This window comes from Camellia sinensis, chromosome 8 (assembly GCF_055761805.1).
Source record: "Camellia sinensis isolate YWXY chromosome 8, ASM5576180v1, whole genome shotgun sequence".
Taxonomy (NCBI): Eukaryota; Viridiplantae; Streptophyta; class Magnoliopsida; order Ericales; family Theaceae; genus Camellia; species Camellia sinensis.
In genome coordinates this window covers 67,433,018-67,574,208 of record NC_138968.1, presented here as the reverse complement: position 1 = coordinate 67,574,208, position 141,191 = coordinate 67,433,018, and the positions used below count along the sequence as shown (strand labels likewise).

At 36.2% G+C, this 141,191-nt stretch overlaps 2 protein-coding genes across 6 annotated transcripts; one reads left to right on the top strand and one right to left on the bottom strand.

Moving 5' to 3' along the window:
* Positions 1-74,072: 74,072 nt before the first annotated feature.
* LOC114266373 (ATPase GET3B) lies at positions 74,073-104,582 on the top strand. Of its 4 annotated transcripts, none has more exons than XM_082882814.1 (12): positions 74,073-74,393; positions 77,096-77,307; positions 77,746-77,808; positions 77,924-78,034; positions 78,566-78,640; positions 78,732-78,800; positions 78,875-78,940; positions 88,000-88,074; positions 88,156-88,254; positions 89,098-89,232; positions 89,506-89,681; positions 104,108-104,582. In XM_082882814.1, exons 1-11 carry the CDS (start codon positions 74,183-74,185, stop codon positions 89,641-89,643), a joined length of 1,254 nt encoding a protein of 417 aa, XP_082738940.1. In that variant the 5' UTR covers positions 74,073-74,182; the 3' UTR covers positions 89,644-89,681; positions 104,108-104,582. The 4 variants fall into 4 exon arrangements, with proteins under 4 accessions (XP_082738940.1, XP_082738943.1, XP_082738942.1 ...); XM_082882817.1 differs by having other exon boundaries at positions 74,077-74,393; positions 89,572-89,681; positions 104,141-104,582; XM_082882816.1 differs by having other exon boundaries at positions 74,077-74,393; positions 89,572-89,681.
* A 551-nt stretch (positions 104,583-105,133) lies between these two features.
* LOC114266370 (ABC transporter G family member 28-like) lies at positions 105,134-135,939 on the bottom strand. 2 transcript variants are annotated; one of them, XM_082882812.1, is made up of 15 exons: positions 135,698-135,939; positions 135,394-135,545; positions 135,196-135,272; positions 134,396-134,671; positions 130,983-131,046; positions 130,745-130,891; positions 130,478-130,512; positions 130,161-130,234; positions 128,750-129,675; positions 111,007-111,303; positions 109,719-110,213; positions 109,020-109,168; positions 107,817-108,106; positions 107,586-107,719; positions 105,134-105,565 (listed from the first exon to the last, which is right to left on the bottom strand). In XM_082882812.1, exons 1-15 carry the CDS (start codon positions 135,725-135,727, stop codon positions 105,409-105,411), a joined length of 3,303 nt encoding a protein of 1,100 aa, XP_082738938.1. In that variant the 5' UTR covers positions 135,728-135,939; the 3' UTR covers positions 105,134-105,408. The 2 variants fall into 2 exon arrangements, with proteins under 2 accessions (XP_082738938.1, XP_028063056.2); XM_028207255.2 differs by having other exon boundaries at positions 135,394-135,739.
* Positions 135,940-141,191: the final 5,252 nt, after the last annotated feature.

The window sequence follows — 141,191 nt, the reverse complement described above, 5'->3', positions numbered from 1 at the left end:
TGTTTTATGTTTTTTTGGCAATTCATGATGATTGATTGAACAGATACTAATTGCAACATAATGTTGAAGTAATTTCAATTTAATTGATTGCACAAAAATAGTGATTGTGTAAATTTAAAATTATACTATTTATAAAAAAATTAAACTTAAAAAAAATATATTTATAATATAACAAATTAAAACAACGCAAAATAATTTAAGATTTGATTGATATTTTCAACATTTAAATACATTTTATTTTAAATACTAAAATTAATATAAAAGTAAGGAGTGATTCAGGTCTCGTTTGACAAGTAATTTTTTTAGTTAAAAAGTTAAAAAGTTATTAAAAAAATTAAAAAATCAACAACTTATATAAAAAAGTCCATGATTTTTTTTTCTTTTTACTTTTTACACATTTTTTCGTAAAAAATTAAAAAATTATTTTAAATATATTAATTTTTCTTACAACACATTTTAACTAAAAAATTAAAAAATTATTAAAAAAATCTGTTCTCAAAAGCCTCAGTTGATCAAGGCGGCTCAACCCTTTCAGAGGCCATAGACCAAAAGTGAGGTCTTTTATTATTTAAATGTTAATTATAATTTTTAAAATTTTATTTTTATTTAAAATTAAATTTTCTTCTTCTTTGTAATGGAAAGTGATTAATTAAACTTTTATAATCGATTTTTTTTTAGGTAAATTCATAAATTTAAATTTAAATTTAAATTTTGTTTGGTTAAAAATTAAAACGCTGAAATGAATTGTCCATAACGACAAGCTTGAAGAAAATGATCAAAATACTCAGATATATTTATCTATCTATACTATTATAAAGTGAACAGGAACTTTGGTGTCTTGAAGCTTTACTAACTTTGGTATCCTGAAGCTTTACTCTCCTCATGCCATGTGACAGTATTTTTTATTTTTTAAAAAAAAGTTAAACAAAAAGATGGACAACTCATACCACTTAAGCTAAGTACACATTATAACATTAATTTCATTATTATTTTTTTTATTTCTACTTATTTAAATTGCACACACATCGTGTGCGCGCGCCACCCACTAGTGTATATATATATATATCTATACTATTATAAAGTGAACACATAATATGGTGTCCTGAAACTTGCTTTACTCTCCTCATGCCATGTGACAGTGCTTTTTATTACTTATTTAAATTGCACACACATCGTGTGCGCGCGCCACCCACTAGTGTATATATATATATATATATCTATACTATTATAAAGTGAACACATAATATGGTGTCCTGAAACTTGCTTTACTCTCCTCATGCCATGTGGCAGTGCTTTTTATTACTTATTTAAATTGCACACACATCGTGTGCGCGCGCCACCCACTAGTGTATATATATATATATATCTATACTATTATAAAGTGAACACATAATATGGTGTCCTGAAACTTGCTTTACTCTCCTCATGCCATGTGGCAGTGCTTTTTATTTTTTAAAAAAAAGTTAAACAAAGAGATGGGCAAGGCTTGAACCCATGACCATGGGTTTAAGTATGAAGACTCATACCACTTAAGCTAAGTACACATTATAATATTAATTTCATTATTATTTTCTTTTATTCCTATTTATTTAATTTACACACACATCGTGTGTGCCCAACCGCTAGTATATATATATGTATACTGTACACACAGTGGAAACCAAATCCTAAACTGTCTCCTCTCTCTCTTCTCTCTTCTCTTCTTCATTTTCCACCGTCGTTTCTCCCTCTCTAAATCTGCATCTTGGTCTGGAGATCTCCCAAACCTGTTTCTCTCTCTCTCTCTCTCTCTCTCCTATGACCTCACAACCACCAACACACCCACCGCCGGAGCCCCATCGTCGTAGCTCCTCCAGCCACGTCAACCGTCTCTGCTGCTTCTCGAAGATTCTTCACGATCTCTGCCGCGGAATCTCTCATCCATTCGTCGGAATCTCCGCGGGATCTCGGCCTCCTTCGTCGTCCGCCACTGTCGCCGCTGAAGGCCTGCTCGACCGATCTCCCTCCTGATTCAAATCCAAGTCCAACAACTCCACCATCAGATCTGACAGCTACACCGATCACTCTCCTGTACTCGAGTCCGGATCTTCTCCAGCCTCTCTCCGGCTCATCCTCCCGGCAACGGGTCAGATAGAGCCACATCACCTACAAAGAAATAAGCGGCTCAGATTCGTTTCCTTAAAATTAAAAAAATGCATACTGGTGCACACACTCTCAATCCGTCCTTTCTCACCGACACACAGACTCATCGCACATCTCTCTCTCTCTCTCTCTATATATATATATATATATATTAGGGGTATAAACCCACCCGATGGGTGTGTGATTAAATTTGTAAAATTTTAATTTTAATTTTGAATTGAAAATATATGTGGGGTTTGTTGATCAAGTGATAAGTGTGTTGTTTTTCAAACTCAAGATTTTAAATTCAAATCTTGTGCATTTCACTTTATAATTTTTTTTTTCTCTTTTTGGATATAAAAAAATCAACAATGTTATAGACCTCAGTACGGACGACCCCCACCGACCTCTCAGTGCCACGTGTCGGCCTGGGATTGGTCGGGAACTTAAAAAAAATATATATTTTTTTTGCCCAATCATGGGCAACCCTCAGCACCCCCAGCTGGGGGTCCAAGTCATTTTTAGTAGACTTCAAGACACTAAAGTGAGTTATTTACATATATAATAGTATATATATCGCATTTTTAACCCCAAAAAAAAATTAAAATCACTATCACATTTTTAATAAAAAATAAAATAAAAAACTATTTTAATCTTTTTAGTTTTATTTTCATAATATATATATATATATATATATATACATAGATAATTTTTAATATAAAATTTTAATTTTTACAAAATTAATATCATTAAAACTATACTTTTAAAATAAGACTAATATTAAATATATTTAATAAAAATTTAAAATAAATAAAAAGTAATTACTATGTCTAGTTATGCTTTCAAAGTATTATTTTTAAAATATAAAAATTATTTTGATGAAATAAACACACAAAAATCATATATTTTTGAAATTCTCAAAAATGATTTTCATTCCAAAAAAAAATCATATGAAAATAATGACTTTTAATTTAATTTTATTAACCAAACGAGTTTATAATGGAATGAAATTTTTTTTTGAAAATTTCAAAAATATATAATTTTTGTGTGTTTATTTTCATCAAAATAATTTTTATATTTTAAAAATAATGATTTGAAAGCATAACTAAACATAGTAATTACTTTTTATTTATTTTAAATTTTTATTAAATATATTTAATATTAGTCTTATTTTAAAAGTATATTTTCAATGATATTAATTTTATAAAAATTAAAATTTTATATTAAAAATTATATATATATATATATATATTATGAAAATAAAATCAAAAGATTAAAATAGTTTTTTTATTTTTTATTAAAATTGTGATATAGTGAGAGTGTGTGATTTTAAATTTTTTTTTTTTTGGGTTAGAAATGTGATAGAGAGAGAGAGAGTGTGTGTGTGTGCGCGCGTAGGGATGGCAATCTGAACTCGGCCCGACGGTGACCCGACCCCCCGACCCCGAATTAGCGGTTATTCCCCGAAAAATATCCCCTACGGGCCGGGGATGGTATTAAAAAAAAATTCCCCGATGATGTTCGGGCCGGGGACGGGGATACATATCCCAGTCCCGAACCCGGCCCGGCCCCGCCCCCGACCCCCGCCCCGAATAGCCCCGATGTAAAATTACCATTATGCCCAGTATATATATATATATGTGTATGCTTAGGTTTATTTCACTTCACTTCATTCACACACTCACAGATTGGGTGCTGCTCTCTCTCTCTCTCTCTCTCTCTCTCACCGCTTAGGGTTTCACCTCCCCCTCTCTCACAATGACGGCACGGCAGTGCCGTTTATCCCTCACCGCCGCTGCTTTCCCCTCCCTCTCTCTCACACACACGATGGCTGTCACTTTCGCTGCTCCTTCACTGCCGCTGCTTTCGCCTCCCTCTCTCACTCTCTCACGCACGACGCCGATGGCTGTCGCTCCTCTCTCACCGCCGCTCGTGAACAGTCGTGACCGTTGCCACCGATCACCGATCTGAACAGATCTCTCAGATGAACAGATCACCGATCGTGACCATGAACAGATCGTGACCGTGAACAGATCGTGACTATCGCTCCTCCTCTCTCAGATCTCTCTTTTTTTTCTTTTTCTTTTTTTCTTTTTTATGTTGTTGATGATGATGATATATACAATTTTAGATTTTTTTTTTTTTTAAGTTGTTGAAGATGATTGTTGATGAAATATACTGAAAAGAAGATTTTTTTTTTTGTGTTGAACAAAATTATTAAAAAAAAAAAAAAAAAAACAAACAAACAAGTCAGGGATTTTCGGGGTCGGGGAAACCCGATCCCCGTTGGGGGGCGGGGGCGGGGGCGGGAGAGCGGGGGGGTTGATGGCGTCCCCGTCGGGGATCGGGGATCGGGGACGGGGACGGGGATTTTTTTACCATCGGGGATCGGGGACGGGGAGGGTGATCCCCGGCCCCGTCCCGCCCCTGTTGCCATTCCTATGCGCGCGCGCGCGCGCTGTGATACGTGTGTGTTAGTGAGAAAGGACAGAGAGAGAGAGAGAGAGAATGTGCTTTGATGAGTGTGTGTGTGTCAACGAGAAAGGATAGAGAGAGAGACAGAGAAAAAGGGACGGATTGAGAGTGTATGTGTGCATAGTGAGTGTGTGTTAGTGAGTAATTTTTTTTTTTTTTTTAAAGAAACCAATCTGAGCTATTTATTTCTTTGTAGGTGACGTGATTCTATTTGAGCCGTTGCCCAGAAGATGAGATGGAGAGAGAGGCTGGAGAAGATTCGGACTCCCTGTACTCGATCGATCGATCTCACATCTCTCTTCCTTTTCTTAAATCTCTCTCACCTTAGATCTCCTTAGATCTCATCTTCTGTTATTTCTTTCGTTTTTTTTAAATTATTTTTATTAAGTTGTTGATTATTTGACGATGACGATGGGTTGTTTTGGGAAGATGCTAAAAGTTAACAGGTAATGTGACTCAAAATAAGTTAAAGATTGATTTTTTATTTTTAACCCAGGTTTCTAAATGGCCCTAATGACGATCATGTTGTTGCTGTTATTGTTATTGTTGTTGTTGATGATGATGATAAAATATATTGCAATTTGTCAAATTTTTAATCTAAAAGAACGGATAAATTGTAAGTTGTAGAGAAGCTCTAATTGTGGGTCAATTGTCTGGTGTGATGTTTTGACTTATTTTTGTTTTTTTATTTTTTTATTTTTTTGGTTGTCATATCTGTAGAGCTCTGATTAGAGCTTTACTATATTAGAGCTCTGAATAACTTCTTAAATTTTATTTTTTTTTTGAAAAATGAACAAATAGGACAAGAAAGGTTAGATCTGTTCAAAATTTGAATAGATAGAGGTTTAGTATATTTCAATCACAAAGATTTAAATTTTAATAGATAAAGAAATTCAAATGACTTTTCACATATGACAAAAAAAAAAAAAAAATAGATAGGAAAAAATGGGCTTGCGATGTATTTCAATCACAAAGATTTAAATTTTAACAGATAAAAACATAAAATGACTTTTCAGAGATAAAAAAAATAAATAGATAGAAAAAAAAATGGGCTTGAGAAATTTAACATGTAGGGGAAAATAAGTTTGAATTTCAACAGACAAAAAAAATTAGAACAAAAATTTTGACAGATAAGAAAAGATAGGACAAGAATTTCAATAAATAAAATTTTACACAAATAGAAATTTTAACATATAGGGGAAAATAGGACAAGAATTTCGACAAATAGACCAAAAAAAAAAAATAAACAGATAAACAAAACATTTAAACAGATAGACAAAAAATTGAACATAAAGAAAAAAAAATTGAACATATAGATTTAAATTTGAATAGATAGTCAACGAAAAGTCAACAGATAAATTAAAGGGTAAAACTAAAAACAAAATGCCTTTTAGGATTTCTCACCAAACTATTTCATAAATGACTCACCAGCAAAAAAATTCACTGGACTTATACCTTCCTTACGTTGGACTTTGTAACAATAAATCCCTTTTTTTAATGTGTCTAATTCAATTTATAAAATAGCTAATCCACTTAATTTTTTTAGTGACATAGTCAATATTAGATGTGATTTTATTAATTTTAATTTTAATTTTGATTTTTTTTATTTTTTTTTATTTTTTGCAAAAGTGACTAATACATATATTGTTAATAATATTTTGTAATCAATGCATGTATTAGAAAGAAAAATATAATCTTTTCATATAATTTAATTAGTCAGTTGATGTATTTTCTTTTCCTTCTATTTGTATAAATTCTTCTACAATATTAAATTCAAAAAATAAATCTAAACCATTAATATCTTTAAAATTCTTATTAATACAGATATTGTTAATAATATTTTGTAATCAGTGCTTGTATTAGAAAGAAGAATGTAATCAATACATGTATTAGAAGAGACAAATAATGTTGAGAAAATTGGATAAGCCTTTTAACTATTCTATGTTGCACAAAAGTTTTTGTGAACTGCATTGAACACATAACAAACATATAAATGCATGACATTATATAAATTTGGGACCTTCATCAGTTGGGGCCCCAAGGCAATGAATTCAATAGCCGTACACTTGGGCCGGCCTTGGGTTTGATCCACTACAGTTGTTTCAAGACTAATTAATTGGTGTTGATTATTAGAGTTGGAACGTTTATTTTATGGAAAATGCTATGGACCCCAAACAAATTACCAAATCCGTTGCATAACTCTTATTTTATTTTATTATTATTAGTTTGGATGGGTGAAGCCTGAAAACCAAACTACAAAATTTTAGCAATATCTTGCAGCATTGGCAGGCAAAGAGAAGGAGAAACATCCTCCATCCAAACCCGTGGCAATGAGAAATGAATAGTTAATCTAATCAAGCAGTGGTTTTCTTTTTTAAAAATCAAATCAAATCATACGATTTAAACCAGATCAAATCAATCTCTAACCAAAGTGTTTCCTCCATTTTTTTTTCTCACACCAACCTCCTCCATATATCACCATGCCACACCCTATCATTCTTGATGCAAGGAATTGTAAAGGATAAAAACCAAACACAAACAATAACTACAAATTTAAATAAAAGATATATCTCTCTTGAAATATATTAATTCTCAATAATAACCCCTTCGCCCTACGGCTTTTTTTTTTTTGGGGTCAAAATGATAGAATAGTATTATTGATAATCAAAGTAAACCATTAAAGACTAGATGTTGATATTTTCTTTGTCAAAACAAAAAACAACGAAGCTAGATGTTGATATTCCCAGATTGAAAAAGAAAATGCCCCCACAGCTCTTTCAATCAAAGAGTTCCCTACACCGTTTGCACCGCTACGAACAAAATGAATATCGCATGACTCAAACTTGCGTTGAAGACACTAAATGTTGTTGACAACACCCACAACTGCTGCTATTCCTGAAGTTTGTTTGAGCACCAATTTCACCACTTGCTGCAAATCTCCTTCCAAGGCAACATTCTCAAGATGCAATTCCTTAGTAAACAAGAGCCCCATTCGAGCTGCATACGCTTCCACAAGAATAGGGTCACATAGCTGTTGAATTGGACACACACGTCCTGCTACAAATCTCTCATAAAAGCCCCTAATCACATTCCCTAACCCACTCGATTTGAATTCGAACACACCCCTCCATCATAATTCACTTCACAAAACCCACCCCTTACACGTTGCCACCGATTAAGCACCTTAGCTCTACCCCCAACATCCAACCAAGCAGATTCATCAAACTTCTCATATGCTTTCAAAAACATGTGGGCATCACTGTGAGCTCACAAAGAGAATACAGACAGATTTGTTTCCTAGTAAACATAGCATTGTTCCGCCTTTTCCATATATGCACTATAGGAAATCGCACTTTTGCCGACTAAAAATTTGGTCGGCAAAAGTTCATTTTTAGTTGGTAAAAGTTATCCGCGACTAATTTTTTTGGTCGCCAATTGAGAGTCAAGAAAAGTAATTAGCCACTAAAATATTTTTTAGTCGGGAAAAAGTTCTATTTGCCGACTAAATTTTTGGTCGCTAAATATATAATTACTGAGACTAATCCATTTGGTAGCAAAAACAACTTAGTCGCGAAAAGTCATATTTTCCCGACCAAACATGTTTGGTCGCCAATTGTCACATTCCACGACGAAACATGTTAGTCGCCAAAAGGAATGTTTGCGCAACTAAAACTTTAGTCGGTAATAGACCTATTTGAGAACAAATCCTTTGATTGCCAAAATTAATAATTTTAACAACTAATTATTTAGTTGCCAAATGTGCGTAGTGATACACCAACTACCTTATTTAGTCGGTAAAAGTATAACTTGTCTTTCTCGACTAATCAATTGGTCTCCAAAACAAGAAAAACAACCAAAATTTGGTCACCAACATCCAACAAAATAAACCTGTAATTTATAATAATCCGTCCAATTCATTCAATATAATCTGTAATTTGCAAAAATCATTTAAACCAACAAATAAACTAAGTCATGAACATTCAACAAAATACATAAATCAGCCAATTTTGAACTTGTTTAATTAAAGTCAACAACTATTATAAGTTTTCATCCACAAGTAATTCCAAACTACATATTCCTCCAATTACAAATCCGCTTGTAATCTATATAATCATCCAATTCACAACCATCTAGCATAAAAATTTAAAACATAACTAGTACTTGTTATTATGTTTTAAATTTTTATCCATATGCATCAATCAAAACATAACTAGTAGTCTACCATATACTTTCCATACACACCCATCCAAAAATATAACTACTAGTGTATCCAAAAATATAACTACTAGTCTACCGAAATATTTTTCGTACACATCTATCCAAAAATATATAATCATTCCAAAAATGCGAAAAGTGCCAATTAGTCCTTTACAATTTAGCTTCATGCACGAGTTCATCCATCTGTACCAAAGAAAAAGAGAAATAATGTCAAGTAAAATTGGACAAAAAATGAAAAATGTCCATGAAAAGTAACGGTAACATGAACAAATTAAATGACTATCATTACCAAATTATAAATAAAACAACAACATTCATATGTATATATCATTACCATTTTGGTATTTCATTGTTTATTTTTTTTAACAGACTTAAATGTAATTCAAAGAAGAACACGTCAAAAATAAATAAATAAAACAACAGTTGACAATAATATGCAATGGACTTCTCAACTAGCAAATATAAACTATATATACTGGCATAGGAGTGTGTCTAACCGTACTGAAGGGACTTGACAATACTCACACTTGAAGACTGATAATTTCTCATCTCTTGATGGTGAAATTCATTACTCTGATGTCTTCACTATTGGAACTTGGAAGTTGCAAGTGGTATTTATTCTTTGAATATTTATGTTCTCTATTATTTTCAAGCTCCATAATTCAGTGAGTCATCAAATATCAGTTAAATGGTCAGTCTGGCACTTCTATGATTCTTTAATTCAAATACATATGTTTAGAAATTATGCTTGAAATAATTGCTTGGCTGTGTACAAGTATTTTTTACTAATATTGAATTGAAGGAGTGTTTTCTATGTTTTTATAATGTTACAAGAGCAAGCTTAAGATTAGCCTAAAGTCTCATGTGGGTTCAACTTAAACAGGCAAGTTTTAGGTGGCAGCATTGGTCTTAGGGCATGCAAGCATGTCAAAGCACAACCAGAAACAGTTAACTGTTTCTATTACAGTTAACTGATATTTCTAATGCCTTTTATGGTTTCTTGTAATGACTCCAAGAATTTACTACTCTTTACCAAAGGATATTCAGAAGAAAAGGACAAGTACTTGTCCCTCCTTTTAGAGTTAGATAATTGGGGATATTTCCTTCTAAACAAAAAAATATATGTGGAATTCAAACGGCCCGTGTTTGCCTTTTATCACATTTTTTGGTCTACATATCTAACCGTGCATCCGATCAACGTGTTGCTTGCCCTCACAAGTTTGTTTAATCTAGGCTGAGGTGACCATTATGATCTCGGGGTTGATTCGAGACTGTTTCCAATTTTCGGCCCTAAACGGCCCACTTTCGCCTTTTTTCATCACATTTTTTGTCTAAATATCTAACCGTGCGTCCTATCGACGCGCCGCTTGCTCTCAAAAGTTTGTTTAATCTAGGCTAAGGTGACCGTTATGATCTTGGGGTTGTTTTAAGGCTATTTCCAATTTTTGGCCCCAACCGGCCTGTTTTCGCCTTTTTTCATCACATTTTTTTTGTCTAAATATCTAACCGTGCATCCTATCGATGTGCTGCTTGCTCTCACAAGTTTCTTTAATCTAGGCCTAGGTGACTGTTATGATCTCGAGGTTGTTTCGAGGCTGTTTCTAATTTTGGACCCCAAACAGCTCATTTTTGTCTATTTTGTCACATGTTTTGGTCTAAATATCTAACCGTGCGTCCTATCGATGCGCCGCTTTCTCTCACAAGTTTGTTTAATCTAGGCTAAGGTGACCGTTATGATCTTGGGATTGTTTCAAGGATGTTTCCGTTTTTTGGCCCCAAATGGGCCATTTTCGCCTTTTTTCATCACACTTTTTTGTCTAAATATCTAACCATACGTCCTATCGACACACCACTTGCTCTCACAAGTTTTTTTAATCTAGGCCGAGGTGACCATTATGATCTTGGATTATTTCAAGACTGTTTCCAATTTTTGGCCCCAAATGGCTCATTTTTCCTTTTTTATCACATTTTTTGGTCCATGGAATAGTCAACAAATCTAGTTTAACTATTGGTCCATGGAACAATCAATAACTATTGGTCCATGGAACATTAAAATGTTTGAAGTTTAGGTGGTCAACAAATTGTAAACTGTAAATGCCATCTTTTAAATTTTGGTCACAATTAGTTTAGGTAGTCACCCATTTCTCTCTAATATTCTTATCTCACGTTTATTTGCCTTTACTTTGAACATAAATATAATGAAAACTGGTTTAACATACTTACCCATTACCATGAATAGCTATCGTGGGGAATTTGGCGGATTTTAATTTTCCAAAACTTGAGCCAACATGCTCTGAAGTCCAAAAATGTCACGACCCAAACCTGCCCCTAAAAGTTTGGTCCATGACCGGCCTACACTTAGGCCTCGAAACAAATTTTCACAAATATTTATTCAAATACGAGGCCTTAAGCGGAAGTAAATACCAAAATAATGATAATGTCCATTGAGCTTGTGCATACATGAAGACTTAAATTAATTTAAGCATTTATATACACTTTTCATATTTACATATATAATCACAGAACTTATACAGATCTTACACACTATAAGAAAGACTTCAAATAAAACTAGGCTTGACGAAGTAAAACTATGCCCCTTTCATGGAGGCACTTCCTGGGTGCCTTGACAGCTAGGCGAACTTCGGTACAACTCTAATAATGATCCTTCGATGGCTCACCTACATATATATAAAGTAAAAGGGTGAACTAACGCCCAGTGAGTGATAATAAAGTAAAGAGGTTAATGAATGATGTCCTTAACATTTGGAAAACATATGTCACAGTTCTAAAACATTTATCATAGCAAAATCCATGCTTTTCAAATGGAACGTATATTTGAAACTATTACAAAACATTTTACAGGGGTGCGTGGTACACCCACTTATGCCAAGGGTCAGAATCACATTTCAAAATAGGACATCTATTCATTTATGTAAATTAGGACTTTGTAAACATGAGTCATATAGAGATGTAAAAACATTCGTATTTATATCATATTTTCTGAACGACCTTAGGTCCAAATATGTCATGTCGTATCACTGTATCTTATCATAGAGTAAATGGAACATCGACATGTCTCCACCTCTCATGTTGTATCACTGTATCTTATCATGGAGTAGATGGACCATCGACATGTCACCACCTCTCCTTGGGTCCAATTCATGTATGTATGGACTCAAGAGGTGACTCGTACGGATTCTGGAGGTGACTCCCATTGTAGCACTTAGTTCCATACAGCACTTTGTTCCATACCAATAATCAATAGGTCTTAAAGACCGAACAATTCATATCATGTCATAACATAAACAGAACGGCCTTGGGCCCACCATATCATATTACCGACAATTCACATTTCATATCCATATTCCATATCACAGTCCTTGTAACTCATTCATTCGCATAAAACATAATTCCAAAACATCACAACATTTATGTATCGAAATAAATATAAATGAACATATCTTTACAATAGTATAACTCACATTGATGTGCTTCTGGTAGCAGTTGGGCGATGTCCTTGACTTGACCTACAAACACAATTACATAGCACAACATATCGAACATAGAATTACTCTCTTGATCAAAATTACTTCTCTTAATCTTTGATTAATCAGATAAATCGAACCCTTACTTTGCCTTAACCAATTATTTATGTTGATTCTAAACTCATTAGTCCTCAATGGGTCATAATTCATATCAAGGAAAATAGGAAGAAACGGAAGGAAGCCGGGTTAGGAGAAGAAATAGCATGAAATCAGTAGATAGAAAGTGGACAACTTTCACTACTTTGGGCATATCTATTTGTGTACTTAGCATTTGGATGTGAGATCACCACGATTGGAAACTAGAATTCTGAGATTGAATTTAGGCTCAAGAATCACTTAAAACAGAGTCTGAATGAAGAAAATATGCCTATCCGAAGTTGGCCTGAAACATGGGGGTTCCGCACTTGCGGGACCAAAACCGCACGTGCAGAAAAATCAGGGCACATGCGAGGGCAAGTGCTTTTATTTCAGAATCAATTTGGGTGCTGGAAATGGACTTCCGCACGTGTGGGAAACCCCACCGCACGTGCGGCGCTGGGTGAGGAAATCTATCCTAGAAGACCTTTTTAGTTTAAGCTGAATTTCTCCATTTTTCCACCTATTGTTCAATCCAAATCACTCCCAAAACATGTAGTATCAATGAAAAACATGAGATTATAATGATTTTCTAAATCAAAAAACCAAAACATGAAGGATTCTAAGCTTGAAAGATCAAAACTCTAGTTTCAATTCTTTCCCAAATTTCTTCTTTCAAATTCTCATACATCTACATTTCATATATAACTTTATGAGTTCAAACCACACAAAACCTCAAGATTACGGCTCAACTTCTCACAATCAACTTTAAGATAAGCAAATATAAGGGAATTAACTCTTAAATCAAACAAATCTAAAGAATCAAAGTTCAATTTCATGAAGAAAGCCCATTTAAACTTGTACTTCTCAACCCTAACTCAATTAGGTGTTTAATCTTCATCTTGAGTCATGAATTCAAACAAATAATAGGTTGATCTCAATAAGTTAAGTTGATTTCTACATACCTTGAGTCAATCTCTTGAATTCTACTTCAATTCCTTCAAATTCCCATGTTTCTTCTTCAATCTTGAGCTTTTCTTCTTTCCCTCTTGCTTCTCTCTCTCTCTAGATTTTTCATCCCAGGGGATAAGAATGAGCAAAGTATGAGCTCAATACACTAATATCTATCACTTGTCTCATAAATATTTAGATACAAAAACTTACTCCAATAATAAAAGCCAAACATGACTTAACAAATCAGCCAAAATCAAATTTCAATTAAACTTCCCAAATGACTCTAAAAATCTGCTAATCATAAATATTTAATCGATTTTGTTTTCTGACACCTCTAAGGTCCTTAATTTTCCGTTTAAAGCTATAATTCCAACATATTTTTCTACAATCAACAGATATAACTTTAAATCCTTATAATTCACATCCTTAAACATGCAATTCCACATCAACAACATAACATCATGACTAATTACAAGTCCCACATAATTTAATTAACCTAATTTGACTTTCATTAGAGTCCAATTAATTATATTTAAATTTATCAATATGAATCAAATTTTCAATCAAACTCCCAAAAGGCTCCAAATATCAAATTAAGCTTATTTCCATCATCAATTGTGATTTCTCACATCAGTAAGGCCCTCAATTTCAGGTCAAACTCAAGGTCTCCGTAAAAAATTATATACTCAAATTGAATATCTCATAAATTAATTAAATTCGCAATAATCTTAATTCCCACTCCTCATAACATAATAACTCCAATTCGGACCCAATTAATCAAATCTCAATTTTACAAATCTGAATCGAATATTTAATTAAACCCTCATATGATCCGATACTTGAAATTAAAATAAGGCAACTCATTAATTATTCTTTCTTGAGCCAATTAGGCTTTCAATTTCTAATTCCAAATAAATCTTTAATAGAATCATATACGAATCAGTCTCCATAATTTTCATAATTCCTAACTTACATCAGAATAGTAGGCAATTAAAATTCAAATCTCCGTCAATAATTAAATATAAGGTATTACGCGATGGGGTTGTTACAAAAATGTTGTTGCTGCATTTCCTCACGTTGTCTTGTATTCTCTGCCTCTTTTATTTGTTGCTCATCTTCTTTTTTTTGCTGTTCCTTACGGTTGCTCTACTACTCTACACGCAATATCTCCAACTCGGATCCCAGAATCACAAGAAGAAGGCTTTGGTCCAACCCTAAATCCTCTCAAGTATCCCTTCTTCTTACCAAGAACCACTCTTGATATATCCTCTTGCGTCATCGGCGTTCCAGACTCAATAGACTCATCCCGCACCATTGTCATTTGCTCTTGTAATTGTAAAATATAAATATTGTTACTATAAATCAAACATAATAGATGCATGTATAAGTGTCCAAATGATTGGAATACTTGCATGTAAATCACCATTCACTGTATATCGGATCAATCCATTGTTTTGTATTCTTGTTTTGGTGAGTGTCCTTGTAGAAATCATAGATATCTGGCAACAATCCACCATTTTCCTTTATCTATGATATGCCAAACACCAAAAAGAACACTCATTCATTAATATGATAACATATTAAATAAGTGTGGATAAAGTTAATAAAATCAATGAAATTCATCTCACCGCAATGCTCATTGCCACCGGGAAAGATCGCGACCCACTAGTGTGATTGTAGGGTAGCTTGCTCCTATTATTTTTGCTAGCATCGTAGTGACGCTATAAAAATCCACATTGTAAGGGTTTGTTGCATATATAGTTAAACAATGATAAGAGTACTAAGTAATATTGAAGGTGGTTAGATACTTTGCATGTGAATTAGAGTTGTTTGTAGGTAGATAATTTGATCCTTCATTCTATACGATTTCACAGAGTTTGTTAATGATACATTATTATTTTATAACTAAATCATAACATACCATGTTTTTAGGATCTAACCATACCTGGTCAATCAAATACTTCCAATCATCTAATCTGACTCCTTTATATGGATGAGCATAGGGATCAGTTCCCTCATCCACAAGCTTCTCACATTTCTTTTTCATTCTGCACTTCCAATCTTTATGTAACACATAACACTTCTTTTCCACAACTTGCTGGGATAGTGAATTGTCATCATAATTATTCAAATTTATCCTACAATCAATGCAAACCAAATAAGTAACATAACTGATGTAATGTGAAAAGCTGAAAATATGTAGTTACAGTCATATTTAATTACAGTGAGGTTTACAAGCGAGGACTATCATTACAGAAGTAAAGGCATTATAACAAAAAAAAGAACTTCACTTCAAAAACCTTATTTGGAAAATGTTACTCCTCGGAAATAAAATTGCTGCATTGTGGCCATACTTTAAAAAATTCATTATTCAGCTTCCCTAACACCCTTTCAAATCGCATCTAGTCCTCCAAACATGATGTCCATGCCTGAAGTCGTTTAAGTGACTTAATAAACTTTTAGTATTTAAAACCCACTAAACCATATTTCCAGTGTGAATAATTCATGAAAAGTGGCTTCCTATAGTGTTTTTAGGACATGCTCTTACCGTTATCTAGTTCATTTAGAAACATAGATCTTTCTTCCTTTGACTATCTAGACGGGAAAACATGGATTGGGATTAGCAAGAAGCATGGTTCTCTTCTTCATGAACCAGATAGAGCTTATATTGGTAAAGAACTGAAGAATGTGCAGATGGTTACTGATGTAATGGAAACTCTTGTCAAGAGGGTTACTAATGGCAGAATCTAAAATAGTTATGGAGAAACAGAAGGTAACACTGGGACAGGAAGAAATAAAAAAGAAGGCACTCCATGAAAAAAGCATGTCTACGAAGTTGGAGGGAAAGGAATGGTTTTCGATAGTTCACAGATCGTTCAACATTGTAAATACTTTGCATACTCAATATGTAATTACACTTTTGGAAGCTTTCATAACCAATAAAGAAAACAAATTCCCATCCTATATGTACATGAAAAGGGCACTTTTTCCATAATCTACACATACTATGAAAGAAATTAAATAATACCCGGACAACTTATACAACAACCCCTTTTGTCGCAAGATTAACAACAGTCCAATTGTTAATGCCTTAAATGGAGCGCATCCTCCTAAGCTAAATGCCGATCTCATTAGATCTTGGGGTCATTAGCACACCTTCGAATGCATTGAATGTCTCAGTGATTGGAATGTGGAGCTTGTTTCCATTATTGTTGGATGCTCTTTTTTCTGTTGCTTTTCTAATTGTTGGTCCCCGCACACGCCTTGATGAAGATGCACCTACATATTTGATAATATTATTAGTGTATTTACAAATTTAAAAATATAAACAATAGATAAATTGAAGGTAGATGAAACATATTTAATTACATGTACCACTCGTTTGACTTTGAGGAGATGGTGCATTCGTTTCAAACAGAGATGCTTCCCAAGTCTTAGATCCATATGGTGCATTAGTTTGAGACGGAGATGGTGTAATAGTGTCAGATCCTGACAACGCATTAATTTGAGACGGAGATGGTCTAGTAGTCTTAGATCCATCTGTTACAAGACCTTCAGCAGAAGGTGTACGTGTATTGGTCGGGGGTGAGTAGGGTTCAATTAATGCCCTCTTCGGTGGTGGTAAACGGCACATCTTTTTTGCAGGAGCCATTCTGTTACATTTTAACATAATCAAAGGCAAAGAGCACAATGAGCACATGGATAAGCACAAATTTTTAATGTGAAAACGTACATATGCATCAACAGTAATAATTAACAAATATATAAGTAAGAAATGAACATCCATGAAAATCTTAATTTCATACATATATATTAATCCATCTATGTAAATTTGCAAGTGATATTAACAACATATATAACAAAAATTGTTGTAGTATATGCTCAATCGGTATGTATTAAATAACACATCAAGGTCGTATGTCATGATTTATATAGTTAAACAATGTCAAATTCGTCTTCTTCTTGCTCATCATCGTCCCTAACGAAGTCATCTTCGTCGGTATCACAAATGAAAGCATCATCAACACCCTTGACTTGTGTTTGACTATGAGATTGTAAAACCATTGTATTTGGAATAATTTCACGTTCAATATCATCTCTACACAAAACCCCTTGATCACCATCGCCTTCAACTTGCATACCGTTTCCATCTACAATTGGTACAACCTCAGTGGTTTCGTTTTGTTGGAACACACTATTGAGAGCATCATCAGATAAACCATCCATCTCTGGCACATTCCATATTCCAACTTTCCAATTCCCACCTAATTTGGTATCATTAAAGTAGAATACTTGTTCTATTTGAGCTAGGAATACAAAAGGGCCACGTTCATACCATCGACTTTTGGAGTCAACACTTGTGACATGTGTATCCATGAGACAAGTCTTCTTGCTACCGGTATTATACCATTCACATTGGTACAAAACAACTCGATGTCTAAACAAATGTCATATCCCACACTTTGCTCAAGTAACCGTAGAAATGCATTGAATGACCCTCATGCTCCCCTTCTATAACCAATCCACTACTTTGAGTTTTACGACCGTTATCACAGTCATTGGTATGAAATCAAACACTATTAGAAATGCATCCCAAATATGTATTGCCTATTGCACTAGGACCGTTGGCCAACGACCACAATTCATCGGTTGCTTCAAGCGACCCTTAATTCCATAACTGATTTATCTACATAAGCAATACATGTTATGTTACTTTGTTGAAGGTGGTTATAGCATAATGTGCTCAAATGTTGGACAAATAGATATGTCTTACACGTTCTTTGAACCACGTAGGAAATTCATCCCATTGCCTCTCTGTGGTGCCACATGTACTTCCATTTTGCAAAATGTTCTTGTATTCCCTAGTTAATAAGAAGAGTAGATAAGTAAGACATATAATTACAAATAATCGGACAAACATAAATTTGCTCTTTACATTTTTTCCAGTGTGAAAACGTACTCTAGATATTGTTCCACTTCAAAGCTATTGTACAAGATAAACCACTGAGCCATCTCTCGTTCGTGGACAGACACATCTAATGCCCTTCTAATTAGACCTAATGGACAAACTATTTGAGAGAATATGCTAACCCCAAGCCGTGGTCACCACCGTCATCATTCCTTTCTTCTCGATTCAACACTATTTCAATTCCACGAAGATACATCGAGCAAAAAGTTGTACACTCTTTGGAAATGTACGCCTCCACAATTGAACCTTTAGGATGAGCTTTATTGGCAACAAATCCTTTTAGAATTCCAAGTAGCCTACAAGAGAAATTTTATATCCATCCTATACAACAATATAGACTACCATTTTAAAGGTTGATGGTACGAGCATAAATAATTATCGTTCAATTGGGTACATCCATCAATACTACACTGGCCCTCCAAGTATAACCTCGCACGACAAATGAACAACCAAGTGAACCATGACATCAAAGAAAGCTGGAGGAAAAATCTTCTCAAGCTTGCAAAGCACAAGTATGATTTGATCCTCTAGCTTCTCTAAATCTGTCACCTTCAACGACTTTAAACACAGTTGTTGGAAGAAATCTCCTAACTCAAACAGAGTCATACCAATTTCATTGTTAAGATACCCGTGCATCCCAACTGGAAGTAGTCGTTGTACAAGCACATGACAATCATGACTTTTGAGGCCTAAGATTCTGCCATTATCAGTATTCATGCAATTGGATATGTTTGCTACATAACCATCAAGATACTTGATTGATTTCAAAAAAGCACAAAAGCCTTGTCTTTCTTTCGTAGATAATGTGTACACAGTTGGAGGCCTCACAAATGACCCATCTTCATGCCTCTGTAGGTGTAACTCCTTCTGAATTTTTAAATTTGCTAAATCAATCTGTGTTTTTCTGTGTCCTCGTTCTTCCCATCCACATTCAATAATGTCCCCCCATCAAATTGTCACCAATGTTTTTCTCTATGTGCATGACATCAAGGTTGTGTCGAAACTTAAGCGTCTTCCAGTAAGGCAACTCAAACATAATGCTTCTCTTTACCCAATTCAACACTGGATTTTTGTCCCTTTGTCTTTTCTTGTTAATTGGATTTTTTCCAAACGGCTTGTACGTCTCAGTCTCAATTTGCTCTAATATTTGTTTCCCTGATAACTCCAACGGTCTGCACCTGACCTCACTTTATCCGTTATACAACTTGCTCCTTTGTTATCTATGGTTCTCGGGCAAGTAACGACGAACACCCATGTACCCTATCTTACTTGTTAACCTTTGTGATGGTGCATTTTCATTACAAGTGAGAAAAGCCAAATAACCTTTAGTAGTCCACCCGGACATGTTACCATATGTAGGGAAGTTGTTGATGGTCCACATCACTATAGCATGCATTCTAAATGATTGTTTGTTTTTGGCATCATAAGTTTGCACCCCATTGTAGACGCGCCCGAACGTCCCGGGAAAATCACGTTTTGTTCATTGAGCTCACTACAGTCGGACTCAATGTCACGGTTCTGAATCTAATCTCACAAAGTGCAATGCAAGATCGATAAATCACCAAAGAGTCCAAATCCGGCAAATCGTTTTGAAAAACTGATTCTTAGAAGGAAGTGCCAAACATGGACTGCTTTGCCAGATACAGAGTCGCCACCTAAATGTTTTTATTTTGGGAAATTTAGGAAACCCTGACTCGCGCCTAAGGCCACGTGTCCGTCATCACCAAAGTTGCCTCGGCTTGGGAACTTGGGTACGAGAGGGAAAGGTCATGCAATGAGCACCCCCGCTCGCCCGATCAAAGATCGGCCACTACTAAACATGTTATCTTGTTTTTGAAAACACATGCGTTCTTATTCCGATTTATTAGCCTAGAATTACTATGTGATGCGCACAGTATACAAGTATAGATTGGATCGCCTAATTTGGAACAAAGCAGCTCATGTTTGTTTTTGAAAGCGGTTTGCTACTTGCAAGTAGGCTAAAATGCGGATTTTGCCACCCTCAAGTGGGCTTAGAAAATATGGTGATTTGCCACCCTCAAGTGGGCTTAAAACTCGCAATCAATGAATTGTTCCAATTCAAGTAATCCAACCTTCACCCACAGGCATCCAAGCAGTTATATCATATAAGCACATAGCCTCATGGTAAGCATACTATCATGGCAGTCACTCACACACATGCAAGGATGCTAAAGCATAAACACTTACCGAGTACTCCGAGCCAAAATAAAAGCTATGTTAGAAATCAATGCATGATCCTAGCTATGTCGAGAATGCCTAATGCAACACATACAAAATGCAACTAAGATAGGCTCGGCTATTCTAAAATGTCATGTGAAATGCAATTTGATACATGTATTCGAACAGGAATTGAAATACAATGCGGTTAGTATGATGCGCCGAGCCCGGTGCATGCAAGACAGATGAATGGATGCAAACATGTGAACATTAGGATGCTAATTAAAACATGCCCTAAAACTAACCATCGTAAGCTGGTAAATAAAAGGGAGAAAGAAGTGGAGGTTGGAAGACATGCATCACACACACGCACACTTATTACAAAATTCGCCCTCTCGACGGAGGGTCCGAATAAATAATACAGAACCAGCTAGCTAATCTAAGCTAATCTAATTAAACTAGTTATTACACGACGAAATGAATAACAAGTTACAACTACTTATTACACAACATTAACTAAGTAAGCAATCTAAATAAGCATGCAAACTAAATGAATGTAGGCTGCCCCAGCTCTGCTTTGAATGACAAAGGATGCATGCATGCTTGAATTACCTTGTTTGGAAATCCCTCGCGACGCCCCGACTTGCCTCTGTTTGCAATTGACCTCAGAACACTGCACAAAGCTCCAGAAGGCTGCAAACTCCACCCTGGGAATTTGTGGGAAGGCTACCGACCAGCTATTGGCCTTGGAGACCACCTGCCGACCACTTTTGTGGTGAAAAACCAGAAAAAGTGGTCGGCCAGCCACTAAATCTAGTCGACTGACCAGTTTCTGCCCTTGGTTCCTGGTTTTCTGCAACAGAAGGCAAGAGAGAGAGATGGCAAAGTATTCGCAACACATGTGTGCACGACCACTCTCCCCGTCATTGCATAAGCTCAAGGGAGTGTAGTCCTTGACCCTCGGGCCACCAATCACGCATCTCGATGCATGATGGCCGAGGAGTCGAATTGCACGACTCAATGTGAAATGAATGCACATACAAGCACCTAAAGCCAACAACTCCGTCATGGGTAGCCAAGAGTGTCGGCAACTGGGAATCGAGGCACGTTTCATCATTTCAAGAATGAAACGTCCCTCGTTCCCCGTGTTTGGATTAACCCCTATTCCAAACACAATGCAACAAACAAGGCATGCACCAATGCGACTCTAGCATGCAATCTTAATGCAATGCAACTAAGTCATGCAAACATGCAGGGGACAACATGCAAACATGTAACTAGCATACACAATGCTATAAACTAACAATGGCATACTCAATGCACATGGCACTTAGCATACACAATGCACTAACATACACAATGAGATGAACAAGGCATGCACAATCCAATGATCAATCATGCGACATCATGGCATACTCAATGCAAAATGGACTTAAACCAAAATGGATGGGCCTCAGTCACACCCAAATCAGTGGCCAATAGATGATGGAAATAAGGCATCAAAACACATATGATCATGCACAATGCAACAGCCCCAAGTCTAAGGCACAAGACACAACTTTCGAAACGCATTGAAAGGATGAAATATGGAGTGCAATGACACATGTTTCAGCTCTAAAATGGCATACAAAATGACTTCAAATTATGCAAACAACTCTTGTAATGCATGTTGAATGGCTCAAGCATCGAAACTAGTGAAGTGTATTACACTATAGGCATGCAAGGCAATGCTCAAATGGCCAAACCAACTCCAAATAGACCCTGTGCAGGGCCAAAATAGTAGCAAAATGAGTTGGGATGATGGCTTGAAAGGCACAAAAATGAAGCTCATGCAATGGCTCACAAAATAGGGTATAAAAGCACAACTCTCAAGGGCACTTAAAGAGTGGAAAACATGGAAGTATGACAGCGTTATATGCTTTGAAATATCATGCTCAATGATGCCAAAACATGAAAATACCTCAAGTTAAGCATGCAAGGGACTTCAAAACTCGGAGCTAGTCAAGGCTATTACACTACAAGCATGCATGGCAAGCATCTTTCGACCAAGAGGCCTCAAAACAGAGCTAAGGCAGCCCAAAATATGAACAAAACCAGTTTGGAGCATGGCCAAAATATGCTAGAATAGAAGGCCAAAACATCATGCATTCTAAGCTAGTAAACATGATTTACACTACAAGCATATGAAGCATGTGAGAGGCTACCAAACCATCCAAAAACAGAGTCATGGCATGCCAAATGATGACCAAAAATCCACTGAAATATGACCAATACATGCAAGAATGACATACTACTTTGATAAGCCACAAAAGAGATTACTCTACACATACAAGAGGCAAACCCAAGGTGACCAAACCAGCCATAGATAGAGTTTAGACAAGCCCTAAAAGTCACCAAAAAGTGTCTGAACCGAGCCTTGAAAGTATGAAAACATATGCTCCTTTGATAGGCCAAAAATGCAAGCAAACAAAACCAAAAGAGAGAGGGTCACCCCTCTCTGATTTAGGGCCTCAAAACCACATGCCAACCACTGAAAATCCATTGGATTTCAGTGGCTAAAAGGCCATGCAAGGATTAACTCAAAGGCCTTATGGCATGGCACAAAACAAGGTCAAATAGGGCATACAAGAGGGAAGATGACCCTCAGCACCAAAAGGGCCCCAAACAAACATGAAAAACACTTAAATATGGAGCTTTTTTCAGTTGACAACAAAGCTCAAATAAGCATGCAAGTATAGCTAAGAGAGTGATCAAGACAAAGCTTAAAAAGAGAGAAAAGAGATTACCCTTGAAGCTCAGCAAAACCAGCAAGTTCCTCAGCCAAAAACCACCCTTTTAACCTCCAAAAATAATCTCTAGGAACCTCAGTTCAATGGTAAGAATGTATGGCTAAGAGTTGGGGTGTTAAAGGTCAAGAACAATACACACTTTTGGCTCAAAATGTAGAGATATAGAGAGAGATATGTGTTTGTGCCTTACGAAAAAATTTAGAACCTCTCCAATGGAGAGGGGCTCTCTCTCTTATACAGTCAGTGCCCTCTAACTGGCACAGCTGGCATCCACTCAGTCTGCCAAAACAGTAGGAAAGTTGCCGACCAGAAAAGTTGGTCGGCCTGCTACTTTTAGTCGTCAACCGACCACCCAAAGTGGTCTCCCAAAAAAACAAAGTGGTCGGCCAGGGGAATTGGTGGTCTCCACACTGAAAGCAAGCCAATGGTGGGGTGAGAAACCAGAAAATGTGGCCCAAAGACCAAGAAAACCAGTTTCCTGACCAGAAAATCGGCTGGCGGGGAGAGAAGTGGTCCCCAAGGATAAAAGCTAGTTTGTAGGGGGAATTGGTGGTCTCCACACTGAAAGAAACCCAATGGTGGGATGGAAAACCAGAAAATGTGGCCCACAGACCAAGAAAACCAGTTTCCCAATCGAAAAATCGGCTGGCCGGGAGAGAAGTGGTCCCCAAGGATAAAAGTTGGTTTGTAGGGAGAATTGGTGGTCTCTACACTAAAAGAAAGCCAATGGTGGGGTGGGAAACTAGAAAATGTGGCCTACAAACCAAGAAAACCAATTTTCCAACCAGAAAATCGGCTGGCGGGGAGAAAAGTGATTTCCAAGGATAAAAGCTGGTCTCTCACCCTTGTACTACTTTCAAAACAAGGAAAGTAAGGTTTGTACCCAAGACAAACCAAAACGAATGCAAGACGAGGGTTCGGGAGGCAAGACGCGCAGCCGGGAGCCCCGAAAACCAGCTGTCGAGCATCAAAAGTGGCGTACGACCACAAAAGTGGTCTCCCGGACCACAGTGTCCCTCTAGACAGAGGAAACAAGGTGTGTTCCAAAAACCGTGCCAAACGGAGAATGTTAAGTAGTCCCGAGCCGAGGCGCACGGCCGACGACTCCGAAAACTGGAAACTAGTCTCCAAATGGGAACAATGGCCTACGACCACTGAGAGATGGTCTACAAGACCTCTCCCTCCCTCCGGAAAGAGAAAACAAAACTTGGTTCGCGGTCCGAGTCAAAGCACAAAGAGTTCTGAAGTCCGGAGGCAAGGCTCCCAGCCAAAACTCCAGAAACTCGAAACGAGCACAACATGCACTGCCACCGAGCGCTTAATCGGTGACGTCTGAGTCTTAAGGTCGGTCAAAAATGGGGTGTCTACACCCATCCTTCCATAACTCCTTCAACTCATCAATTAATGGCCATAAGTAAACATCGATATCTCTTCCAAGTGCTGATCGTCCAGGAATAAGCAATGACATCATGGAAAATGACTTTTTCATACACTTCCACTATGGGAGGTTGTAAGGCATTCGGATAACGGGCCACATATTGTATGATGTGCTCATATTTTCAAATGGATTGAAACCATTGGTGGCAAGCTCTAGCCTTACATTTCGTGGATCCATGGCGAACATAGGGTGTTGCCGATCAAAGTCTTTCCATGCATCAGCATCAGTCAGATGCCTCAAGATTCCATTATCCACACGTTTCTCCTTATGCCATCTCATATCTGTAGCGGTTTTCTTGGACATATACAATCTCTTTAATCTCCGTGCCAACAGAAAGTACCTCAATATCTTGTGAGGGATCTTCTTACCCTTTCCATTGTCCAACTTGTATCTAGGCTCTTTACACTTGGGGCAATTATCAAAATTTGCATGCTCCTTCCAAAATAGTGCACAGTCATACCTACACACATGAATGGGAACATAGCCCAAACCCAAGTCACGTAAGAATTTTTTTCCAGCATATATGGTCCATGGAACAGTCTCATCACACTTGGGTAGAGTGTCCTTGAAAACTTTCATGACCATAACAAATGAGTTATTGCTCCACTTGTTGTACACCTTAATATGAAGCATCTTAATAACAAATGACAACACAGTGAACCTTGTGCAGTCCGGGTATAGTTTACATTGAGCATCTTCAAATAACTTATCAAAGTTTCGCCCATCCACACTCTCCAAAGTAGCAGGTAATTCGTCCCCTTCATCATCCATTGCAAAACCCCCCACAAAACTCTTCCAACATAGTAGGCAAATCACCCCCTTTCATCCTGATCTTCCCCTACAATTTCACTATATATGTCATGGTGACCTTTATTCGATATAAGAGGTTAAGCCACAGGAATAAGTTCCCCATGGTGCACCCAAGTCTTGTAAGAAAGAGATATCCCTCTTCGAATCAAATGAATCCTAACAACATGGATCGTATGTATTTTGTCGTTCAAGCAATCGATACATGGACATTGAAGCTTATCCTCCAAGCATACATTTCTCATCGTAAATTCAATAAATGAATTCACCCCTTCTTGATACTCCCTACTGCTTAATCTATTTTTTATCGCCATCCAACCCTTGTCTATTTGGGCAATCTAAAAGGTTAAAGGCAACCATTACAGTGATTAATTTACAAAATATTAGAGAAAGTGTTAGAAACTACAAAATATAAGGCTGTGATTATAGAGAAGACTACAATTTATGAATATCGGTGAGTTATATGGTAGGAGTAGAATGTTAGAAAATTCAGCCAAATCTTAGAAATTATTAAGAAGCAATAGGAGTTCTGTTTATAACCCCAAGTTTTCCAAAAACATAGACTTGTGGTTTGTAATAAACTACCCTAAACATTCTTAATGTTTATTTTGTAGGTGAAAGAAGCACGGGCTGTTTTGGTGGTTTTATAGCCTGGTATTATGGGCCTACAAAAGGGCAAGAAAATGGGCAACAACAAAGCAAAATAATAAAGTGTTGACTTTCATAATTCATTGTGTTTGTCAACGCTCGTAATATATATAATTCATAAAGTAGTTTAGCTAAAATCATTTTTTTATAGTGACCTACGAATGTCTATGATTCTAAATAAATGAAGAAACTTCATTGATGAACGCTAATGCACTTTATGACTCTAGCAATAACACCCACAATTATACATAAGTATGCAAATAAGTGACCAACATACACATGTGTGCAGTTGAAGAAAAAATAAATTTTTAGTCGGCCCATGTTGAAATATGTTCGGATTAACTTGTAATTAAAACAATAGGTGAAATTGATAATGAAGCACCATGGCACTAAGGCAAGCCAGAGACACAGCCAATACATTCTAAATAGTCTAATTCTAAACTAAAAAGAAGAAGTTGAAACATAGTTGTCATTATTATCATGAGCTGCATGATTGAAAAGTCCAATACAATCTCTAAATAGTACAATTCTATGTCCCATTCCATAAAAATCTTCTATGTTCATAGCACAGCTGCCATTATTATCATGAGCTGCATGATTGAATTCCTAAATGTTATTTATTGAATAATGGAAGATGTTCTTATACAAGTCTGCCAAATCTCATCAGGGTGAGCACTCTAGAACTGACAAGGAGAGAGAGACATTAGGCTGTGCACTTGCACTTTCTTTAGCTCCGATTTTTGACATAACCACATCTTACAAGTTAGAACAACGAAATCTCCAATCAAAGAAAGATAAAAAGAAACAAAGCAGTCAAAAAAAAAAAAAAAAAAGAACAGTCAACAAACATTTAAAAGCTGGTGTGCACTTAATTTGGTAATGAAACTAGGCATATTGTTTTCATCTCCTATAACAAATTATGATATTCTTAACCTCAATTCAACACAGTGAGCATGGGATTGAACATAGTTGACTTCAATATTGTTCCATTTGGTTCAAGTAGAACTAATGAAAACGATTGATACATCATTTTACAAAACTCACATAATGAAAGCTTCTTTCCAGTAACAGTAAGGGCAAGGAGAGATTCAAAAAAATAAATAAATAAACTAAAATAAGCAAATGACGCATGTGATGCTTGCTGCATTAAGAATTGTTCAAATAGGGTTCTATAATTCTACACCAAATGAAACAATTTATGTTACACTTATGAAACAAATCAATCAAAAGAACAATGCTAATATAGATACTGTACAATATATGTCACGTTTTAGATTTTAAATCTGGCAGGTTTACAGTGCTAATCCAGATCTTCAACTAAGTTTGAGTGATTTCTAATTCTATTCAGCCATGGCTGAACCAAATTCTAACTAAACACCAGTTAGGTTTCCTTGGTTCCTAGGTTACAATAGATCAAGTCATAACCTTACCCAAACTCATTTATTCTTTGAAGCCAACAACCATAGTATCAGTTTCATGATTTCATCAAACTCTAGGATTCATTCTCCTAATTGGCATAGTAAAAGGTGCTAGTCATATTTGTTGAAGTAAATAAAACTAGTTTTACCTAAACGTTATGCACAAAACTAGTTTCTTACAACATTTCAAAGAATTTTCCAATGGCGTGCACCGATGGTCTCATGCCCAAGCCAAAATTTGGCATTGGCACACAAAAAAGCCACCCACAAACAGTGTGCCAAAAAATTGGCAGCTTTTCTAATTTGAAAACTTACAATTATTAATATGTTGGGTGCTTTTAAATGAATTGACACCAAAAAGAGAGTGAATTGACACCAAAAGAGATTTCAAGGTAGTAGTTATCTCATCAGAGTAAATTGTAAATTAAGGTTTGGAAGGGGCCAATCATGAGAACTAATGACATACAACTTCAAAGCTTAAATGCAAAATTAAGAATCATACTAATTAGTAGTGTATGCTACACATTTAATTTTAAACAGTATAAAATTCAAAACTAAGAGATGTACTATGCCATGAATTTGGGAGGTTTTGTGTAGATATATATGTCTATATAAAATAGAAAGTTGTTTTTTTTTTTTTTTTTGTTTCTTTTTTTCTCATTGTCTAAAAAATCCAATCAACTTGTTACTTCTTTTTGTAATTAGCAAAGAAATGAAACATGTTAGAAAGAGAAGGAACAAAACAAAGCCATGGGAAAAGCATCATTGTCTATGCAATGCATCCCAACTATGTTGGCACCCAAAGTATGACCAATCATGTGCACTTCCAAGGGCCACCCAATACAATGTTGGAGAGATTCAAACTGAAATAATGCCAGCCCCTAACACTGAGAGTAGGAGGCTTAACTCACTCCTACAATGGCCAAATAACAATCAACCTCCACCAATACAAACTCTAATCTACCCAACATTCAAGACAAAAGTCAGAAACAGAAAAATGCAGCTCCTTAGTTGAGGACTTGAGCCAAAGCCTAATTCTAGTTTTAATAATCTCACAAAGCTCCCAAGGATCAAGATTCAAACCCTTGAACACGCACTCATTTCAAAGTTTCCATATAGACCAAAGAACTGTTAAAGGAATAGCTCTCAATATCTTCCTCTCCAATTTGTTGAACCTCCCTTCCTCCCACCAAATCAACTTGTTACTTGAGTAACATAATTTGGTTGAATCTAACACTTAGTATTTGACTAGGGCTGAGCAAGGAATTCGTGAAATCCGTAATCCGATCCAGTCCAGTCCAATCCGATAGGTTTGGATTGATTTTTTGAATCCGTGGTTCGGTTCCGAATTAAAGAATTAAAAATCCGTAATTCACGGATTGGTTCTGGATTGAACCCCACTGTTTCGGATTGGAACCAATCCGGACCGTATACAAATAGTCTATATTTTTATTATACATCCCCCCCTATAGTATCTTCTCTTATTCCATATAAAACCTAAACTCAAACCTAAATTCACATCATATATTCTTTTATTACTTTTATTACTTTTGTTTGTTAGTTTTTAGTTTTAATTTGTAATGGTCTAAATACTTATGGTGAAACCAATTTTCTTATGGTTGTTTAAATTCTAGAACAGTATGTCGCTATTATAGAAAGACATGTTGCTATTGTGGAACTAATATATCGCTATGTTTATGTTTTTATGAAATTAAAGTGTTATATATATATTTTTTTGTTATTTAATTATGTGAATCTGTGGTCCTAAACTGATCCAATCCGTATTTAAATGGATTGGTTCAGATTGGTTCCATGATTTAAACGGATTGGATTGGTTCCAATTTTTTAGGAACCGTAAATAACGGATTGGTCATGGTTTTACCCCAATCCGGTCCAATCCGGACCATGCTCGCCCCTATATTTGACAGTGTTCTCATTGGTATCATTGAGATATGTGGGATAAAAGGTGAAATATGAACTGAAAAGTGCTTTGGATGCCTAGTATGAAAGCACAGAGGGGGATATAATTCACAACTAACTAAAGAGGAGATATGAGAAAATTTGATTGATCTTCAAATGGGACCTTGTTTTGATTATACTCTAGCTACCAATCACTAATTACTAATCATGTCTTGTACTATATTCATAAAATAAAAAAATAAAATAAAATAAAAAAATGGGATTTTTTTTTATTGACTCTCCCATCCTCACCCACCGCCTCCAACGTCCCTTCATTCAATTTATGATAAGGAAAGAAACACTAGCTAGTTGCTAAGGTTAATGGAGAATAATTGTCCACATTGTATGATTATAAAACATACATTATGTATCTAAAAACTAGTTTGCATACAAGGAGTTAGAGGGTAATACACAAACAACTAAAATAAAGTAAATATACTATTTTCCCTAGGATATGCTTCTAAGTTTTCCTTTTGTATCATTGATTAGTTGGTTGAGTATAGATCCCTTCTTTTCCCTTCTACTAAATAGTGAATTGTCAACCAACGAAGAAATTTTTTTCAAAATTTTCCCTAAATCTACTTCTATTTCACAAATAACTTACAAAAGCTTAGCCAAGTTGTTGATTCTCATTATATATATTTCCCAATATAAAAGGGATACTTAAAGAAAGAGAAGAAATAAAACACTCCAAGGGAACATCACAGATTGGGGGACTTCACAAACAACATATTGAAATCCTATTATCGACATATCCCAACAGCAAACATCAACAGAAACATTGGCAGTGACAGGGAGACACAAACAAAGATTGAGTAAGTGAGAGTGATACAGAGGATTTATACCTCAGATTGATTTTAGGGAGAGTTGAAGATGCTCTAAAAAATCGTAATGGTGAGGGCCCTGGTGGGTGAGACATTGTAGAACAAGATGAGTATGAGAAAAAGAAGTAAGAGAAATCAAAGAAAAAAAGTGAGACAGAGAGATGTAAATAGAGAGAGACAGAAGGTTGAAAAAAATACCTAGTTGAATCAGAAATGGTGAAGATGAATAAAAACTGGCGAAGACGGACGGTGACGCTGATGGTGGAGAGGCGAGAACGGCGGATGGCAACGTTGATGATAAGGCGAGGTGATTGGCACGACAAAGGTGTGATCGAATTCAACTGAGGTGTGAAAGAGGCACGCATTTATTTTTAATTTAAGTGTTTGAATTAGTAAAGTTATCCCCTACAAACATGTTGGTCGGCTAATGTCTGAACTTGCATTTAGATACCAAAACGACGTCGTTTTGATATTTGCAACTGAATTATATTAGTTGCTAAAAGATCATACTGCTCCTGCCCAGTTTTCACTCTCCTGCTTATATTTTTGGCGACAAAAATTTTAAATTGGTCGCAAAAAATCACTTTTTTGAAAAAAAAACATTTTTAGCCAGTAATAGTATCAACTTTTAGCTACGAAATTTTATTTTTGTTGGCAAAAGTCATTTTTGTGCGACCAAAATTTTTTTAGTCAGCAAAAGTGGTCGGCAAATGTGTAATCTCTTGTAGTGATATAACCGAAGCCAACAAAGCCTGTGGTAGAAGACTAGACCCAAAATGCTTCCATCTCTCCAAAACATTGGACCACCAAACCAACATGTTATCCCCCAGAACATCATTCATATCGACCCAAAGAGGTAACACTTTCCAGAACATTCGAACAACATTACATCTTGCCAACAAATGCACTACCATTTATGCTTCCTCATGACAAAGAATGCACCGGGATCAGTACTAGTTTGGGCTAGAAAAGATTAACCTTGGTGGGCACAATAGGAAATAACTTAGGAAAAGGAAAAGCTTCCTAATTGAGACTAAATTAAAGACAATACGACATTTATCAAAAATAGAAATATTTGAGTTAAGCTCAAATCTAAAAACTAGAACAAAAATTAAATATTTTGGAAAAAAAACCTAACCTCAAATGGATTCTTCAAGACCAAGTAATTAACAAAATAAATATTTTCAAAACAGGCAAAAACGCATGTTTAGCGGCCTAAACAGTGGAATTTAGCTGAAATCTATCGTACACCATGGCAAAGCAATGGGTATTGATTGTGACACCATTTTCGATGTCTCGACCCAATCTCAAACTATTTCGAACACATGGTATTTTGCATCTACTAGTACTTTTGCCCTTTACATTGTTTGTCCATGAGTTCCAAGAACTCCATGGCTAAACACTCTGCATTAATTCTACTTAACTAAAAGAAGAAAATTTCATTACAACGGTGATACCATGTAAACACTGGCTATCAAAAACCCCACATGTGTTTGTTTTGGAGGTTTTGTTAATGCCTTAGTGGTCTCCAACAACAACCCATTATTAATCTACAAAATCCGGAGTGTGAGTTATATACACACAAGTAACTTGTATATGTTATATTAGTGATGATAGGTTTATCAATTAAATCACAATAATTCATTCAATTAAATTGTGTAAGTTATATTAGTGATGATGGGTTTATCAAATAAATTGTGTGTTGGAAAATTTAGAAGTGAATGAAATTGGACTCTATTTGAATGACAGGGTGCAACCCTTCATAGTGTCTATTCATATGAAAGTGTATGAACTCAAGAGACATGTCAGTCTAAAGGTCATGAGGACTTCTATAAATATCATCCCTTCTCATGGCATTCATGCATAAGTTAAGATTTGTTTTAGGATTTAAACATTATGTCTAGTTGAGTATATAAGAGAGAGTGCATGGCATAAATTAGTTCATTGTACACATAGAAAGTTGTGCAATTTCTGTATGGGGTGATCATTGTATTCTGGAGACAGGACGTCCATTAATCGCAAGCACTAGAAACAAGGGTAAAATTCTGTCTTAAAGACACAATGTTTAAACTCTGGTCTCGATCACGATCTATATTAAATTTACAAAATTTCTATAAGAAATTTCTTGTGTTTTATTTTATTATTTATTTGCATTAAATTGATTTTTTCAAAAATATTTTCTTATAATTTTAAGACAAAATTTAATCTATTTATAGTTTCTATGTACACATATTCTGTGATTCAAATTTAGTATTTTTCGGTTAAAAATTAATTTTTTGCATATCATTTTCATGCCTAATGTACTTACGTTTATGGTAAAACTCCCTACATTTTTTTATTGTTTCCATAAGGGTTGAAGACGTTTACCTGAAAGCATGTTTCAATAGAATTTTACTTCTTTATCTTTTGTAGTACACTATTTTTTACAATAATTGTTATAGATTATTTGATGTTATTTTTTAGTGTTCAAGTATTTAATATGTGCAATTATATTATATAGATTTCAGATTATTTGATATAATCAAAACTGTTATTTGAACATAATCGAATTTGCGTTGTGATATTATGTTTAAATATGTTTTTGTGTTTGAAACAATTTATTTATTTAGTATTCATAGACAAAGTTTTATACATGTTTTAATTTTGTTATTTCTGGTATTATATTCAATTATTTACTTACATAAGAGAGTGAAACCGGCGATTAAATGCTTTTTATGTATATTGCATCTGTCAATTGTTCAATAATTTATTTACAAAAAGTTTAACCGATTTCAGTTTGACTAACTTCCATTGTTTTAGATTACATTTTGAGGACAAATTGATTTTATCTGTTAAATTTTAATGTCCATTTGTGAAATACATTTATGTATGACAAAAAAATTTTCCTTGTACAAGTATGTTAGTGTTGTAAGGTTAATCTATAATTGTATAAGAAGAGTTAGTTTGTTGGCCAAAAGTTTTCTCTTTTGACGTAACTGTAGAAGAAAGTTGCATTAAAATTTATAAATAAAAAAAAAAAGAAAATTAAAAAAAAAAACCTGCAATAGGGAGTACAAGTGGTGAATTTGGCTTCTTTTTCTATATGCTTCTGTTGTACTAATAGATTTTTGAGTTTTATATTATTGTGAGATTTGTGAAATATAATTTTTTTTTTTTTTTTTTGTGCCTACTGTCAATAATCAAAATTAATTTGTTTTATGCATATCTGATGTATTCATAATAAAATTTTGAATATTTGTGATGTTTTATTTTCATATGGTATAATTATGACATAATATTGATGTCATTGATTGTTAATTTTATATGATTTTTTGAACGTAAAGCATAATAGTAATTTGTTTATCTCAGTTTAATACTTGGACCTATGTGTCTTGATATAAGAATATTTCTAATTAATTTAAAATGATTTTTTTGCCATGAAATTCTTATGAAATATTGTGTAATATGTGTTATTTTCTAACATATTTAATTCCAGTGTCATGAGATTTAAATAAAATTTTATTTAAGAGTTTGTGAACTTTCAATTAATTTGTCGTGGTGATTATGACATCAATGTTACTATCAATGGATCTCTTGTGGAGTATTATTTAGAAAATTATATTTCATGTGTAAATAACTTTTTTGTTTGATTGTGTGTTAGCAAAAATTTGGTTTGGGTCAAATCGACATAGGAGATTCGTCAGAAAAATAAATTTTCACAAACAACAATACAAGCAGGCCATGTAGCTAGTGTCTTATGCGTTGACAGATTCAATGACTTCTTTGGAGGTTGTAGTGTGAAGAAACAAATATAAAACAAATTGAAACTCGATTGATAACACTTAAACTTGTCACTTAATTACAAGAATCAAATTACAAGTTTATATAACATCATAATTGACAAGGCCAAACTTGGTTACAAGAATTGAATTACAGAAAAACTACTCCTGAGTACAAGAACTACTCCTAGATAGGTCACACTACTCCTAGATTTCACATGAGTTGTGAATTTTGTTGAAGGTCCTTTCTGCTTCGAATTCCTAGCTTTTATATGGCTTCACTGGCCATGATATACTACCACATGTCCATTTGTTGTCTTCCCACATTTGCCCATGATCTGCAACTGCTACAACTGCCTTGAGCTCTACTTCTCTCTGAAACTGCCATGTTTCACATCCTCAATCTTCTTTCTTGGGCCACTAGCTTCATGCTCTTGACTCTTAAACCTATTCTGCACATGTCCATGCCCCGTCGACAGAAGATTTCAAATTTATGGCACCAACAATGCCTCCCTTATTTAAGGTAAAACTTAGTTTTGCCTTGAATGAATATTCATTAATATGGACAACTTTGCAAGCCCAAACCTAACCTAGACTTAATTAAGCAGTTGGGCCTGTCTACAAGCCCAAAATTAGTATGGCCCAATAGACAGAGATGCCCCAAGCAATATAAACTTGGAAATTAAATTGAAGCTCCACTTTTACTTATTCGTTTCTATACTACCCCTCTTTCAACCCTTTAGCTCCTGTGAAACCCTAGCCATGGCTCCCAAGAAAATTTAGTCTCGGTTGAAGGCCAAACAGCTAGAATCTCCAAAACCTTCTCCATTGCTTCATTTTCCCCCTAAGATCATAGAAACTATTCGAACTCACAAATTTGATAGCTGCATTATCCATGGAAACACTACTGCCCCAGGGGAACTAGGTCCATTGAGCTATACAGACATACATGGGATAGGAATTTAAAACTTTATTCACACACATACGTGATGTCATATTAACAAAGTCTTGCGTCACCATCACATGTACACAAAGTCAAACTGGGACTTCCCTCGAGGAACAGTTATACAAAAACTTGTTCAAACCAAATAAAGAGAGTAGAAACTTTATACATAATTCATAAACTCAACCGTCAAACTTCTCAGGAACCTCATCGGAAGGCACAGTGGTTGGCCGACACAAAACTTATCTTCAGGCTGTTATTACTAAGCCTAGTCACATACCTGATCACCTACATACATAGATAATAGAATAAGTGGGAGCCCAGTAAATAATAACAGAGTAAATGGTTTTAAATGAATGATATCCCATATCAGATTCGGAAAGCAGATTCATGTTTATCTGAGAAACAGAAGCAGATCCATATTCACATTCTTATTCAAATCATATACAGAAATCAGAGTTCATGCTTGATCATACATGGTACATCCATTAGCGCTAACAGAACAGATACAGAACAGATGGTAGTTATAAGCAACTAGTTCTATGAAGGAACCTCCAGATCCGGGTAACAGATAACAGATATGTTAAGCTCCATGATGGAGCCTTCAGTACAGGTAATAGATAACAGATATACTAAGTTCCATGATGGAACCTCTGATAACGGGTAACAGCTAACATATATGCTAAGGATGCCACAAATACTTGTCAAAAATTGGACTATCATTCATTATACAAAACATAAATAGATCTTATTTCATCATACAAAAAATAAATAAAGTGGAACATAGCTTTACTAAGTTATTAATCACAGTTGGCTCCAAAAGCAGACAAACAGAGCAGACAGACCAAATAGCTTACGGCGTGTGACCTACACAAACAGATAACGGATACACACTGAAACACGCTTGAAAAATACGTAATTCATTACGTTTCATTCTTAGTTTCTAAGTCTTTTCCTCATTTTTATGTCTTAATTAGGGCTTAAGAATGCCAAGGATGCAATAAGGATGCTAAAATGTGCTTTGGAACACTTAGCTAAATTTTCAAAAACAAGGCAGTCCACTCAAGTGCAACATCTGTTGCTCGAGCGGTTTGCAAACTCTACAAAAGTACTAGTTGCATGATTTTCCTGCTCAACGGACACTCGACAATCACTCGAGCGAAGGGTCGAAAATAAGGGTGGTCACTTGAGTGCAAGTTCTACCACTTGAGCCAATCCCTAAACTCTGCAAAAATATTGGGAGCTCGTATTCTCTGCTCGAGCACAGACTCCACTGCTCGAGTGGAGGCTGCAAATTCTGGAATTTCCATATTACAGTTCTAGGTTCAAAACTCAACTTCAAGACTTCAAAACACATCCTTTTGGACCCAAAACTTGAGGAAACATATGTAAACTTGTAAAACACTATGAATTCGAAATCATTTCACAAAATCAAAGCCCAAAAGCATGCCAATTATGCAAAATCAAATTTGAAACTTGAAGAGCATAGCATGAAGACAACATGCATGAATTATCTTGGCTTCAAAGCTTTCAAAACATGATCAAATGAAGTGTTTAACTCAAATACATATTGAATTCTTAGAACAAAGCCAAAATGAGGACATACAAGAGGAAATTCTTTGAAAACATCTCCGAAACACAATAAAATGAGCATGCATGCATGTCCTATGCTTTGATCCTATAATATGAGCTCAATTAGTGCCTTAATCTTGAATTTCTTTTGAACTCATGTATTAGCTAAATTAATTGCATAATCAAAGGCTTGAATTCTAACCTAAACTTCCCAATTGAGCTTCAAGTAGTCAAATTCTTGAGTGTCCAAGCTAATTCTCCTTAGTTCCTCTCATGTTTCTTTCTTTTGATCTTAATTCTCTTTTCCTCTCTTTCTTCTCACATTTTGATGTCAACCGATGATGAAATGTATGTGTAGTGGTATGAGACAACATTAGGCTTATATAGGTGCCATTAATTAATCCTTACTTAAATTAAACAATTATATTCATTTTATTTTAATTATTTGGTTCCTAATCTAATTTCAATTAAACCTACTATAAAATTCTAAAAATTTCAAATGACACATAACCCTAGTCAATTTCACATTCTGTGGCCGATAAGGCCTTCAATTCGCATAATGAAACAGAAACACAGACAGATATTTCTATGACAGATAGATATAAACTCAAATAACACAATCCACATGCAATTAACTCAGAATTTCCTCTTAATTACTTATTAGGCATTCTTAATCACGCTTAATCAATTAATTACAGATCGGGGTTGTTACATCTACTGCAGAATCTGGGTTTAGTTGCTGAAATTTAGTGTCGACACCACTGGTCCAAGGGTCGACACCTTGTCTGCTGCAAGCATTGTCAATTTTTGTCAATTCTTCCTAAAGTGTGAGAACCCGAATATACAAAATCAAGTAAATAATTAAATAATAATAATATTACAATCTCAAATATTTTGATGGTGAATCCTATAGTGCAAATTAAATATTTGGAAGGTCTTTTAATTAATTTTAAACTTAAAATAAATTTATGGTGAAAGTATTTAATTTAGAGGCAAGATTTATTATTTTTAAAAAAAATAGAGGGTAAGTGAGTAAGTATATTTTGTTATATTAATAGTTATATTTTATTTAAATTAATGGGTTAGAAAATAAAATAATATAAAGAGATAATAATTTAGAGCCTTTTGTGTAGATACATAATGTAACCCTAGGTTGCCTAATACATTCTATAGCAGCAGTAGGAGGCAGCCACGGGAGAGAGAAAGGTTGAGAGAAAAGAAGAAGAAAAAGAAAAAAGGGGTTGCAAACAAGGAAGGATTTTTGGGTGTGTGGTAGGTCTTTATCTTTCTTCTTCCTTTTGGTTTTGTTCTTTATCCTTCCTCTATTATTATTTAGTTCATTGATGGAGAGGTTGTAGGTTTATGTATTTTGTATATAGATATCCTATCAAGAAACCTGAGGAATTAAATTTATGTATAAAGAATGGGAGAAATGCTTAGTTAAAAAATTCTGTACAGAACCATAAACTTTAAAAATCAAGAAACCATATCAAACGAATGAATTTTGAACTATTTTTATAGTAGATCAATTACATATTTAATTGCATATCTGAATTTTTTCATAATTTTTGGGAGTCAAAATCCATAAAAACTGATGCGTTCAAATCTGTCCAGAAAACTGGTTTTAAATAGTAAGTTCGGAAGTGTTGTTCTCTTTGGGTATATATCCAAAAATTATCAAATCAGTATCATTAGAACCAGCTACGAGTCTAGTTTCGTACATTTTTGGCCTTGCATTGATTGCTCATGTATACTAAGAGAACCATTAATTTCTTTAAAGTGCTGCAGAAAACAACCTGTTTAGATATAATTAATTGTAGATAATTATTTTGATAAGCAAATCAAGTGAAACCAATTGGGTTTGAAACTTAGGGTATATTAGTTGATATCTGGAGGGTTTTGGAATTTTTAGAATAGCATGGAATGGGTTTTTAATTTTCAAAGTTAGAGAATAGATTGGGAAAAACTTGTTTAAAACTCTATTTTATCTTAAAGTCACTTTTAGTTAAGTTTCGATCGGAACCCATGTTTTGGGTGATTTTAGACCTTGAAGAACATGAATTTAGGTAATATTTAAGAGTAACGGTGAGTTAGGTTGAGCCGTGTTAGTGCGCTTTAGTTGAGGTTACTTAGTTCCTATTCTTTAGTATTTTTAAATTAGTAGTGACGTGTAGTTTTTATACTTGATTCAGGGCACTAGTTGGACTTTTATACTCTATTCGAGGATTACATTATTTCGTTTCCAGGTGAGTAATGTCATGCTACATATTTTTATAAATGTTCCCCGACCCTGAACTGTTGGAAAATTAAATTATTGTTTCAGGACTAAACTGTTTTAATAAATTATTATATTATCAATGGAATCAAATTGTTTCTGAAACATGTGCGAACTTTGCATACTGTAAACTATTTGTTTTTGGTCTCATGTTTATAAGGATGAACTACCATGTTTTGCAAAACTGATGTGTATTGATTATTGGGACCATCTGTGTATTTAGTCCAGGGAAATTATTCCATTGTGTATGGTGACTCTGGCCACTAGGGAACAGATCTGGGTTGGGCCATGATGACTCTAGTGCTCAACGATTGTAAGGAAAAGACCTAGGTTAAGCTAGGTAACCTTCAATCGGATCGTCTTAGAGAAAAGGCCCAGGTTGCCACCCTGAGGATGACTCTTAGTTCGGTATTTGATCCAACGGGGCTTATAGCCTTGAGAATTGTGTGGCATATTACTTGTTATTTTCTTGGTACCCAGAAAATTATTGGTGTTCATGTTGTAATCTATTTTCAATGAAAAATGTCATTTATCATGTTCTTGAAAGACATGAGTATTTTAACTGTTGAACTGTGGAACCTTCATTTTGAAACAGATTGTCTTTACCAAACTATATGCCAATCTAGCTTCTGTGATATATATATCTTATTTTGGAATTGATCCTTGTTTTCAAAACTGTATATACTATCCATGTTGCTACTCATTGAGCTATCAGCTGACTTCGTTGTTTACCATTTCCAGGTGTTAGAAGGACTTAGAGTGGACTCATGGCATAGCGGGGACTCGTTTGTATAGACCTTTAAGACATTCATTTATTTTGTTTTAGACTATTATGTCAAGTTTGTGCATTTTAAATTTTTATTTTTTTTGAGGTTCATTTAGGATTATTTTGATATGTGGGCTATTTATATCCCATAAGTTTGGATAGTAATGATTATGGTTGATTTTGCCGTTTATAATTGTGCCATGTCACTGGATTGAGTTTTGGTTATTTATTATTGGACTAATGTTTAGTTGTTCAATGTGATTATGGATTTGTATTTAGGCTTACGTGTGCCTTGGGCTAAGGCCCTGTGGGCCACGGCCGGTCATACCCGGGTTTGGGGTGTGACATGAAGGGTCGACACCACCAACACAAGGGTCGACACCACCAACACAAGGGTCGACCCTTATGAGTTATTTTCCAGATAGTTCAATTTTGGGCTCTATTTCTAGGGAATTTTAACTTGTTCTTTTGGGTTGACTTTGTGACTTTATTTTACTTTAACCTAGCATTATAAATAGGGCCTTCACTTACCATTTTCTTCACTTTATCTTCTCTTTTCCCTCTCTAAACCGTGAGTCACTCTTCTCTCTCTCTAAACTCACTTTTTCACTCAAAGATCTTCAGATCTACTCACTTAGAAGCATCTTCTCACCTTGCTCCTTTGAGATTAAGTGTAGAGCTTGTCGAGGGCTTCATTTTGATGGAAGCAAATCCTTGTTTTGTCACCATCAACTTTTGGGCTTTTCTTCCTCCTCCTCCTTCTTCTTCTTTTTCTAAGTTTGAGGTAGGGATTCTTCACACTCTTGCATAAGTTTTACCTTAGTTATTTGCTATTTCAAAGGATTATAGTGGTTTGGGTTGTTTTGGTAAAACCTAGGGTTTGGAATCAAAATGAAAAGAGGGATTTTCAAAGGGTTTCTTAGAAAAGCTTGTGGGTATGAAATTGGGATTGATATATGTTGAAATGAGGTATTTCCTACATTGAAATTGATTTTCAAAGAGAAAAGGATTTTGCCCTAAAATGTAAATGTTGAGATTGCAAAGCAAAAATGAAATTGATATTGAGAATTATGAAATTGAAATGATGTTGATGATGATGACGGAGTTGGATATGAATTATCATTCCTATCTTAAGATTTTGGAAAAGTGTATCTTTAATGAAATTTATTTACTTGTTTAGAGATATCTATTTTGGGCTATCGGCGGAGGATAGGTATGAATGTTGTAGAAATTGAATGAGAATTAGGTGAACTAAAATAATTTCTCATCTATGTGCATTGAACATTTTTCTTATTTAATACATTGAAAATGTATATGATTTTGAGAAAAATGAGTGAACTTTGGAAAGAGGTGTGCATCACCAAATCAAGTTGGCCTGTGTGTCTAGGGTGAAAGTCCCGAAAAATGCATGTATACATGGGTGCCAATTCCAGCGGACAAAATATTCGTAAAATGGAAATAGTAGTTCTTGTAAAGACTACGTTTACATGGGTGTCATTAGACGGTTTCCTGCGGACAAAATATCCGTTAAAGGTTGTAGTGGTTTGAGATTTCCCCCTGTTTTTCTATTGTAAAGGGCATGATTTTGAGAATTGTGATACAAACTTGGTATAGCACTATTTTTTAAGAAGGATATAAATGTTTTGGCATTGGCATTGCATATATAAAACCTTATGGCTTTGTTAAGATTTATACATTGTATTGTAACATTTCTTCTAGGCTTTGGCTCACCCTATGTGGGAAAACCATTTTCAGATACTGGTGATATACCTCCACCAAAGACTTAACTTTGGAGGACTATGGAGTTGAAGGCTCAGTATTATATTTTGTATTTAATTTTGTACAAGCCTAGGGCTTTATCTATATTGAGCTTAAGACTCATTTTTGATGTACCCAAGCATTGACTTGGAAAGATATAAACCTTTAAGGCATATGGTTATCTGTTTAGCTTTCATTTCTTTTCACTCTCTTGTAATACATGTGGTGGATTCAGGATGTATTATTTACGAATGTACATCGCATGTGTCACCTTTTATATACCAAACTCTAATTAATGAAAGCTTATTAATTCATTTATGTTGCTATTTATTGGTTATTATGAGATGGGTATATTGTATTTATTTCAGGGCATCACAACTTGGTATCAGACCGTACCGGGTTTGAATATTTTGGGTACGTGGGAAATGGTTCTTACCACAATGGGTTTATCTCGTTTGATAGAGATGTTTCTATGTTTGTAATGCTTTGTGATAACACGCTTATATGATTATATGGGTATGGGATTTATTTCCTAAGATATTGATTGGGTCTGTGAGTTTCTAGAAGTCCTATTAGAAGAGCACTTGATCACTGTTGTTGCTAAGAAAAAGGTTGGTGCCTTACAGCTTTGTATTGATTACCGGAAGTTGAACCGAGTAACTGTTAAGAACAAGTACCCAATGCCTCGTATAGATGATTTGTTTGATCAGTTGAAGGGGTCTTGTTGTTTCTCTAAGATAAACTTGAGATCAAGTTACTACCAGTTGAGGGTAAGGGAGGAAGATATCCAGAATATGGCATTCTATATGCGGTATGGCCATTATGAGTTCCTAGTGATGCCTTTTGGACTAACTAATGCACCCACCATATTTCTGGATTTAATGAATCGAATCTTTTGCGAGTTCCTAAACCATTTTGTAATGGTCTTTGTTAATGACTTCTGATTTACTCACCCTCTGAGGAGGAACACAAGGAACACTTACGAGCTGTGCTCGAGTTGCTTTGTGCCCACAAACTATATGCTAAATTTGGAAAATGTGAATTCTGGTCGAGTGAAGTAAAGTTCTTAGGCCACGTGGTATCCGGGGAAGGAGTAACTGTAGATTCATCCAAGATAGAAGCTGTAGAAGATTGGAAACAACCCATGAATGCCTTTGAGATCCTTGTTTCTTGGGGTTGGCCGGGTATTACCGTCGGTTTGTGAAAGATTTGTCTAGATTAGCTTCACCATTGACTAGATTGATGAGGAAAGAAATTAAGTTCATGTGGAGTGAGACTTGTGAGAAGTCATTTCAAGAGCTTAAGGTTAGACTTACCACTGCTCCAGTATTGATTATTCCAGAGAGGGGTTTGGATTATTCGGTGTATTGTGATGCTTTACAAGAAGGTTTGAGTTGTGTATTGATGCAAGAGGGAAAAGTAGTAGCTTATGGCTCACGGTAGTTGAAAACACATTAGAGGAATTACCCTACTCATGACCTAGAGTTAGCAACAGTGATCTTTGCCTTGAAATTTGGAGACATTATTTGTATAGTGAGAAGTTTGAAGTATTTTCTGATCACAAGAATCTGAAATATCTATTTACACAGAAAGACTTGAATTTGAGAGAGAGGAGGTGGATGAAGTTTATAGAAGATTATGACTTTGAGTTGCATTATCATCCGAGGAAGGCCAATGTTGTGGCCGATGCCTTAAGTAGGAAATCCATTGGCAGTGTAGCTAGTATTGCTATTCAAAAATGGGAGATATTGGGTGCTATTGGTGAGTTTGACCTATATCTTGGTGAGTCAGTTAAGTCTGCAACCTTGTTTTCGATAGCTGCACAACCTACACTTGTGAGCCGAGTTATAGAAGCACAGAGAGATGACCTTGATGTAGAATCCCTCCGAGAGAGGATCTCTAGTAGGAAGGTAGAGAAGGGCTTAAACGTGTATTTTGACTCGAGTGTTAGATACATTGACCATCTCTTCGTGGCGGAGTTTTGCCGAGATGAAGTACTCTGAGAGTTTCACCATTTACGCCTTGCGGTGCATCTAGGAGGCACAAAGATGTATCACGATCTTAGTCGTCATTTTTTAGTGAAATGAGATGAAAAAGGATGTAGCCGTGTTTGTGTTGAAGTGTTTTACTTGTCAACAAGTGAAGGCCGAGCATCAGAGACTAGCCGGTTTGTTGCAACCCTTGCCTATAGCCAAGTGGAAGTGGGAGCATGTCACGATGGATTTTGTGGTGGGTCTTCGAAGGACTCAACGGGGTAATGATGCCATTTAGGTGGTAGTTGACCGATTGACCAAGTCAGCGCACTTTGTACCTATGCGCACGAATGACTCGATAGATTTTCTAGCTGACCTTTACATTAGGGACATTGTTCGACATCATGGGGTCCCTGTGACTATCATTTTTCATAGAGATCCGCATTTTACTACTCGGCTGTGGAAAAGCCTACAGAATGTTGTAGGCACTAGGTTGACTTTTAGTACCGCCTATCATCCTCAGACTGACAGGCAGTCTGAGCGTACTATTCAAATCCTTGAGGATATGCTCCAAGGTTATGTTCTTGACTTTAAGGAGACGTGAGAGAGGCACTTTCCCTTAGTGGTGTTTGCCTATAACAAAATTTTCCAGTCAAGTATTGGTATGACACCATTTGAGGCCTTGTATGGCTGACCGTGTAGATCTCTTGTGTGTTGGGATGAGGTGGACGATGCACCTATGTTGGGTCCAGAGTTGGTCTAGGAAACGATGGAGAAAGTTGCACTTATCTGTAAAAAGTTGGTCACGACTCAGAGTCGTCAAAAGAGTTATGCTGACCATAGGAGGAGACTGTTATCCTCTGAGGTAGGAGATCACGTCTTCTTGAAGATATCACCTAAATGTGCTTTGATGAGGTTTGAAAGAGTGGAAAGTTATCTCCTAGATCTATCAGGCCTTTTAAGATTCTAGAGCGGATTGGAGAGGTAGCTTATCACTTGGCCTTGTCGCCATAGCTTTCCGGGGTTCATGACGTGTTTCATGTCTGTATGCTCCAGAAGTATGAGCTGAATCCATCACACATGTTAGACTGGACCGAGTTAGAGGTACATGAGGATGCCTCGTATGAGGAGAGACCGGTGAGAGTCTTGGATACTCGAGATCAAGTCTTGCGAGGCAAGACAATTCCTTTGGTGAAAGTGCTATGGAAAAATTACAGGGTTGAGAAAGAAACTTAGGAACATATGATGAAAGTCCGTGAGAAGTATCCGGACCTATTTATTGGTACTTAAACATGTTTTGAGAACTTTGTTGTGATAATGTAATGTGAACATTGTATATATTTTGGAAATGTGAATTGTATATTCAATATTGAGGATATGTCTATTATTGTAATGAGAATGAAGGACCGGTGGATGGGTTAAGATGATAAATTTGATTTACTATCATTGTTATAATTATTTTAAACATAGTTTTGTTGTTGAAAATTTCGGGGACGAAATTCCTTAAGGGAGAGGTTATAGCGTTCTTTATTTAGACCCAACCCATTTATTACTTTTGAATCCGAGAAACCATATTCATGATGGTCATTCCTTTCTCTTTATGTTTGGTTTTGGCTTTAGGGGTCGACACCATCCTTGTTGGTGTTGACACTGCTCCTTTTCTTTGTCTTGTTCTGCTTCTAAGGTCGATACCAACTTTGGAGGTGTCAACACCATCTTACTGTTATGTTTTTGGAATAGCTACTAAAATTTAAGGTCGACACCAGCCTTGGTGGTGTTGACACTTGTCTTTTGTTGTTGGCCTCAAGAGTTGACACCAGTCTGGAAAGGGTCAACCCTTGTCAACTGCAGAATCTGGGTTTAGTTGCTGAAATTTAGTGTCGACACCTTGTCTGTTGCCAGCATTGTCAATTTTTGTCAATTCTTCCACAAGGGTCGACACCATGGACACAAGGGTCGACCCCTGTGAGTTTTTTTTCCAGATTTAAGTTCGGTTTTGGGCCTTACTTCTTGGGGATTTTGAGTTGTTCTTTTGGATTGTCTTTGTGACTTTATTTCACTTTAACCTAGCATTATAAATAAGGCCCTCAATTACCCTTTTCTTCCCTTTATCTTCTCTTTCCCCTTTCTAAACCGTGAGTCACTCTTCTCTCTCTCTAAACTCATTTTTTCGCTCAAAGATCTTCAGATCTACTCACTTAGAAGCATCTCCTTACCTTGTTCCTTTGAGATTAAGTGTAGAGCTTGTCAAGGGCTTCGTTTTGATCGGAGCAAATCGTTGTTTCCTCACCGTCAACTTTAGGGCTTTTCTTCCTTCTTCCTCTTCTAAGTTTGAGGTAGGGATTCTCCATACTCTTGTATAAATTTTACCTTAGTTATTTGTTATTTCAAAGGATTATAGGGGTTTGGGTTGTTTTGGTAAAACCTAGGGTTTGGAATCAAAATGAAAAAAGGGGTTTTCAAAGGTTTTCTTGGAAAAACTTGTGGGTATGAAATTGGGGTTGATATATGTTGAAGTGAGGTGTTTCCTACATTAAAATTGATTTTCAAAGAGAAAGGGATTTTGCCCTAAAATGTAAATGTTGAGATTGCAAAGAGAAAATGGAATTGATGTTAAGAATTATGAAATTGAAATGATGTTGATGATGATGGCAGAGTTGGATATGTATTATCATTCCTATCTTGAGATTTTGGAAAAGTGTATCTTTAATGAAATTTATTTACCTGTTTAGAGATATCTGTTTTGGGCTATCGGTGAAGGATAGTTATGAGTGTTGTAGAAATTACATAAGAATTAGGTGAACTAAAACTAATTTCTCATCCATGTGCATTGAACATTTTGCTTATTTAATACATTGAAAATATATATGATTTTGGGAAAAAGGGTGAATGTTGGAAAGAGGTGTGTATCACCAAATCAAGTTGGCCTGTGTGTCCAGAGTGAAAGTCTTGAAAAATGCGCGTATACATGGGTGCCAATTCCTGCGGACGAAATATCCGTAAAATGACAATGGTAGTGCTTGTAAAGACTACGTTTACATGGGTGTCATTCGACAGTTTCCCGTGGATGAAATATCCTTGAAAGGTTGTATTGGTTTGAGATTTCCCCCTATTTTTCTATTGTATTTTGAGAATTGCGATATAAACCTGGCATAGCACTGTTTTTTAAGTACATAAATGTTTTCGCATTGGCATTGGCATTGCATATGCATAAAACTTGTTAAGATTTATACATTGTATTGTAGCATTTCTACTAGGCTTTGGCTCACCCTATGTGGGAAAACCATTTTCAAGTGCCGGTGATATGCCTCCACCAAGGACTTAACTTGGGAATACTATGGAGCTGAAGGCTCGATGTTGTATTTTGTATTTAATTTTGTACAAGCCTAGGGTTTTATCTGTATTGAGCTTAAGACTCACTTTTGATGTACCCAAGCATTGACTTGGAAAGATGTAAGCCTTTAAGGCATATGATTATCTATTTAGCTTTGATTTCTTTTCACTCTCTTGCAATGCATGCTGTGGATTCAAGATGTACTGTTTATGAATGTATATCACATGTGTTACCTTTTATATATCAAACTCTGATTAATGAAATCTTATCAATTCATTTATGTTGCTATTTATTGGTTATTATAAGATGGGTATATTGTATTTATTTCTTGGCGTTACACGGAGTATAGTGAAATAGCAAATGGAAGCTCATTGAATAGTAAGTGAAACCAAAACTGAGTAATAAGTGAAATCTAGTGAAGTAGTAAGTGGAAACCTATTAAGTACTAAGCGAAAGCTCAATGAGTATTTTTTAACTTTTTTGAGACAATGATAAATCTGATGAAATAGTAAATAGAATCTAATTGAGGATTCCTTTGGGAAGAATTTATTTAGCCTGACTTTTTGGCTTTTTGACTAATTTAGCCTAACTAAATTAGCTTTGTTTGAGAATAACTTTTTGGCTTTTTTGTGAAAGAAAAAGTGTAATGATTATGGTTTGTATGTAACATTTTGTCTTATTAGCTTATTTAGTCTATTTTGTCTTTTTGTATTTTTTTAGTCTCAACCCAAACCCAACCCACTTGCCAAACGGCAGCTGAATAGTAAGTGAGATTTAATTAAGTAGTAAGTCATGTTTGATTGAGTAGTAATGGTGATATGATGGTGGCGGTGGTAATGATAGTGGTAGTGGTGGTAGTGGCATGGTGGTGGTGACGGTGGTAGTGGTGGTAGCGGCATGGTAGTGGCAGTAGTGGCATGGTAGCATTGATAGTGGTGGTGTTGGCGACAATGGTGGTAGAGGTAGCGATGGTAGTGATAGTAAAATTTTAGTGATGTTTATGGAAACAATGACAATGTTGATGACGGTGGTGGTAGTAGTAATAGCATGGCGGTCATGGTGGTGGTAGTGGTAGTAGTCGTAGTAGCAATGGTAGTGGTGGTGGTGGTGGTGCTGGTAGCAACGGTTGAGTAGTAAGTCATGTTAATTATTTTTATTTGTAAAATGATATCACATTACTTAATGTTTGAGTAAGTTATGAGTAATATTTTGTGATTATGTTATAAAATTACTTCTTTAATTTGATTTGGTTTTAAGTTTTTTATACTTACATTCTAAATTTTAAAAATCTGTAAGTGATCATTTAGTCATTAGTTTATTCTTATACAAACCAAATTAAACATGCTCACCCCTAATAAAGAAGTTTACTAATATGACTCTAATTACCATTTGTTGCGAGTTAATTTACTACTAAGTATAATTTATCTTATAAGTTTGATATTATTATACTCTTAATCAATAACACAACGAGTTATAATCAAAAATCACAAAATTCATAACTACACATTAAAATCTGAGTAAGGGTTATTTATGTCAGGAAAAACTATTTTCTATGTCATATTTTTATATTACTACTTACCGGTCATTGTGACTCTACTTGTCATTCATTCTAATTTTACATACCATTCAATAGTAAGTAGGGCCTTATTGAGTAGTAATAGTAAGTAGGATCTTATTGAGTGGTAAGTCATATATGATTAAGTAATAAGTCAAGTTTGATAGGGTAGTAGGTGAAGTATCGTTGAGCAGTAAACTAAATCTCATTGAGTAGTAAGTGAGATTTAATTGAGTAGTAAGTCAATTCTCATTAAATAGTAAGTAGAGTTTAATTTAATAATAAGTAAAGTCTAATGAAATAGTAAGTACAATCTTACTAAGTAGTAAGTGATATTTAGTTAACTAGTAAGTCAAGTCCAATTAAGTGGTGTCTTATTAGGGAGTAAGTCATATTTGACTGAGTAGTAGGTAGAGTTTGATTGAGTAGTAAATACAGATTCATTGAATAGTAGGTGAGGTTTAATTGAGTAATAAGCGAAATCTAATAAAATATGAGAAGGCTTGTCTCTAGTCCACAAAGTGAGTTGGACAATACTATTGGGCCTGTGGGGCCTACCACAAGTCTCATTTCGATAATCTGAATCATTCAATATGTTGTGCTCATCGAAATCAGATGTACAATATATTAAATCTCGTACTTTGCTATAAAATTTAAAAAAAAAAAATTGTTAATGGAGTGACATGTGGAATTATATTGGGAAAATTACATCACAGTGGTGGTTTTACAAAATAATTTCAAGTTAATGAAAAAATTTAACACTTTAATTATTAATGTAAATGTACATGAATTAGCACTGCTCTAAAATTATTTTTAAAAATTTACATTGAATAGTAATTATCTCAATTGTCTCAATTATATTCACTAGTAAAATAACTTATGACATTACTTATTGCCTTTCTATGAATTTACTTATCATTAACTATGAAATGACTCACTACTCATTTTGAATTAACTTGAAATGACTTACTAGTCATTTTGAACTAATATGCCACTTGTTCTAAACTAACTTAGTCAAGGCTAAAAAGTTTGTTTCGGTTAGTTTTTTTTTACTTTTTTTATTTTTGTGAAAGAAAAAATTAAATAATTATGATTTAGATGTAACATTTTATTCTATTAATTTTTTAATCTTTTTTTTTTTTTTTTGGTGACTAATTTAACCAAAAAGTCAACCTAACCCAATTGCCAAATAACACCTTACCACTATTTATGAACTTGTTGCCACTTAACTATATTTAAGTCACATAACTAGTCGAGGGCAATTTTAGAACTTCATATATTTATTATATATATTTGAATAATAGAAGGCTCCATATATTTATTATATATATATATATAATAAATAATAGTAACAATATATTAATTTTATTCTTTTTTTGTCATTGAAAAAATTCAAAGTAAAGATTTATTGAACGTGAATTATAAATATTGATAATTGTATGTTATTTTTTATTTTTTTGTATAATTTTAATTAAGTTTTTCAATAAATACATTGAATAATACTTTGAATCCACTAATTTATTTACTTGTTATACGAACGTAAAACGTCATCATATTTAAGATGAGACTGTATTACATACAATTGACCCATAAATGAGATGTTTTACTGCAATCATTCAAAATTTGCCACGTTAGTCATTAAATGGGTCCGCAACAAATTTTTCTCAAGAAAATTACACATTAGTGGACTTTTTATAAAATAGTCACAAATTAATGATTTTTTTTATCAACAAAATAATGAAAATTATTATGAATTTAATTATTAATATTTATAAATTTTATCATGAATATAATTTTTTTTAAATATACAAAATTTGAGATGTAATTCCTCAAAACCTTCACTGTAACGCCCTCAAAATAAACCTATCAATCATATATTCTTGACATGCTCAGGCATAAGAGAATAAAGCATAATTACATTTCATCAGAGTATTCATTACAAAATGTATTACATGTTGACAACAAAAGTAAATACCCTACGGGCTTACAACTTTCCAAGACAACACTTGGTTACAAAAAGAGTCAGTACTAACTCAAAACAGATAATAAGCCATTGGCTTGATACACATGTAATACAAAAATGTAATCACAAAAGATGTCCCAGCCACTAAGCCTCTCAAGCTACGTCCTTGGAGGTGACATGCTACCTGTACCTGAAAATGATGTCCCATATATGGTGAGCCAACGCCCAGTAGAGATATGCTAAACATAATATGAGCAATAACTAAAATATTAGCATTTGATAAATGTTTAACTTACATAAATCAATTCATAACCCATTTCAATTACATGACAAATGTGTCCATGTTTCATTCCACTTTCCATTTCTTATTCAATTCCTCAATTCATAATTATGGCTCAGAACCTGGCCAAATAATTTAAATGAGATTACATCTCATATCAACAATACTTCCATTTCAATTGAGATAACAACTCAAATTAAACACTTCCTACTTCACAATAGATACGTATAATTGCTGCATCAATCTCAAACAAAACACTTCGTACTTCATATATGATACACAGATTTACTGTATCAATACTTCACTAGATACACATATGTGCTGTATCGATGGAGTCCATCCCCTATCTCCTCCAAAACAATATCCAGTTTAGGAGTCCATCCCCTATCTTCCCCTAAACCGTAGAGTACATACATTAATTCGGTAGGGACTGTCGAGTATTTGATGTCGTCTATGACGTTGTAGACGACGTCTTGGTCGTATTCCTTGAAGCTTATTCTGCCGGAGAAGTAATTGTGTCGTCCGAGGCTTCTGGCCCAGGCGGTTTTGCCCTTCCACCCAATACAATGTATATAAGCACATATCATATACATAATCAATCAATCAATACATAAATTTGATGTATTATTCCAACCGTCATATTCGATGGCATATTCAATTGATTAGTTTTAGTTTGCCTAATCATCATGCATTGTCTACAACAATCAAGACTATCCTCCACCGATAGCCCAAAACAATTATTTCTAAACAGAAAATAATTACATCAACAGATAATTTATCAACAATTTTCAAAGGTGAGTGATTAATAAATCCAACTCCACTATTCCATCCCATATTATGCCAATTTCATTGACTCCAACTTAATTTCATGTTTCCATAATTTCCCAAATTGATTACATGGATTAATTTGTCATAACAATTTAGGGCTTTTTCCCCCTTTTCTCAATATTGACCCAAAGGCCCAAAATAACTCCAATAATATCAATACTATCATTTTAAGACCCAAAATACACATTTATGAGCCAAAATAACAAAACCCCTCTTTATACATTTAGAAATCCTAACACCCAAAGTCACCAAACTTCAACATTAAATCAAAATGACTAAATACTTATGTCAAAGATAATAAAAATGAGTAGTTATCCCTACCTCAAATTCGGAGCTCAAAGGAAGAAGATGAAGAAATTCGAAGTACTCCAAACCCCAATATTTTCGGATCAAAATGTAGCCCTCGACAAACTCCATACTTTTTACAAAGGCCAAAGGGTAGAAGTCACTCCTACTAGATCAAACCCTAGAGAGAAGGTAGAGTTTTAGAGTGAAGTGCTCTCTAATGGTGGTTTTTGAAAAGTAAGAGAGAGAAAGGAAATCAAAAAGTGATCCAAAAAGGTGAAACTCGGCCTGATATAAAAGTCGCCCCGCTGGAGCGTCAGACACAGACTCATGCTCGAGCGTCAAAAGCGCCGCTCGAGCGTCAATTGCACACTTCCAGAAGTTTTGCAGACTATGGTCCCCGCTCGAGCATCAAAACTTCCGCTCGAGCGTACAAAGACCTGTAGAGAAAAATACTGGGAGATGGAAATTCACGCTCGAGCGTCAAAACGCCCGCTCGAACAGAGAAGCAACAACAAAGGGCCTTCTCGAGCGTCAAAAGCCCTGCTCGAGCATGAAGGCCAAATTCTGGGCATCAACTTTTGGTTTCAAAGCACAACTAACCTGTTTCAAACCTGCCCAACACAACCCAAGACTCAAATACAAAGAGTAAAGGATGGAAATAAGAATGAGACAACAACACATCCACGGAACCGAGTCCGGAATACAATAAATAAAGAGAGGAAAAACCAAGATCGCTATATCTACCCTCACAGAGGAAGGGGAGGAACCTTTCGTTGTTTCCTCTTCTCTACTCACAATCCTATTCCAATTAGCAAGCAGTTACACACCCTAATGCTGTGTTTTGTTAGGAGATTTGAGGAGGGATTTGGAAAGGGAAATGGAAAAGGTATGTGAAATGTGAATAAAACATACCTTTATTTCACCTAGTTTCACACACCTTTGCCCTTTCCCTTTCCAAATCCCTCCCTAAATCCCCCAACCAAACACAGCGTAAAAATATTGCAAATTAGAAACTACCATTCTCACAAAGGTATAAATTTATTAGGTTAAACACTAGCAAAAATATATATATATATATTTAAACAACACCCAAAAGCACCACCAACAGGGGATGAGTGGAGCCACCTCTGTCGATGCCATTGAAACAAAGAGATTTGCGTCTCCTGTTGTTAGTAGCTGGTGCAAGATTTTTATCCTCCTAGGTCTTCGTTCAGTATCAACCAATGACTAGAAATCCAGTTCAAAAAAGCTCAAATGAGAATCTGTGTTAGGTATAAATAGAAATATTTTAAATATCAAGATGTTGCCATCAGTTATTATTCTAAACATCAAGCTGTGGCCATGAGTTATTCAACATGAAATTATACAAAGAGAGAGACAGAGAGGCAAGATGAGAGAACAGGAGAGAGAAGGAAAGAGAAAGACAATGGGTTTAGTTGTTTACTGGTTGTAACTGATTAACAAATCTTTTTGGTGGACAATCCAGATCAAAATGAAAGATCCAATGGCTGATATTAATTTATGTATGGTACAAGAATACCACCATTTGCGTACTATAGTTGAACCCGACAAAGAGAGAGAGGGTCTGAAAAAATGGGCCAACAAATAGGTGCATGTCAATTTCAACACATCTGTATAAACATAGGGAAAAAGCCTTCATAACTCAAAATTGTTGAGGCTCGAATGGTCTAAAAAGGTACAAATTTTCTCTCTCTCCTCTCCTCTCTATCTCTATCCTTCTCAAAAAAAATTCAAAGTGAAATATAAATCAAGAATCAGCAAAATCTCTGTTCCCTTTCATCCCTCTCATCCTCTTTCTCTCACTTCCTCCCTCTCATATCCTCTTCACTGCCACCGCACTCCCATCTTCCATCACCGCCTTGTACACTTTGCTCGACCCACTCGAACCCAAAACTTACGCCGAAGCTTTCAACAATGTCTCCAATTCCAATCCCTTCTCTCCCTCCATCATCACCAATTCCCTCTCTCTCTCCTCCACAACCACCATACCCCTACTACCACCACCATTGTTGTATTTTTCATGACCAGAATCAGACCCAGTTGTCTCCTCTTCCAAATTTGGAACGCTCACGCACGACCAAGTTGCATGAGTCTCTTCTTTTTCTTTGTTGTTGCTGTTGGGTTTACTTTTGTCGAAAAAGACTCTGTTTTCTGGTTCATCAACGCCATTGATTGAGGGATTTCACCACTGAGATTATTGAACGAGAGATAGATTGAAGAATTCGCCAGTCCATAAACATGGAGTGTCGTTGGTGTAGTCCCAGTTGTCAAGAACAGAGAGTGGGTCACTGAGCACAAAGTACTTGAAAGAGAGCAAGAGAGACCCACTTGAGTTTAAAGCTAAAGAGTGACTCAAGAGAAGAAGAAATAGAGTAGTTGACCACCAAACGTGGAGACTTTCACTTGTGGTGGTGTTTAAGGCCATGATCATCTCTGCAACTGATTACTCATCTCTACCACAAATATTCAAAAATGCATAGAGAGAGGGAAAGGGAGAGAAAGGGTAAGCACTGTGGTGGTGTTTAAGGCCACGGCTCTTTCGGGCCATTCAAGCCCTCACTTTCGAGCTACCTAGAAGGGTTGAAACATAGGAATGAGTATTTTGATTATTTTGTAAAAATTTATCTTTATGGAGATAATATTTTAGCATGTGAATGTTTGGATAAAGAAAATTTAAAATTGAATTTATCATTCTAGTGCTCATAGAATTATATAATTATAATTATCGAATTAATATAAATTTTTACGTGCATCATCTACACATATAATCTAATAAAATAAATTATTTAAATTATCAAAACTCACAACATGGTGGCCCCATGAATACTGATAACAATCTCCGGTACACCCAAACCTGACTCTATCTTCCGAAAAACAAAAACAAAAAATAGGCTCTAGCCCTATTTGGGATGTTATTTTTTTTATTTTTGTTTTGGTTAAAATAGTCAATAAAAATTTTTAAAAAATTAAAATACTTAATAAGATAAAATGATTCTACTCATCAATCAATCACTTTTTTTCTTACAACTATCTATTCAACTACAACTAAAGTAGCCAAATCATCTAAAATACAACTTTTTTCCATCTCATAAAATAGTCAAAAGGACAACTAAAATAGTCAAATTTCCAAACAGGTACAAAGGAATACTGTTGTGCCTTCAAGGCACAACAAGTTGTTGTGCCCCTTGTGGAGGCCGATATCGATGATCTAAACCGTTCAGATTGTAAGATTCATAAAATAAATCATTCATGAAAAAAATCAAGTCAATTAAACATTTGTAACCATATAACAATATCACATTTATTTTTTTAATAAAATAAACGATAAATATGATTTTGATAAGAAATTATATATATTTAAGGCCTTGATCATGTGGTTACGTATGTCCGATTAACTCAACTTTTTGTATAAATATTTTACTCAACAAATCTTACAATATTAATGATTCAAATTATCAAAATAATATTGATATCGACCCTGAAAAAAGGGCACAACAACCTGCTGTAGCAGTACTCTCGTTCCCTCCAAACGGACTCTCAATATGTATATATCTATATAGTGCTTCAAGTTTGCTACGGTAACTTTTGTTTTTTTATTTTCTTTTGTTTCCTAGGACTGGACTTAGCTGAATTGGTTTGGACATGGGTGTTTTGGAAATTATGCAGCCTTGATGAGTATTTTAATGTCTACATGCTATGGGTATTTCAATGTCTACGTGATATGGTGATTCGATGCTAAAGTTAAATTATTATTCATATAAAAAATTATTATGTACGGATAGGTACCAAATTATAATGTCATATAGTGTTTGATTATGATTCATTGTGATATTGATCATAACATGATTACGTTGATTATGATTTAGTTATAACCTATTGTGGTGGGTATTTTGATTGTGATTTAATTGAGGCCGAATTTTATATCATTGAGACTGATAACTAGGATCCCTTAACCTTATTCTTCAGTCAATTTGTATATTTTATATTTGTTTAATGTCAATTAGGTTAGATGCGGTAAAAACACAAAATGAGCAAAAATGCAGCATTTTAGTAAAAAAGTATTTCCCATATGTGTAAAAGACTATTCCCGTATGTGCAGCTCATCAAAGAGTGCAAAAATCGCACATGCAGAGGGTTTTTCCCGCATGTGCGGAACCCTCGCCGCACTTGCGGTAGCATTTCCTACACGTGCGGCCGTACCTCAAAAACTTTGCCTAATGTTTTAAACTTGTTTTGAAAAGCTGGAAGTATAAAAGGCAGAAAGAAAGGCTAGATTAGGGTTTTGAAAATTTCCAAAGGATAGGAGGGGTTAAGGTTTGAAGAAAAAGGTTCTTAGACTTCAAGAACATCTTCCATAGTGGCTTCCTCTTCCTCTACCTCTTTCCACTCCTCCACGAGTGGCTAGTTCTTCTCTTTCTAGGGTTATGATGAAACCCTAACCATGTAAATAGGCTTTTCTCTTTGGTTTTTGATTATGTAATAGTTTGAACAAGTTGTACGATGTTTAAGAAGTTTTCAAATATATTTTTCATTATTTTCTTCAAGTATTCTACTTTATGTGATTGTTGAATGTTTTTCATGCAATGGTTTTCTATTATTTCATATTCAAGGCATGAGACGAGCCATACTACGAAGGACGAGTCGTATTGCTATCCTAACTTAGAGCAAACAACTCGTGCTACTTAAGATGGTTCGTGTCTATTCATTGAACGTGATAATTCTTGATCAATGCTTCAAACTTGTAGTTGTGAAATATTATTTGATTCGAACCATAACACAATTAATTTTCAATTTGAAATCTTATTTATGTAACTAGTTGTGAATTCATTACCCAAGGATTTTCCTAAAATCAACAACTCCAATTTCAATTTTAATTGTCAATTTTATTTATTAGTTTATTTTAATTATTATTGGTATATGAACCATCATCTTTTTGATCAAAATTAATATAGTAATTTAACAATTAAATTAGTTTAATTTCACATTTATCTCTATAGATCGATACCTGAACTTACCGTTATTCTAAAGGATTTTGCTATAGTTTAGTGTTTATTTTTGGTGTGTAAAATAACCCATCATGATCCCTCAAGTGGTATTTGAGTATATTCCTATTGTAATTTTTTAGTTATGACTGAAAGTGATTTGATTAAGATACAAAATGGTATCAACACCATAAAATGTCATTTAGTACACCATCTTTTGAAAATGTGTATTATAAAAAGACACATACCTAAATTGTCCATTTGAATACTTAGCAAATAAAATAAATAAACACATGTTGTCTTTTATTTATTATTTATCCAAATAAGATGATGAGAAACTTTTTTTTTTCCTAATCTAGGCGAGAAACTACAATTTTTTTTTTTTTTTTGAGCAAAGTGTCAAGTGAAAAAGAAAAAATATTTATCACCATATTTATTTTTGGGTTAATTACCTAAAAGTCTTATTAGTAAGGTTTGTATTCCATTAAGTCCTCTTTTTTTTTTTTAACCTATAAAGTTCTATTTTTAAAATATTTATGTACTTGACTATTTTACCCTTACTAAAAGACAGAATGAATTAAGAAGTATCAATTCATTGAGTGCTAATAAAAATTTATTAGATGTTACAAGTGCACCCCATGACAATGCTATCCATCAATCACCAAGTATTATGCCTCATGCCCTAATACAAAATTGTGGGTGTCACCCTCTCTACCTATCACAAATCTTTTCGTAATCATCTAGTCATGCCTTAAAAGTAGTAAATATTTTCTTGGGTAAATTACATTGACACCTCCTGAGGTTTATGTTTATTACAATTCCACCCTCACCTTTTGGAAATTACATCCCCCTCCCTGAGATTTAAAGTTTCATTACAGATCACTCCCTCAGTTAGTCAACTAACAGATTTCGCTGATGTCAGCAATTTAATTTTTTTAAAAACTAATTTTGCTCTCACTGGGTAAATTAGATTGACACTCCTCACATTTTAGAAATTACAATCTCCTCCCCAAGGTTTAAAGTAGCATTACCAATTGCCCTCTCGGTTAGTTTTAGCTGGAAAAAAAAATTCATTGAAAAAAAATTATTTGAAAAAAAATTAGTTGAAAAAATTTTTTGTTAGTCAAATTTTTAAATTTCTGTTTAAAAACTAACGTAAACTCATTTTTTGAATTTGCGTTTTTTCCTCAAATTTACAAATTGAGACAACCATTTATAAGCCAAAAAAATTATCAAAAAAGTTTTTATGATAGTTTTTTAAATTTTTGTAAATATAAATTGAGAACTGAAAACGAAATAGTTACCAAACTGGCCTCAGATGATAAAAATGTTGTAAAATTAACAAATAATTAAATAAGTTACCAATGTAAGAAATGACTTATCAAAAGATTCTTAGGCTATATATGGTTTGATTTTTAGAAAAAAAATTAAAAATTAATTTGGTTAAGAAATAAAAAATAAAAAATAATTATCATTTTTATATAATTTTTATCTTTCGAGTGGTTAGAAATAATTTTTTACAAATTAAATATATTTCTTCATATTTATTTTTATTAAATTAATTTTTTTTAAATGTCGGGGGGGGATCCGTATTAAATTGAAACCTCAGGGGGTGTCAATGTAATTTACCCTTTAAAGTATATGTAAAGGTTAAGGGTAAATATATTATTTTAACTTAAAAGTTAACACCATCAAATAATTACACTAAGGGTTCAGTGTAATTTCTCAAATGTGAGGGAAAAAACTATAATAAATATAAATCTCATGGGGTGCCAGTGTAATTTACCCTATTTTCTTTCATTCAAGTCTTATTGCTGATGTTGCATTTTACTTTTGTTTTATTTTTTGAAAACTTAAAAATTTCGTAACTTTTGTTTTGAATATAAAGTTATATTTTTTTAGCTATACAAAATTAACAATTTCCTAGTTTGCGAAACTATTCAGTAAAATTGAGAAATTTCTTAATTTTTTTCAATATTAATTGAGAATATTCTTAATTTTTGAGAAATTTCTCAATTTTTTTTTTTAATTTTAAAACTGGGTCAATTTTTTTAGTTTTAAACTAAGAATATTTGCAGGTTTAAATTTGAAAAAAGAAAAAGAAAAAATTAGACCAAAAAAATATTGTTAGTTAAGTAAGTTAAAAAAAACCTACTATTAAAAATGATTTAAATTATAAATTTATAATAAAATATATATTTTTTATTTTTATATAATTTTGTATTTAATATTAATCTTATTTGATAGATTTCGTTGTGTTGATTTTAGAAACATAAATTTTATAAAAGAAAATAAATAAATATATATTGTAAAAATCATGATGATTTGAAATTTTAAAAATCAAAATTAATTTTACATCACCATACTTTTTTTATAAACAATTACAAATAATGAACAACCATTTTTTGAAGGGTAATTTTGTCTATTAAAAATTAATGAGACTTAAAGGAATAAAAAATCTTATCTAAGATTTAATGGAGTATAAGTTCACAAAATATGACTTGTGTGCAAATGTCCCTTATGTTTTTATTTTATTATTATTATTGTTATTTTGTGTTTTTATGCAATAAATATAATGTATAGTTGAGATAATTGTTGAAAAGTCTAAGGAGAGTATAAGGCATTACTTACCCGAAAAAAAAAGAGTATAAGGCATTAGGTTCAGTAGATATTTTTTGTTGGTGAGAGATCCACTATTTGTGAAATAGTTTGGTAAGAAGTCCTTTTGTTTGCTTTGAAGGACATTTTGTTTCCAATTTACCCCTTAATTTGATTGTTAACTTTTTTTTATCTATTAACTTTTGTTTGACTATTTGTTCAAATTTATATCTATTTGTTCAATTATTTTCTATCTTTTCAAATTTGTATCTATCTATTAAATTTTTTTGACTATCTATTCAATTTTTTCCCTATATGTTCAATTTTTTACCTTATCTGTTCAATTTATTCTCACAAATAGATAGATAGATAGATAGATAGAGGGTTTACAATTTTATCTATTCAAATTCTTAACAATGGTTATCTGTTTAATGTTTTAAATAGCGTTTAACTAAAGCCATGGCTATCTGTTCTAAAAAATGGCTAAAACAATCATGAACAACTACAACTATAACAAATATATATATATATAAACAAAAAAAACAAAAAACAAATCTGGAGAGAGAGAAAAAGAGAGAGAGAGAGAGAGAGAAAGAAAGGATTTAGGAGTTTAATCAGATTTGTTTAACAATAACAATAATCAACAACTAAAAAAAACAAAACTCTACAATAACAATCAATACATAGCTATTTATTCACACACAAATCATCACACCACATCTATTATGACCTGAACCCGCCCCTAGAGGTTTAGACTGTAACTGGCCAGTAATCTCATATGTCCAAAATTAATAACTCACACTCATACATACACAAAATGATTCCATATGTCCAAAATTATACAAATGTCACTAACATACAAACACCAAAATTATATACAGATGCGATCAAGTATGACCAACAAAAAAAAAAGATAAAAGACAAAAGCCTCGTACATGAGGCATCCTAGGCTGACTCCACAAAACTTGGTAATCCTTTCATAGGTTGGCTGGAGCTGGACATCTCGCTGCTCACCTACATACATACAAATACAGAGTAAGCGAAAGCACAATGAATAATATCAGAGTAAAGAGGTTAATGAATAAAACTCATATTAGACAAAATCATACTTATAATTTAATCATTTGCAATACTCTTCCCATTCATATAAGATTCAAGTAGTATTAAAAGCAAAATGACCTCAGGTCCAATATATCCATATACAAAATAACCTTAGGTCTATATATTTATATACAAAACGACCTCAGGTCCAATTCATATGCAAAATGACTTTGGATCCATTATATGCAAAATGACCTTGGGTCTATCATTTGTAAAACGACCTTGGGTCCATCATTACAAAACGACCTTGGGTCTATCATTTTCAAAACGACCTTGGGTCCATCATTACAAAACGACCTTGGGTCCATCATGCTTTAATCTTTATATAGTCAAATTCAAGGTCATATTGAAACATTCGAAGTCTCATTTATATTTCAAAAATAATAAGTTTCAAGACTTACCATAAAAGCATTTAAGAAAATAGCATATAACAAAATATATTTACTAAGATATTACTCATTTTAAGTAGGTTGATGTTCTTCCACAACGTTCAAACCTACACATTACACATAAGCACACACATTGGAACACATAGTTCAAATCAAATAATTCATCTTCTCTCTCTCTCTAGAACTATACTTCAGCAGAATTTGAGCTCACCTAATGTGTTTAGCCATTCACTTAACATATATATACATGTGAATTAGATTAGAAGCTAATTAAGGTTTAAGCACTAATCAAAACTTAAGATTATTTAATTAAAACTTAATTTTTATGCACATCTGAATCAAATTTTAATCAAACTTTTCAATAGGCTCTAAAAATTATGTTGATCTCAATAAACTAACCAATTTTGGTTTCTGACGCCATTAAGGCCTTCAATTTTCAAATTACAATAGAAATCACAACAGATATTCCTTTAGTTAATAGATATGAAAATCACATTAAACATATAATTAGCATTCAAATTCACACTAAGCACATAAGCACAAATAAAATTAAAGGATTAACAGCATAATACGTGACGGGATTGTCACAGTCTTCCCCCCTTTAAGAAGTTTGGTTCTTGAATTGGAAATAACTCGGGATATCCTTACTTCATTTTATCTTCTTTCTCCCTAGTCGCTTTCGTGCTATAATGTTGCTTCCACTCTACTTTAACCATAGGGATTGCACTATTCCACAACTATTTCACTTGTCAGTCAAGAATCGATTTTTCTTTATACTCCATATTATCATTAAGAGCTAGTTGGTGATAATCAATAACGTGGAATGGATCTCAGAGGTAACCTCTCAACATTGATATGTGAAATGCTTTATGCATTTGTTCCAATCCTGGCAGTAGAGCAATTCGGTATCCAACTAGATCAAGATATTTCAAAATCTGAAATGACCCAATATATCGAGGTGATAACTTGCTCCTCTTGCCGAACCTTGACAAGTTCTTCATCGGAATCACACGAATGAACACATGATCACCAACTTCATACTCAAGAGCCCTTCTTCTATTATCTGCATAACTCTTTTATCCGCTTTGTGCAATCTTAAGCCTTTGCTGAATAATTTTGATCTCTTCGATAGTCGTTTGTATAATCTCGAGACCAAGCAAAACTCTGTTCCCGACTTCTGTTCAACAGACCGAGGATTTACATTTTCTGCCATACGAGGCTTTGTATGGTGCCATACCAATACTAGAATGGAAACTATTGTTGTAAGAAAACTTTTTCATATTTAATTATGTGGGGCAAAAAGGTAATCTCATTATTACTAGCTGATTATGATCCTAACCTTTAGAGGTGAGTTCAGGTCATGACAACATTATATCATAGATTCATTATCAACAACAACAACAACAACAACTATAAAAAAAAAAAGCCTTTCAGATTTGATGAGTGATATATATATATATATATACATATAGAGAGAGAATAAGAAGAGAGATGGATAAATATATACATTTTACAAATCAGTGTGTATCGTCAAACTCCACATCTGTAAAATGATTCTTTAGGAAAAGGAAGTGGAACATTCACGGCGCTCAAATTTAAACGATGAGACTCAACAGCAGCTTGGCTGAGGAGCATAACCAATTCGAGAAAATAAAGGGGCAGTAGAACTGCCAAAGAAGACCACGAAGACAACTGATGGGGGCTACTCCACAATCGTGGAGGATCTCTGACTTCATCATCGCTAAAGTAGCAGACTTTCCTAGTGCATGTGAGCTTTCACCACTGCGAACAAAAGTTGAGGCGTCAAAAATAGAGGAGTAGGAAGAGATGTCACTAGAAGTAGAGGGGACGACAAGGGTGGGAGAGATAAAGATGACATCATAGATCCATCCTCTTCGAGCTCATTACCCACCGCCGCCCACTTTCCATCTCTGATCAGAAGAGAGAGAGAGAGAGATTTGAGGAGATAAGGAGACAAATGTGAGTGTGTATGAGAGAGAATTATAAATAAAACGGATGAGAGACAGAAGTAGTAGAGGAGTATTTTGGTCATTTTGCGGGAGCTTGTTCTTATGGACATAATGTTTCAGAGTGTGGACTTTTGGGCAAAAAAAATTCAAATTTAGATTTATGACCAGTTTCAATCATAATGACTGACCACTTCACCATTGTAATCAAAGTCACAAACTGATAACAACTTTGAGACATATAATCAAACATAACAATAAAATGTTGGGTAAAGCACTAGTAAATCCCAAATCTAGGTCTTATTAGTCCTGCATTTTTTCTTGTAGACTAATAAATCTCATTTCAATGTTAAATACCCTTTTGTACATCCTTGCACCATTTGTTTCTCAAAAATTGAGGGGTAAAAATGGGGTTTCTATAATGTTGATTTTATCAATTTGTCCAAAAAGGTACTGTATAGTTTTTTGGTTTTCCCTCTCATTCGATCATTTCGGAAGAAATGAAGCTGGCAATGTTAGTGCAATGAATAATCTTCCATTTACACTATTTGTGGTTTTTAAACCATAATTCGTAGTTGCCCCAAATAGCATTTGGTTTCTCTCCTAAAACCTAGAAATACAAAACTCCTCTTGATGTATTGTAACATTGAATCGTCAAAAGCGAGTGAAACTGTGTAATTTTACTGTCTTAGTTGTCGTTAGCAACGTCACTTTGGTGGCTTCAAGTTTACCTTTACCCATCATCGGCGTCTTTAATTGTGTTGGTGAACAAAGGTATCAGGAATGTGGCCTCCGATTTTTGATTTCCCTGGTTTTTATGGGTCATTCTCGTTAGGGTGTTTGAGTGTATTTGGTTGATGTTAGAGCATTTCTCTATTTATGATAGGTATGCAGCGATGTTTGTTCTTTGTCTGTGATGTTGTTTGATGCTAATGGTTGGGTGAGTTTGGAATTGCATTAGGGATATAGTCATGTAATGTGTCATCTGTATTTTTGGTAATGTAACATTTAGGTGTGACATTCATTTGGTATTGCAGCGATTTGTGTGTGTTGATATAAATTTAACGGTGGTGCCATTGTAGTGTTGGTTGTGCTGATTTGTTGTAATGATGCAATCATTCCCCTATTTTTCCAATTGTATATGTGCCAGTAATGGTGAGGAATGTTTGGGATGTCCATGTTAGGGTAGTGGAATCTTTTCATGATGTATATCTTAATGATGACCAATGTCAATCATATAAGATTTATCCATTTTGAGTAGGTTTTGTCGTAGTGTTGGTAAATGGTTGGGTTACCTTTTGTTGTGACTTTAGTTATGATTGTCTATGTAAATGCTTTCATTATGTCAAAATGTCCAATTGTAGGTGTGTTGCAGTTGGTTTGGAAATGTTAATGACATCAGTGATATTGTGAATGTGTTATGGGTGTACATGTTAATGTAGTACAATATTAGTCACATTTACTAAGTGGGTTTGGTATTATGGATAGTGTTAAATTGTTGGGGTCATTTTTTTAGTGAAATTGGCCATATTAGTGTTGTTTTGTAGTGTGCAATGTGTAATGGCATTCATATCCGTGTTCATAAGTAATCAACGTGCGGTATGTTGTTTGTTAGACAGAAATGTACATACATGCTGAAATTTCTGTTGTCAATACGTCAGAGTACGCATTGTTTGCAAGGTGTGGGTATCGTTGATTGTTTTTGTGTTGTTGTTTTTTATTTTTGAATAATTCGGTATGCATGAAAAGGGTTTTTTTATTATTATTATTATTTTATTTTTTTTGTGGGATGACTTGTTTAAAACTGCCAAACCATTGTCCATGTTAAGTGGTGGATGATTGGCGTGCTCATCATGTTTGTAAAGTCATGTCATTTTTGTAGATATATATGGTAAAATGTGGCAATATGTTTTAAAAATTCTATGGATTGGTCCTGAACTCGATGGTGTTCCAAGTTGTTATGCCTCCGTGGTTAAGCTTTCACGTGTGAATGTAGTTGTTTCACATTTATAATGTGTATTGCATGATGCGACTTTATCGGTAAGAACTTAAGCACATACGTGATTTGATGTGATGTTCATGCTAATTTTTGTGTTGGGCTGTTCGTTTTTTTTTTTTTTTTTTTGCTGCCGTCAGTTGGGCTAATAATATGAAGTTAATGATATGGCAGGTAGTGCAGAGAGGCAAGGATATAAACATAGGATGGATGGGAGAATACCCTGCTCAAATTTGATTGTCCAAATGTCCACCCAGTTAGCTACTAAGAAACAAACTCAACTACCCTTCAAGAAACAGAAAGCTTGAACCGGCAGTGGTAGAAAACCTATCGTCGACCCATCGAGGCTAATGTATCAATCCAATGTCGTTGTTGTCAACCCAAAAAGAGGACTACAAGTGAGGACCACGTGATATGTTTTATCAGCCCCCCAATAGCCCCATCCCCTTGCAAGTTCGAATTGGTTGTTAAGTTTATTTTATTTTCAATGCATTTTTTGTTTTTGACATGGTTGAAAGAAAAGCAAGACAGTTTTTTGGGACGATTTTTGTGACTGTTTAATTAGGTGAATTGTTAACTTTTGTTTTTGTCATATATCATTATGTCGTATTGGTCGATAATGTTACGTTGCGAATAATAGAAATAATATTTCCGGTATGAAATTCTGACTTTAGGGACCACAATGATTTGTGATTTTGTTCTGTTTGTATGGCAAGTGAGTATTGTACGCCAAGTTGGTATGATTGAATGTGTTTTAATTCCAGTTGACCTTTATCATTTTGGTGCATTACGATTTATGTAATGTGAATATGATCATTATGTAATGTCACGCCCCAAAATTTGGACAATTACATATTAAATTAAGACTAATCCCAATCAATATTCCATCATTCAAATCTTAGGTACAATCTAAATGTTCTTGTCACCATCAGGTTTAAGAAAATTTCAATGCTCAAAAAAAATACAAGAGATAAAAAAAAATTAACAAACGCCAATTAAATCATCCACCGTAATTTCATAATTATCCAATATCTCCAACATTAAAGTAACAACAAATAGTCAAAACAACTTAAATAATGTAAAGTTACAAAATAACCCACCATGTCAAATTATCAAAATACTAAGGTCAAAAAAAAATAATAAATACATAAACTAATATCAATCCTAAGCTCAAGAAAACAAAAGAAGTCCAAGAGCCATGTCCAACAACTATAGTTATTTCTTATCACCACCGTAGTCCCAACTAATCCTACAAAGGAAGCTCGGCTGCGCTCAAACAGAGCGCACCCGAGATACCAAAAGACAAAAATGAGTCAGTATACAAATATATTGATATGAGTACAAGATTTGACACCTACGTGTCTACTAGACACAAACAAAAGTACATTTAATTTTGTTATTACGAGATAAGACAAGTAGTTCCACCCACACCGAGACAAAATGATAGTTTCCTCAGATATTGTGGCATTTAGTTTCTTGCCTATACACAACTAAATATAAATTGAGTATAAAGTAAAAAAAATAAAAAATAAATGATGGATCAGCCCTGCATAAAAAGTTTGTAAAACCCACCATTCTGTAAAAAATAAAGTTAGTATAATTTAATCACAAGTAACTTGCTGAAGAAGTAGGAAAATGCACCGTTTCATACTTAAATAATTCGAATTTACCAAAACTCAAAGAACAAAAGTTATACATAATCAAATTTTATAAAAGATAAAGCAAACGAATTTAGTAAAAACTTAACAGGTTGAGAGAAAAATTTGATAGAAGAACCTAGACGGAATTCAACCGAAAAATCTGAAGCTGAAAACGAAAAGAAATTACCCTAAGATGATTTTTTTGGGAAAAGTTCAAAACACAAAAGGTGTTCAGAATAATGTTTTACTTCATTTTATGTGAAACCAATAAAAATGAGCTTGTTTCGTGGGTTAAAATAGCATTTAAAATCTGCATTGCTAAAATGAATAAAAACTGTTATAACCAAGATCATCCAATTATAAGTTTTAATCGATCTTTGTAGCAAAAAGTTAAAACACAAAAGTTATCTAGAATTATGTATACATGCCTCTGCCCAAATTTTGTGATTTATTGAGGTCGCTTACTATTTTTCAAGATGTACAAATCAATACAATTCACACTATACCAATAAGTTCATATTTTATTATTTGTACCTTAACTCCACCACTTCGGCCCTTCACTTCCGGCCTACACATATATCTCATGTGCCTCCTGTATACCTAATATCGCTCCGAAGCCAAACTTGCACGAGGATATTGTCCCGAGTTTGACCCACACTCCTTGGATGGTTAGCATATATACATACGTGCGTAAATTAAAGCACTCGTCTACTCTTGAGAACGAGGCAACAATACATATGTACACAATCTCTCATCTACTCATGAGAACAAATATAACAATGTCAAGCCTAAGGTATTCAAATAAATCTCATAATTCTCACCTTTTTTTTTATACACTCTTTCTCACTAATACTCAAATAAAATAACAATCCATGGAGTCGTAGTGGAGTGTAAGGAATTTATCTATGGGTTCCTAATTTATTTTAATTTCATATAACTATGAGTGTGATTACATGTACAAAATAAATATATATAAAAACCCTAAACATTACATACACAACTAATAAAAATAATTGAAATCAATCTATCATCTACATGCAAATACAAAATCAAACCAACATCAAATAAATAAAAATAATGAATTAAACATAAATCAAGGGAAGTGGACTTTGTACTCACAATTATTTTTGTAGATCAAAGAAATATTTAAAGAACTAATAGAGCTACCAAAACAACCCTAACCCTTTTTTCTTCTCCACTCCTCTCTCTCTCTCTCCCTCTCTTCCTCTCCCCCGCCACACAACACACAACCCTCTCTTTTTGTTTTGTTTTGTGTACTAGATAACCTAATTGACATTATATTCTATTATATTATATAAATACAACATATATAAATATACAATATAAGATATATATACATATATAACACCTTTTATATATATAAAAAAAATAGAAATATATATAAATATTCGAATTAATTATATATAATTAAATATCATATTAAATTAATTAAATACTATATTAAATTTTCATGTATCTACATAATTAATGAAGTCAAAAAAATAAAGTAATAATAACAATAATAAATAATGCTTTAAGAAAATTAAGATCGTAATCATTTAGAAATCTTTTTGTTATCAGATTATGTTATTGTAATGTGAATTTTTTATTTATTTTTTTCCGGGTGGTTGACCAATGTTGTGGTGAGATAAATCTAGTTCCACATGGTAGGTGGTACCATGCATTCAAGCTGGACAATTAGTTTACCGAAAATAATGTACGTTTCACTCCCCCCTCCCAACACTCTTTTCATGTGTGGTTTTTAAAATTAAGAGGTTGTTTGGCGTGTCCTAAATAAGTATATTTTTTGTCTTTTTAGATTAAAAAATGAGAAAAAAAAATATGGATGTTTGAGTTAACTTTTTGACTTTTTATGAAAAAATGTATATTAAAAAATTGTATAAATTAGTGTGTAGAGAAAAATTAAGATTGAGAGTTGTGCAACCGTAATTTTTTACTTTTGGTGAATAGTAATAACTTTTTAACTTTTTAAGTAACTTTTTGACTTTTTAACTTTTTGACAACTTGCCAAACTTCATAACCCGTTATGTTGAAATTGGAATCTTCAGTTATTGGTGTCAACCCGCCCCTATCCCACCTGGGTTCTAACAAATTGATGTTATAAACAAATGAGTACCTAAAGAATAAGAGGTAAATAGATTTGAACAAAATAAAGTAATACACATTGCAGATCTTGGTGACGGATGGTATGTTTTAATGTTCAGAACCCACCTCACATAAGATGAAGCTGAATAAAAATGGTGAGGTAAACATTGCAATAGCTTCTGAATGTGAGATCCATTAGCCGAAATGTTTGGTAACATTACTCAACAACACAGCAGAAGAAAATGAATATTACACCTATTCATTCCCCAAATTCCATCAAGCCCACTTATCCATATTGTAACATAACCCAACTTATCAAAACCAAGTACCTAGTAATTTGTTGTTTGGTAACATCATTCAACCCCACAAATCGGGGTTTTTCTCAAAATAAGCCAAAATACCAAGTTATTTCTCAAATTAGGCTTAGTTCGGACGGAATTTTCAAAATAGGCTAAGACGTGGTTACAAATCACGTTTTTACCATTTTGTGGTCCTCCTGTGAAAAATTTGTAAAATCGTAAAAGCGTGGTTACAAACCACGTTTTTAATTAAGAAAGTATGGTTACAAACCACATTTTTAAGTAAATTTTTTTTTTCAAAAAACGTGGTTAGGAACCGAACTTTTAATTAAAATGTAAAAACGTGTTTTGAAAACACGTTTTCAATAAAACACAAAACGCTACACTCACTCTTCATTCTCACACACACTCTCTCTCTCTCTCTCTCATACACACACACCCACCCACCACACTCACACACTCACATCTTTTTAATATATATAAATTTTATTTTATAAATTTGGGACCAATATTAAATATATATAATAATAATTTATAATAGCAAATAATAAAAATGATTTATATTTACAAAAATTATAAAAATTATATAGTTGATTATTATTTGCTATTATAAATTATTATTATATATATTTAATATTGGTCCCAAATTTATAAAATAAAATTTATATATATTAAAAAGATGTGAGTGTGTGAGTGTGGTGGGTGTGGGTGTGTGTTAGAGAGAGAGAAAGAGAATGAAGAGTAAGTGCAGCGTTTTGTGTTTTATTGAAAACGTGTTTTCAAAACACGTTTTTACATTTTAATTAAAAGCGCGGTTCCTAACCATGTTTTCTGGGAAAAAAAAATTTACTTAAAAGCGTGGTTTGTAGCCACGTTTTCTTAATTAAAAGCGTGATTTGTAACCACACTTTTACGATTTTACAAATTTTTCACGGGAGGACCACAAAAAGGGTAAAAGCGTGGTTTGTAACCACGTTTTAACCTATTTTGAAAATTCCGTCCGAACTAAGCTTAGGTTGGGAAATAGTTTGGTATTTTGACTTATTTTGAGAAAAGCTCCCACAAATCACTCCGCACAATCTCAAAAAAAATAATAATATTAATAAATGGAAACTAACACCATGCCTCAACAAATCCACCCAAACATCATGAAAAAATTAAAAACAAAATCACATCTAAGGACAAACAAGTAAACTCCACAATGCCCAAATCATACAAATACAAGATACCAAAAATAAACATAACCAAATGGTTTGAAAGAAAACTTCCAGAACTAAATGGAATAATATTTTTTCAAATGAGATTTTTGAGTAATTTTTCCTAAAATGTTGCCAATTTTGATATATTAATTTGATAGTAAAAAGATTATTTACATACCATTTTTCTTATTAATTACAATAAGATTATATTATAGAAATATTTTAAATTTACAAATTCACTTATAATGATGTGATTAAAAAAAATTGAGTCCTATATGATTGAATATGTGATAAATAAATAAAAATTGACATGTATCTTGTTAGGTCAAATAAAAAAAGGGATAAATTATAAATAACTCATTGTGTTTAATTTAAAATACAAATTACCTTCTTTGATTTAAAAAATTATAAATATCCCCTTATCAAAAAAATTTATTCAACATAATTAATTAAAAAAATAAAATTCATAACTGCTATTATATATAATAATAAATTATCTAAATTATTAGTTAAAATAACTTTCTAACATCATTAAAATTGTTAATTGACTTAATAATTTATTAATAAAAGAGATTATTTATTATGAAATTAAAAATTTTAAAATAAAATGTAATTTTCAAATTATAAGAGATATTTTATATTTTAAATAAATTTTAAAATATGTATTTAGGCCACGTTTGGGAATAGAATTTTTTAATAATTTTTTGGTTTTTTAGCTAAAATGTGATGTAAAAAAAACTAGTATGTTTAGGATGACTTTTTAAATTTTTACGAACAGATGTGTAAAAAATAAAAATAAATAAAATCTTTAACTTTTTAATATAGATTGTTGGCATTTTAATTTTTTTAATAATTTTTAAGCTTTTTGATTAAAAAAAGACAATTGCCAAACGGGGCTTATAATTTATACTAAAAAAAAGGGATTTTTATTGATAAGTCCAATTTAAAAGTGTTTTAACTCAAGAAGTCCATGAAGGAATTTTTTAACCCATTTAGTCCCATGTATGTATAGTTTTATTCCATAAAGTCCATTTTCTTGATTTACACTATTTTCTTAGACACTTATGCCCTTATATGTAATTTTGATACCTTTATAAATATTCTTTCAACGATTAGCAATTTAATGATGTGAACATTCATATTTTAAAATTCATATTTGTAGGAATGTAAATTGGCCCGTGGGCGGCCCGAAACCCGTCCACGAGCCAGGGCGGGCCCGGCCCGTTGACAATGTCAATATTCACATTGACATGTTAAAATTCACATTAATAGGAGTGTAAAATTGGCCCCCGTCCCGTAGCGGCGCGAAACTCGCCCACAGCCCATGGGCGGCCCGGGGCGGGCCCGGTCTGGCCCGTTGACAATGTGAATATTCATATTGACATGTTAACATTCACATTGATAAGAGTATAAAATTGGGTCGTGGCCCATGGGCGGCCAAAAGCTCGCCCGCAGCCCGGGGCGGGCCCGGCCCGGCCCGTTGACAATGTGAATATTCACATTGACATGTTAACATTCACATTGATAGGAGTGTAAAATTAGCCTGCGCCTCGTAGCTGCCCGAAACCCGCCCACGGCTCGTGGGCGGGCCCGGCCCGGCGTGTTGACAATGTGAATGTTTACATTGACATGTTAACATTCACATTGATAAGAGTATAAAACTAAACAGCAGCCCAGGGCGGGCCCGACTCGGCCCAGCCTGGCCCGTTGACAATGTGAATATTCACATTGACATGTTAACATTCACATTAATAAGAGTGTAAAATTGGCCCACGTCCCATGGCGGCGCGAAACCCGCCCATGGTCTATGGGCGGCCCGCGGCGGGCCCGGTCCGGCCCGTTGACAATGTGAATATTTACATTGACATGTTAACATTCACATTGATAAGAGTATAAAATTGGGTCGCGGCCCATGGATGGCCAAAAGCCCGCCCGTGGCCCGGGACAGGCCCGGCCCGGCCCGTTGACAATGTGAATATTCACATTGACATGTTAACATTCACATTGATAAGAGTGTAAAATTGGCCCGCAGCCCGTGGGCGACCCGAAGCCCGACCGCAGCCCGAGGCGGGCTTGGCCCAACCCGTGACAATGTGAATATTCACATTGACATGTTAACATGCACATTGATAGGAGCGTAAAATTAACCCGCGCCCCATGGCTGCCCGAAACCCGTCCACGGCCCATGGGCGGCCCGGGGCAGGCCTGGCCCGGCCTATTGACAATGTGAATATTCACATTGACATGTTAACATTCACATTGATAAGAGTGCACAATTGGCCCGTGACCCGTGGGCAGCACAAAGCCCGACCTCGGGCCAGGGCGAGCCCGGCCCATTAGCAATGTGAATATTCACATTGACATATTAACATTCACATTGATAGGAGTGTAAAATTGGTCCGCAGCCCGAGGCGGGCTTGGCCCGACCCGTGACAATGTGAATATTCACATTGACAGGTTAACATTAACATTGATAGGAGTGTAAAACTTGTCTGCTGCCCGAAGCTCGCCGCGGCCCGAGGTAGGCCCGGACCCAAACCCGGGCCACCTCGGGCCGTCCATGGGCTTCGGGCCGCCCATGGGACGCGAGTCAATTTTACACTCTTATCAATGTGAATGTTAGCATGTCAATGTGAATATTCACATTGTCAACAGGCCGGGCCGGGCCGGGCCCGCCTCGGGCCGCCCACGAGCCATGGTCGTGTTTCGGGCAGCCACGGGGCACGGGCTAATGTTACACTTTTATCAATGTGAATGTTAACATGTCAATGTGAATATTCACGTTGCCAACGAGCCGGGCCCGGGCCCGGGCGTCGGGCTGCCCACGGGTCACGGGCTAATTTTACACTCTTATCAATGTTAATGTTAATATGTCAATGTGAATATTCACATTGTCAACGAGCCGAGCCGGGCCCGCCCTAGGCAGCGGGTAGGCTTCGGGCCGCCCACGAGCCACGGGCCAATTTTACACTCCTATCAATGTGAATGTTAATATATCAATGTGAATATTCACATTGTCAACGGGCCGGACCGGGCTCGCCCCGGGCCGCCCATGGGACGCGAGTCAATTTTACACTCTCATCAATGTGAATGTTAATATGTCAATGTGAATATTCACATTGTCAACAGGCCGGGCCGGACCTGCCTCGGGCCACCCACGGGCCGTGGGCTAGTTTCAGGCAGCCACGGGGTGCGGGCTAATTTTATACTCTTATCAATGTGAATGTTAACATGTCAATGTGAATATTTGCATTATCAACGGGTCGGGCTGGGCCCGCCCAGGGCAGCCCCCGAGCCGCAGGTGGGTTTCGGGCCGGCCACAGGCCGCGGGCTAATTTTACACTTCTATTAATGTGAATGTTAACATGTCAATGTGAATATTCACATTGTCAACGGGCCGGGCCGGGCCCGCCCCGACCCGGGCCCGGGCTTCGGGCTGCCCACGGATCATGGGCCAATTTTACACTCTTGTCAATGTTAATGTTAATGTTAATATGTCAATGTGAATATTCATATTGTGAACGGGCCGGCCCGAGCCCGCCCCGGGCGGCGGGCTAGTTTCGGGCCGCCCACGGGCCGCAGACCAATTTTACACTCCTATCAATGTGAATGTTAACTTGTCAATGTGAATATTCATATTATCAACTAGCCGGGTCGAGCCTATTTTTTTGCTTCTGGGCCGGCCCGGCCCGGCCCGACTCGAATTTTTTCGAGCACCCACGAGGATCGACATGAGCCAGGCCCCTACACATTGACGATATAAACATTTATATTGACGGTGTGAACATTCACATTAAGGGTATTTTGGTAATTATGTCACCCATAGGACTTATTGAAACATAAGAAAATAATGTGAACTAAATGGAACATAAGTAGATGAAAAAGGTATTTTGGTCTTCTTATCTCAAATTGGACCTAATGAAATAGTCAAAAAGAATATGGGTTGAATGAAATAAAATTCTTACAAAATAAATTTATCAAAAAAGCTCTTAAAAAAAATAATAATTATTGATTTCGACGTATACCTTAAAGAGCCGTCTTTTGCACGGACATTTCTTACTACTATAATATATATATATGGCACATATGTCAATATATTCATGTTAATTTGATATATTGAAACATACTGTTTGTGTGTTTCTCTGAGGAGGTGATCTCAAACGGAAGAAGAAAATGGCAAAGCCTTTTGTTACCATTTCCATGTCTTCCTCTTCTCCTTCACTTTTCAGGTACCCATCAACAAATTCCAAGTCAATGGTGGGTTTTCTTTCTCACTCTCTCAAAACCAACCTGGGTATCTCTCTTTGGGAATTCCAAACAAGCTTCAGTTCTAGCTTTCACTCTCTTTCCCACACAAGAAAACACTGTAGAAAGTTATTTCAAGGTGAAATCTTTAATACCCATCTGCGTTCTCTCTTAATTTCTTTTGCTTGTTTTCTTGGGTTTTGTTTGACTTTCATTGTCCCGATGATTATTTTGGTAATTCAGTTAATTACTTCCACTTTTGATTTGAAAAAAATCGTTTGCTTCTTTGTTTTGGTTAATTTACTGATAATTGCTTATATGGTTTTATAATAAATTTAGACAGTATCAATGGATATTTTTATGACATGGTTCTATGGGAAATTTTAATATATTTTAATTGGTGAATCAAAGGAACAGGAGCTAAGAAGGAAAACCCAAAAAGATATATATGAGTGAGGAGAGAATCTTGATATTTTCTTATGTTGGTTGTGAATTTTTCTTCTATGGAGGCTTATAATAGGCATGATTGTCATCTTAGAACCTTCTCAATTAAGAAATTGTAGAAACAATCCTAGTTTCTTAAGTAGAGGAGAGATAATGAGAGGTAGTGGTTAATGCATTGTTCAGATTGATCAGAGAACCTTTGATCTCGAAGTTGGGGGTTCTGATTGACAGCCAGTGTTCGTTCTTATAGAGTGAGGGAGAGGTGTTCGAAGGGTCATTGAGCTCCAAGATAGAAAGCTCAGTTGGGTGTATGATCAGCTTGTGTATGTCAAGGTCAGTGCTGGTCTCCGATCTCCTTCTTTTGCAGGTGATACAGTTGTATTTTGTGGGGCAACAGAAGTGAAGCTGCTGAGGCATTTGCACAGTGTCTTAATTTGTTTTGGGACAGTGCTGAAGGTGAATATTGGGAAAATTGAGATTATTCTAAGTATGAGTTCAGGAATTGGCAAATTTCATGGGTTTAGAGAGCGGAACCTTCCCTTGGTGTACTTAGGCCTTTCTTTCTAGGGGCATCATTCAAATCTGTATCAGTTTGGGATCGTGTCATTGAACAGTTTGAGAAGAGACTTGTTACGGGGAAAAAGAAATATCTTTCGAACGAGGTAAATTGATGTAGCACAGAGAGGGAGAAGAAGAGACAAAAGGGAGAGAGGAGAACACAAGGCTATAGCCCTAACCAACGTCACAACCTTAAAACAATTAATATTTTTCCAAAGCTGAATAATATAATGCTAAAAACCTAACTTAATATTTATAGATCACTAACCCTAATTAAGGGGTGGTTTGGGATGTTTTAAATAAGTACACTTTTTGACTTTTTATGAAATACGAATTGGGTATGGGTTGGGTTTGAAGTGATGTGGTAGAGAGGTGATGTGACTTAAATAAGATGATATGACTTAAATAGGATAATGACTTTTTAACTTTTTGACTTTTTAAATATATGCCAAACAAGGCCTAAATTAGAAATTTGAATCCTAATATTATTTGGAAAGGAAAGACTCTTAATAAGACTCGATTAAATTTATTATTATTTTAAAAGCAAAGACTCCTAATTAGACTCAATTAAAGTGGGAAACTAAATCCCTAATATAGGACTGCTATAAGGAGCAACTCCCCTCAAGACTACATTCTCTCCATATCTCCTCAAGACTCTATTTTGTGGGCTTCATGGGGCCATGACAGTGATCCGAACCGTTGATCTCGCAGGCCTAGAAGAGAAGAACATATAAGTAAAAAAAAAATAACTTGATCGGATATCGATAGACACACGAACTAATCATACTCTGTTTTATGAAATGGAAGGTAAATGGGATTTTAACCATCTATTTTAAATAAATAAATAAACCGATAAGTTAGTGTGCTTATCACTGTCCAATCAAGTTAATTTTTTGCATATATGTTCTTCTCTGCAGAGCCTACAAGATAAACGGATCGGATCACCTTCGTTGGCTATGTAGTGCTCACAAAGTGAAGTCTTGAGGGGTATTGAGAGGATGAAGTCTTGAGGGAAGCAGCTCTAGACTGCTATATATCACCTGTTTTTTTCACTGTTTTATATCACCAAAGTATGTGGCAAGATATCATTTGCATTCATGAACTCCTTAGTAATTACTTTCAAATAAGGAAACCAATCATGAGTATCCATGTAAATGGTGATACAAAATGGTGACAAAAAACCGGTGATATATAGCATTTCACATTCTAATATTATTTGGAAAGCAAAGGGTCCTAACTAAACTGTAATTAAACTATATTATTTGGAGCTTATTTCCATCGAGGATTGTTTGGGATTTGGGAGTGCTTATTAAGGTTGCATTTTTTGGATGGACAATTTCTTTAGACGCCGTTCTTACCATTGATAATTTGCAGAAGAGAGGATTTAGGCTCTCTAATTGGTTTTGCCTATGCTAGAAAGCAGAATAACAGTAGACCATTTGTTGAACATATTCGCTAAATCATCCAATTGTAAAATTTAGTGCAAAAGCAGCTGGGTGAAGGGCTGGGAAGCTCAATTTATAAATTTCTGATTCTTACTTAGAAATTGGCACTATGTGCAGTATTGGGGAATGTTTTCACCATTAGAATGACCCAAGTGTAGAGGTAGTAACAAGTTGGTCCTTGCATGCCCAATGAAAATAGTTTATAGAGCAATTATTATCATTAATTGGATTATAATTGGGTTCTTCCTGAACTTCAAATTTGCTTATCTCATGAGCCTCAGTGATTCATAAAATGTTTTTTGCAATGAAAAGCATGATGCTATTTTGTGCATTTTTCATGCAATGCTACTTGTGATTGTTGAAATAAGATTGTCTCTATACTGCTTTCTGGTAGTGCGATCAGTCACAGCTCCTTCAGAAGCCACTACTGGGTTTGATGACATGGTTTCCGAGACCAAGAGGAAATATTATATGTTAGGTGGAAAGGGGGGTGTTGGAAAGACAAGCTGTGCTGCATCACTAGCTGTAAAATTTGCAAACAATGGTCACCCCACTCTTGTCGTTTCAACTGACCCTGCTCATTCTTTAAGTGACTCTTTTGCCCAGGTTTGAGATAATTATTTCTTGTTCCTTCACCAGCTCAAGTCATAGTCTATCTATATTAGCGTAAACTACACTTTTAATCCCTGTAGTTTGACTCAAATTTCACTGTGGTCCCTAATTTGAACAGTTTGGCCCTACACTTCAAGTCAAATTTCAATTTGGTCCTTCCGTTCAAATTGGATCTTAAAATTAACATTTTTATTACATTTGTCAATCTTTTGAGGTGTACACGTAGAAAAAATTGACGATAATTTGGACGGAAGGACCAAATTGAAACTGAAGGTAAAGTTTAGGGACCAAATTGTTCAAATTGAAACAATAGGGATCAAAGTGAAATTTAGGTCAAACTATAGGGGTGAAAAGTGCAATTTATCCTAGATATTAATTCCTACTATTGGATTGCATATAACAACTTACATTCTATGCAATTGTATTTCAAAGGATTTGACTGGAGGGACACTGGTACCAGTTGAAGGACCTGATTCTCCATTGTTTGCCCTTGAGGTAAGTGGGAAAGTGATTTTTGATCACTTTGATTTTAGTGATATCTTTGTTGTCTAGCTTATGATGGACTTTGTATCTCATGTATTTAGTAAGTTTAAATGGTAGTTCTCAACAGATAAATCCTGAGAAAGCCAGGGAAGAATTTCGCAGCACAAGCCAGAAAACCGGGGGAAATGGAATCAAAGATTTTATGGATGGCATGGGCCTTGGGATGATTGTTGAACAGGTAAAACTTTTTCTGTAGTCATGCACAGTGCAACATAGAGCCCTTGTCTTTCCATGATTAAATCAAATTAGGAGTTTTCAATAGTCAATCAGTTGAATGAGATGACGGTTCTTTCTATAGATAATTTGCATTAGAAATTATATCCATCTGCATGAAAACTTAATGTTTTGTTTTTTATCACTGCTAAAATCCAAGATAGCAATATGGAGCATGCCCAAAAGATCATTTTCATTCTTCAACGTATGGCTATACAGCCTATACTAAATTCTCCTTTGTTGCACAAATTCAGTTACAACTTGTGATAGAAACATTAGCTGGCTTCTTCACTTTTTGATGCTTTATAAGAAACAATTTGGAGCCCTGGTAGATTGTAAAGAATGGGTTCCAGCATATATATGTTCAATATTTTTTTGATTGTAGCTTCATTTTATTTTATTTTTTTTCCTAAATAAAATTAGCATTTTCCCATAGCATTATTCTGATACCTGCTTCTCATTGACCATTTGTCTATTTTTGAATTTTTACTGGAAGTTAGAAGAATTAAAACTGGGAGAGCTTCTGGACACACCTCCTCCTGGTTTAGATGAAGCAATTGCAATTTCCAAGGTGTTTGTAGACTCCTCTGTTTTCATAAGTTTCCTTGTAAAACGCTCAGGCTTTTTCTTGTATCTTTGCTGACTTGATAACTTCTTGCCAGGTTATACAATTCCTTGAATCACGAGAATATAATATGTTTACTCGAATAGTTTTTGATACTGCCCCAACGGTGAGCTAAAGGTGGCATTTTTGTTCATTTCATTTTGGAGACTGTTTCTTGAACTTGATGGGTGTCCTTAACAGGGTCATACGTTACGGCTTTTGTCCTTGCCAGACTTCCTGGATGCATCTATAGGGAAGATATTGAAGGTAGAGAGCTTTACTGAGGTTTAAACCAACCTGTGGTTGAGGTCATATTATGTTTCAACGCGGAAATTGGTTTGCTTTGTTAACCCTATTTATTATGTAGATAATGTAAATATTTATGTATTATTGATTGATGTAATGTTCTTTTTTTTACAATGATTCATGATTCCTATATATAGAAGAGGGTGAGTGTGTAGTGGGTGAGGAGTAGGTGAAGTGGAGGTGGTAGTGGTGTAGTGGGTTAGGTTTAGTGGAGTAGGTGAGATGGTAGTGGTGTAGTGGGTTAGGTTTAGTGGAGTAGGTTTAAGTGGGTGAAGGTTTAGTGGAGTAGGTGAGGTGGTAGTGGTGTAGTGGGTTAGGTTTAGTGGAGTAGGTTTAAGTGGGTGAAGTAGGTGGAGAGTAGGTGGATTTTAACAGCCCCCCGCAAACTCAAGGGGGATAGGAACTAACCAACTTGAGTTTGGAGAGAGTAACAAAACAAGAAAATACATAAAAATAAAAGAGGATAAGAGACACTGTTAGAATTTACCATTCACACTCACCTACTACACTCCACTACTCACACTCACCTACTACACTCCACTACTCTTCACCTACTACCCAAACCCTCTCCTATATAATGCCACTCTGATTTGTAATACAATAGATCAATCAAGATCAATCTTGTAATACATCATTAATATATCAATCAATAAATACATCAATTTTAACTTGGTATCAAAGCAGGTTTAGAACCTAATATTCTCGCTTCACCGGCGGGCGGCAACCTCACCTTAGCCGCCCGCCGGACCTCAACCTAGTCCCCTAAAATTTTCTACCATACCTTCTTTGGCATCACCCAAACCAGACCCTCCAAATGCCCCGCCTTCGTCAGAACCAACAGACCTCACACCACTTGGAGTAGAATTTGGAAGTCCAGTGTTGGTTGATGCAGTTGGCGCAAAGCCCCGAACCAAGTGGACAGTGTGATCTGCCTCCAATCCGTAGCTTTGTAGGGTTTGATCGTCCTTCAAGATCCGGCCCTTGTAAATGAGGCGCTGGTGTTCCGCCGGGATGTCGCAGTTGTGAGCAAGGACGGACTTGAATGATCCAACGGTGGAAACGAGGGTGATCTGAACAGAGAACTTGGAGCCATTGGAGCATCGGATGTGGATGGTGACACCGGCGTCCGATTCGCTTGCATCATTGGGCAGCATTCAATCCTCATGGAAGGTTCTTTGGTGGAGACCCATTCTATCCTTGAAGCTGGGTCAGTGCTTCCCCCAGGTCGGAGAATCCCAACCAGATGTTAGGCATTTTGTTGCAGCCTCTATTTTTTCTAAAAGGGTTTGGTGGCTTTCTTTTTTTATATTTGGCAGTTCCCTTGGTGCTTACCTACTGCTGTACCACTTGGCATATACCACTCTCCTTCCTTTTCCTCTCCTCTTCTCCGATGCTCATGTTTCCCACTCACCTTTCTTTTTTCTTTTTTTTATTTCTTTTACTCCATCTTTTGAAAAGAAAAGGACAGACAAACTGGTTTGCATCCCACTAATTTTTCTTTTCCATTAGTGGTAATTAGTGGTAGGACCCGCCTAAATCAATTTGAATCTCTCCGGCATCAGACAACTAATTTTTCTCTGCGCAGTACACACACATTACACTACAGGCTGTCTCTCGGTCTCTCACACTCTCTCTCTCTAATAATCACCCCACATGCCTCAAGATATTTCACGTGGGTACTCCACCTCCATAGACACATCAAATATTTTATTCACACCCAAAATCATCATTTTCTGAAAAAAAAAAAAAAAAAAAAAAAAAAAAAAAAAAAAAAAAAAACAATTGTAACCAATTTACAAATTTACACAATACACTCATTTTATTCATATCGGGATCAACCCCGATCCACATTTTACACAAAAAAAAAAAAAAAAAAAAAAAAAAAAAAAAAAAAACAACAACAACAACAACAAAAATCCACAACAACAGCTTTGTTTTCTTTTCTGCAGACGGCCACCCACCGACCTACTCTGCAGCCGGTCTTTTCTTCTTGCCTCCGTCCTGGGTGGTCCTTGCCAGTGTTGCCTCCGTGCTTCCTAGACCACCAAGCAAGTTGCCTCCTCCCTGCTCCTCCACTACAGCATACGGTGGACCTCCAAATCGGAACATCACGGTGGCCTTCCGCTTCAGCTCCTTGTTTTCTGCCCTTAGCACGCTTATCTCTGCTCGCGCATCCTTATACATGCGTTGGAGTAGAGCCAGCTGGGAATTTAAATGCTGCACCTCATTTGTCCTACTCTGCAGCCGGTTCGACAAATTTGTGACCGCTGTCATGGTTTCCACGCATGACTTCAGAGTATACTGATTAGCCTCAATATCAGTTTGCACCGCCATTTTTTGCTCCACCGACCGCATCGGAAAGTTCAATGGAGCAAAACCAGAGGTGTTTGGTTGCGGTTCACTGGCCACCGCACCAGTTATTTCTCTTGTGGGCTCATTCAGTTCTGGAAAGAGCGTGAGCAGGTTCTGGGTAGCTGGACGGGAAGAAGAGGCCATGTTTTTGGGTTGCTAAGTGTTTCGGAGAAGGGTTGGTTTCAGGGTGTTTCAAGATTTGCAGAGACAAGCTCTCCGAGCGTTTCAGAGGTTTCAGAATGGTATGCCTCAGCCTCAGCCTTCGTCTTGGTTAAATAGCCGAGGCAGCCACGCGTATCGCGTGCCTCTTGCCACCAGCCGACAAAACGGGCACGCAAGCCAAGGCGCCCACGTGCCTCGCCATCATGTCCGGCACACCTTTTGATGAATTGGGCACGCCTTTTGATGGCACGCCTTTTGACAAAATTGGGCACACCTTTTGAGGGTGCGATTTTTTAAAGGGTCCGACAAGACTCTATAAACTGTCCCGACATTGATTCCGGTTAGCTCCTTTATGGGTCCGACAAGACTCTGTAAACTGTCCCGACATAGATTCCGGTTAGTTTCTCCAAGGGTCCGACAAGACTCTGTAAACTGTCCCGACATTGATTCCGGTTAGTTTCTACAAGGGTCCAGCAAGACTCCGTAAACTGTCACAACATTGTCTTCTACAACGGTCCGACATGACCCCATAAACTGTCTTCTACAACGGTCCGACATGACCCCGTAAACTGTCTGCTACAACGGTCCGACATGACCCCGTAAACTGTCTTCTACACCGGTCCGACATGACCCCATAAACTGTCTTCTACAACGGTCCGACATGACCCCATAAACTGTCCTCTACATGGTTATGACACCCCCATACAGTGTCCTCTACAACGTTATGACACCACCATCCAGTGTCTTGACCAACGGTCTGACACGACCATACAGTGTCTCCTATCCTTTTTTATTTTTATGTATTTTCTTGTTTTGTTACTCTCTCCAAACTCAAGTTGGTTAGTTTCTCTCCTCCTTGAGTTTGCGGGGGGCTGTTAGAATTTACCATTCACACTCACCTACTACACTCCACTACTCACACTCACCTACTACACTCCACTACTCTTCACCTACTACCCAAACCCTCTCCTATATAATGCCACTCTGATTTGTAATACAATAGATCAATCAAGATCAATCTTGTAATACATCATTAATATATCAATCAATAAATACATCAATTTTAACTGACACTGTATGGTCGTGTCAGACCATTGGTGAAGACACTGGATGGTGGTGTCATAACGTTGTAGAGGACACTGTATGGGGGTGTCATAACGGTGTAGAGGACACTGGATGGCGGTGTCAGACCGATGTAGAAGACAGTTTATGGGGTCATGTCGGACCGTTGTAGCAGACAATGTTGTGACAGTTGTTGTGACAGTTTACGGAGTCTTGCTGGACCCTTGTAGAAACTAACCGGAATCAATGTTGGGACAGTTTACAGAGTCTTGTCGGACCCATAAAGGAGCTAACCGGAATCAATGTCGGGACAGTTTACAGAGTCTTGTCGGACCCATAAAGGAGCTAACCGGAATCAATGTCGGGACAGTTTACAGAGTCTTGTCGGACCCATAAAAAGTCGCACCCTCAAAAGGTGTGCCCAATCCATAAAAAGGCGTGCCATCAAAAGGCGTGCCCAATTCATAAAAAGATGTGCCATCAAAAGGCGCGCCCACTTCATCAAAAGACGTGCCCGACAGAAAGCGTCGAGCCATCAAAAGGGGCGCCTGACACGCGGCGATGCACGTGATTGACAGAGCGCGTGTCGGCCTCGTCGTCTCTGTCTTTATAAACCAAAGCGAAGTCTGAGGCTTGGAAACATAACAAACCAGTTGAAACCTCTTCGTTCTCTGTAACATTCTGTAACCAACCCTTCTCTGAAACACTCAGCAACCCAAAAACATGGCTTCTTCTTCCCGTTCAGCTACCCAGAACATAGCCTCTTCTTCCCGTGGTCTGCTCACTCTCTTTCCCGACCTCAACGAGTCAACAAGAGAGATAACTGGTGCGGTGGCCTGTGAACCTCAACCAAACACCTCTGGTTTTGCTCCGTTGAACTTTCCGATGCGGTCGGTGGAGCAAAAAATGGCAGTGCAAACGGATATTGAAGCTAATCAGTATACATTGAAGTCCTGTGTTGAAACTATGACTGCGGTCACAAACTTGTCGCACCGGCTGCAGAGTAGGACAAATGAGGTGCAGCAGTTAAACGCCCAACTGGCTCTGCTCCAACGCATGTATAAGGATGCGCGAGCAGAGATAAGTATGCTAAAGGCGGAAAATAAGGAGCTGAAGCGGAAGGCCACCGTTATGTTCCGATTTGGAGGTCTGCCATATGCTGTAGTGGAGGAGCAGGGTGGAGTGAACTTGCTTGGTGGTCTAGGAAGCACGGAGGCAACACCAGCAAGGACCACCCAGGACGGAGGCAAGAAGAAAAGACCGGCGGCTGAGTAGAGAAGAAAAATCCCACTGTGGGTGTGGTAGTTTTGTTTTTGTTTGTGTGGGTTTTTTTTTTTTTTTTTTTGTTTTTTTTTGTTTTTTTTTGGATGTAAAAGTGTGATCGGGGTGGATCCCCTGATATGAATAAAATGACAAGGTTGTGGAATGTTGTTGGTGTTATTTTGTGGTGTTGTTTTGTTTAATAAGAAAAATAAAATAAAAGAAAATAATGGATAAAGAAAATAGAGAAATATTTGTGGATGGAATAAATTAAGAGAAATGAGAGATATGATGAAAGTGGGTTTGAAGATGCATCAAAAAGAGAGAGAGAGGGATGTCCAAGAAGCTTGTGCTTTTGATAGTTACACATTACCCAAGCTGTATGTGAAGATGCATGTTACTGTCTTACACTTCTGCAGGCTTGGTATTCTTTGTGGGGCACTTGCAACACGTGACATTGAAAATTGTATTCGAAAATGATGACATCTCCAACATGAAACGTCTTGGAAGCAGCTCAGGCCTTGTAATCAATATTCCCAATGATGGTTCAACCAGCAGAGTCCCCAACCTTGTACACTGCTGCCATTGAAACCTTCAAGCCAGCAAACATGGCTACCAACAACAGAGCCACAGCTCTACACCCCACACCCAAATCCATGGCTAAGAGAGAGAGAGCAAATCGGGAAAAAAAAACAGCAGTGACGAGCAGAAAAGCAGCGCCAGAAACGCCAACGACGACGACGAGTAAGAGTACAACCACGGATATGTGAGAGGCAAGGTGAACGGCGATAGAGGCTAGACGATGATGCGGGTGGTGCCGCCGCCGACATAGCGGAGGAGGGGTGTAAGAAAATGTTGAAGAAGTCAAGGTATGTGTAGAAAATAAGCGGAATAGGTTGAGGTCCGGCGGGCGGCCAAGGCGAGGTTGCCGCCCGCCGGTGAAGCGAGAAATACTAAGGTCTTAACCTTGCTCTGATACCATATAAATATTTATGTATTATTGATTGATGTAATGTTCTTTTTTTTTACAATGATTCATGATTCCTATATATAGAAGAGGGTGAGTGTGTAGTGGGTGAGGAGTAGGTGAAGTGGAGGTGGTAGTGGTGTAGTGGGTTAGGTTTAGTGGAGTAGGTGAGATGGTAGTGGTGCAGTGGGTTAGGTTTAGTGGAGTAGGTTTAAGTGGGTGAAGGTTTAGTGGAGTAGGTGAGGTGGTAGTGGTGTAGTGGGTTAGGTTTAGTGGAGTAGGTTTAAGTGGGTGAAGTAGGTGGAGAGTAGGTGGATTTTAACAGATAATGGTTGCTATTTTGCTCAAATGAAGATTTAGATAGATGTCATTGCTTATTAAAATTGTTGGATAGCTTGATGTATGTTATTGGACCAATTTCCTAATACTTAAGTTTCTGATAAAATTGGTGATCTAACATGGTTTCACAGCTTTGGTTCTAGGAGGTCTAGGGTTCAACTCTTGCAATATTTATTTCTGCTCTCCTTATTGTTTGTTATTGTGTTCCATGTTCTATTTATTATTGCAAGATGAGTTGCACATGTGGAGCAGTGTTGAATAGCTAGCTTGATATACATTGTTGGGCCAATTTCCTAGTAGCTTAATCTTTTGAGGCAATTGGTAATCTAATAAGAACAATGTTGGAATCTACTCAATTTTACGATCACCATGCTATTTATGTAGTGACTTCACCATTAAGGCTGAAGCTTTTGTTTATGGGAAGGTCTGTAGATAATGCAGGCTTTGCGAATTCATTGGGTTCTTGCGAAGCAAATCATTTATTTCTCCCATCATGAATCCTTCCCATTAGCCTTTCACTTGGAGGTGTTCACTCTTGCTATGACATTCTCTGTTTTCTTCATTCTTCTTTTGGATAAAGATTCTAGTAGCTTCCATGTAGTTTGTTGATCATGCAGCCTATTGGGCTGCTTCTTGTGCTGGGAGCAACTCTCTTCCTATTAACTGGCGGCATGTCCTAGGGGTGGACAGTGGCTCGTCATGTGAAGCCCACCTTGGCCTGCCCATAATTTATATGGCCTGCGATCACGTTTTAGGGGTGGACATAGGCTGAATGTGGCCTCGTTCCAAACCTAAAAGGTTACATGTCCACACCTATAGAATGAGAGCGAGAGCATGCAATAGAGATTACGTAATTTAAACAACCTGCCTGCCCATAATTTGCAAGGCACGGGATCACATTCGAGCTTTTCTTATTCAAATGGATATGTCCTTTACTTGCTGCATAAGATTTGGTATTTTTTGTTTCGATTTGAAGTTTCCTTAGCAAATTTTTTCCCCCCTCCCTATCTGGAAAGCAGAGGTAATCTAATAAATTTTGAGTTTTCAACTTCATTAAACTACAAAAACAGCCAAAAACTCTCCTTAGGCTTTCTAGTGTCAGTTGACAGTTAGTGTATGTTTTATCTTATCTTGTTTATTTTATTTTTTGTGAATTGCAACATATATTTCTGACCATAAAATAGTAGATGTCTAATTTTCTGTTGGTTCCACATTGTCTGTGCCATACTGCATGTGGAAGGAAGCTACAAGGGATGAGGTATCTGCCTTTGCCAGGGGTATGATCAACTGATTACGAGGCAGTTATTTCTGTGAGAAATTAGGAACAGCCCCAAAAATTCGGAGCCCTGATTCCCCAAAAAAGTAAATACAGCCATCACAGTATCTGGTCATGCGAACCCCTACTTTTCTGTGGGTTAGATGTATGAAGCGAAGTCCCACATCACTTGAATACTAAAGTAATATTAAACATATAAGCATGAAGGCACCCTCACCTTAATAGCTAGTTTTTAGGGTGAGTTCTACCCAAGACCGTATAACATGATATTAGAGTCGGAGTACTCAAGGATGAGTAGGGTGTGCATTCCTGGCCTGCATGCCGCAGGTGCTGCCGAGTGAGCATGCCAGGCATGGGGGAGGGTGTGAAGCGAAGTCCCACATCGCCTGAGTACCAAAGTAATATTAAGCATATAAGCGTGAGAGCACCCTCACCTTAATGGCTAGATTTTGGGGTGAGTTATACCCAAGACACCGTGTAACAAGATGAACAATCTAAACTATGCAGTTTGAATGAGTTAAGTTGATGTTCCACACTTGAGACATTTTAATGTTTTTAGTCTCATAATTTTGTTAGTAGATGTTTTGGTTGAAATATCTACTAAATGTGGGCATGCATAATATGTATTGTGCTCATTCAGAATTCAAAATCGTCAATGTCTGTACCCTAGATAAGCTTCATATTGAAAGCGCTGACCTCAGGCCTCAAAGCTGTTGTTGACAGATATGATTCTGATAGTTTCACAGGATGAGCTCCTAATTAGATGTCTTAAATAGATATAAAGGTAGTGCCTAAAAGAAAAATGGCAACATCATGTCTCATTGCAAAGGACTTTATGTGACTCAAAGGATGCAGGAAAATGGCGTCTGTCAACTAAATGAAGCTATCAATTTTAAAGATTGTGCTGTTCTGCTAGAAAAGTTACAATTTTAGCACTAAACAGACTACTACTGGGAAACAATGTTGATCTTCAATCTGATGATAAAATTGATGATTATCATGGATCTTTGGAAAACTATATATAAAGAACCTAGAGAGAGAGAGAGAGAGAGAGAGAGAAGCTCAAGTGATGTCTGTGTACAGTAATGGAACTCGAACTTGCTTATTAGTCTGCTTATCAAAAAAATAAAATAAAATCATATTTGTTGTTTGTTTAATTTTGATGCCTTGTGCATCTCATTTATTTCACATCCGTATCTAGCTCATCCATATTTTCGCATCTTGTCATGTCTTTAAAAATGCTGTCATTCTTAAGATGGTTGTATTTCTCTCTCCCTCTCTTCTTTCTTTCCCACTCCCCCTCTGAAACATATTTCAATGGTCAAGTATGTGCTTCAGCATAAAAAAAAACCCATTTATCTATCAATGTGACATGTTGACACGGCTTGAACTGTTTGGCATACAACCAAACAGACGTTATATATTCTATATTTTGGTATTTTGCATCATTTTGTTTTCTAATATCTTCTTTCTTCACTGATTGTCATCATGTAATACCAGACGCATTCCTGGTAATATAGATCTGACATTCTTACAAGCGTTATGAATGTTGAAATTGTCTTACATTGTCATTGAATTCGTTTTCTGTGTTGACCATTACAGCTTAAGCAGAAGATAGCCTCAGCTACTTCGGCCATCAAATCTGTCTTTGGACAAGAAGATACTCGGCCGGATCCTGTAAGCCTGTTGCACCTGGAGCTGGTGTTTGTAATGTTTGTAATACAAAGTTCGTAATTTTCTGTCTGCTTTATTTTATAGGCTGAGAAATTAGAGCGTTTACGGGATAGGATGATCAAAGTACGGGAGCTTTTTCATGACAAAGATTCAACAGAATTTGTCATTGTAACGATCCCCACGGTAATTGCTCACTGTGTCTATAAACGTGGTGTATGTTTGGTTGCAGTTGCAACTCTATAGGTTACAGTTTGAGCAAAAATACAACTTATTGTCTTGTCACGTGAAGAATATGCAGCTACAGATCATGTCTCCAAGAGATGACGCCATTCAGTTATTGTGCCTTTTGTGCAGAGTAATTTATATGGATCCTGTGCTTGAATGTTGGCCAAATCGGTTAATTACACTTTGAATCCTTCCACCTTCACAAAAACTCACTTTGGCCCCTTCACTTTCAATTGTGACGACAACCCTTTGTACTTTTAAGTCAAGTTGCAATGTCATTCTTCCATTCATCTGGCGTTAGTGAGGCTGACAGAAATTGGTGCGTGAACTACATGACATTTTTCTGAGGGCACAATTAAAATTGGGCGGATCAAAGTGGGATTTTGGTAGAAGTGTGGGGGACTAAAAGGAATTTTTAGTGAAAGTGTAGGGGCGCTAATTGGGCGCAAAAAATGTCACATGAGCTTTACATGCCAATTTCCATTAGCCTCATTAATGCCAAATAGAAGGAAGGGGTTGACTCTCATGATTAAAAGTGGAAGGGTGAAAGCGGGATTTTGGTAAAAGTGCAGGGGTGCTAAGTGTAATTAACCTTGGCCAAATTGTTCAATGCATACTGACTTGGAAAGATACAACCTTTGAACCTTAAAAAAACTAGTCTGAAATACTTGGAATAATAATAATTTTAGCTGTTATTGAGTATTGCTGACTAGCAAAAAGTTAGTTTGGTTTATCAGTATTCTACTAGGAATCTTTCATCGGAACTGTAGAATGACCTCTCTTCAAAACTATTCTTCTAAGGTGATGGCGATTAGTGAGTCATCAAGGTTGCGTGCTTCCTTGAAGAAGGAAAATGTTCCTGTCAAGAGGCTTATTGTTAATCAGGTCCTTCCCCCATCTGCCTCGGACTGCAAATTTTGCGCAATGAAAAGGAAGGTATAATCTATTTACTATCTTTTTTGCCAGATTATATGTTTTTACTCTGACTGTCATATATGATGAACTATATTTAATGTTTTGAATTCTGCCCATTATTCATAGAAACTTAATTCATAATTGATGTGTGTAATCTAAAATTTTTGTCATAGTCCTTGCGGTTCAGAATCTGATCTGATTTTACTTTGAAAGGTTGACGTAGTTGACGTTTTTGCTTTTGTATAAGTGGAATTAGATTCAACAATTCCATTTTTTTCTATTTAACTGTTACAGGATCAAATGCGTGCTCTTGATATGATCCAGAATGATCCAGAACTCTCTGGTTTGTCATTGATCCAGGCACCCCTTGTTGATGTGGAGATCAGAGGTGTTCCAGCTCTTCAGTTCTTAGGGGACATTGTTTGGAAGTGAAAATCTTTTTGATGATATCAATGATTCAACATTATTGGGTAACAACTTTAACACTTCTGTAACCTTTTCTTTCACCCATTTAAACCAAGTTATTTTTTAAAGTAGCATTTTCTAGCAAAATATTTATGAATAAAATGGGGATGGAACGTTATGGTATTCCTATGAAACATGGGTACTTCGAAAAGTATGTTGTACCCATACGGGGTACTTACTGACATATGGTACCTCGTATGATTACTTCTACATATGTACCAGGCGCACAAAAGACGCACTCAAATTTTTTCTTTTAATTTTTGACATATCCAGACGTATCTAGTATATACTCAAGTCGTACCGTACCTCAGTTAAAATAATATTTCCTTCTACTACAAAGATAAAACTCTTTTCACTAGATTTCTTTTTTATTTTTTTGTTTTATGCTTAGCATAATTTTAAAATTAAACTATGGTTTGTTAGTTATTTAATATATTGATATTTAATTTTGATTTATACGTTTACTTTTGACATTAAATATTAATTGTAGGTTGAACTTTAACAAATTAAACTATTTAATTAATTTTTGCATTAGTTTAAATTAAAAATAAATATTTTTTTATAAGTGTACTAAGGCGTATCTGTATTTTTTTTTTTTTTTTTTGAATTTTACCATATTGATGTACCCGTATCGTACCAATATCAGTGCTCGTACCCGTACCCGTGCTTCATAGTGGTATTCTTTTATCTGTCAAACTTTGATGTTGGTAGTACTAACTACCTGGTGGTTTGATGGACATATTATGACATGGGATTAGAAAATTTTGAATTGGTGGTGGATTTTAAAGTTCTGATCCAAGGTATTCATGTAAAGAGATTATTCTAAGATTTCTGAATGAAACTGTATATTCAATTGTGTTTAATACAAAGAGTACAATTGATTTATATAGACCTAATTGAAAAAACCCAGTCTACACTTCTTTTAAAACCCATGTATTAAGGACAAGGAAACTGAAACGTTATAACTAGCACAGATGGAGCAACTTCAGGCTATGTGGGACACATTCCAACACATCCTCCTAGACCACAATATACACTAGCCAGACAAATGACACACCAGTCATAGGCCCAACCAAGCTTTGATACCAAATTGAAAAGCCCTCTTTCTCTCTCTCTCTCTCTCTTAAATATTGTAATATGGTATCAGAGCTATAAGTTGTAATATGGTAGCAGAGTTATAGGTTAAGCTTTTGGTGTTCTTCTCCTTACCGGGGGACGGCAACCTTGGCTTGGCCACCCGCCAGACCTTAACCTATTCCGCTGTCATATTTTCTTGTCAGTATCGCTTTGTAGTGATCTCTTTCTTTGTCTGCTGGTTTATTCCTACCTCAAATATCTCTATCATATTTTTTTTTTACAATTGAAAAGTCCAACCCACACTTCTTAAAACCAAGGTATTAAGGAGAGAGAAACTGGAGCAATCACAGGTCCAACCAAGCTCTGATACCAAATTGAAAAGCCCAACTCACACTTTTCCTTAAAACCTAGGTATTAAGGAGAGGGAAACTGAAACTTTATAACTAGCACAGATGGGGCAACTCCAGGCGATGTAGAACACATTCCAACAGACCTAATCTAAAAAAAGAAATAAGAATAAATTCATATATTCTTACAATCAATCTAATATATTTACATAATTAACATAATATTCTCACACTTCCGCTCAAACTCAAGGTGTTTTAGGAGAAAACACTAAGGGTATGTTTGGTTTGGTTTTGGGAGAGTAGTTTTTAAAAATCGTTTTGGGGAGAGAGTTTAGAAATTTTTTTGGTTTGTTTAGTTGTGTATTTTGAAAGTAGTTTTGAAGTTTGGGAGTTTGGAATGATTTGATATTTTGTTATAATTGAGTAGACGTGTGTGAAAGAAAAAGTGATTGAGAATGAGAGAGGAGAGAGAAAAGGTGATTGATTGATAGGTAAGAGAGAGTGATTGTGGAAATTGTTTTGGAAAATTTACAAACCAAACAATTTTTTAGAAATTGTTTTCCAAAATCACTCTACAAATCCAAATCAAACATACCCTAAGAGTTCGCTAAGAAGAAATTGAAAACGAGCAATGATGTGAGTTTTGGTAAAGAAGTTAACAAGTTGTAGTGCCGAAGAGATGAAAGGAAGCGAGATAAAGACAGACTGCAGATGCTGACGAACAAAATGACAATCAATCTCAATGTGCTTTGTTCGCTCATGGAAGACAGTGTTATGGGTAATCTGATTAGCACTGTGATTGCCACAGTAAAGAGAGGTTGGGAAACACTGAAAGACACCCAAATCAGACAAGAGACAATGATACCAAATAATCTTAGCAGTGGCGTAGGCCATAGCACAGTACTCAACCTTGGCAGTGAAATGTGCAACAATAATCTGTTTCTTGCTCTTCCAAGAAATCAAGGAATCACCAAGAAACATATAAAAGCCAAAAGTAGACTTGCAATCAGTAACATTACCAGCCTAATCAGAATCAGCATAGGCCATCAAGTCCAAAGAGGAAGTGGAGGACAACAAGGGCAAATGTCTTCTTATAATGTTAAAATTTACCATCACCTACCACACACTTACCATCACCTACCACACACTCACCTACTACACTCACCTACCACCACCATCCACTACACCTACATCTATATAAGGAACCATTTGTAATAGACAGTATATTTTATCAATATAAATCAATCAATAATACATACAATTTATTCTCTCTTTATTTCTCTTTATACATTAAATTTTACATGGTATCAGAGCAAGGTTAAGACCTTAGTATTTCTCGCTTCACCGGCGGGCGGCAACCTCGCCTTGGCCGCCCGCCGGACCTCAACCTATTCCGCTTATTTTCTACACATACCTTGACTTCTTCAACATTTTCTTACACCCCTCCTCCGCTATGTCGGCGGCGGCACCCGCATCATCGTCTAGCCTCTATCGCCGTTCACCTCGCCTCTCACATATCCGTGGTTGTACTCTTACTCGTCATCGTCGTTGGCGTTTCTAGCGCTGCTTTTCTGCTCGTCACTGCTGTTTTTTTTCCCGATTTGCTCTCTCTCTCTTAGCCATGGATTTGGGTGTGGGGTGTAGAGCTGTGGCTCTGTTGTTGGTAGCCATGTTTGCTGGCTTGAAGGTTTCAATGGCAGCAGTGTACAAGGTTGGGGACTCCGCTGGTTGAACCATCATTGGGAATATTGATTACAAGGCCTGGGCTGCTTCCAAGACGTTTCATGTTGGAGATGTCATCATTTTCGAATACAATTTTCAATGTCACGTGTTGCAAGTGCCCCACAAAGAATACCAAGCCTGCAGAAGTGTAAGACAGTAACATGCATCTTCACATACAGCTTGGGTAATGTGTAACTATCAAAAGCACAAGCTTCTTGGACATCCCTCTCTCTCTCTCTCCATGGACCCAACATCATCATCATGCACCCACTCTATCTCCCTCTCTCTCATCTTTTCCCACTTTCAAACCCACTTTAATCATATCTCTCCTTTCTCTTAATTTATTTCATCCACGTTCTTTCACCCTTTTCTTTTATTTTAATATATATATATATATATTTTATTATAATATATTTTCTCTATCCCTTGTTAGTAAGCATCACCCTTTTTCCATTCTCTTATTATTATTTATTTTATATTCCACCAAAAAAAAAAAAAAAAAAAAATCACACTGCTGTTTTTCTTATCACCCATCCACAAATATTTTTCTCTATTTTCTTTATCCATTATTTTCTTTTATTTTATTTTTCTTATTAAACAAAACAACACCACAAAATAACACCAACAACATTCCACAACCTTGTCATTTTATTCATATCAGGGGATCAACCCCGATCACACTTTTACATCCAAAAAAAAAAAAAAAAAAAAAAAAAAAAAAAAAAAAACCCACACAAACAAAAACAAAACTACCACACCCACAGTGGGATTTTTCTTCTCTACTCAGCCGCCGGTCTTTTCTTCTTGCCTCCGTCCTGGGTGGTCCTTGCCGGTGTTGCCTCCGTGCTTCCCATGCCACCGAGCACATTCAATCCCCCCTGCTCCTCCACTGCAGCATATGGAGGACCTCCAAATCGAAACATCACGGTGGCCTTCCGCTTCAGCTCCTTGTTTTCCGCCTTCAGCACACTTATCTCTACTCGCGCATCCTTATACATGCGTTGGAGCAGAGCCAGTTGGGAGTTTAACTGTTGCACCTCATTTGTCCTGCTCTGCAGCCGGTGCGACAAGTTTGTGACCGCAGTCATGGTTTCCACACATGACTTCAGAGTATACTGATTGGCCTCAATATCAGTTTGCACCGCCATTTTTTGCTCCACCGACCGCATCGGAAAGTTCAACGGAGCAAAACCAGAGGTGTTTAGTTGAGGTTCACTGGCCACCGCACCAGTTATTTCTCTTGTGGGCTCGTTCAGTTCTGGAAAGAGCGTGAGCAGACCACGGGAAGAGGAGGCCATGTTTTGGGTAGCTGGACGGGAAGAAGAGGCCATGTTGCTGAGTGTTTCAGAGACGGGTTGGTTACAGCGTATTACAGAGTTTCTCTCTCAGGCAAGGAAGAGTTTTTCAGAAGATTTTAGCAGGTTTTCTGCCTCAGCCTCCGCATTGATTTATATAGAACATGACGAAGCGGCAGACACGCGCATCATGCGCCGCTCGACGCTCGCCGACAATATGGGCGCGCCTTTTGATGGCACGCCTTTTGATGGCACGCCTTTTGATGAATTGGGCACGCCTTTTGATGGCACGCCTTTTGAAATATTGGGCACACCTTTTGAGGGTGCAACTTTTACAACGGTCCGACATGACCCTATAAACTGTCCCGACATTGATTCCGATTAGCTCCTTTATGGGTCCGACAAGACTCTGTAAACTGTCCCGACATTGATTCCGGTTAGCTCCTTCAAGGGTCCGACAAGACTCTGTAAACTGTTCCGACATTGATTCCGGTTAGCTCCTTTATGGGTCCGACAAGACTCTGTAAACTGTCCCGACATTGATTCCGGTTAGTTTCTACAAGGGTCCAGCAAGACTCCGTAAACTGTCACAACAACTATCACAACATTGTCTGCTACAACGGTCCGACATGACCCCATAAACTGTCTTCTACATCGGTCTGACACTGCCATCCAGTGTCCTCTACACCGTTATGACACCACCATACAGTGTCCTCTACAACGTTATGACACCTCCATACAGTGTCCTCTACAACGTTATGACACCGCCATTCAGTGTCTTCACCAATGGTCTGACACGACCATACAGTGTCTCCTATCCTTTTATATTTTTATGTATTTTCTTGTTTTGTAACTCTCTCCAAACTCAAGTTGGTTAGTTCCTATCCTCCTTGAGTTTGCGGGGGGCTGTTAAAATTTACCATCACCTACCACACACTTACCATCACCTACCACACACTCACCTACTACACTCACCTACCACCACCATTCACTACACCTACATCTATATAAGTGCTGGAAATTGTGTTCATGCATATAATATGATAGTGGTGTTGGTGGTAGATAGTGGCATGTATAGAATATGATAGTGGTGTTGGTGGTAGATAGTGGTATGTATAGAATATGATAGTGGTGTTGGTTGTAGATAGTGGCATGTATAGAATATGATAGTGGTGTTGGTGGTAGACAGTGGCATGTATATAATATGATAGTGGTAGATAGTGGTAATATATAATATGTAAGTGGCATATAATGGGTTATGATGATGTTTGTAATATCTCCTATATAAGGAGTGTCATTTGGTCTTGTAAGATAAGAAGTTTTGAATATAACAGAAATATATTCCTTCTTCCTCATTTTTTCGGAGTTCTTCTTCTTCATATTTTCTAAGTTGGTATCAGAGCAACAAAAAACACAGCAGCCCTAAAACCGTCATAGCCATGTCGGAAGTCACGTCCGGAACCACTTCAACCCCCGCCGCTGCCATTCCGGTGAAAACGTCTAACTCTCACTCTGTCCAAATCACCACCATCCGCCTAAATGGTGATAATTTTCTCCGCTGGTCACAATCTGTCCGGATGTATATCCGTGGGCAAGGAAAGATCGGTTACATCACTGGTGACAAGAAGGCTCCTGCTGTTAATGATCCGCTGTTCGACAATTGGGACGCTGAAAACTCCATGGTTATGACATGGTTGGTCAATTCCATGGAGGAGGATATAAGCTCTAATTACATGTGCTATACTACTGCACAAGAATTGTGGGATAATGTTAGTCAGATGTATTCTGACCTAGGAAATCAATCTCAAGTTTTCGAATTAACTTTGAAGTTGGGAGAGATTCGTCAAGGAGATGATTCCGTCACCAAATATTTCAATTCGTTGAAAAGGTTGTGGCAGGATCTTGACATCTTCAACACATACGAATGGAAATCGGTTGACGACTGCAACCACCACAAGAAAACTGTGGAAGACAGCCGTATTTACAAGTTTCTTGCCGGCCTCAACACTGAGTTCGATGAAGTGCGAGGAAGAATTATTGGCAGACCTCCTCTCCCATCCATTGGCGAAGTATTTGCCGAAGTCAGAAGGGAAGAGAGCCGAAGGAGCGTCATGCTTAAGAAAAAAGGTAATGGTGAATCAATTGAAATTTCTGCTTTAATTAGCGATGCTGCGGCCAACAAGGCTGCAAATTACCAGCGCAGGTTTGATGATAAGCCACGGGTCTGGTGTGATTTTTGCAACAAGCCTCGCCATACACGCGAAACGTGTTGGAAGATTCATGGCAAACCTGTCAACTGGAAAAGCAGCAAACAAGGAGAGAAGAATCGTGGCTTTCCTACCGCTAATGAAGCCGATTCAGGTCCCTTCAACAAAGAGCAGATTGATCAACTCTTAAAGCTGATAAAATCCAACTCCTCAACCGGTACTCCTAGTGTTTTGTTGGCACAAACAGGTAGAAATCCTAAAGCCTTCTCTTGCCTAAACTTCTCTCCGTGGATCATAGATTCCGGTGCCTCCGATCACATGACTAGTTTTTCCCATTTATTTAGTACCTATTTCCCTTGTTCTGGTCATGACAAAATCAGAATAGCCGATGGTAGTTTTTCACCTATTGCAGGAAAAGGATTTATTAAACTAACTGAGAAAATTAATCTCAATGCTGTTCTTCACGTCCCCAACTTAGCCTGTAACCTTTTGTCTGTCAGTAAACTATCTAAGGATTCTAATTGTCGTGTTACATTTTTTGAATCCCATTGTGAATTTCAGGACCAGAACTCGGGGATGATGATTGGGCGTGCTAGGATGCTTGAAGGTCTTTACTACTTTGATGAAGTACCTGTTAGTAATAAAAAAGCTCAGAGCTTTAATAGTACCAGTTCAATCTCTGTTCGAGAAAAAATAATGCTATGGCACTATAGGCTAGGACATCCTAGTTTTCTTTATCTGAAACATTTATTTCCAGAATTATTTAAAGGGATTGATTGTTCTTCTTTTCATTGTGAAAGTTGCATTTTTGCAAAATTTCATCGCTCTACTTATTTGCCAAAACCTTACCAGGCTTCAAAACCTTTTTATTTGATTCATAGTGATGTTTGGGGCCCTTCTAAAATCACTACTCTTTCTGGTAAAAGATGGTTTGTTACATTTATTGATGACCATACCCGCTTATGTTGGATTTATTTGATGAATAAAAAATCTGACGTGAAAAATTTATTCACAAATTTTTACAATATGATTGAAAACCAATTTCAAACCAAAATTGGTATTTTACATTCTGATAATGGAACAGCATATTTCAATGAGCAGTTAGGTGAGTTTTTGGAAAAAAGGGAGATTTTTCATCAATCTACATGTCGGGATACCCCTCAACAAAATGGCATTGCAGAACGAAAAAATAAACATCTACTTGAAGTAGCACGTGCTATAATGTTTTACATGCATGTTCCTAAATATTTATGGGGTGAAGCAATTTTAACAGCCTCTTATTTGATAAACAGGATGCCTACAAAGGTGTTAACATACAAAACACCTTTTGATTGTCTCAAAACTTTTTTTCCTGACACGAGGTTGTTTTCTGATTTACCCGCCAAAGTTTTTGGATGTACTGCCTATGTTCATGTTCCCAGTCAATTTCGTTCAAAACTTGACCCCCGTGCTATAAAATGTGTTTTTTTGGGTTATTCCTCAAACAAAAAGGGGTATAAGTGCTTCGATCCTCAAAACAAGAAATTTCATGTGAGTATGGATGTGTCATTTGTGGAAACAAAATCCTATTTCCCCAACACTTCTCTTCAGGGGGAGACAAGTGGAGTAGAAGACCGTTTTTGGGATATTTCTATCCCGCTCCCCAATGTCATTTATCCTACACAAAAACCACATCTGTCTGATAATGATCACTTAGGAGAACCAAGTTCTATGGTGCCTAGTCAAGAAGATTCTTGTTTAGGGGGAGAAGTACTACAAAATGATCTAAATCCTGAGCTTCAGGTTTATACTAGGAAGCGATTTCATCTGAGGAATAATGACCCGAATGTCCATCCTAATGACCCGAATGTCCACCCGAGTTCTGGCATCGAAATTTTAGGTAATCCTATTCCTTCTATTTCCGACCTTGATGTTCCTATAGCAATTAGGAAAGGTGTCCGAAATTGCATTAAACATCCTATTGCAAATTACCTCTCCTATCAAAGACTGTCTAAAAACCATAGAGCTTTCACATCTAGGATTTCACACTTGTTTGTTCCAAGGAATATACAGGAAGCATTGGATGATCCGAATTGGAAATTAGCAGTCATGGAGGAGATGAATGCTTTAAGGAGAAGTGGTACTTGGGAGATAGTTGATCTACCCAAAGACAAGAAAACAGTTGGGTGTAAATGGGTGTTTACGATAAAATGTAACGCAGATGGAAGCGTTGAGAGATACAAGGCGAGACTGGTAGCTAAAGGCTTCACTCAAACTTATGGGATCGACTATCAGGAGACGTTTGCTCCTGTTGCTAAAATAAATTCCATCAGAGTACTGTTATCTCTTGCAGTAAATTCAGATTGGCCTCTACATCAACTTGACATTAAAAATGCATTTCTCAATGGTGATCTTGAAGAGGAGGTGTTCATGAGCCTACCGCCGGGATTTGAACAGAGACTTGGAAGTGACAGAGTATGCAGATTGAACAAGTCATTATACGGACTCAAACAATCACCAAGAGCGTGGTTTGAACGCTTTGGGAAGGCAGTTATCAGTTGTGGCTTCTCGCAGAGTCAAGCAGATCACACAATATTTTATAAACATTCAAAAAACAGTAAAATTGCAATTTTGATTGTTTATGTTGATGACATCATTTTAACTGGTAATGATGAAGCAGAGTTAGCAGCCCTCAAAGAGAAACTCGCAAAAGAATTTCACATTAAGGATCTGGGAGCCCTCAAGTATTTCCTCGGAATGGAATTTGCAAGATCCAAGGAAGGTATATTCGTTAATCAGAGAAAATATGTTCTTGATCTCCTTGGAGAAACAGGTATGCTTGGTTGTAAGATGGCGGAGACTCCGATCGAGCCTAACTTGAAGTTACAAGCTGCTAAGGCTGAAGAAGTCAAAGAGAGAGAACAATATCAGCGACTTGTAGGGAAATTGATTTACTTGTCTCATACGCGGCCTGATATTGCCTTTGCAGTCAGCATGGTAAGTCAGTTCATGCACTCACCAGGGGCAGAGCACTTTGAGGCCGTTTATAAGATCTTAAGATATTTGAAAGGAACTCCAGGGAGAGGCTTACTATTCAAGAAACATGGACATCTTCAAGTTGAAGTATACACAGATGCAGACTGGGCAGGAAGTGTTACAGACAGGAGATCAACATCCGGATACTGCTCCTTTGTAGGTGGGAACCTAGTTACATGGCGGAGTAAAAAACAGAATGTGGTAGCTAGAAGTAGTGCAGAAGCAGAGTTCAGAGCTGTTGCCCATGTAATCTGTGAAGTAATGTGGATTAAAAGAATTCTTGAAGAATTAAAGCTTTCTCACCCGACACCTATGAAGGTCTATTGTGACAACAAAGCAGCTATATCTATAGCTCATAATCCAGTTCTACATGATCGCACAAAACATATAGAAGTGGATAAACATTTCATCAAGGAGAAAATCAATGCTGGCATAATCTGTATGACCTACCTTCCAACAGGTGAACAATTAGCTGATGTGCTAACGAAGGGACTACACAAGAAGCAATTTGATAAGCTGACTAGCAAGCTGGCTATGGAAGATATCTTCAAACCAGCTTGAGGGGGAGTGCTGGAAATTGTGTTCATGCATATAATATGATAGTGGTGTTGGTGGTAGATAGTGGCATGTATAGAATATGATAGTGGTGTTGGTGGTAGATAGTGGTATGTATAGAATATGATAGTGGTGTTGGTTGTAGATAGTGACATGTATAGAATATGATAGTGGTGTTGGTGGTAGATAGTGGCATGTATATAATATGATAGTGGTAGATAGTGGTAATATATAATATATAAGTGGCATATAATGGGTTATGATGATGTTTGTAATATCTCCTATATAAGGAGTGTCATTTGGTCTTGTAAGATAAGAAATTTTGAATATAACAGAAATATATTCCTTCTTCCTCATATTTTCGGAGTTCTTCTTCTTCATATTTTCTAAGTATAAGGAACCATTTGTAATAGACAGTATATTTTATCAATATAAATCAATCAATAATACATACAATTTATTCTCTCTCTATTTCTCTTTATACATTAAATTTTACATATAATAAATACCATACTCGTGAGAAACTTTTAGCAATCAGCCGAGCTTTGTATCGTTCAAGAGAACCATCAGAATGAGTCTTTAACTTTATAAACCCATTTGCAACCAACTAGATTCTTGTCAGCAGGCAAAGGAATTAGCTCCCAAGTAGTAAACTCATCCTTCATAACTTGAATCCAATTAGGATCTTGATAGGCCTCTTTGTAAACTGGGGTTCTGAAAAGGAATGAATGGCAGACAAGAAGGTAAGATAAGAAGCAGAAAAACATGTATTAGAAAAATCCAACCTAGCCAAAGAATGATGTTCACAATCAAGATATTGGCATGCAGAAGGATCAGTGTCTTTAGAAGCAGCAGGAGTAGCAGCAGGCGTAGAGACAATCGGTAGAAGGAGAGCCTTGCGACGAGAATATACTAATAATGGAGGAGAAGAAGGAAGAGGATGAGAGGAGAGGAGAAGAGAGGAAAAGAGGGAATAGACTCGTGGGGGATAGTGGAGAGGGACTCATCAAGATGGGTGGTAGCTGGAGAAGAGGGAGCAGTGGAGATGTACTCATCAGGAGGGATCTTAGAAGGAAATGAATTAATGTGAATCAAATCCTCTTTGGAAACCAGAGCAGTAAGAGGAGGAAACTGAAAGTAAGACAGATGTTTGAGAAAGGCAACATGTCAGGAGACATAAAGGCGACAAGAAACAGGGTCGTAACAGCGATAACCTTTCCGATAAGAGTAGACCAAAAAGACACAGAATAGACCGAGCACTAAATTTGGTCCTATCTTTACGAGGAAGAAGAACAAAATAAGTAGACCCAAAAACAAGCAAGAAGGAGTAATTGGGAAGTTGGGAAAATAGAGCCTCATAAAGAGAATGACCAGAGAGTAGGGGAGTAGGCATACAGTTGAGAAGAAAAACAACAGTAAGAACTACTTCACCCCAAAAGGGAACCAGAATAGAAACAGCGAAAAAAAGAGACCTAGCTCTCTCAAGAAGATCACAATGTTTATGCTCAGCTCAACCATTTTGGACAAGTGTATCAGTACAGGATGTTTGGTGAATGGTACCCAAATTGGCCAAATACTCACAGAACTAAGTTTTAAAATATTCTCCACCCAAGTCAAACCATAACAATTTAATAGTAGACCCTTATAGTGGTCATAGACTGAAAAGTACAATATATCTGATAGAAGTCGGACTTATGAGTCATAAGATAAACCCAAGTGTAATGGGTGAAGTCATCAACAAATGACACAGTATGCAGAACTCTCTTTGGTGAGAACACAAGAAGGGCTCTAGATATCAGTATGAACTAAAGAAAACGATGTATCAGAGATAGAAGTACTTTTATGAAAAGGTAAAGACTATCATTTTGGCAGGTTTACATCCCCGACACTTCGTAAGTTGACTAGAAAAAATTTTACCCAATATACTTGACTGAGCTAAAGACTGTAAGCAGTCAACAGACAAATGCCCTAATCTAGAATGTTACAAATAAAAGGACTCAACATAGAATCTAACTGAAAAGAGGAAAAAGCAGCCGAAGAGGTAGTCATAGGCAGATGCAAGTTCTCTACTACATAGAGGTCTCCAACTCTACGGCCGGTCCTAATTTGCTGCTTGGGCATCCAATCTTGCACATAACAGATAGAAGAAGAAAAGATAATATCAAAACCAGAGGCACCAAGCTGATTAATAGATAACAAACTAACAGATAATTAAGGAACGTAAATGACAGATGGAATAGAGATATCAAACATATCTGACAGTAGGATAGACCCAACAGATATAATAGACATATCAAACCTATTAACAACATTAACAATAATAGGAAAGGGAGGGAGAGTACAATTTTGAGAGTAAAGAGCAATGAGGAGTCATACGATGAGAGGCACCATTGTCAAAAAGCTAGACAAACGAAGAGATACCTGAAGAAGATCCAAACAAACCTGAAGAAAGGAAACAGTAGAGACAGAAAGGGATATATGCTGAAACTGAGCAATTTGAATATTCAAGAAAGCCAAGTTAGGATCAGGAGCCAGAGTAGATGCAGTATAAGCAGCGGGAGGCCAAAACATACTCGGAGGAGGAGCGTGGAACTGAGTATGAGATTGTTGATTGTTGAGAAGATGAGGTAGGAAGACATCTCTTCTTGGAACAATGATACTTCAAATGACCCTTTTGATGACAGAAAGTACCCTCATCTGAAGCCAATAGCCTATTTTTGGGCCTAGCAATCTTATCATCCATCATTGTAATGAACTAGTAAGAACAATATACAAAATCCAAACAAAAGAGAGCCAATATGCAAATAGGGTTATCCACTGAGGTCAAAGAATAATAAACACTAAATTACCAAGTGAATAACACCTTAGATAAGGAATCAGATGATAATAACCCCAGATGGGTCAAAGATCCGAACCTAGTTCAGAGAGAGATCGCAACTAAGAGAGCCAAAAAACCGAAGACGAATTGATCGCGATGCTCCTAGATAACCAGAGGGAGATCACGACTGAGAAATCAAAGCCCAGAAGTTAATCTAGAAGGAGAAGAGGCCACATCGACCCAGAAAGAGAAGAGACCACGAGACTAAAGAACCACAGAGAGAGCGCACGAGTCGATGACTCCACCAAAGGTCGCGAACAACGATGAATTGTGATTCCGACGACCTACCACGAATCGCGAACCAAATAGCTTGGGTTTTGCTAAGGAATCTCGAGATGGAAGACCAAGAAGAGAGAACTTCGGGTGAGATCGCGAGCCTTCGATGACTTGAACTAGAAACTCGTGATGAACCAGGGATAGTGACCGCGAACTGGAGAGTCGACTTCGACTTCAACTTTGAGATTCATAGTCGAAACAGAGGGTGTAGACAAGGCACGACTCTGGTGATAAATCAAAGGCAAAGATGGAAGCCATAAATTGGAGTTTTGATTCTAGGGTTCAGACGAAGGTGGCTCTGATGCTATGTAAGATTTCTAAATGAAACTGTATATTCAATTGTATATAATACAAATAGTACAACCGATTTATATTGACCTAATCTAAAAAAGGAAATAAAAATAAACCCCTATATTCTTACAATCAATCTAATATATTTACATAATTAACATAATATTCTCACAATTATTACCATAGCAAGCTGTTAGGGTAATCAGATGGTCGTCAAGTCGATAATCCACCTTGTTAAGTGTTCTCGAACTGCTAACATTCAACATGAGATAATGCATAAAAATAAAATAAAATAAAATAAGAAAAAGAAGAAGAAGAAGAAAAAGAAGAAAAGAAAAAAAGGATAATTACATGGACCTCACAAACCTCTCGTATGGTTTCTGAAATTAGAGTGATGGGTAAATGATGGGTGGGTTATTTGGTTACACGTAGATGACGAGGTGACGTGCATGTCCTGATTGGATGATAAAAAATAATTTTGATTTTATACTTGACTGTTTAATGAGCCCAAAATTAAGATTAAATTGAATTGTTTAGCATAGAGGCAAGATCAGAATTTAGATTATCAAAACATGCTGACGTCATCCTTTACAGTTGAGTTCAGTAACCACTCATTAACAAAAAAAAATTGTTGCATACTATCCGAAAAAGTAAGGAGTGCAGTGTAATTTTATAAACCACAAGGGAGGTCTGTGTAATATTGCATCTGCTTTTTTTCTGATATAACAAGTTTGTATATGTAAATTGACATTAAATTGGATCCAACAGGTATTGCGGTAACATCGACTGACTGTTGTGTAGATGTGGTTGAAGTTGGTCTTCTACGTGGGATTGATCACTCCATTGATACTACTAAACCCTCTCTTAGACTGACTAGCTGTAGCGGAGGTTCTAGTAAGCACACCAAACTCACTGGTTTTTTTCACGCGAGGATATGTGCATATTTTGAAACGACAGATATTATTGTATACAAGAAAGTCATATCTAAAGGGGAAGTAACGGAATTTTGTGTTAAAAAGCAAGATGAAAGGAAAAGGAAGCGAAATGTAGCTGCTTAAATCATACTTGTAATTCGAGTTGATCATGACTTGTACTGTTTATTCTGTTATGATTATGATTGTATGGCCAACGAATGAATAGAATATATGTGAGCTAAGGTTCGGTTCATTTGCCTAAAAATATATGGTGGATGGGAAGAGTGATTATTGACACATAATTCGATCATAATATTGCCTTGTGAAAATTTGTGATATTGATTAAGTTACTTTTTGTTATTTGAAGTAATGGGTGACTAACACAAATGCAGCTTATATGGGAGTACTACTTTTGGAAGAAATTGAAGTGAAATAAAAATCTATTTCTCAAGTTACCTTTGATTGCCAATGAATGAAAATTTGTGTCCATTTGATTTTGGGAACACATTTGAATTTTTCATTTATGATTCTTTTAGAGATGCCGACATGTGTCGTTGAGAGACCAGCATACTTGAGATGACTCAATTAATTGACCCGGGATACCGATCTCTTTTAAATTTTGATTATTTTGAATTTGACCGATCCAGACCATTTATTTTGTTGATTGATCAGATGATGATTAAACACCATCAAATTTTTAGTGTCTACACGAACATAGCATAAAAGTCTGTCATACTCAAACCATTCTTTTGCATGACTCTTCTTTTATTTTCTTTCTTATAAAAAAATTAAAGTTTTTTTTTTTTTTTCCCCTTCTTTAGGTGGTATATATGTACTTAAACTACAAAAGATAGTCAATATATTTGCAAACAAGGAAGAGTTCCAAAAATGAGGAAGAGTCCCATTTGATAAAATTACATTAACATGACTGCCTATCAAAAATGTTACCCGTATTAAAAATATACAACTTAAGCACTGCTGAAAGAATGAAATCAAATTTAAAGAATACAACCACAAATTCAGTGACTATTGTACCCAGCTGTCGATTCCACCCCTGAGAATCTGTTTCGTTTAGTCAGTTATACCGTGTGATAGAAATTCTCCAAATGCTTTTGTGCATCAGAATAGAACAACAAAAAGTGGCAGTTTTTGAGCTCACTTCTTTCGGAAAGTCAACATGCCGATGAAAGCTATAACTCGACTACCCACACCAATGAGCATAAGGATGGATATACAGAGACCCCAGTGATGAAGATTATAACCCATTGTCAATAGTGAACCACAACGAGTTATCAACCACACGCCATAGTACCTGTGGTGAAAACACAATGATTAGAATGCTTCATCAGATTCGTTAAACTTGCAATTAAATACAATTCCATGTTAACTTCTCAAAGATCCTAAAGAATAATAAGTTAATTTTGCGTAACTGGCTCTAAATATTCCTACATAAACAACACACCACCCCTTTTTTGGGTCAAGTTGGAAGGTGAACAGTTAAGAGCATTGTTACATTTAGTTCATGCCTGAAACCATAAAGAAGACGGTTGGGCAAAAGGTCTACGGCAAAGCTCCATCGTAAGTCTGAGATGCATCCCACGTAAAAGAGTGTGTTAAAATTGATGTATGTATTATTGATTGATATCTGATTGATTTGATACATTGATGTGTTCTGTTACAAATCAGAGTAGCTCATTATATAGGAGAGGGTTTGGGTAGTAGGTGAGGAGTAGGTGAGGGTAAATTGGTTGAGGAGTAGGTGAGGGTAAATTGGTGGTAGGTGTAGTAGGTGTGGTAGTAGGTGGTGGTAGGTGTAGGTAAATTCTAACAGAGTGCATTGTTACTTGTTAATGCACTTAAATGAGTGTACATTCCCCTCTAAAAGTGGGTAATTGAAGCAACATAGAACTATTTAATGTTTTGTTAACCAATGCCCTCATGGCAGTCGTTAATAAAAGCCTTGTTGGGAAATGCTCCAGTGTGCGCACTGTATGCAATCCTACAACAAAATTACGTAAGTTTTTATGAACTTACACAAGTAATGTCACAAAAATGTGTACGTTGAATACAAATTCGTGTAAGTTCGTGAAAACCTACGGGATTTTGTAAATATCAAAACTTTTATGAATAGACTTGCACAAATTTGTGTTCAACTTACATATTTTTGCGAATTTGTGTTCAACTTATCCATAAATATCCATGTCTATTGCTGACAACCAGGAGACACTGGCAGCAACAAAATTAACAGAATTCTCATGCTGCAAGTAACTAGTAAAGCAGCCATATCAGAAGGGACATCAACCACTAAAGGTTGCTAAAAATGTCGAAATGAAGAAAACCCAACAGCATCAAGAGTATCTGTTGTAAGGTGGCCAGCTAGTCCTTTGGCGTTTATCAAGGCTGACACCTGAATGACCTTGTTTACCCTTCGTGAGGCTGACCTAAAAAAGAAATTTAAAAACCACATAATAATTTAAATTTAGTTTTAGAAGTCCTGGTTGGAGTAATATATCTTGTGAAGGTATTAGATGGAAAATTCTAAGTGCTATTTTTGTTTTTCTTAAAGCCTGTGAATGCACGGATGTTTTTAAATCCAAACCAAGATTGGATGGTAAACAAGGTAATTTTTCGAAAAGCAACTAAATAGTTTGCTTAATTCCTGAATTCTAGGATTCATTGTGTCCATCAATAATCCCAACTAAATGTTCGATTTTTACAAACACACTTGTCCATTTTTTGGAGACAAATGCAATGAAATGAAAAGGCTACGATCGATAATCGACCTAATTTTTTCTATGAATGATATACATGGAGGGTCCCTACAAACTAACTGGTTCGGATCATCGAAAAGGTGACTCATGGTGGGCTCCATGGGCCTTGAACTTGAGAAAAATCCAACTCTATCTCTTATAACAAGGCCCCCAACAATTTCCGATATGCTGATATCTATCAAAATTTCTGCCATACTTTGGACCAGTTTGAGGTATTTCTGTTACTATTCTGTATAAACAAACAACTTGACTAGTCCATGCAATGCTCAGAGCACATTTAATCAAAATATTGTATACCTTCCTAGCTGTCATGTCCAGTAAAAACAGCAAAAAAAATCCGATGCTTTGCTAGTCAAATTTCTTATCTATGTCTTCTTTCTCTGAACTTTTGTTTCTACAAGAAGATTTGCCTGGTTTATCCCTTACGTGAGAGTGGCACATACTATGGTTGTTAAGTCACCAATTGTTCCAAAAGCTTAAGCCTTTAGGAAATTGACCTAACAATGAATATCAAGCTATTCAACAGTGGCATCTGACTATGAGAAACGATGGTTGTCTTACCTTTCTGCATTTGCGAGTACAAATCCTTCCAAGGCCCATTTTGTGTAGCACAAGTTAGCTAGGTTCTTCAAAAATTTACTTCCTTTCGTTTGAGTTGCAACGAGAGTCAAAACCACAGGAAGCAGCACTGCACACTGCACAAAATATAATTAGCTGGTTAGCAGAAACAATTAATTTATGGAAATTTAAATTTGAATAGCTGATGAATTTCCAATGTGAACAATTAATTACCAGCTGGGATGGACCAGGTTCAAGGAAGATGGCCAATGCATATCCTATTCCAGTCACACAGTACACAAGACACACCAATACAGTGTAATTATCCACAAAAGAAGATCTGGGGTTGCTGAAGAAATAGAACATTGAGAGATACACCACAGGCTTAATTGCTGTATTGAAATGGTCTATTGTATCCTTGGCAAGAAAATGAGCCAGGCTGCTAATGCCGGAAGCACTCTCTCTCCAATATTGTAACTTGTCGAGAGAAAATGATCTCAAAGCCGCAATTTTGCATAGAAGAGCTGAAATCGGCAACAAAGATTTAAAATAAAAATAAAAAATAAAAAAGATAAGTAAATGATACATAACAAGGAACAAAACTTGTGCAAATGCGTAGTCTATCATTTATTAACAATCAGACTAACAAATATTTTGGGGTTAATTACAAACAAAAAAAAAACCAAGGTTTCACGCATTTTTTACTTTAAACTCCAGTATTTCAATTTCGACAAATAAAACCCTGGAATTTCACTTGTGTTTCAATATACCCTCTCTGTTCATCTTCGTTTGTGTAAGGTCACGAAAGGGATTTAAAGTGAAAAATGCGTGAAATCTTAAAGTTTTTTGTGTAATTAACAATTTTTTAAAAATTAAAATCACTAAAAACAAAAAAGAGTTAATTACAAAATAAACCCAAGGTTTCACGTATTTTTCACTTTAAACCCCCTCTGTTACCTTACATAGACGGAGATGGACGGTGAGGGCACATTGAAACACATATGGAACTCCATGATTTAATTTGTCGAAATTGAAGCACTGGGATTTAAAGTGAAAAAGTGTAAAACCTTTGGGGGGGGGGGGGGGGGGGTTGGGTTTGTAATTAACCCAATATTTTTTCAACTTCGAAATCAACGTTATTAGATATTTTATGTTACAAAAGATATTGTTGATTCATCATTGATCATTCAAACAAGGAGCATAGGGTTACTAATGTTTGGAGGAGGCGAGAGTCAAGCAAAGTTTCTGACATAATTCTGAACCTTTTGCATCCATGAATTTAATTAGAGAAAACCTTTTAAAAAGATCCCGATGCAGTTGGTAAAAAGCATAACTAGGAGCCCACGAATTTAATTAGAGCAAACTTTTTTAAAAGTATCCTGATTGAGTAGGTAATTTGGTATAAGTATAACCCAGAGCCCTAAATTTTCAACTTACATACGCCAATGATGGTGTAAGTGTAACCAGCTGCCCCAAATTGTGCATCACTCACTTTAGTAAGTGATCCTAAGCAGGCCCCAGCAAGTAACAAGATAAGATAATCTATGACTTGTATTTTAGCTTCTCGAAACCGCTGCTTGCCAAGCCTGAAAAATTCATGGGCAGACAGAAGATCAAGACAGAGAAATTAATGCAACATAACTGAGTCGCTCTTTTTTTATTATAGACTCCAACACTTAATAGCCAACTCCCCATTCCCCACCTACATCTACATCTAACTATAATTGAAGCCAAATGATTACTGTACTTAACAAGTAAATTTCCATATAAATTCTGTTCAGTAGTATTTGTATTTAAAAGGAAATTGGCATGTCATTCTGTTCAGATATACAGTTAAACATCATCAATATTTACTATATAAAATCTCACACTCGAAGTCCATCATTTTCTCTAAAAAGATCTCTAAGGAATGACCAGCAAGCATGGACAGTTTTGCAAGTATACACTTCAGGTAATGTCTTGTGAGAGGAAAGTTGCATTGTTTGACTGAACCAAATAAATCAAGCTATCACAAATATTTCTCCTAATATATATCATATATATGTAGATATTTTTTATAAAAGATGTATCAATTGAGGGAGCCTATAAAAGTTAAAAAGAAATACAAAAAGAAAAAAGAGATTCTTAAATATCTACCTCCCAAGGAAGTGTTTGTATTGCACAAAAATATTCGGAGTTCTCCGATTGGACACATCTTTAGACCTCAAGAAATTGTGTCGTATAATATCCCTCCGATGTTCCACATTACTCATCATATCCTGCCATATTTCTCCAGCAAAAGATATTTCCCCGTTTCCAGCAGCAGCAGAATTTATTTGATTACCTAGATTTACACCCGCTGAGGACATAGCAAGTCCAGCAGAATTTTTCTGCAAATCTGGTGGTACTGGATACCCTTTATGAAGCATCCATCTAATTGGAAGCTCTCTATAATTCACACCTTTACTTGTGCTTGGCTTAACCATCCCCTCCAAAACATCAATATAGTGGTCTGGCGGATTAACACGCTCTGGCACATTGATCCCAAGGCCTGAAAAATACTCTTCAACTTTCTTTACAGGTCCGTGATAAACAGTAAGACCACCTTCTGCTAGAAGTATTAAATCATCAAACATCTTGAACAAGGTGTAGCTGAAACAGAATTTAACAGACCATGTGAGAGAAGGAAGTTACCAGAATGCCCTAGAATTTGTAAGAGATCAAGTTAAATGTTTTAAGGTTCTAGCTCCTATACATTATTTATGCCATCTTGGTAGTGCAAGAGAGTCCTCAATTTCAGCAGTTTTAGTAGATCCCTGGAGATGTAATAATAAAAAGGATATTTTGTACATGACACACCAATCCAGTTGTTGTCAACTGTGGTATATGGACTTCTATAGATTTGTGAATTACTTGTCCCAGACACTCCACACTGAAAGGATTTCAGATATATGTCTAGGTAGTTGAGTTTACTTTTTATGCATAGCATGCTCTATATTAGCTTATAAACACACCATTTTGCACTAAAGGTAAAAATAAAAATAAGTGTTTAAGAAATATAAAATCTAGCCATGTCCGATGTCCATGGAAATGAGAATTAGATGAATTCTACACACAGACACATACCGCATCTAACACTTGTACCATAGTCCATGTAAACATTAGGCTATCTATAAAAAGGCTTTCTTGTTTCTAGTAAACATTCATACAAAGACACGTATCAACAATACAAGCTTAAGTTGTGCTCAGAAGTCTCGTGAGCTTAATTCCTGAAATAGTTTCTTGAAGCTATCAGAATAGCATCTGATATGTTGACTACAAATGAAAACCTTCTAATGGTAAAGCTGTCATATTGAACAATTCAAACGGTCATGTGATTAAAAAGAGAAAGAGAATGACAGTGAACAGAGTTCCAAAATATGGAGTTTGTGAATGATATTATTACCTTGGTTGGTGGACAACCATACAGATGTTGACCCCTTCAAGAGCTTCACGTCGAAGTGCTCTGAGAAGTAGCACTGAGGACGAACTGTCCAAACCAGATGTGGGCTCATCCAAGATCAAAAGTGATGGTTCCATTACCAACTCCAGGCCAACATTTACTCGCTTCCTTTGGCCTCCTGAGATTCCTCGCTTCTCTACTGTTCCAACCAAGGAGTCCCGCACTGCTTGTAACCCCAAGGACTCAATAACTCTTTCAACGATGAGAACCTTATCTGCCTTCGGCAAGTCTGCAGATAGTCTTCAATAATTTGAAAAAGAAAGGTAGACAAGCAGTGAATAGAAAAGATAGATGGAAGTGACTGCATTATGAATAAAAAAAATATAACGAAATATAGAGCATTGCGTGAAAAAAGGAAGACAAATAAGAATGTTTATATTGGATGAATACCTTCATCTAATAGCACCTGCAAGAAAAATTAGTCCTGAATGGAAGAAAATTGCTGCAATAGATAAAATGCAACCACATACAATGGCAGAAAATTGCCACAATAAATAAAATGCAACTGTCTACAACTGTGAAGTAGGTGGAAATGGAAACATTACAATTCTAAGCAAGAGATAACAACCATATTTGGTACATTTGATAAATTGTCCATCCATCCTTAAGAACTGAGGAGATATCATGGTATTGGTGTGTGAACTTAGGTCAAAAGAAAGTAAACATGTCTACAGAACAGCAATACCCTCAAGTTTCTAGAAGCTGCGCATTCAGCATCCACAAAATGTAATGCTTACTAAAGTTCCTTTGTAAAAATGCCAGATAGAATTCCTTTATCCTAATAAACAGAAGGACTTTCATTGCCAAACACTTAAGCAGGTATATATAGTTCTTGTTGCTTCCCAATTGCTTCCAAACACAACAACCATGTTGAATCAACTTTGTTAATTATGACTCAGAGAAAACATGTTTGGAGTGTCCGGTGGTTCCCTCCTAGTTGGGGGTGGGTCCCACACCAAGACCCTTAATGAGTCAACAAAGTTTATTTTTATTTTATTATTGGTTTGGAAGCTTCTCATGGAAGCTTGGTTTTGTACCTGCAAGTCAACAAACGAGAGAGAGAGAGAGAGAGAGAGAGAGAGAGAGAGAGAGAGAGACATTTTGTCTCTAATTGAATCAACACAGCGGCAGAGAAACAGAGAGAGAACTGAGAGAGTGAGAGACCAAAAAGAGAGAGAAGAAAAGCTAGGTTTTCTTCAACCTTTGAAGCCAAGATCGGGTGGTTGATTTAAGTCCGCTTTTGATGAAATTTCAGCGGGTTGTTCATGAAGACGAGCTCTACGTTTTGATGATATAAGTATTGTTAATGATCCAAGAATATATCCTGATGATTGTATACCTTTAGTTGTGACTAGAGATGAACCATTGTGACCCTATTATTTTATAGTGGAAGTTTATTTAGAGTTGGACCCGTGGATGTAGGCACTTTTGTCGAACCACGTAAATTTGGTGTTTTGTGATTTTCAGCCATATTATTGCTTGTTGTTTGTGGTTTGTTGTCCATTTTCTAATTACACAAGGAGGGAAAAATATAGAGGTTTTCCCAACAAATGGTACCAGAGCACACAGTTTATGCCTTGAAAGTGTTTGACAAAATTCTTGTGTGAATTTTAGAATGGAGGATAATTCGGGGGCTATCATAAAATTGACCTCTTCTAATTACGCAATTTGGAAACCACGGATGGAGGATGTCCTTTACACTAAGGATTTATATAGACCAATTATGATAAAAGCAAAAGGCCGGATGATGTAGATGTTGAAGATTGGATGATAATGAATAGAAAAACCGTTGCTCAAATTCGGCATTAGGTTGATCAAAGTGTGTCTCATCATGTGGCACAAGAAACTAATACTCACACCTTGTGGAAGAAATTGGAAGCCATGTATGAGAGAAAAACTACGCAAAATAAAGCTTCTTTATTTAGAAGGCTTGTCCACGTGGACTACAAAGACAGGCACAATGTTGCAGAGCACATGAGTGACTTTCAAGGCTTGATCAATCAGTTGACGATGATGAAGATGGTGCTAGATGATGAGTTGCAAGCACTATTGATGTTGAGCTCTTTGCCTAACAGTTGGGAACCTTGGTTGTGACTATAAGCAATTCATCACCAAATGGTGTAGTCACCATGGATATGGTGAAAAATAGCATGTTCAATGAAAAAGCTAGAAGAAAGGAGCAGGGTACTTCCAGTAAGTCATAGGCCCTTGTTACTGAAAATAGGGGAAAAAGTAGAAACAGAAAAATCTACAACCGAGACAAGTCAAGGGAAAAGTCTAGAGGAAAATCCCAATACAGGAAAAACATTAAATGGTATCACTGTGGCATGAAGGGGCATATGAAAAAGGAATGTTGAAAGCTTAAAAGAGAGTAGAAGAAAGAAAGAGGTGGTGAGAACAAAGATGAGAAACAAACAGCTGTAGCTGCATCTAAGGATGGTGATGTTATCATTGTCATGATGACTTTTTTGGGCTCACAGGGCATGATCAGTCCAGTTGGGTGATTGATTCAGGTGCTTCCTTCCATGTTACTTCACAAGAGGACTTCTTTACATCTTACACACTTGGTGACTTTTGCAATGTGAGGATGGAAAATGATGGTGTGTCCAAGATTGTGGGAATGAGAGATGTTTTCTTGGATACCAACACTAGTTGCAGGCTGGTTCTTAAAAATGTGAGACATGTTCCAGACATTCGTCTCAATTTGATTTCCACTTGATGATGAAGGCTACAAAAATCAATTTGGTGATGGAAAATGGAAGTTTACCAAAGGTTCCTTGATAGTGGCAAGAGGAAAGAAGTGTTTCACTCTCTATATGATGCAAGCAAAGCTAAGCAAAGGCGATGTCAATGCAGTTGAGAAAGAGATATCTACAGAGCGATGGCACAAGAGGCATGGTCATATGTGTGAGAAAGGCTATGTGTGAGAAAGGCATGCAAGTGCTAGCCACGAAAGATCTCTTTCCTGAGGTGAAAAGTACACAACTCAAAAAGTGTGTTCATTGTTTAGCTAGAAAAAAACATAAATTTCCTTTCAATAGATTTCCTACATCTAGAAAATCACATGTTCTAGTTTTAGTATACTCTGACGTTTGCAGTCCAATGAAAGTTAGTACACTTGGTGGTGCACGTTATTTTGTTACTTTCATTGATGATCATTCTAGAAAAGTTTGGGCTTATGCTTTGAAAACTAAAGATTGTGTGTTGAAAGCATTTAAGCTTTTTCAGGTTAATGTTGAAAGGGAAACTATGAGATCATTGAAATGTATCTAATCAGATAATGATGGTGAATACAAGGGTCCATTTGAAGAGTACTGCAAGAAGATTGGCATCAAGCATGAAAGAACTATTCCTAAGACACCTTAAGAAAATGGTGTAGTAGAGAAAATGAACAGAACAATTGTGGAAAGAATCAGGTGTATGCTCTCTCATGCGAAACTGCCTAAATCCTTTTAGGGTGAGGCAATGAGAACTGCAGTTGATCTAATCAACCTTTTTCCTTCAGCTCCGCTTAATGGTGATATACCAGACAGAGTTTGGACAGGGAAGGATGTTGCTTATGGGCATTTGAAGGTGTTTGGGAGCATTTGTGCACATTCCTAAAGATGATAGATCAAAGCTTGATGGAAAGACAAAGCAGTGCATCTTTCTTGGATATGGCCATGCAGAATTTGGGTACAGATTGTGGGATCCATCCAGTTGGCAAAAAGGTAGTCTGAAGTAAAGATGTAATCTTCTTTGTGGATCGAACCATTTAAGACTTTGATAAAGATGAGAAGCCAATTTCCAGAAGTGAGTATCCAATAAACTTGGATCTAGTCCCTCCACCCATGGTGCATAATGATAACGGGGAAGATGTACAAGAAGATGTTGGTGATATAGTTGGTGATGATGCTATGGATTTGGAAGAGCAAGAGGAAGCAAGCACCTCCTGAACCACCAATAGAACCACAGTTGAGAAGAACTACTAGAGAGCAATAGTCTTCAACAAGATACTTTCCTAATGAGTATGTGATGCTTACAGATGGTGGAGAACCAAAGTGCTACCAAGAAGCTGCAACTCACAAGCATAAGGGGGAGTGGTTGAAAGCCATGCAAAAGAGATGAAATCCTTACATGAGAACCATACTTATGACTTGGTGAAATTGCCTGCGGAGAAGAGAGCACTCAAGAACAAATGGGCCTACAAACTGAAGAAAGAAGGAAACTCAGTCTAGGTACAAGGAAAGATTGGTTGTTAAGGGTTTTCCCCAGGAAAAAAAAAAAAAAAAAAAAAAATTGATTTTGAAGAAATCTTCTCACCCATAGTGAAGATGTCATCTATACTGGTTGTCCTTGGTTTGGCCGCAAGCTTGAACTTAGAGGTTGAACAACTTGAAGTCAAGACAACTTTCCTTCATGGTGACTTGGAGGAAGAGATCTACATGGAGCAACACGAGGGAAGCTGGAAATTTGTGTTAATGCATATAATAAGATAGTGGCATATGATAGTGGTGTTGGTGGTAGATAGTGGCATGTATAGAATATGATAGTGGTGTTGGTGGTAGATAGTGGCATGTATAGAATATGATAGTGGTGTTGGTGGTAGATAGTGGCATGTATATAATATGATAGTGGTAGATAGTGGTAATATATAATATGTAAGTGGCATATAATGGGTTATAATGATGTTTGTAATATCTCCTATATAAGGAGTGTCATTTGGTCTTGTAAAATAAGAAGTTTTGAATATAACAGAAATATATTCCTTCTTCCTCATATTTTCGGAGTTCTTCTTCCTCATATTTTCTAAGTTGGTATCAGAGCTACAAAAAACACAGCAGCCCTAAAACCGTCATAGCCATGTCGGAAGTCACGTCCGAAACCACTTCAACCCCTGCCGCTGCCATTCCGATGAAAACGTCAAACTCTCACTCTGTCCAAATCACCACCATCCGCCTAAATGGTGATAATTTTCTCCGCTGGTCACAATCTGTCCGGATGTATATCCGTGGGCAAGGAAAGATCGGTTACATCACTGGTGACAAGAAGGCTCCTGCTGTTAATGATCCGCTGTTCGACAGTTGGGACGCTGAAAACTCCATGGTTATGACATGGTTGGTCAATTCCATGGAGGAGGATATAAGCTCTAATTACATGTGCTATCCTACTGCACAAGAATTGTGGGATAATGTTAGTCAGATGTATTCTGACCTAGGAAATCAATCTCAAGTTTTCGAATTAACTTTGAAGTTGGGAGAGATTCGTCAAGGAGATGATTCCGTCACCAAATATTTCAATTCGTTGAAAAGGTTGTGGCAGGATCTTGACATCTTCAACACATACGAATGGAAATCGGTTGACGACTGCAACCACCACAAGAAAACTGTGGAAGACAGCCGTATTTACAAGTTTCTTGCCGGCCTCAATATTGAGTTCGATGAAGTGCGAGGAAGAATTATTGGCAGACCTCCTCTCCCATCCATTGGCGAAGTATTTGCCGAAGTCAGAAGGGAAGAGAGCCGAAGGAGCGTCATGCTTAAGAAAAAAGGTACTGGTGAATCAATTGAAATTTCTGCTTTAATTAGCGATGCTGCAGCCAACAAGGCTGCAAATTACCAGCGCAGGTTTGATGATAAGCCACGGGTCTGGTGTGATTTTTGCAACAAGCCTCGCCATACACGCGAAACGTGTTGGAAGATCCATGGCAAACCTGTCAACTGGAAAAGCAGCAAACAAGGAGAGAAGAATCGTGGCTTTCCTACCGCTAATGAAGCCGATTCAGGTCCCTTCAACAAAGAGCAGATTGATCAACTCTTAAAGCTGATAAAATCCAACCCCTCATCCGGTACTCCTAGTGTTTTGTTGGCACAAACAGGTAGAAATCCTAAAGCCTTCTCTTGCCTAAACTTCTCTCCGTGGATCATAGATTCCGGTGCCTCCGATCACATGACTAGTTTTTCCCATTTATTTAGTACCTATTTCCCTTGTTCTGGTCATGACAAAATCAGAATAGCCGATGGTAGTTTTTCACCTATTGCAGGAAAATGATTTATTAAACTAACTGAGAAAATTAATCTCAATGCTGTTCTTCATGTCCCCAACTTAGCCTGTAACCTTTTGTCTGTCAGTAAACTATCTAAGGATTCTAATTGTCGTGTTACATTTTTTGAATCCCATTGTGAATTTCAGGACCAGAACTCGGGAATGATGATTGGGCGTGCTAGGATGCTAGAAGGTCTTTACTACTTTGATGAAGTACCTGTTAGTAATAAAAAAGCTCAGAGCTTTAATAGTACTAGTTCAATCTCTGTTCGAGAAAAAATAATGCTATGGCATTATAGGCTAGGACATCCTAGTTTTCTTTATCTGAAACATTTATTTCCAGAATTATTTAAAGGGATTGATTGTTCTTCTTTTCATTGTGAAAGTTGCATTTTTGCAAAATTTCATCGCTCTACTTATTTGCCAAAACCTTACCAGGCTTCCAAACCTTTTTATTTGATTCATAGTGATGTTTGGGGCCCTTCTAAAATTACTACTCTTTCTGGTAAAAGATGGTTTGTTACATTTATTGATGACCATACTCGCTTATGTTGGATTTATTTGATGAATAAAAAATCTGACGTGAAAAATTTATTCACAAATTTTTACAATATGATTGAAAACCAATTTCAAACCAAAATTGGTATTTTACATTCTGATAATGGAACAGAATATTTCAATGAGCAGTTGGGTGAGTTTTTGGAAAAAAAGGGGATTTTTTATCAATCTACATGTCGGGATACCCCTCAACAAAATGGCATTGCAGAACGAAAAAATAAACATCTACTTGAAGTAGCACGTGCTATAATGTTTTACATGCATGTTCCTAAATATTTATGGGGTGAAGCAATTTTAACAGCCTCTTATTTGATAAACAGGATGCCTACAAAGGTGTTAACATACAAAACACCTTTCGATTGTCTCAAAACGTTTTTTCCTGACACGAGGTTGTTTTCTGATTTACCCGCCAAAGTTTTTGGATGTACTGCCTATGTTCATGTTCCTAATCAATTTCGTTCAAAACTTGACCCCCGTGCTATAAAATGTGTTTTTTTGGGTTATTCCTCAAACAAAAAGGGGTATAAGTGTTTCGATCCTCAAACCAAGAAATTTCATGTGAGTATGGATGTGTCATTTGTGGAAACAAAATCCTATTTCCCCAACACTTCTCTTCAGGGGGAGACAAGTGGAGTAGAAGACCGTTTTTGGGATATTTCTATCCCGCTCCCCAATGTCATTTATCCTACACAAAAACCACATCTGTCTGATAATGATCACTTAGGAGAACCAAGTTCTATGGTGCCTAGTCAAGAAGATTCTTGTTTAGGGGGAGAAGTACTACAAAATGATCTAAATCCTGAGCTTCAGGTTTATACTAGGAAGCGATTTCATCTGAGGAATAATGACCCGAATGTCCATCCTAATGACCCGAATGTCCACCCGAGTTCTGGCATCGAAATTTTAGGTAATCCTATTCCTTCTATTTCCGACCTTGATGTTCCTATAGCAATTAGGAAAGGTGTCCGAAATTGCATTAAACATCCTATTGCAAATTACCTCTCCTATCAAAGACTGTCTAAAAACCATAGAGCTTTCACATCTAGGATTTCACACTTGTTTGTTCCAAGGAATATACAGGAAGCATTGGATGATCCGAATTGGAAATTAGCAGTCATGGAGGAGATGAATGCTTTAAGGAGAAGTGGTACTTGGGAGATAGTTGATCTACCCAAAGACAAGAAAACAGTTGGGTGTAAATGGGTGTTTACGATAAAATGTAACGCAGATGGAAGCGTTGAGAGATACAAGGCGAGACTGGTGGCTAAAGGCTTCACTCAAACTTATGGGATCGACTATCAGGAGACATTTGCTCCTGTTGCTAAAATAAATTCCATCAGAGTACTGTTATCTCTTACAGTAAATTCAGATTGGCCTCTACATCAACATGACATTAAAAATGCATTTCTCAATGGTGATCTTGAAGAGGAGGTGTTCATGAGCCTACCGCCGGGATTTGAGCAGAGACTTGGAAGCGACAGAGTATGCAGATTGAACAAGTCATTATACGGACTCAAACAATCACCAAGAGCATGGTTTGAACGCTCTGGGAAGGCAGTTATCAGTTGTGGCTTCTCGCAGAGTCAAGCAGATCACACAATATTTTATAAACATTCAAAAAATAGTAAAATTGCAATTTTGATTGTTTATGTTGATGACATCATTTTAACTGGTAATGATGAAGCAGAGTTAGCAGCCCTCAAAGAGAAACTCGCAAAAAGAATTTCACATTAAGGATCTGGGAGCCCTCAAGTATTTCCTCGGAATGGAATTTGCAAGATCCAAGGAAGGTATATTCGTTAATCAGAGAAAATATGTTCTTGATCTCCTTGGAGAAACAGGTATGCTTGGTTGTACGATGGTGGAGACTCCGATCGAGCCTAACTTGAAGTTACAAGCTGCTAAGGCTGAAGAAGTCAAAGAGAGGGAACAATATCAGCGACTTGTCGGGAAATTGATTTACTTGTCTCATGCGTGGCCTGATATTGCCTTTGCAGTCAGCATGGTAAGTCAGTTCATGCACTCACCAGGGGCAGAGCACTTTGAGGCCGTTTATAAGATCTTAAGATATTTGAAAGGAACTCCAGGGAGAGGCTTACTGTTCAAGAAACATGGACATCTTCAAGTTGAAGTATACACAGATGCAGACTGGGCAGGAAGTGTTACAGACAGGAGATCAACATCCGGATACTGCTCCTTTGTAGGTGGGAACCTAGTTACATGGCGGAGTAAAAAACAGAATGTGGTAGCTAGAAGTAGTGCAGAAGCAGAGTTCAGAGCTGTTGCCCATGGAATCTGTGAAGTAATGTGGATTAAAAGAATTCTTGAAGAATTAAAGCTTTCTCACCCGACACCTATGAAGGTCTATTGTGACAACAAAGCAGCTATATCTATAGCTCATAATCCAGTTCTACATGATCGCACAAAACATATAGAAGTGGATAAACATTTCATCAAGGAGAAAATCAATGCTGGCATAATCTGTATGACCTACCTTCCAACAGGTGAACAATTAGCTGATGTGCTAACGAAGGGACTACACAAGAAGCAATTTGATAAGCTGACTAGCAAGCTGGCTATGGAAGATATCTTCAAACCAGCTTGAGGGGGAGTGCTGGAAATTTGTGTTAATGCATATAATAAGATAGTGGCATATGATAGTGGTGTTGGTGGTAGATAGTGGCATGTATAGAATATGATAGTGGTGTTGGTGGTAGATAGTGGCATGTATAGAATATGATAGTGGTGTTGGTGGTAGATAGTGGCATGTATATAATATGATAGTGGTAGATAGTGGTAATATATAATATGTAAGTGGCATATAATGGGTTATAATGATGTTTGTAATATCTCCTATATAAGGAGTGTCATTTGGTCTTGTAAAATAAGAAGTTTTGAATATAACAGAAATATATTCCTTCTTCCTCATATTTTCGGAGTTCTTCTTCCTCATATTTTCTAAGTGATTCAAAGTGAAAGGCAAGGAAAACTTAGTTTGTAAACTAAAGAAGAGCTTGTATGGTTTGAAGCAAGCACTAGGCAATAGTACAATAAGCTTGATTCCTTCATGGTTGATCATGAGTACAAGAGGACCACTTCTGATCATTGCATGTTTGTGAAGAGATTCCTTGATGGCGACTTCATCACTTCGTTGCTTTATGTGGATGACATGTTGATAGTTGGGCATGATGCGAGCAAAATTGAGAAGTTGAAGAAAGAGCTCAGCAAGTCCTTTGCAATGAAGAATTTAGGTCCTGCGAAACAAATACTTGGCATGAAGATTACCTGTGACCTATGTTACATGGACTCAGGTATGAGTATCGGGTGCGGGTGCGGGTGCGGGTGCGGGTGTGGGTGTGGGTGTGGGTGTGGGTGTGGGCGTGGGTGTGTATCTAAGCATCAGACTTTCATAAATTTAAATCTTAGGATCTTAGGATACGTATCCAAAATTGGATATGGGTCAAGGGATGCGTCATGTACACATATATATTGCATATTATATAATATTCTCAGATGAAATGTTGTAAATTATATAGAAATATATACTTAAAATTGTATAGGATTCCAAAAAAAAATATGAAATTTCTATATCTAATTCATGTAAGAGGCTAAAAGTATTGTTTTACTACTAGCAAATGTGAGTTTGTTCTTCTCATATATTGTAACGAATTAAAGGATCCGAGCATCTAAATTGGGTACAAGTATCAGACACATATCCCACACCCTTACCCATGTCATATTCGGTGAACACGGGTATTGTGGGGGAAATAAAATAGTCCATGTAACACAGCCCGTGAAAGGAAGAATGGCAAGATTTGGCTATCATAGGAGAGCTACATTGAGAAAGTACTTGAAAGATTTCACATGGACAAGGCGAAACCAGTGAGTACTCTACTTGCAAATCACCTATGTTACACGAACTCGGGGTGTGGGTATCAGGTGCAAGTGCGGGTGCATATTCAAAACTAAAAATTGAGGATACGTGGATATGGATCCAAATGTGGATAGGGGTACGGGGATACGTTAAATAATTATTTTTAAAATATATTTATTATATAAAGATGAGTTAAATAGTTATTTTTTATTTTTTATTTTTTATTTTATGTATTATTTTTATTAATAATATTTTTAATTTAACTATATAATTTATTTTTTATTTTTAATTGACATATATATATTATAAATACAAAATTATAACAAACAAGGAATAACAAATTATGTTAAAATAAATAATAAATAATAAATAAAATGCTTTATTTTATAAATTTCTTTTAGATTTTTTATTATTATATATGATTTAATTAGATTTTTTTTAAACAAATAGATGATTTATTTTATTTATTATATGTTGAAAAGGGGAGAGAGAGAGAGAGAGAGAGAAGAGAAGAAGAGGAGAGACGACATCGAAGAAGACAGAAATGAAGATACAGAGGAGGAGATCAAAGAAGACAGAGAAAAGAAGATAGATCGACTGAGAGAGAGAACAGGAGATCAACAGGAAAAAGACGCAAGATGAAATCGAAGAAGACGAGATCGAAGAAGAAGACAAGTTCTCTCCTTCTCTACTCTTTCATTTCTTTTGTATTTAGGGCAAAACCTAGCCGTATCCATTTGTAAAGAGTCATATCCCGACAGTATCTCGCACCCGTACCTGTGTCGTGTTGTGTCATGTCGTGTCGACATGGGTACCTCCCAAATTTCAGAGAGTCCATGTAACGTAGCAAATCACCTTAAACTTAGTTCGAAGCAGTGTCCAGCAAGTGAGAAAGAAAAAGACGAAATGAAGAGAGTTCCCTATGCATCCGCCGTTGGTAGTTTGATGTATGTGATGGTGTGCACTAAGCCGGATATAGCTTATGTAGTTAGTGTTGTGAGCAGATTTCTTTCCAACCCTGGAAAAGATTATTGGGCTACAGTGAAATGGATTCTCAGGTATCTTAGAGACACTTTCAAGATGTGTTTATGTTTTGGAGATGAAAAATCTCTACTAGAAGGCTCCACAGATGTAGACATGGCTGGAGACATTGATTCTAGGAAGTCGGTACTTGATGACTTTTTTAGGGGAAGCTATTTCTTAGCAATCAAAGTTGCAAAAATGTATTGCTTTATCTACCACAAAGGCCGAGTACATTGCAATGACAGAGGGATACAAGGAGATTTTATGGATTAAAAGACTTCTACATGAATTGGGGTTAAAGCAAGAGAAGTATGTTTTCTTATGAAACAACCAAAGTGCTATCCACTTGAGTCTAACATTCTACTCAAGGTCGAAGCACATTGATGTTAAGTATCATTGGACACGCAAAGTATTGGATGAAAAATTGCTTCAACTTGAGACGGTTCACACCGATGAGAATGGTTCGGATATGATGACTGATCGCTGTCCAAAGAGAAGCATGATTTTTGTAGAAGCAAAGCGGGATTGGTTGTGTCCCCCACCTAAGTCAAGAGGGGGAGATTTGTTGGGTGGTTCCCTCCTAGTTGGGGGTGGTTCCCACACCAAGACTCTTAATGAGTCAACAAAGTTTATTTTTATTTTATTATTAGTTTGGAAGCTTCTCATGGAAGCTTGGTTTTGTACCTGCAAGTCAACAAAAGAGAGAGAGACGTTTTGTCCCTAATTGAATCAACACAGCAGTAGAAAAACAGAGAGAGAACCGAGAGAGCAAGAGGCCAAAAAGAGAGAAGAAAAGATAGGTTTTCTTCAAACTTTGAAGCCAAGATCGGAGAGGTTGTCATAGGCAGATGCAAGCTCTCCACCACATAGAAGTCTCCAACTTTACGGCCAGTCCCAATCTACTACTTAGACATTCAATCCTGCCCAGAATAGATAGAAAAAGAAAAGATAACATTAAAACCGAAGGCATCGATAGATAATAAACTGACAGATACTGAGGAACATAAAGGACAGATGGAATAGAGACAACAGACATAGCAGACGGTAAAACTGACCCAACAGACATATCAGACCCATTAGCAACATTAATAGTAATAAGGGAGGGGAGGAGAGTACAATTTTGAAGTAAAAAGAAATGGGGAGTCATATGAGGAGAGGCACCAGGGTCAAAAATCCAGACAGACGAACAGATACCTAAAAAAGACCCAAGCAAACCTGAATGAAAAGAGAAAACAATGGAGGCAGACAGGGATGGTTTGAAGGTAGATAGTATATGCTGAAACTAACTAATTTAAGCACTCAAGAAAACCAAGTCAGGATCAGGAGTCGGAGCAGATGTAATATAAGCAGCAGTAGGAGCCCAGAATTGGTTCTAAAACTGCTGAAAAGACGAGGCAGGCAAACGTTCCTTTTTGGGACAGTGGTACTTCCAATGGCCGCTCTGATGGCAGAAGGCACGCTCATCAACAGCCAGAGACATTGTAATAACCAGAATACTGAAGGGTTCAAAATGTAATAAGCCCTAAATAGAACAAAATAACCAAACCAGGGGTCGAAGGGTAATAAAAAAAATCTGAGGGGTTTAAGTGTAGTAAACCCAAAATAGACCGAAATAATGTATATCAGATAACCCTATGTATATTAGATGACCCGACGAACCAGTCGAACAAGAGACAGAGAGAGAGAGCAGGCCTCGCGAAAATAGAGATAGCGAGATCGTGAGAACCAGATGGAGACGACTAGGATTTTCGCGAATCAGATGGTCACGATCGATGGGCAATGACTCGAACTTAGATAGGCTGCAATCGATAGGTCACTAGTTCTAACTCATATAGGTCACGATGAACACAGATGGGTTGACAACCAAAGATACAGAGAGAGATGATCTAGGTTCTCGAAGCAGATAGGTTGCACAATCCTATCGAAGCAGAGGTTGGACTTGATGTTGACCAGAGAACTAGATCGAGTCTAGAGACAAAGTCAAACCAGAACCAACAATCAACCTCGTGAGCCAAAAGTTGAGTCCGACAAACCAGAGGAGATTGGTCAATTGCGAATCAAAGGAGTTCCGAACCAGGTTGAAGAACATACACGAATCAGACGACGACTCAAATAGAGGACCAGATGAACCAAACCCAATCTCGAACTAGATGGGTCACATGTATTCAGAAAGTTGAACCAAAGAACTCAACGAAGCAAAGAAGCTTAGACAATGGCTGCTAGGGTTTCGAACCTAACTTTGATACTATGTAAGATTTCTGAATATTTTTTGTATATTCAATTGTATGTCAAATATAAGAATACATTGGTTTATATATCAATCTATCCCTAGAACTGAAAAAAAAAAGGATACAAAATCCCTAATATATACAGAATATATAAACTACCATATATACATGAAACGTAATATTCTCGCAGGTCTCTATATCCTAGATCAGGTAAACAAGCTAGCATTTTATACCATCAAGTTTCCAACCACCAAGGAAGACCTGTGGCTATGGCTGCAGCGTCTTGGGCACCCATCGTTTCTATTACCTAAGCATTTATTTCCTTCTATTTTTACAAACAATAATGTCTTTGAGTTTCATTGTGAGTCTTGTCAACTTGGAAAACAACACAAAACTTCTTTTGCTCCAAGTTTTAATAAAAGTTTAGGACATTTTTCCTTAATTCACTCTGATGTTTGGGGTCCATCTCATGTTGTGCCTTTAAAAGGTCATAAATGGTTTGTTACTTTTATCGACGATTTTTCTCATACTACTTTGGTGTATCTTATGAAAGACAAAAGTGAGGTCTTTTCTGTGTTTTGTAATTTTCATAAAATGACATTTACTCAATTTGGGGCAGTTGTCAAAATATTGTGTTTTGATAATGGGGTTGAGTATATTGATTCAGGTCTAGCAAGCTATTTTTCACCTATGGCATTATTCATCAAACTTCTTGCACCAACACCCCTCAACAAAATGGGGTTGCGGAACGCAAGAATCATCATCTTCTTGATATAGCTCGTTGCATGTCTTTTTCTATGCATGTGCCTCGGTCTTACTGAGGGGACGCAGTTCTCACTGCTGCCTACCTCATCAACCATCTCCTAACCCAAGTGTCGCACAAAAAATCTCCCCTCCAGGTTTCTTAGGTTCTGAGTCTATGTTCTCTATTCCTCCAAAGTCTTTGGCTATGTCTGTTTTGTCCACAATCATGCTTCTTCTCGTGATAAATTTGATCCCCGCTCTCTGAAGTGTCTTTTTGGGTTGCTCTCCTACTCAAAAAAGTTATAAGTGTTACCATCCTTTATCTCGTGAATGGTTTGTATCTATAGATGTCACATTCTTTGAGTCGCAATCCTATTTCTTGTCACAGTCCTCCTCGGGGTCCCAATCCTCCCTTTAGGGGGAACCTTGGTGTGAAGGGATTCCTCCTTAGTGTGAAGGGATTCCTGGGTCTATATCAGTTTTTGGCTCATCACCAGTGGTTGAGAACACAAAAGGTGAACCGGCTACAAGTTGTGGAAATACATAATCTAATGAATTGAAGGAGGGAAAAGTCTATGTCAAAGACAAAGACAAACAGAAAGTTATTTGGGTACAAGAGACCACTTCTAATCATCCACTACTATCTTCTTCTTCTGAAGAGAGTCCAGGTAACTCTGAAACCCTTATTCCTCCTGAGTATACTGATCTTGATATTCCTATTGGCCAACGAAAGGGTGTGAGGTCTTGTACTAAACATCCCATTTCTACCTTTGTGTCCTACTCTAATTTGTCTCCTTCTTATAGAGCCTTTGTGTCCAAAATTTTTTTTGTTAGTATACCTAATCATTTTCAGGATGTTTTTGCTACCCTGAGTGGAAACATGCCATGATAGAAGAAATGAAAGCACTTCGTAAGAATAGTACTTGGGAATTAACTAAGTTACCTAAGGGCAAAAGACCTGTGGGATGCAAATGGGTGTATACTGTGAAATATAAAGCGGATGGTTCAATTGAGCATTACAAGGCTTGACTAGTGGCAAAGGGTTTTACTAAACTTACGGAGTAGACTATCAAGAGACCTTTGTACCAGTGGCTAAGATGAATTCGGTTAGAATATTTCTCTCTCTTGTAGCTAATCTGGATTGGTCATTTCATCAATTTGATGTTAAAAAATGCTTTCTTACATAGTGATCTAGAATTTAGGCGTATATGGACATCCCTCCTGGCTTCGAGGATCATCAGACAAAGGGGTAAAGTATGTAGGCTTCAAAAGTCATTATATAATCTCAAACAATCTCCAAGGGCTTGGTTTAAGAGATTCATTCAGGCTATGCTCTGATATGGCTTCAAATAGAGTCACGCTGATCACATTTAATTTGTGAAGCATTCCTCACATGGTAAGACTACAGCTCTCATTGTTTGTGGATGACATAGTGCTTATAGGAGATGATAGTGAGGAAATACCCCGGTTGAAGAAATATTTGGCAAGCGAGTTTGAAATAAAAGACTTGGGAAATCTGAAGTATTTCCTAGGTATTGAGGTTGCCCGGTCTAAGGATAGAATTTTCATCTGTCAGAGGAACTATGTTCTTAACCTATTGAAAGAAAAAGGGATGCTTGGGAGTAAAACTTGTGATACATCACCGGAGCCATATCAGAAACTTAGTTAGGGAGCTATTGTTGATAGGGGGGAGTTATCAAAGACTAGTGGGTAAGCTTATTTACTTATCCCATTGTTGTCTTGACATTGCCATGGCAGTTAGTGCGGTTAGTCAGTTCATTCATGCTCCTCATGAGACACACTTGGTTGCAGTAATGTGCATCCTTATATACTTAAAATCTTCTCCAGGAAAGGGTCTCTACTTTTCTAAACATGATCATCTTCAGGTGGAAGCTTATATAGATGTTGATTGGGCAAGATAAGTAATTGATACAAGGTCTACATCTGGTTATTGTACCTTTGTTGGAGGTAATTTGGTTACTTAGAGGAGCTCATTTATCATAGAATAGTGGATAAGCTCATAGCAGTTAGTGTGGGTAGCTAGTTCATGCATGCTCCTCATGAGACACACTTGGTTGCAGTAATACGCATCCTTAGATACTTAAAATCTTCTCCAGGAAAGGGTCTCTATTTTTCCAAACATGATCACCTTCAGGTAGAAAGCTTATACAAATGCTGATTAGGCAGGATCAGTAATTGATAAAAGGTCCACATTTGGTTATTGTACCTTTGTTGAGGTAATTTGGTTACGTGGAGGAGCAAGAAACATAATGGAATCAGAGGCCGAGTTATGGCACAAGGTGTATGTGAACTCTTGTGGATCAAGTTATTGCTAAGTGATCTAGGGATTAGTCATTCTGATTCCATGTGATTGTACTTTGACAATAAGGCTGCTATTAACATAACTCACAATCCAGTTCAGCATGACCAAACGAAATATGTGGAGATTGATAGCCACTTCGTTTAGGAAGTTGTGTTGGATTTTTGACCTTTTGGCATTTGGACTATTTTAGTCCAAGCTAAAAAGTTCGTTTATGTTGGTTTTTTTAACTTTTGTGAGAGAAAAAGTGAAATGATTATGGTTTGGATGTGACATTTTGTCTTATGAACTTTTTAGCCTATTTTGTCTTTTTGTGGCTAATTTAGCCAAAAAGCCAACCTAACCCAATTGCCAAACGACACCATATGTACTCCTTTTGTGAAGTCAAGTGAACAACTGGCAGACATTCTCACCAAGGGAATTGGAAGCAAACCATTCTATGATGTGCTTGGCAAGCTGGGCATGAGAGACATCTTCGCACCAACTTGAGGGGGAGTGTTAGAATAATATCTTTGGTTACTGTGTATTGATTATCCTATTAGTTGTTATTTCCTTATTCTATTATTTCTTTATTTGTGCCTCCAAGGCTTCCATTGTAAGCTACCTATTATCAATATAAAAGGGGATGATTGTCTAATCATTCCCTAAGTTTTTTCTCTCTCTCAAACAAACAATAAGTAGTTTTTGAATCTTTTAATTCTTGTTTTGTGCGACATAACCTTCAACAGAGAAGCCTAACTAGTTCAGATTCCTAGGAATGTGGTAACCAGCACACGAATACTCACAATTATTCAAACATAATGAAAAATTTTGCTACTTCTAAGCTTAGTGCTACAGGATGACAAATTTGAATCCCTTTGGGGGTGTCATAATAAATTGCAGTTGGAATGTTCAAGGGAACTCAATCTAACATACCTGCACCTTGCACTGAACCAGAGATTCTCCTCCACAGTCAAATTTCCATACACAATATCATCCTGTGGCACAAACCCAATGATTCTTCTGAATGAGTGGATTGATTGTGTTGTTCCATTTATAAGAATTAAACCAGTCATCTTGCATCCAGCTGTTTTTCCCGCCAAAGCAGAAAGGAATGAGGTTTTTCCAGCCCCAGATGGACCCATGACGGCAGTAATGCGGCCAGGCATTATTTTCCCAGTAACACACCTCAAAAGATGTTTGTTTTTCCCTTTCAAAGTAAGCGTAAGGTCTCTGAAGAAAACCTCAATTACGGGCCTTTTCCTTGTTTCAGAATTAGTCACCTTTGAAATTATTCCTGAGAAAGTAAGGTTCTTGTTTTGCTGCTGCTGAGCTTTTTCTTTCTCTAGTTGACCATATGCATATTTGAATATCTGGCTGTGTGTATGCATAGGTTTTTCTGGAATTTTCTTTTTTGTATTTTTATCTACAACCTCATAACTGTGAAATTCAGAACTATCAGGGTCATCTTCAACAGCATGCATCATATTCATGAGTTCACTGGGTTCTTTGTTCTTTCCTCTCGATGCAACAGAAGATTGCTCAGGTACAGTCGAAGTACTTGGAGTCATAGGCGAATATAGATCTTCATCTGTTTCAACTACAGTTTGATTCAAAATCTTGAATTGACCAGAAGATGGCACAGTTTTTTTAAGAGAAAACGTGCGAGAAAATTGACTTTGTAATTCCAATGCATGATTCTTAGCAGCATCTTTAGCAGACTTCCACCTCTTTCGTGCCTGTGCTTTCTCCCTTACACTTCTTACGGCTCTTTCCCTGGATTTGGCATTTCTCCTTTCACGAGTGGTCAGAACTTGGTCAGAACAGTTGTAAATAATAAGCAACAGAGTACTTACAGCAGCCTGCATTAAAAAGTGATGGGTGTTGATATCTATTAGCTAAGGAATGGTTTTTTTTTTTTCAATAAAAAATAAAAAAAGATATACACATTTAGAATTTATGAACAGAAGACAAAGAGATGCACCTTGGAAAGTTTCCGTACAACACAACTGAGATCAGGAAATGTTCTTTAATGTTTATGGGAGAAATTACTTAACAGGTAATATCGAATATAAACTAAATAGTAAATCCTAAAGATATCATCTGAAACAAGCACATACTAACAATAATGAATGACACTAATGATACTAACAGCAGCAGCAGCAGCAGCAACTACAACGATGAGTCAATGACAACATAGTGACAATGACCTACCTACTACTACTATTACTGCCATTTTTCAAACAAAATTATTACAAGCCAAAAAGTGTAGCTTATTATGTCTCTCACACAAATGGTTTGACATGTGTAGCCATAGACCCAGGCATAAGTGTACAAAACAACTTACTATAAGCATAATACCATATGCGCGAATATTCTGATTTGAAGTGTTGGGATTACATGAAGTCAACTTCAAGCACCCTGCAAGTTAATCATTAAGGGTCAGACAATATATGGAACCTGCAGGACAGGGGTTGTAAAACACCAAAAGTCCAGGATATAGGCAGTGTTTGAATGAACTTTGCAAATTCATTTGTTTTTTTCAAAAACCCCAGAGAGAGAGAGAGAGAGAGAGAGAGAGAGAGAGAGAGAGAGAGAGAGAGACTCAGAATTAGTCAATATATCATGCTGCTGTAATAACTTGCACTTCAAAAAGAAACTTACGTTTCTCAGATGTAGAACCCATCCTGCAGTAATGCCTGAAATTGCCAAAGAAAACTAATAGCATTAGAAATTAGAAAATAAAACTAAGGGCAACAAGGAGTAAGTTATATATCCTGACAAGTAAAAATTAAGATCTGGATACAGACCAAACTTTAAAATATCAACTGTCTTATCAAAGCATGGTATAAGTTATAAGAAGCAATAGAAGGTTGCAACTAGCAAAAAGACAACCAAATACTGTTAAGGGGTTGGGATAAAAATCAATACCCACTACCACACGGAATTTTTTTGATACTTGTCGGACAATATGATCCTGCTGAACAGAATACTTCACTACTACTACCAACATCTGCCCAAACATTAGCCCCACCACAAGTATGATTTGGCTGTCCTGGAGGTAGTTGGTAAACGTATCTGCAGAAACCAATGAAACAATATCTTGTAAATAACAAAGGCCACGGAAAACAAATATCAAGTCAGTTTAACAACTACAATGTTAACTTACGGTTCACATACACCAGTAGCTTTATTGAGTGTTGCAAGTGGGCAATAGGAACCTAAGGGGCAAGCTTCAGGAACAAGAAGACAAACAGCAAATAGAAAATTATTAGAGACATTATTAGTCAATAAACTTATATCAGCAACTCAAATTTCCAACAGGTGTGTGCTTGGCTTCTATGATCTATCTATTAATTATTCAGTCTCATCAACAGAGGAAAAAGAAAATCGCATTGATTGCTTATCCTGAAATTTTACAGCTTTTTGGGTCAACACATGCATGAATGTGTTTAGCTAAATGTTTGGCCAAATTTGATAAGAACTCCTAGATAAAGACCATGACAATATTGGGTGGCATATGAATTAGGAAGCCTAAATGCTGCCTTCCAACTCTCAAGACATGGTATCAAAAGTTACCATAGTAATTCAATTCAATTGACCAAGTGCACCCTCCTTTAGAGAAAATTATTAAATACTCCAGGAATACCATGTGGCATTGCGTATATTGTACACATGCCAAACGAAAATTGCAACAAACTAAGTGGGTCATCTTTTGTCTCTCAACTACCTGACAAAGGTGAATCACCATGTCCCATCTGTAAGATTTTCCACAACATGATTGGTTTGGAACACCACATAGGCATTGCCACATGGTGCTCTGGAACTACTAAATAATTACCCCTCCTTTAGATATAAAGTGAAAAGGTAACAATGATTTGATAGATAAGGTAGCATTCTTGCATGATATATAATTTGATGCAACTAAAACTCTCTATGATATTCCATATAAGGCGTAGCAAGAGAGAAGCAATGTAAGGATGCTAGATTGTCATAGGCAGGGAGATGTTAAAATAACAGATTAAATGAATTTAAGGTGAAGAATGAAGATAACACCTATTATAGGCCAAATTTGTTGTTGGAAACTCTGAGGGTTTGAGCAAGCTGAATGTGTGTTTCATGAAGGTGTCATTTTGTTCCAGCCTGGAACAGATATCTGGCGGATGCATGTTTTGAAGAACTAGTTCTAGAATGGAAAAGATATTCCCCAAATTGATATAGAATGCAATGTAGTTGCGTTTAACCAGAAAACAAAAAAGTTGATAATATTATTTGAGGCATGACATATGTCTCCGTTCTCATACAGTACAGTTGATCTTGATATCATGATATGGCAAAGAGGAAAGGAACCTACACTATGTTAGCCTTCATGGGACAACTACAAGAGTTGTATAACTGAGGTAGGGTTGGATTTAGCATAACTTTTGATGTATACAGATAAGAGGTAGACTTAATGGACCCTGTTAAAGGCCCGAGATGGCCCAGGCACAGGCTTTGAGGGGTCAGACCATTTCTTTGGAGCGAGGTCGGCCCAGTCAGATCTGTTGAGCTCGCGAGCACTCACACTCACCTAATCAAGAGGCTGACCTGGTTGGGAAACAATTCTGAGCAGTGCGTCTAGGAAAGCCGACCTGACCGGGATTATGTTATGCTTTCTGCGCTTAAAACAGCCCGGACACGTGGCACAAGCATAGGATGGTCCCCTCCACCTGCAACCGTCAACAACTAGTGGATAACATGTCTCATAGCTTAGGCATGCCTCATCATGGTAAGACACATGGCATTGCATTATTGCCCAAGTGGCTAACAAAATTATTCCCTCACATGAGAAGCCAACCGTGAGAGGTGAGTCCTATATATACACACTTAGTGCTATCATAAGGTACGTTATCTCTTACACACTCTTACTCTCCGATTATCTTCTTCCTCAAGCATATCTAACTTAACTGTCGGAGGGCCCTTGAGGAGGACACCCACCAATGGGTTCTCAAGGGTTTGTTTGCAGGTCTCTCAAGGAGGAAGCCCATCACTTGTTAATCAAAGTCCAGCCCGACCACCGATTCAGTCTAGTCCACAGGCCATTTGATTACTGATAGCATGCTTCTGGTGCACCCCTATTCAGATGGAGTTTGCATTTTATACCTTAAGTTGCAGCACTTGAATGTTATTTAGCTATCCTTTCCTGGACTAAGCAGCTTTTGGGTCAGCCTATCTTAAACCGACCTCATTGCCATTAGGATTTCATTTTCCCACTTGTTTAGTATCATAGAACTAGCTAAGGTTAGCATGTCTTATTCTGTAATTGCTCAACTGAACTATAAATTACGCAGGCAGACCATCAAAGGGACTAACCCGAAACCAACATGACCCACTTATTTAAACTGCAAGACAACCCCAACAACAACAACAACAATAAAAATTAAACAAACCATTACGTTGGTGTGAGAAAGGCCAATTTTGAACTCCGGCTTGTTTCACAAGTGCTTTGTAATCAGATTACCACCAGTTCATTCAGAAGAAATGTCAATATAAACTGCCTGATGTAAAGTGCTCCACGCAGGCTGGTGACATTGTGTAATATTCACAAACTCTAGTAAATACAACTAAACTGACACATATAAAGAGCTACGTTTCTTCAGAAGTGCAATCTACTAAGAGTAATCATGACTTGCATGAATGAATGCCATGCCAAGTAAACATGTGCATTGCACAAGTTCTCACAGAACTTGCAATGTGGAGATTGATATTCTTTTTTTCTGTACCAGTTTAGGGGTCGTTTGGGATGTTCTAAATAAGTGTACTTTTTGATTTTTTATAATAAAAAAAATGTGTAGAAAAGTAGAGCAAGTGATTAGAAAAGTAAAGAGAAGATGTTGATAGATGTTGCTTGATGTGACCCAAATAAGTGTATGTAAGTAAAAAAAGAGCACTTTTTTAGTTTACCCCAAACACCTACTTAATCTTAAATATTTTCACTGTCCCCTTTAATTCCCCCCCCCCCCCCCCCCCCTTTTCTTTCCATTGGCTGGAGAGGTGATTGTAATTTGTCTTAATGTTAAACCGGTGAATCCAGTATCAGTTGAGCTACAACTTGTTTCAGGTTGATCGCCCAATATGGTCACAATTCACCATCACATTACAAAACCCAGGCCAAACAAAAACAAAAATGAGAAAGCTTACATGCACTCACCAAAACAAGGGGTGGAAGGGGAAGAAGATAAGGGCAAAGTGTTGTTTGATTGTTTTTAAGGAGTATTTAAGTCAAAGTACCACAAAGCAACATGGCAAACTCTGAACGACAATGTAAAAAGAATTATTCAATCCATAGAACATAGATGTTCAATTCTAAGAAATAAGAAAAAGGTGGCACACCCCTTTATTTCCTGTATGAAATATTACCATCCACCTGATTACCATAGGATAGAAAAAACCTAATGGCGATGTATAATGACTTTTCATAGAAGCAGAAAAGAAAAGTGACAAACACATCACCCAAGTTAGTACTGAGATGAAAGCAAATAAAAGTCACTTCTAGTAATTAAAAAAAAAAAAAAAACAATTGGAGGATTTGCAAATACTCACGTATCATGCATGTAATACCATGAGGGCAGAAAAAACCCTCACAGCAAGGCTGACAGTTAAGATTTCTACTTGGTATTTCCTTTGAATTTTTTATGTCAACCACCTCATTTGGGTCAACGGTACATGCCCAACCTGGCTCACAACCAGAAACCCAAGAGGTTAGGTTACAATTCTTGTTAGGTTTTAGATAACTGGTACTTGATGATCCGCCTTTGAAGAAGTTACTGAAGTATAACTTTGCTTCTGCAGCTGTACACAGGCGTCGTGAAACATCTCCTGTTGAGCAAGTTACAGCCATAATTAGAATTGGGAGGATAAAACATGGTGTACTTTTGGAAGGTGTATTCAAGTAGAAAATACAATGAATTTCATATCTAAAGATCCTAGGAGGCTGATTAATTTAATTTTCAGTTTGATTTCTGCGGTGTTTATGTGGGGAAAATCCCAGAATCCATTTCTTTTTTCTATAAAATAAGGAACAAACAAAAGGTGGCACGATCTTTCCACAGCTAAAAGACTATTGTTGCTTTACAATTCTGGCCAAGAGGAACAATAATTTCATTGTTGATTGAGAGTCTAAACCTTTTGCTTCAAGCGGTTTTCCTTTTTTAAAGAAAAATCAGAAATACTTAATGAAACTAATCAAATAGTTGTATTAGGCACAGCTAACAACATATTCTTTTATTATTTCTTCAATTGCCAAACACTGAAAAAAAAAAAATACTACAAATTTTCTTTCTTTCATTTTTTTTTTTTTAATAGCAACCAAACGAGTCAAAAACGTTAAGAGCAGCTCATACCATTAGTTTTCTGAATGCAAGAACTGACGAAGCTCAAATCGGAAGAATAATTGAAAGCACGATCCCAATCAAGATTCCTGTAAGACAAGGTGAGCTTCAAAAACTCAAAATCCAAACTGAACTAAACATAGAAGCTAAGATACAATATTTTTCCTGCATTTTCTCGGAAACCAAACAGGGGATGGAAATCGAACTTACGGATCCTTGATGCAGAAGCTAGCATTGTTGACGAATTCGCTACTGAGGATTGAGCTGGTGAGATTCGAGAGGCGACCGTAGACAACCTCAGTGAATAAGGAAAGAACAGCAGGGTTGTTGAATTGAGTTGGATCGACTTGGCACTGCACTAACTGTAGCGAACTCAGAAGCACAAAAATGGCCAATAGGTCTCTCATATTCAAAAAAGAGATAAACACAAACACTAGTACTAGTACTGTATTTGAGAAATCTCAGCAGTTCGTTGATGTTACAACGAGTTCATTGAAGATGTCAGAGTTTTTACTTTTTGTTTCTGGTTTGAGAAGGTGGACATATGGCAGGTCAATCAGTGCGGAGGAGAGAGAAGATGAGAGGATTGGGACAGAGTTGATTGAGACCAAGTCTTAACGGCCTGGCCGGCGCTTGTTGTGGTGTCTGGTGTGGTTGGTGTGCGCAGCCACTTGGTTGGCCGGTCTGAACACAGCTTTAAAAAACCAGTATACTCTGGTGGACTGGTTCGGGTCCGTGGGCCGACGGCATATTCTTATTAGTACTACTCAGTACAACGAATTATTTATTGTGGTTTCTAAAAATTATAAATATATTATTATCATAATTTTTTGTTTAATAAAAAAAATAAAATTGTTAACTATTGTTTTAAATAATAAGAAGGATATTTTTTTGATAAATTCTCTTTTTAAATGTTTTATTTTATTTAATTTATATTATTTTTAAGTATTTCATTAAATTCTGTTTAATGTAATATGACTAAATCATCGTTTTTAATTTTTTCATGTTTCTATTTTGAAACTAATATATAACAATAATTACTTATTTTATGGACAAAATATCTCTATTATTCTAAAGAGAAAATATTTTCCTTATTCCATGGAAAAAATCTCTCCATTATTCTAAGTAGAAAATATCTCCCACATTCCATAGAGCAAATCTCAAATTATGAACTTTAAACATTTTTATAATCTGAAATTTTCAAAAATAAAGCAACAAAAAATCTAAATGAAAATCAACATCCAATGTGAATATTCACAGTAAACAACAAACATACAACTAACTCTTAAAAAAATAAAACACATTACTAAAGTAATGTAAATGTTCACAATAAACAACAAACATGCAACTATAGATACTCTATTTTTGACTGTCCGTAAGACTTGGGCATTTTATTCTGAGTACTCGATGATGAAGGTTACATTGTGTAAGTTGGATTCGGTCAGACGTAATACCGAATTCATCGCTTCTAGAGTCATCACATACTAATCCGTGATGTTTGATGACTCTTGAAGTTTGTCTACCTCCCTTCTTAAATTAACTTCATGATAGGAAGGAGGTATGATTTGTCTTTCATTGCATTCATTAATTTTTTTGTCCTGTCGTGTCTAAAACCATCACGCAATCAAATTGCAACCATTGATGGTTTGAGAACCAAACCCGCTCCTCTCTTGAGTACCTCTATGATAGAGAAAAGCAGAAAGGACAACACATGGCTTAGGAATACTCTGTCTGCACTATTTTCACCTCAGAGCACAAAAACAGTTTTCTGCAAGAAAATAGGGCACAACCAAATTTGTTTGGGCCCGACCGGGCCTCATTGTGGGTCGGCTAGGCTCCAATGTATTATGGTAAACAAAACACTTTTGGTTAAAACAGAGAGCAGTGGCTAAGGGTAGAATAGAACAGTTTCCCAAGAAACAGAAAGAGCAGTTTCTGAGGGCCACCTTCGTCGGGGCATGTGGGATCTTTGCTCATTCTTTACATATATTATTGTAATATCATGGTTGTAATAAATTAGATAGGCAGTTATTTATTATTCATTCAGATTTGTAATAAGTAGTTGATGTGGACACTTAGGCATTTGAATACTCCCGTGCAAGGGCAAATATATAATAATTTATATATGTCTTCCAACTCTCATTTCTTTCTCCCTTTTATTTACCCGGTTACTATGGTTGTATGGAATCATATTTTCCTTAGCATTTTCCATGACTCACATCCATTCGTTTTGCATACATAAGGGTTTGGCTCCTCATACTAATCAATGTCAATTTCACATTCCTTACTTGAATACATGTTTTATCGTATATCTTGAATTGACTCGTATGCCATACTAGTAGTTGAGCCTATTAATTGCATATTGTATGTGTTGCATTAGTCATTTTGCATTGTTAGGATTATGTATTTTTTTTTCTAATTATTTCATTTCTTATGGCTTGCCTCGGAGTACTAGGTGAGCATTTCTTACTTTAGCATATTACATATATGTTCGTGTTGTCATAGCAAGCATATTACTATAAGGCTAAGTGCTTAGTTGAAATACCTATTTGAATGCCAGTGGATGAAGGCTTTTCCGCTTAAGTTGGGATGATTTGATTAATGCACATATGAGATCACTTTCTCAAGCAGTATATATTCAAACACATTTCAAAACAAACATGAAATCAAAACATTCTAAATTGGGCGAGATAGTCTATACTTGTGTGCATCACATAGTAAAGATAGCATAATAATCAGAACAAGAGCATATAATGTACATAAGAATCATATCATGATTAGTAGAGGCCGATCTTTAATCAGGTGAGTGGGGTGCTCAATTTGTGACCTTCCTTTCTCATACCTAAGTTCCTGAGCCAAGACACTTTGGTGATGACGGACACGTGGCCTTCGGCACGAGCCACAGATTTTCTAAATTTTTCAAAAATATTTAGATAGCAACTCTGAAATCTAGCGATGCAGTTTATTTTTGGCATTTTTTATTCAAAATTGATTTTTTTAAATATTTGTCAGATTTGAACTCATTTGTGTTTATTTATTTCACATTGCACTTGTGAATTTAAATTCAGAACCACGGGAGTCCGAACTGTAGGGTTATCGTATTTGAGGAGACTAAACCCTTCCGAGGAGCACGAAAAGCAAGCTATAACAACTGACCTTCGAAAAAATAAAATACATGCCAAAATATAATGTGAATGTTCACAATTTATAATTAACATATAACTAGCCTTAAAAAAAAACAAATCATATCAATGTAAACATTTACACTGCAACGTAAAAATATAAAACAAAATTGAAAAAAGTGAAAATCAACTATTTTAATTGTCCAATGATAACAAAAATGATTGTTCAGCTAACAAGCATAGTAACAAAAACAACAAACAAACAATTAACTTTCGAAAAAGTAAAACTTAAACCAAAATACATTGTGAATGTTCATAATTTACAATTAATATATAACTAGTTTTTAAAAAATAAAAATAAAATCATACCAATATGAACACTGCAGCGTGAAAATATACAATAAAATTTAAAAAGTAAAAATCGACTATTTTGATTGTTCAATGGTAACAAAAATGATTGTTCAACTAACAAGCATAGTAAAAAAACAACAAAATACAACCAACTTTCGAAAAAAAAAAAACTCATACTAAAATACAATGTACATGTTCACAATTTACAATTAACATATAACTAACCTTAGAAAAACTCAGCGTTCTAACCATAATTCTACCCCTTCACGTGAACTCTCTGTTTGGATATAACTTTCAAAAATTAATTTCACACTCAATTTTGAAAACATATCTACTCAGTCATCCTTCGGATATCCATCCGAACGTTCGGCCGGTTGACCAGAACAGTGGTTTTTTTTTTTGGCACCTATTATTTTTATATTTTAAATAAAAAATATTTTCAGATTTTTTTAAATTTTTTTTTATGAGCTTTGAATAAATTTTTGAGTTATGTATTTGGTTATGAGTTGTAAGTTTTTTAATCAAATATTCTATGTCACATCAAAAATTTCAAACTCAATTCAAAACTCTTTTCAAAACTCATAACTAAATAAATTTTCCATACTTAAATCATAATTTCAAAACTCACAAACTCAAAATACAATTCTATTCTCAAATCATAATTCTAAAAGTCAGCCAAACACTACCTAAATTCATATACCAATGTGAACATTTACACTGCAACATGAAACAAAATTGAAAGGAAAAAAATGACTATTTCAAAATTGAAAGGAAAAAAATGACTATTTCAAATAACAAATAACTAATAATATGTGAATATTCACATTTTACAAAATATATCATTATGTCTATATCTATATTCCAATACTTATTTATCAAACTTTCAAATAATGTGGAATGTGAACATTCACATTGATTGACAAAAAAAATAAAAACAATGGCAACAATAGAATTAGAAAAAAAAAAAAAAAAAAACTCAATCACTCTAAAAATAAAAATAAAAATCACCCACTTCCACATCTTCATCATCATTTTTTTCATTATCATTATCATTAACAATCTATGCAATTTCACCATTCCACCAATTCAAATCAAACCAAACCCACCTTTGAAGAATGTGTTTGTAACAAATTGACTGGACATAAATAGAGTTTCGACTTACAATAATAGAGAAACATAGAGTTTCGAACACAGAGCAACAATGAACGTACACAAAACTTCAAACACAAAGTGGCAATGGAGGAACATAAAGTTTCACTGCAACAATTGAGGAACATAATATTATTTTACCACCATGTGTAAACTAGAGTTTTTAAACCCTACCAAATAGAGAGTTTCGAAATCCTAGCACAATGAAACAATATCACAAATGCGAATGAAACTGATCAAAAAGTAAAACGTGAATAATGGTAACTACCAAAATAGAAATAACAACAAAAATAAAATGTGTATATCTTTTTTCTATGTAATACATATCACCAATAGGCATAAGGGTATAATAGTCTAACAAATAATATAAATCGGGAAAAAAGGATCTCATGGAATAAAAGCATAAATATATGGGACTAAGTAGGTTATAATTTTCCTTAATGGACTTATTGGATTAGAATACCTCTAAATAGGATTTATCAATAAAAATTCATAAAAAGGGTATTTAAATTATTAATTGAAATATATTTTTACATCATTAATAATTATTAATTGACTTAATAATTTATTAATAAAATGAATCGTTTGTTATGCGATTAAAAATTTGAAGGGGCATGATGTCATTCTAGAATCACATGGAATAATTCATATTTTAAATAAATTTCAAAAGGTATATTTATGATTTGAGTGCTGCTATTAGCACCTACCAAAATTCTTTGGACCCCAACCCTAAACCCTAAATTTTAATAATATTTTTTTGGACACCCCACTTATTACCAAATCTACCTATATTCATAATATTTTTCACAATGAAATGCATACCCACCTAATTTTTCATCCCTCTCCTTCCCTGACTCACTCAATCTTCAGAGTTTAGAGCTTTGGTCCAGTACAGTTCCTCCGACCTCCCCATTGCGTAAGGATGGTAATTCACTCTCAAACCCTTCTTCACTACTGTCTCATCTGGCAACACGTTGTTCTTTAAAGCTTGCTTTCCGTCAATGGGGATGGGTGGGTAGAGTCTCATGGTCTCGCTCAGTGACGCGTGTGTGTAAACCATGTCTTTCACTTCTTCGTAGATCGGAGCTTCGGATTTCTCATTGATTTCTTTGAGAATCTCAGTTTCTACATCTGGGTTTTTGGAGACAAGCCAGAAGAACCAGATTAAAGCTTTCATCTAAATGCCCTAAATTCAATAATCTCGATAGGAGATCAACAGATTCGAGTGATGATTTTGAATTTGTTCACCACTGTGTAGCCGAAAAAATGTATTTTGTTCAGAACTGTTTTGTCAAACAATAATGATCCTGTCAGCACTGTATGTCCGAACAAAATTTGTTCATCACTATGTAACTTGAATCCATTCCAATTCACAACTTAAAATAA

Coding starts and splice junctions, on each gene's coding strand:
- LOC114266373 (XM_082882814.1), top strand. CDS start 74,183: ATGGCAAAGCCTTTTGTTACCATTTCCATGTCTTCCTCTTCTCCTTCA. Junction 77,809..77,923: donor CTCCATTGTTTGCCCTTGAG/GTAAGTGGGAAA, acceptor AGTTCTCAACAG/ATAAATCCTGAGAAAGCCAG. Junction 88,255..89,097: donor TCATTGTAACGATCCCCACG/GTAATTGCTCAC, acceptor TATTCTTCTAAG/GTGATGGCGATTAGTGAGTC.
- LOC114266370 (XM_028207255.2), bottom strand. CDS start 135,590: ATGAGAGACCTATTGGCCATTTTTGTGCTTCTGAGTTCGCTACAGTTA. Junction 130,513..130,744: donor AAAATTCCGTGTGGTAGTGG/GTATTGATTTTT, acceptor TGGCAATTTCAG/GCATTACTGCAGGATGGGTT. Junction 109,169..109,718: donor TACAAACACTTCCTTGGGAG/GTAGATATTTAA, acceptor TGAATTTTTCAG/GCTTGGCAAGCAGCGGTTTC.